The following is a 144,179-nucleotide window of genomic DNA, read 5'->3' as shown; positions in this document are numbered from 1 at the left end:
TCTCAAGAAGCTCAGAACGAACAAGGGAGAGTGATTATTCTCTATAGCTACTACAGTATTTCTGAATGAAGGATATGCTTTTCCACTCCCTAATTCTATAGGGCTTTATTCTGATGCAGAATATTTTCCAAAATAACAAAGCCTATATTTTTATTTTTATTTAATTTATTTTGACTATTTTCCATGATTGGGCTGTAGCTATAGTGCATTTAGCTTCATTGTGAAATACAATAGATGGAGGAACATGACACATGTCTAAAAATAAAATAAAATTGTGGGTTCTTTTAATTTTTCTGGTATATAACTTGTCTGGGCTATATTCTATTTCATCTGCAAACAAGCCTCATTTGTGACAATTAATAATGAAGAGCTTGCCTAGGCCCCTGTGTTTATTTATCCATTAGCCATTCAAATTTTAACAGAGGAAACTTTTAAAAAATATTTGAGCAGCCAGAAATCTATAAAGAAAACTTAGTCAGAAGAGAGATCATCCAACAGTATTCAGCCTTGCTGTCTGCTCTCAAATCTCACCCTTATTTGCATCTGGGGATTATATAGCTAGTGAAGTGACACCCGACCTTCCAAAACACCCAAACAAAATTCCTCTTTCTTACTTACTCACAGAAAATCTAGTAAATAATGTGCTAGTTAGTTTTGTCTCCCTCCCTCAAGTTAAGGGAGGAAATGTAACTTAGTGGAGATATTTGGCAAGTTAAGCATTAGAATCAACTTCAGGCATCTCCAGGTGTTGATATCTGAGGCAGCACAATTGGGAAAACGAGATAACCATTCCCATCTATTTGGAGGAAGAATCAATTGAATTGACCAGTAAGAACTCTCAACGCCCATATGGAGCCCAGCCTAAGCAATCCTCACTTCTCTGGCCTGGTATAGAGGTTTGAATTCAGTAGAAGCCCTTCTTATTCCTTCTTCATCCCTGAGCTTATTCAGAACGCTAAAAGGATGCCAAGAAATTAAGCAGAATCAGATCCCCCACAAAAAATAAAACAGCTCATAATATAGTTGTCGTGAATGAAGAATATGATTTTAGTCTGCTATCCGTGAATGCTCAGAGATAGTCAATATTTTTGAAATGAAATGTAGGTTTGTTAAGAAAAATATAGAATAGGGAAGCCTGCATTCCTTCTAAACTACTACTTAAAGTGAGAAAAAATGAGAAAAAATGAGAGGGAGAGGGGGAGAGAGAGAGAGAGAGAGAGAGAGAGAAAAGAGAGAGAGAGAGAAAGAGAGAGAGAGAGAGAGAGAGAGAAAAGAGAGAGAGAGAGAAAGAGAGAGAGAGAGAGAGAGAGAGAGAGAAAGAGAGAGAGAGAGAGAGAGAGAGAGAGAGAGAGAGAGAGAGAGAGAGAGAGAGAGAGATTCCTAGAAACCTATTAACTAACCCTAGGCTAGGTGAGACACAGGCAAGTATGTATTAGGATTCTTCACTTTATCTGTATCTTCCTATTTGCCTAGGTAACCTAAAGTTCCTTAGGGAATGTAGTTTCCATCAGTGCCATTGACCCGTTGGACGCCCATTGAAAACCACATGCTACAGACGCCCATAACCTCCTCTCTTGGTAGACTGGCATTTCAACTGCCCAAATTACCAGGGCACTTTTGGTATGGGAATTCTAGGAGTTTTAGCCACCAAACTGCTAAACAGTGAATTAAAGAGAGAATCAGCAGGGTAAATGAAGGCAGAGGAATATTCTAGATAGGGAATGTATGCAATCATTCCACTACACCCTTAGAGTTCTAGGGCAGTGTTTCCCAAACTTGACAATTTTAAGGCATGAGGACTTCAACTCCCAGAATTCCACAGCCAGCAACGCTGGCTGTGGAATTCTGGGAGTTGAAGTCCACATGCCTTAAAATTGTCAAGTTTGGGAAACACTGTTCTAGGGAACTGATATTCAGAAGATAAGAATGTTGGGTTGTATGTTTCTTTGTTTTTTGGTATTGGTGTTTCTATGATTTTTCTTATGAGAGAAAAAAAAACAATCTTTTTGCAGAGAAAGGCAGTGCTATGTCTTTTTTAAGATTGCAAGGCCCTCTTCAATCTGAAAGTATCCAGGGTCAAAATGATTAAGATATGAGAGGGAAAAGAGTACCAAAGGAACACAATACTCCACCCCCTGTCCCTTTATCATAATAATTGGAGTTGCACTCCAGTGAGAAACTCAGATATAATCTATTCCAGTTGAAGGGGGGGGGGAAGCATCAACTTTCTCCACTTGTTCATCGTTCCACATCTTTTAATACAAATACACTTTTCAGTGTATTGTGTATTGTGTGAATTATTAATACAAGAGTTATGTGGCTATCTGGAGGAGATAGTACCCACCCTGCTTGGCTAAATAAACCCACTAAATATGTCCATGTGTCTTTGCTCAAAACTTCTCGTAGACAATAATTTTTGGGGGTGGGGGGGAAGGTATGTAATTCAATGTGATCATATTTGACCAGCTCCAAGGAGGAAAGAAAAGTCTGCAGACACATTTAGAACTAAGAAATTGCTCTAATGCTGCAATGACAGAATTAGTCTGCAGTAGAAGACAGAGAGGGTTGTAGTGCATACAGATGAAGGAGAAGGATTGGGAAGAGACTACAGTAAAGCTGTGCATATAGAAAGAGGAGTGCACTCAGAAGCTGGAAAAATGTACCTTTAATCTAACAAACAGGCTAGGAATGAAGAAATTACCAGAAAGAATTAAAGCAAATAAAGGATTCGGTTCAAAAGCTGACATGCTGCACAGACAGATGAGGACTAAATAACTGGTACAGAAAAAAAGAAAAAGAAAGAAAGAAAGAAAGAAAGAAAGAAAGAAAGAAAGAAAGAAAGAAAGAAAGAAAAAGAAAGAAAGAAAGCACTAAGCTGGCTGTTAAAAACAATGATCCTAAAGTGGAAGGATAATGATTCCGGGTTCTGTTTCCTGAAATACAAGACTAGACAATTAGAACAGATCCTCGTGACCTGGAAGATCTAGAGATAGTAGCTTACTTTGGCATGACCTGACGTGACATGTAAAGGCATTTTACATAGTGTGGTCCTATATATCAATGTCCCCATTTCTGGTATCATTTCTGATAACTTCCAGAATTTCTTAGTTAACATGGACATTCTTAAAATTAAAGTCAATGCTCCTGGAGGATACCCAGGTTGGGGAAGACTGAAATAAATCTCCGCTGAGACTCAATCCAAGATAATTTCTATTGTTTTACTTTTTCAAAATAAAGTGGGCTTTCTGGAATCAGGTTCATTTTATATAGACTACTTAACTCTGAAGTACCATCAAGATTAGAAAATTAAGAGTATGGGATCAAAGCCAAGAACACAGTCTTGCCATAAAACATACCAGTGAATTTAGTTTTCCATGCACAACTTTTAGTTCTAAATTACACGGGGAAGTAATGCCCATCTGATCCTCTGGCTTCTTTGGGGTTTTTTAAGTAACAAGTTTCTTACTATATCATTTGTATTGGCGTACATTGCTCCAATAATCTGTACTAATTCAGAAGATGTTGTCAGCGTTTATTTAGGTTTTATCTCTTGGAGTACTGAAGGGTGAGCCTACCATTTTTAACTGAAAAGTTTCATTCAGTTATAACAAAGAGCTACATAAAAGCCTTTTTTTCTTTTTTGCCCTCTTCAGAATTGTGACTTATCCAGTTGATTGTCTATGGAGATTCTCAGTCATCCTGGTCATGGTTGTCCCAAAGGTGCTTTTTTTTTTTCAAAAGTCAACTGGACTTTGTATTTCCTTGAAGACAAGAATATGAGAAGTGAAACATCTTCAAGGGGAAAAAAAAGTCCAGTTGCTTTTTGGAAAAAAAAAAACCACCTTTGGGATATCCAGTTGATTGAAACTTTGTAGAAAAAGGATATTGGCCATCAACATTTTGATACATGCCACCAATGGAAAGGTTTTTTTGTGTGTGCTGTCTAATTGCAATCCTTACAAATGGTATTTAGCACCAGATAAGTGATCAAGAATGTATAAAGGTATTTCAAATGAATGTTGGAAATGCAAATGTAAAGAAGGGACTTCATTTATAGTGGACATGCGATAAAGCACAGAAATATTATAGTAGGATTCATATTCTAATATAGAAGATTCTTAAAAGTGAATCTAAAGATAAAATCTTTTCTTTTGGGTTTAATGGAAAAAGACTTGAATAAAAATGGAACCTTGTTATTATACATGTCGATGGCAGCAAGATTACTTTATGGACAAAAATGGAAGGACACTTCAATTCTCACAATGGATGAATGGCTGCAAAAGTTGATGGAGTTAGCAGAGATAACTGAACTGACTGCTTTGATTAAAGAAAAAAACACAAATGCTTTTGTTTCTACTTGGAAACTGCTTCTGGACTTGGTGCTTGAGGTGGAACAAAAATAAGCCCATTTCTTCTTCATGCATTATTTATTAAATATATATGCCATTTATTAAATGTATATGCCATCCACCTGACTATCCAAGTGACTTAGGAGGGGGTGAATGGTGTTAGAGCTGCCAGATGTGGGCTGCAAAAATCCAGCTGACCAGCAGATCAGTTTCTCAACAAACCTTGTCCCATTCCAACCTTATTTTTCTCCTGTGGCCATCCATCTAGGTCCCATTATCAGATACGAAGATAGAACAATAATCGGTGCATGTTCTGGTATCGGCAAATCAGTATTAGCAGTATAATGCACTTCGCTTTTCTATGCCTCCCCCTGGCCTTCTGTGGCCTCCGTTTCATGTTTTTCACCTGTGGCCCTTTTGGAACATCCTAGGGCCCCCAAGGAGTTATGTGGCTCTCAGTTGAGATCCACTATAGTAGATGACAATCATCTGATGCAGAAGCTTTAACTCTGCTGCAGGCTACTACTCATCTGGATTTTTGCATCTGCTATCTGAAAAGTCCTAATGTTAGGACAGAAGAGCCCTGGTGGCACAGTGGTTAGAATGCTGTATTGCAGGCTAATTTTGCTCACTGCCAGGATCCTGACCAGCTCAAGGTTGACTCAGCCTTCCATCCTTCTGAGGCTGGTAAAATGAGGACCCAGATTGTTGGCCGTAATATGCTAACTCTGTAAATCACATAGAGAGGGCTGTAAAAGCACTATGAAATGATATATAAGTCTAAGTGTTGTTGCTATTGATAGTGGATACTGGCCTAGAAGACTGATGTGTTTCATTTGCTTTGTAGCTTTAAGTAGTCTAGTCTGTATTTCCTAGGTGTCTTGGTAACTCTAAGCCAGTGTTTGCATATAGCTTGGTTTTTCTACAATCTAATTTATAGCGCCCTAAGCGTTTAGCTAATCTTGATTTGAATATTTCTCATTTCAATTTTTTTACGTGGCAAAGATCCTACAGCACGATTATCTCATTTTGAAAATACGATTCCCCCCCCCCCACAAATGTAATATAGCACTCAGTTTCAGAAATATACAAGTGTGTTGTCTTTATTAATAGTATACTGCTCAAGGAGGAAGACTGACAGTGACATCAGACTCAAAATTTGGAAAAGCCCTTCAGCTCTAGATTTGGATTAGTAGCAATGAAATTAGGATTCACAGCTGCTTGCTCTGCATGTAGCCCAGGCAATATCACAGATTTCAGGGTTCCTGGAGTGCTTCTAAATCTGTAACCTGCTAAAAATGAGGAAAATGCAAACAGAAAAGCCACTATCTCTACAAATGCATTGAAGTTATAAATGGGAAAACAGCGAGGAAAGAGATAGCATTTGATTGGAAATTTGGTTGTTCAATTTACCTACAAATAGCAGTATTAGCTTTGCTGGAGTGACTCAAAAGTGGAAATTACTAATTTGGGAAAGTGAAAATTTGCTGTTCTTGTTTATTGTTTTTAAAGAAAATTGTAAGAAAGCAAAGGAACTGCAAATTAAAGCAAATGTGTTTGAAGTCTAGATTTATTCAAAGTGTAGGTTTAGGGTTATAGATTCTTGCAAGCAAGGCTTTTTTTGTCATAGAACGCCCAGAACGGAGTTCCGGCACCTTTTTTGGATGGAACCTTGTAGGGTAGGCAAGGCGGGTTGTATGACGTGTGTAAGTTCCAGCACCTTTTTTTTTTTTTTTTTTTTTAGAAAAAAAGCACTGCTTGCATGGATTATTATGTAGGATCATCCCTTGTGGGGGAAAGGCCATGTCCCTGTTCCTTTCAAAATTAAAAAAAAATGGATTCTGTTTTTCATCATCATGGCCTTTTCCCCAAAAAACATTTCCTTGCACATTTTTTGAAGATGTAAAATATATGGAACATGTACATCTTTGATATTTTTTAAATGGCTCTTTTTAGCAGGAATGGAACTAGCATTATGAAGTGTATTAGATTAACTTGATAAGTGATCACAATTTAGTAAAATAATGGAGTAAAAGAATCATTAAAATGCTTAGCAGTTTGTGTTCTCTCTTCTGCTCTTATGCCCATCTGAGTTTAGCTGGGGACATGGAGTTAGCTGGAAAAAGTTTGAAGCTGGGGAAATAAAACAAACTTTATTGATTAAATTGTCTGAAACTGAAATATATTTTGCATGCATTTGCTTTTCAGGAACCTGATGTAAGATTATGCCTTTATAGGATGAGTTTCCTCATTTTTTTTCCTGCTTCATTTAAAATTATATGGTTATTGCAACAGTATTAGAAGCCTGCAGTAGTCTCATTAATCTAAAGGGGATTTGAACCTCTGGAGCTACCTTAGTACACATATATTGTGAATGTTATGATTCCCAGGAACATAATGTATAGTTTATTGGCTATGCCGACTCTATAATGAGACAAGGAAACTGAAACCCATGCAAATTATCCATTTCCAAATATTGCTGAATCTTCTCTAGAGGACAATTCAAAGACCTACCGTCTGCAATCATGGATGGTACAATTAGACACCATTTTCTCACACAAGTTGTTTCCAATGTAACTGAAACCTTGGAATATGTTTTCCTGAGGTTTAGATTTTGCAAAGAATTGTCCTCTTGACAAATTCAGCCTTTAAAGAGCCGAGGTGGCGCAGCAGTTAGGGTGCAGTACTGCAGGCCACTTTAGCTGACTGTGTTCAGCAGGTCAGCGGTTCAAATCTCACCGGCTCAAGGGTGACTCAGCCTTCCATCCTTCCGGGGTAGGTAAAATGAGGACCCAGATTGTTGGGGGCAATGTAAATATATATATACATTGCTTACTGGTGTACACCGCTTAGAGAGTGCTTGCACTTAAAGCTATAAGTCTCATAAATAAATAAATAAAAATAAATAAAGGTAGACTGCCTTCAGACCAATGTCATTTAGAATTTTTTTCTAAAAGAATAGCACCCTGAAATCACCTCCACAATAGCTATATTCTGCCCCAAACCACGAGACTTTGCTATGCTCAGACCCAACATCAGAAGGAGATGATTTATTTAATTAATTATTGTATTCTTAATTGTATATTTGGTTGTTTTAGTTCTTATAATCAGTTCTTGGTCTGCAATAATAAATGTTCAAGTTGGTGAGGGGTATGGCAGATTATCTTGAGAAGATGGGAAATATATAAAAACATATGCAATGACAAATATATATTGAGTTGTTGTACAAGAAATTATCTGGGATCTATTCTTATTTACCATACCTGGGATTGCCAGGGTTTGGGTTTTTTTTAGATTTGTATATAATGTCTAAAGTGATTTGTCAGGAAACCTTTCCAAAACCAGATCTAATTAGATGAGGAGATGAATTGGAGTTGGTGGGAAATAGATGCTCTTTAATGTCAAAATCTCAAGCTTAATAAATGGGTTCCTAAATATTTCCAAACCAATTCATCCTTTTCCCTATTTCAGGGCATTAAGAAGTTAATTGGTTTGCTCCACTGACTTCATTATAAATGTTCATTTCAATTTGTCACCTAGACAGCCTCCAATAGCACCTAACAGAGAAATTACATTGATATGGTATCAATGGAGGGTTTCTCCCCATAGAGATGTATCTAGAACTATAAGCTTCTGGAAGTGCTGGTAATAGGAAAACACCATTGTGCAGCACCATTTTTGCTAATCTATTTGTTGCTAATTTATTTCTTAATTCCTACAAGGTCATAAAAGTAAAAGCTACTCCTCTGAAAAATAAAAAAGGAAATATTGTTTAGGGAGAAGTACTTCCAGAGATTATGAGGAAGGATAAGAATCAAGATAGAAGAAACATGCAGAGCATGATTTATACAATTTTTTCCAACCCCTTTATCAGCAGTGGCCATAAATTGGCATTTCTGTTTTCTTCTGCATTATACAGTTAACAGGTGGGGCATTTGTGTTTATGTTTATGCTGTTCCCACATATTTTTTTGTGTCTGGATAGGCTGCAGATGCTCCATTCAGGATCATGTGACCAGGGTGGTTAGAATAGCCCAATCAGCAACATTCTGTATCAAAGAGATACATTGATGGGACATTTTTCTCCTTGCCTTATTTTCCAATTCAAGCTTGAGTTTTACTGGTTTCTCCATCAATCCCCTTTCAATGTAATCCTTATCTGTTCAGTTTTTAGAGAGTTATCATACCAACAGATAAATAACCACTGAGCCCCTTCCTTCCGACCTTTTACTGGGATGTGAAGAATAAAAATGATCCAGGTAGGAGAGAAGAAACATCTGGGAAGAAGAGAATGTTGTATTTTTCTAAAATAAATCTGAATACAATGTTCACATACTGTACTGTATATGACAGAGCTCCCCAACCTTTCCGGGTTGGTGGTCCAGAGGGAAAGGGAGGACCAGGGAAATGTTCACACGCATGTGCACATACATACATGTGTACACATGTGCAAAATGGGTGCATGCAAGGTGGCGGTGCTAGTGCCCATGTGCATGCACAAGCGGGCCATATGCACACATGGCAGTACTGGTAGTGGTGCTGGCACCCTCGCGCATGCACAAATGGGGCTGCTAGACCCACTTGGCAGCACTAGCGCCAGCCATTCCCACAGCCTGCTGGCCAACAGGCCACAGACCAGTACCAGGCCATGGCCCACAAGTAGGGGACTTCTGCTCTGGTATATGATATGAGTCATCTAACAGACATTTAAGATTAGGACCAGGTTGAAGAAATGTTTTGATTCTCCCCACCAAATAAAACTTACCCCTTCACTATGAGAAAAGCATTTTTATATATACATATACATAATATATATACACAAACACACATACACACAGAGCAGAATCCAAATCAATGAAGTCCAGTTTAACAGCAGTAATGTATACGATGTGCAAACTTTTGCCACTAATGTAAAAATGCTCTTAGTTGTACAAAATGGGCAAACACATAGTTCTATGCCACAGATTACCATCCCCTATACTTATTACTTTTCTGAGGATAAACTGCTGTTTTTTAAGGACCAATGTACAGTAGATAACGTGGCAAGACCAAACTAGAATAGAGCTGAAAAGCAAAGTCATCCATTGTGTTCTGCTTTGTTCCACTCTCAGGCAGAAGATTTGTACAGGAAGCTCTGTGTCAAAGGCTGGATATGTCTTCAAAAAGACCCTGCCTATTGGCTGTGCTTGGTGAACAAGAGTGGAGTCCTGAACATTTATTTATTTATGTATTTATTTATGAGACTTATATACCGCTTTAAGTGCAAGCACTCTCTAAGCGGTGTATACCAGTAAGCAATGTATATATATATTTACATTGCCCCCAACAATCTGGGTCCTCATTTTACCTACCCCGGAAGGATGGAAGGCTGAGTCAACCTTGAGCCGGTGAGATTTGAACCGCTGACCTGCTGAACACGGTCAGCTAAAGTGGCCTGCAATACTGCACTCTAACTGCTGCGCCACCTCAGCTCTTATATCTTATATACCTCGGCTCTTACATCTCAGAGAATGAAGTTTTCATTGTTAGGTATGAACCAAGCAGGGCTGCAAGATTGCACATCTTTCCCTACTGGATCCTGTGATCCCAGGTATAAAGATAAACAACTCAGAGCCAGTTGCAGTGAAAAGATTCTCCCTCTTCTTCAGAGTTTCTAGTACAGGTAATCCTCGACTTACAACAGTTAATTTAGTGACCATTCAAAGTTATAACGGCACTGAAAGTTTTTCACACTTATGATCATTGCAGCATCTCCATGTTCATGTGATCAAAATTCAGCACCCGACTCATGTTTTTGACGGTTGCAGTGTCCCGGGGTCATGTGATCACCTTTTGTCACCCTCTGATAAGCAAAGTCAATGAGAAAGCCAGATTCACTTAACAACCACGTTACTAACTTGACAACTGTGTTGATTCACTTAACAACTGTGTCGAGAACAGTCATAACATGGGACAAAGCTCACTTAACAACTGTCTCACTTAACGACAGAAATTTTGGGCTCATTTGTGGTTCGTAAGTTGAGGACTACCTGTATTATCCTAGTTAATTAGTGCAGATACAGTGCAAGCTCCAAAGAGAAGCAATGCCACCTTGCTGATAGTATCTGGAGTTAGGGGGCCACTGGAGAAGATTGTAGAAAATATGTGGTTTTAATGAGTTAAACTAGGGATAATTTGGTTACTGATTGGAGTATAAAGTAGTAGTAGTACATTTTATTGATATGGTTGACCATATCGACGGATTATAAGCTAATAAAGATCATTATAGAGTTATACTTCAGCCTCTGGTAGGGATCATAACAACCACACCATCGATGCTTCCGTAGTGTAGCTGACCTTTCTTCACGATATGCCACATGAATCATAAGAATATCTACCTACACGTGGAAGAAAAATCCATTGCCATTCTTTGCTGGTGCAGATGAGACACTGGATCGAAAATGAAAACAAATTAATCCTCATTTATGAGAAATACAGTCATATACAGGAAATCTCATTTCTTGAGTGGCATTAATATTTACCTCAGCTGCAGTGCCACCTGCTGTCCGGTTCCATTCCTCTCATATTTCTAGATGAGATGTAGTGCGTTTCTTAATTTTCACTAGCTGAATTTAATCCACAAGTAAACAGCAGTGGGACCAAACATTCCATTACTTATTTCATTCTTAACTTGCTGGATAAACAGATACAAGAAGGAAGGAGCTAGTCTGTACATTTAAATTGTGAGGGGAAAGGAATTGTTTTGAACTTCCAGAAGTACTGACCTGTACAACCAATAAGGAGTATTACTTTCTAGAGATTTATACATAAGATTAGACAGTCTGCAAGTTTTAGAATAAAAGTAGGCTCAATCCATCAGGTCTGTTCATTATATTGGGAGAGGAAAGGCAATAACCAAAATTCTGATTACTATCAATAGAGGCCGCTAAAATCTAGAGATTCACAGCAAACTGCAGCAACTATTGTTTAAAGTACACAGAAGATACAAGATGTGTTTATGGTTTCACTTATTGAATTTACAGTATCTACCTTTTTTCTCATTTATTCTTACACCCAAAACCTCTAGTCTAGTTTTGAGACCCTCCTCTCACATGCAAATCCATGGACAATGCATAGAGGGTTTACATAGTACCCATTTAGCAAAGGTCTTTTTGAATTTAGCAATAGATCACTAGCTAATGAATAGCAAAAAAACAAAGCATGCTTTAAATTATTTTGGCTTTTTTAATTGCACATCGGAGGCTACCTTCTACAAAATAAATTACAAATATTAAAACTTAGAAATAATACACTGTGAGTTGGCAATGTACAGCCTTCCACAACTTGGCACAATGAATATTTATTTGGTTGCTTGCTTGCTTACTCCCACTTTGATTATTTTTTAATAAACAACTCAATAAGTGAACATACCAAATACTCCTTCCCCCTCATATTTTTCCTACAACAACAACCCTATGAGGTGAGTTGAGCTGAGAGAGAGGGACTGGCCCAAAATTACGCAATTGACCTTCATGCATAAGAGGGAGACTAGAATTCACAGTCACCTTATTTCTAGGCTAATGTCTTAACTACTACAGCAAACTGGCTCTAACAGTTTGAACTTTACTTCTAGCCTCCAAAGACTATGCTAAGTAGGCTTTACAGAATTGAAATCCAATGGGATGTTAAGTGCTCAGGATGTAACACATGGTATATTTTGATCCATTTTGGCCTAAACATAGGCTGTTAGAGCTAGGCCACAATCATCCAGATGACTATCTGTGTTTGCACATAAACATAGGTTGCACATGCATTTGGTGAGGCCCCAAATTTGCAATCGCTTTAGCCCCGTTCAACCCCCAAATGTTTTAAAGAGGGCCTGCTAGATGTTAATTAACCCAGGGGTCCCCAACCCCCAGTCCATGGACCAGTACCGGACCGCGGCATGCCAGCAACCGGTCCGCACAAACAAGCAAAGTCTCATCTGCGAGATGTAGGCAGCACACAAAACCATGCACCCTCCGGTCCTCAGAAAAACCTCTCCCCACGGAACCGGTCCCTGGTGCCCAAAAGGTTGGTGACCTCTGAGTTAACCAGTACAGGAAACTCTTGAGCACAATGCTTCCATCTAGTAGTTGTCTGACATTCAGCAGCCCAGATAGTATCAAACTTGTCAAAACTTGCTTAATAACTCCTGTGAACATAATACCCATGTTTTCCTCAAAATTAGACCGGTCTTATATTATTTTTTTGCTCCAAAAGACACATTAGGGCTTATTTCCTGGTTAGGGTTTATATTTGGGAAAATACGGTACTAAATCTGTCCATCTGGCTGATGAGCTTAACTGGGGTTTATTTTGGGAGTGGGGCTTATATTACAAGCATCCTGAAAAATCATCCTAGCACTTACTTTCCAGCTGGGTTTTATTTTGGGGAAACACAGTATAAGCAGAGGCAGGCATTCACAAAGGCTGAACCCTGCCAGAACCCTGCCTCTTGTTTTTGCTAAGCTCCTGAAAAAATATGAAACCATGTTTCATGAGCTGTTTGGTCTCTCTCTCTCTCTCTCTCAGCCCAACTCACCTCATAGGGTTATTCCTTGGGAAAGTTAATAAAGCTGTCAAAATAACCTCTGCTAGAATGCTGAAACAAAGCAGACTATCAACAATAGCACTTTGAAGTCCTTTGCACCAAATGAATCAGTAACTTTTCACTGGATTTATGTCCCAAATCTGCAGGGGGGGGGAGGCATTTCCTTTGGCTCTGCTTTGCACCAAATCTCCTCTGATGCCTCTAATGCTTGGTCCTGTTGAGTTTTGGAAAGGATAAAATGAATGGATTGCCTTGTGGGTGGTGCAATTTTTAAGGACAAAGGAAACAAACAGTTCTGCTGTTTAATTGTCTAAAAGTTTCATTACGGTTCACTGACTCTAGGGTTGCTTTATTGCTTTTTTCATTGTTGGGATAGTGATGGTGGGAAGTCATGCCAGCACATATTTGGATCCCTGCCAATTTTGTCATTGGTATTCATTGCATTCTCCATGGTGGGGGGGGGGGAAATCCCAGAATCACAGGTCTAATTGAGAAATTTATTGCAAATGGTTTATTCTCTTTATAAAGCTATAAATGCCAATGTAATATCATGGATTTAAAAGCTGGCTCCTGAAGCTCTTTTAGTTGACAGCTTTCCCCCTTTTTTGATAAAGCCCTATTCATTGTATTCGAAAGCAATAGAAATGGGATTAGATTTCTTAGTATTTCTGATTACCTAATCCTCAAACTTACATCATCTTCTTTGACTTCGAGGTACAATGTGATTATACAGCAAAACCCAGTCTGTCCTTCACAAGGATTTGACTCCTACTTAATGTAACTTTTTTATATTAAATGAGCTATGAGTCAGCTTATTAAACAAGCTGGGAATTTAGAGTTTGTTGCTGATTGTATATAAATTATAAAGCTCTTGAATATAAGCTGTGTAAATATTTATGTACGCTCCTCAAATACTGATAGTAAAGATAGAAAAGATAGTAGAAGACTGGGAGATTAGAGGTAGACTTGGAAGCAGTCACTGGTTCTTTTCACAGGAAATGAAGAAGAATTACATATTGTGTGATTAACCATCCAGTCACATACAGGTAATCCTCACTAAGCTACCACAAACGGGACTGGCAATTCCATTGCTAAGCAATATGGCTCTTAAGCAAAATATTCCAGGACTGAGCCAGACATATGTCAGTCCCACTGCATAATTGTGAAATGAGACATCATGTGACTGTGACCTGCAATTTTATTGGCAGCTCCTCCATTGACTTTGCTGGTTTGAAGCCAGCTTGCAAATGGTGATCACGTGACCATGGGACACTGTGACAGTCATAAATGCTAGCTGGAGTGCCCAAATGGCAATCATGGTAATGTGGAATAATGAACAATCACTAGAATAATGATTTGTCTGCATAATTAATGGAATATTTATTTATTTATTTATTTTATGAGACTTATATACCACTTTAAGTGCAAGCACTCTCTAAGCGGTGTACACCAGTAAGCAATGTATATATATATATTTACATTGCCCCCAACAATCTGGGTCCTCATTTTACCTACCCCGGAAGGATGGAAGGCTGAGTCAACCTTGAGCCGGTGAGATTTGAACCGCTGACCTGCTGAACACAGTCAGCTAAAGTGGCCTGCAGTACTGCATTCTAACTGCTGCGCCACCTCGGCTCATAATGTTGTCTTAGTAGTATGTGACTAACCCAGTGTTTCTCAACCTTGACAATTTTAAGGCATGTGGACTTCAACTCCCAGAATTCTGGGAGTTGAAGTCCACATGCCTTAAAATTATCAAGGTTGAGAAACACTGGACTAACCTAATGTGCATTGCACTTGGATACAATGTATGTAGCAAACTCTCCATTGTATACCCGTGAGAAACGAACCTAATGTATTACAATGTGTATTCCTTTGTTCCTGAGAAAAGGAAAGTATAAAACTGAAGTCTGAACCCACCCTCGGGGTTCAGAATTGCTCGTTGCTATTGCTTCTGACCTGCGCAATAAATCTCTCTGCTAAAACCCTCTGGAATTCGTAAGAGTCCTTTCGTTTTCCACAAGAATGGGACCTCAGGGACGCTGTGACAATTGTAAATTTAAGAACTGGCTTTAAAGTTCCCCCCTTTTTTTTTTTTAGCCCTGTTGCAACTTCAAACAGTTGCTAAACAGGGCAGTGTTGACCAAACATTTGTCTCTCTAGTCCAGCACGAGTTTGTGTCTACACATGGAGAAACTCCTGTGCTAGAATGGAGAGATGTAGCAGGAATCTTTATGATCCCTGTCTCATCTTCCCAGTTCAGGGCCCAAGTTCCCGTCCATGCATGGAGGAGAGCTACCTACCTTCGTTTAGCAGGAATCACTTTTGGTATGTTAATGACCATAACTGGGAGACAGACTGCAGTTATTGAATGAAGCAGTCCACATGGGCATCTTGCTTAACGACCCCTTCGCACAACCACCTAGATTCTGGCCCCAACTGTGGGCATAAGTCCAAAACTACCTGTATAGTGGATCAAAGGTAATTATTAGAATTATATAGTTTGTCCAGAAATGAATTGTCTGTCACTGCAATTCATAGGATTAATATGAATCTTGGAATGTTTGCCTTGTGTCACTGCGTTCACTTCCAAATGGCCCATCCTTTATAGGCCTGCTGAATTCTATATTAATTGAAACTTCCAGAGAAATTTATTTATTTATTATATTTATATGGCCTTCCATCTCACAAAATGTGGCTTTCCATGGTGTGCAATAAAACGATATAAAAAAGCATCCCCTATTAGAGAGGCTTGCCATAATCAAGTGGACCAGAGCAAGCACAGAATGTTTAGGCCGTTTTGTTGTCAAGGTCTAGATTAGTTTATGATATAGACCAGTGTTTTTCAACTTGGCAACTTTACACTATGTGGATTTCAATTCCCAGAATTCTCTAGCCAGCTGATGTTCACATTAGGAAGAATAAGAACCTTATAATAACATATTATGGTTCAGGTCATGATATGGCAGGCTGAAATTGGGCCATGAAAGGCGTAAGTATTAATCCATACAATCATTTTATAAATCTCATTTAAGATTAAAAACTATTCCCATAGCAGCGACTGAGGATAGATTTCAGCAAATCCCTATTGAATACTGTAAAGACTCTTGTGGTTATTCTCAGATTGAGGATTTACTGCTTTATTTTTTATGTTGCCCATTATATTTGTCAGTCCATGAGAAACATATGGAAAAAAGCTGAACAATCTCAGTTCAGTTCAACTGAAGAAAAAAGATCTTCCTTTTATCTAATTTTAATGAAGTGAGGTCTGTTTGCACTTGCTGCATAAAAGATTAAATATTGAAGAGAGAGCCAGTTTGTGTAGTGATGAAGGTGCTGGCCTTGAGATGAGGAGACTGGGAGTTCTAGTCCCGCCTTAGGCATGAAAGCCAACTGGGTGACTTTGGGTCAGTCATTCTTTCTCAACCAACCTACCTCACAAGGTGATTATTGGAGGGGAAACAGGAGGACAGGGGTATGAGGTATGTTTGCTGCTTGAATTATATATGAAAAAGTCAGGATAAACATCTAATATTAATGAAAAGAGAAATGTATAAATGGGAGAAGATGTGGGCCAATTCTTGAATTAAAGCCTCTGTTTTAATTGTATTCTGATTTCTGTGTTTTATTTTTTGTAATGTTGTAGCAGCCAATAATAGACATATCTAATAAATAACTTAGGCAATCTAGCTTCACTGTTTAATTATATGTAAAATTGCTGCATGGAAGGAAACCCCTGGAAATTATTCTATATTGACTCCCAAAGACACAGTGTATTCTACTCAGGATTCATGTGAGGAAAGAAATATTGTATGAGGAGAAAATAAAGAAATTTTCTTTTCAAATGTTAGTTTTATGGAGGCATTTTGGGGCCTGAGATAGTTCTCAGAAGATGATTGCTCTGTGTCGTTGCATCCACTTCCAAATGGGACATCCTTTATAGGCTATTACAGGTAGTCCTCAACTTACAACCACAATTGAATCTAAAATTTCTGTTGTTAAGTGAGACATTTGTTAAAGTGAGTTTTGCCCCATTTTACAACCTTTCATGCCTCAGTTGCTAAGTGAATCACTGCAGTGGGTAAGTTAGCAACCTGATTGTTAAGTGAATCTGGTTTCCCCATTGGCTTTGCTTATCCAAAAGTCGCAAAAGGGGATCACATGATCTCGGGACACAGCAAAGGTCATAAATATGAACCAGTTGCCAAGCGTCTGAATTTTGATCACATGACCATGGGGATGCTGCAAAGATCATAACTATGAAAAACGGTCATAAGTCACTTTTTCAGTGCTGTTGTAACTTTGAATGGTCACTAAATGAACTGTTATAAGTCGAGGACTACCTATATAAAGGATGAATAGAAAATACCAAAGTTGGCACAGCCTATCTTCTTCCTCTATTTTTATGTTTCTTCCTAATTTTGGGTTGCTGCATTGTGAAATGTCACTTTTATTCAGAATGTCTCCTCTTCACTATCCCCTGATATAGCAAAAAGAAAGAAAAATTCAAAATTATTGTTCTGATGTAAACAGAGCAAACAATACCTTCTGCTGTTAACCTTGTGTGTGTGTTTGGAATTATGTGCTATATTTAGGCTATCTTTCCATTTGTATTGACTTTTAAAATATTTTTTCCTGGAAACAAAAACTTCCATTTTCTGTAGCACTAAGATTTGTGTACTACATGTTTGCAAATAAATAGCAAGCTCTTAGTTGAGGCTCAGTTTTAATATAGGTTTTAGGAATATGGATATAGGATTTAAGCTTTAAAGTTAACTTGAGAGCAGTGTTTCTCAATCTTGACAATTTTAAGGCATGTGGACTTCCACTCCCAGAATTCCACAGCCAGCAATGCTGGCTGTGGAATTCTGGGAGTTGAAGTCCACATGCCTTAAAATTGTCAAGGTTGAGAAATACTGCTTTAGAGATTCTGAAATGAAACTGGGTGCTCTCTAAGATAAAAGTAAATTCTCTGTTAAGTTGGGATTGATCTCTGATCACTTGGCAATAATACAATAATAATAGTGATGCTACACTCCAACAGCATCTAGTTGAAAACAAGCCCTTTCTACTTTATCAAAAAGGTAACTGCCCAAATAACAGAGTTAAAAAAAGAAAAGAAAGTTCAGCTCCCAATCACAAGATGTTCTGGAAAACTCCAAGAAGAAGAAAGACCAACTTGAATGAAGCCTGGGTCGTATTCAAGATGGTGTTCAACTCCCTGCCACATGATTGGATAATCAAGTACTTAGAAATAACAGGAGTCAGTAGAAACAACAGAAGGTACAAAGATAAATGGCACAATGGAAGACACAATTGCTGGTCAATTATAATAGACAGCAAACTCCTAAAGCTTATATTAAAACCAAGCCTCAACTAGCAATTTCCTATTTATTTACAAACATGTAGTACACAAATCTTAGTGCTTCAGAAAGAGAGGAATCTTTCAAGGAGACTCACTATCACTAATAATGTTTGTCATTGTATTGATTCCATCTGAAATAGAATTGCTGCTCAACACCATCCATATATATAGCCAAGATATTGTAATGCATTTTGGAGGGGATAAATGTGCCACTCTCACTATCAATCGGGGGGAAATAGTGAAAACTGAAGGAATCAAGATGCCCTATAGAAATAACATCCAGAGTCTGGAAGAAGAGATCGCTACAAATATCTGGGCATCCTTCAATCTGACAACATCAAGCACACTGAAGTAAAAAAAGATTAAAAGTGAAATCATCATGAAAGTGAAGATCACAAAGTCCAAACAGTGGAGAGGAAATACCACCAAGACAATGAACACTTGAGCAATTCCAGTCATTAGATACACAGCTTGAAGAGTGGAGTGGATTCATGCAGAACTAAAAGCCCTGGATTGGAAGACTAGAAAACGAGAAGACATTTTCTTTACTGTCCTTCAAGTATTCTTCTGCACAATCTTATTACACTGAGATAAGCCAGGGGTAAATACAGTAAACAGTGGTCTATATGAAATGGTGGTTTATCATACACTATCTACAATATACATACATGTGATAATACAGCAAACTCCAACACACAGAAGTTACAGCGGAAACGGATGAGAGAGAGAGACACTTCATCAAAGCCTTCCCTTTTATACTCAGGCTCTTAAAGGGATACAGACCCTGCTTGCTCTTAAAGAGACACAGAGACAGAGACAGACCCTGCTGAGTCATTCCTATCATTGCATCATCCACCTTACATCACATCACATCATTACATAAGCTGTTTAGCTATTAAATTAATACCTTGACATCTTCCAATGTTCTTTTTTCTTCTCAACTGTCTGGTCTACTTGCAACATTCCACACTCACCTTTTTTCCTTGGTATGTAGAGTCTGTCAACTTTGCTGCATGGATGAAGGACATGATTCATTGCAGCTCACCTCATCTGATGCAGCTCACAAAAGCTTAATAACATTTGTTAGCCAGAAAGGGTGCTACCAGACCCCTGATTTATTTTTATTTTTTTGCTACTACAGACTAACACACAGCTCTCCTTCTGTAAACATTTACTCCAAAGGTGCTTTTTCTAAAGGAAATCGGACTTTGTTCTTCCTTGAAGACGTTTTGCTTCTCATCCAAAAGGTTTTTTCAGAATTGAAGAAGCTTCTCGGATAAGAATCGAAATATCTTCAAAAAACAAAACAAAACCCAAAGTCTAGTTGCCTTTTGAAAAAGCACCTTTTTCCATGACCTGGATGACTGGGAATCTCCATAGACACATAAACACTTACCTTTCCCAGCCTTTAGTCCTCAGGAAAAGTTGCTTTGCATTGCGCTCCAATGAATGGGAAAATTTTCTCCAATTATTTAAATATGAGGGAGAGGGGGAGAGACAGATGGAAAAAAGGGAGGGAGAGAGAGAGAGAGAGAGAGAGAGAGATAGAGGGAGGGAGGGAGGGAGGGAGGGAGAATGAGGAAAAAGGAATCAGAGGAGGAGGGATGCATCCCATAATTCTTGACCTGGGTCAAGATAATGTCAGTAATGGCCCTTTCCTTTAGGAAAATCTAACTTGGATATTTGAGCAACTTTTTCCCTCTTACATTTAGGAACAACCCTAAAGTCTTGGTTCTCCAGAAAAATATTTGGGGACAATTGAGGCTTTGGTTAACCAGAAAGGGAATGCATCAGCTGGTTACTTGTTATTGACGATTGGTTAAGAGCCTCTTGTAAGCCACTGAGAGTCTCCAGAAATGGAGTGGCATCTAAGTTTAATTAATGATATTAATGAAATACTCTCTTGAGTTAAATAGGGCTCCTGGTGACGGGCTGATGTAGCTTGTTGTTGCCCCCTTCCAACTGGCTTTCCAATCCTGTCTGCATCCCATCTGGGATTTAACAAGGTCTGCCTTTGCTTAGCTTGTCAAGATTAGCTTGATGCTGCAACATTTTGTGGCTGTGTCTCCTCTACAGCCAGCATGCCACCATATCAAGCTACTTCAATTTTATATTTCACTGCTTTTCTCACTGTGTTCTTTGTATTGGGTATAACATGTAATGAGTCTTTCATTTATGATGTTGACTATGGTGACATATGTGTGGTTTTCTGAAATTTTACACATCCACTGCCCTGAATGAGTCTGTAGGTTATTATATCTTCCTACTAATAACATAATTCTAGTATATTGTTTCTCAACAAATGTGAAAAAAGTTTTAGTTTTTGCCTTCCCAGAAGAGGTGCAGTAAAAAAAAAACAGAGTGAAAAAAAAGAGATAGGGTAAAAAAACCAGAGTAGTGGTTGGCAGTTGTTCAAACAGCCACTTGTCTGAAATGGTATAGGGCAGGGGTCCCCAACCTATGATCCGCGGCCCAGTACTGGGCTGCAGCATGTTGGCCACTGGGTCCCAGGAATAGCTGGCAAGCCCCACCCTTTTCGCGATAGCACCGCTGTGCAGGCACTAGCGGCCCCATTTGTGCATGTGTGGGGATGCTAACACCGCTGCCAATATCACACGAATGCCAGCAACCTGTTTGCACATGAGCATTATGCCAGCCCATTTGCACATGCTCAGGGACGCTAGCACCACCACTATCATGTGGGTGCAAGTGGACCATTTGCACGTGTGTGTGCACCAGCACACATGTTGTGCCCATGTATGGCCCATTTGCTCATGCGCATGAATGCCAGCACACATGAAGCAGCAGGGAAATGTGCACATGCACAGCTTTGCACATGCATGCGCAAATGGGTGCACATTATGGTAGCACTAGTGTGCGCACGCTTGCACAAATAGACTGCGTGCACCCATGGCACACATACTGATGCACGAACGCATGTGCAAATGGGCTGCTGGTAGCACTGTGACATTGGCGGCGGTGCTAGCATCCCCACACATGTGCAAATGGGACCACTAGTGCCCATGTGGCAGTGCTACCACGAGTGGGACGGGGCTCGCCAGCTATTCCCAGGGCCTGGTGGCCAATAGGCCACGGCAGGTACTGGGCCATGGACCATAGGTTGGGGACCCCTGGACTAGAAGACCTCCAAGGTCCCTTCCAGCTCTATTCTGATTGATTGTTTATATTGCCTATATGCACTTGTGAGTCCTTTTGCTATAAATCAACAGTGTACACTCATAGTTTGCAAGCAGGAACATTTGAAGAATCTGTATCCAATTCTTACTTTTTACTGAAGGCTGCAGTATATAATAATGCTTACATGCCTCTGTTTGCATCCCTCTGGAATCTGCTTTGATTGAACCTGTTTGATCTCCCAATGTATTCTGCTCCGGAGAGCTGAGCCAATTTGCTTCCGATTATTTTGTAAACAAAACTTGGGGGGTGATCTGTTTTCCCACTGACAGGATGCCATCTTGCTCCAGCTTGACTCAAGCCACCACCGTATTCTTGCTTTCTTTCTCCTCTTTTAACCCCTAGAGAACATAGAGAGAAAATGGAAAACTGTGATTAAAAGCTGATCAGTGAAGCTGGACAGCTGAGCACTAAGGAGATCCCCCCCCCAACTTCTCTTCCAGCAAACTATTCCTGCAGATTCTCTCTTCCTGTATGCTTTGTTTATCACCTATCTCTCCCTTCCCCAATCCAGCTGCCATAGCAACATATAACCATGGTCACAGCACAGCTATTGGGGCATTTTAGTGATTTTGTTTAGTTCTGTATTAGAATCAGGTTTCCTGTGCATTGCTTCCCATCACAGCAGCTTTGCAGAATTTTGTTTTGCAAACCATCGGCTTAGCAATTAACTTCCTTTCTGTGTGAATTGGGGTGAGGGGGATATTTTGACTCTATGACCTTTGCTAACCTAAGGTACAGGATGCTGATTGGCTGATATTCTGCTGCTGGTGAGCTGGAAGGAAGGAAGTGGCCACTGGTGAACTCTGGGTCCTCACTACACATTGAGATCAGGACAAATGAAGAGACTCAAACCCAGATTCTAAATAGTCATAGAAGAGAGTTTTAGAAAATATGACTTGTTCTACAGTATATGTGCCTTCCAAGCAGTCTTGCCTCCTGGCAACTTTTACATATAAACAGGGCTTTTTTTGTCATAGAATGCCCAGAACAGAGTTCCGACACCTTTTTTGGATGGAACCTTGTAGGGTAGGCAAGGTGGGTTGTATGACATGTGTGAGTTCTGGCACCTTTTTTTTTTTTTTACAAAAAAAGCACTGCATATAAATATAAATAGCAATAACACTTAGACTTATAGTGTTTTACGGGCCTCTCTAAGTGGTTCACAGAGACAGTATCCTGCCCCCAACAATCTGGGTCCTTATTTTACTGACCTCGGGAGAATGGAAGGCTGAGTCAACCTTGATCCAGTCAGGATCAAATTGCAGGCACTCAGCAGAATTAGCCTGCAATATTGTATTCTAACCACCATGGCTCTATGTTATTCTAGCGCAGGGGTGTCAAACTGCTGGCCCACGGGATGGATGTGTCATGCCGAAACCACGCCCACCCCGTTGCTGGCAATGGAAAAAAAGTCACGATACGTCATGACACGTCACGTGACGTTTCAAGTTTGACACCCCTGTTCTAGTGTAAGTACAAAAATATCTGGCCCAAATCAGGCCATGGTGTGCTTACACTTAAAATATAAACCCAAAGAGCCATTATACTGTACAGCTAGTCCTCGACTTATGACTGGTTGCTTTGCAACCATTTGGAATTAAAATGGATCCCCCCCAAAGCTAATTAGGACCTGGATTCAAAGTTCTAACATTGCCCCTCCCCCACATGGTCACATGACTGTATTTGGGCTGCTCAGCAACTGGCCCACCTTTACAGTCCTTTGCAGCACCCACGGTCATGTGACCATAATTTACAACTGCTTTGTGTATGGTTTCTAGCAAAAACTGTCTAAAGGTGAACGGGGGCTCTTAATGACTGCTGTGTCCACTTAATGACTAATGCAAAAAAAAGATCATAAAAGCAAGTCTGATCATACGGTGACCCACTTTATAACTTATTACAGGTAGTCCTTGACTTATGATCACAGCTGAACCCAAAATTTGTCTTGCTAAGAGAGCCAGTTAAGTTAAAATAAGGTTGTACCTTATTTTACAACCTTTCTTGCTCACAGTTGTTAAGTAAATCACTGCAGTTGTTAAGTTAGTAACATGGTCGTTAAGTGAATCTGTCTCCCCCATGCACTTGGCTTGTCAGAAGGTTGCAAAAAAGTGATTACATGACCCTGAGGATCCTGCAACTGTCATAAATATGAACCAGCTGTCAAGCACCCAAAGTTTGATCACATGACCATGATCAGTGGTAGGCAACCTTGGCTCTTTTATGACTTGTGGACTTCAACTCCCAGAATTCCTGAGCCAGCATTCCTGGCTGGCTCAGGAATTCTGGGAGTTGAAGTCCACGAGTCATAAAAGAGCCAAGGTTGCCTACCCCTGACCATGGGGATACTATAATGGTCATAAGTGTGAAAAACAGTCATAAGTCACTTTTTTAGTGCTGTTGTAACGTCAAACCATCACTAAATGAATGTTTGTAATTATCTGTACTGTAATTATGGGGCTCAATTACAGTTGTAACTTGAGGACTATCTGTATGTATTTTCATGTAGTTTGTCCCTCAGTAAAAGTAAAGCTTCTCTTCTTTTGAGAAGAGAAGCTTTATGAGATAATAAAAGCACAGTCTAGCACAATACCAACAAAGAGGAAAAACAACAGCTCTCAAAAGAAACCAGCATGGCTGCATAAAGAACTCTCTGACAAATTGAAAGATAAAAAGGACAAGAATAGAAAGTGGAAAGAGGGGAACATAACTAAGTCAGAATATCAGCAAATAGCCCGAGCCTGCAAAGATGAAGTGAAGAAAGCCAAGGCTCAAAATGAACTAAGGCTTGCGACCAAAGTCAAAAATAACAAAAAAAGCTTCTTTCAACATGTAAAAACAAGAAAAAAGTGAAGGAAATGATTGGTCCATTAGTGGGTGGAAGTGGCAAGAAGGTGACAAGCAACAGGGAGAAAGCAGAACTATTTAACTCGTTTTTTGCATCTGTCTTTACACAAAGGGAAAAAACAGACCAACCTATCAAAAATAGTGCCATAAAAAACAAAATAGAAACACAAGTTAAGATAGGCAAGAAAATGGTAAGTGAGCACCTGTCCAGCCTAGATGAGTTCAAATCGCCAGGACCAGATGGATTACACCCCAAGGTTCTCAAGGAACTGGCAGATGTGATATCGGAACCACTGAACTATATTTTTCAAAGATCCTGGAACACAGGGGAACTACCAGAGGACTGGAAAAGAGCTGATGTAGTTCCCATCCTCAAAAAAGGAAAAAAAATGGATCCAGGAAATTACAGACCTATCAGCCTGACCTCAATACCTGGGAAGATCCTGGAAAAGATAATCAAACAACGAATCAACGAACACCTAGAGGCAAACAAAGTCATTACTAAAAGCCAACATGGGTTTGTCAAAAATAGATCATGCCAGACAAATCTTATTGCATTCTTTGACCAAGTGACAAAATTAGTGGATCAGAGGAATGCTGTGGACATAATTTACTTGGACTTCAGTAAGGCATTTGATAAAGTAGATCACAACCTACTACTTGATAAGCTAGAAAAATGTGGGGTAGACAGCATCACCACCAGATGGATCTGTAGCTGGCTGACCGGCCGTACTCAGCGAGTGGTCCTCAATGGAACTGCATCTATATGGAGGGAAGTGTGTAGTGGGGTGCCCCAGGGCTCTGTTCTGGGCCCAGTGCTCTTCAACATCTTCATCAATGAAGGGATAGATGGGGAACTCATCATATTTGCAGACGACACCAAGCTGGCAGGAATAACCAACACTCCAGAAGATAGGCTTAAGATACAGAAGGATCTGGACAGACTTGAACACTGGGCACTAACTAACAAAATGAAATTCAATGGTGAAAAAAACAAGGTTCTACATTTAGGCAAGAAAAACCAAATGCACAAGTACAGCATAGGTGGCACTTTGCTCAATAGTAGTAACTGTGAGAGGGACCTCGGAGTCCTAGTAGAGAATCACCTAAATATGAGCCAGCAGTGTGCTGCAGCTGCCAAAAAGGCCAACACAGTGCTAGGCTGCATTAACAGAGGGATAGAATCAAGATCACGTGAACTATTAATACCACTGTACAATGCCTTGGTAAGGCCACACTTGGAATACTGCATCCAGTTTTGGTCACCACGATGTAAAAAAGATGTTGAGACTCTAGAAAGAGTACAGAGAAGAGCATCAAAGATGATTAGGGGACTGGAGGCTAAAACATATAAGGAACGGTTGCTAGAATGGGGTATGTCTAGTTTAACGAAGAGAAGGACAAGGGGGGACATGATAACAATATTACAATATCTCAGGGGCTGCCATAAAGAAGAGGGAATTAAGCTATTTTCCAAAGCACCTGAAGGCAGGACAAGAAGCAATGGGTGGAAACTAATCAAGGAGAGAAGCAACCTAGAACTAAGGAGAAACTTCCTGACAGTGAGAACAATTAATCAGTGGAACAGCCTGCCTCCCGAAGCAGTAAATGCTCCAACACTGGAAGTTTTTAAGAAGAGACTGGACAGCCATTTGTCCGAAATGGTGTAGGGTTTCCTGCCTGAACAGGGAGTTGGACTAGATGACCTCCAAGGTCCCTTCCAACTTTACTACTATTACTATTACTGTTTTCTTGCCTCCTGTCCTCTCCCCACTGAGTTGTTTTAAAAATGTAGCAACTTTGTCCTCCCCCTTCAAACACTTCACTGCTCTAGCAGGCTGTCTTTAAGTAAGTCTTTCATGCAAGCTACCTTGGTCCTCCGTCACTGAGTTGCTTGAATGCTGTTATTCAAAACAGGATTCACTGCCTTGATGGATTACAGAACCAGCATTCTCCCTAGGGGCTCAGGAAGCTGAGTTAAAGGTATATTTCCTTCTCTGAGTTGATGAGCATCAACGGCATCAATCATGGTTAGTCTCTTTTGTGCAGGGGTTGGCAGAGTTCCGTGTGGTTGCAAAGGATGCACCCATTTTTGGCATGAGTTAAGTAAGAGAGGAGTCTACATTTAATATCATATCTGTGCATAATGATCTGGACATCTCTTAAGTATCTGTAAACACGTTATTGATTGATTGGGCTGTCAAATATATATGACAGTACTGAATGCATAGCCATGGACGCTGGAATGAAAATCTCCTGCTTTTACTGCATCTATATTCTAGCTCACTAAATTCTCTATGTGCACTTTTAGAAATGAAGTATGTTTTCCCCAAGTATTTATTTTTTTTACAAAATTGGTAGCTAACTTAGCATAGATGCTTAGAGAAGTTTGATCTGTAAATAACAATTTTCAAGAAACTTTGTTTTATTTTCCAATCCTCAGAGGCTCTTAAAGAAGCAGTTTAATCCATATGCTGTAAAGATGAAAAGTACACACACACACACACACACACACACACAATTTAGTTTTCTCTTGGATAAATGCACTAGAGTGTATTTTATCTTTATTAAAATAGATAAATAAATTTAGGTGGGTAAAAAATAAGTAAATGGCAATTTATTTGCAATGAAGAAATATAAACATGCAGAATTCAGGAATATTGAAAATATGAAGGAATTATTTAATATCTTTGATGGACATTTTAGTTTTAAATTGTGAGCCATTTATCTATCCATATGCATACTGATACAAACAAACTTTATTGGACAATAAATTGGTAGATCATTTTACAAATGATGGACTCTTAAATCCTCTTATTACAAATGTTCCTTTTTGCAAAATATTTAGTAATCTATTGTAAACTATGTACAAATTGAATGAATGCATATGTGCATGTTTAGTCTTTCAATATGTATTTCTATGAGAGTGAAATAAGGATCTTTTGTTGCTTATGGTGTGTTTGATTTGGATTTTATTTCCATCTGGAAAAAAAATAATGCATAAATTTATTTCCTAAAATAAGTTTTCTATGTCTTCATTATTTTTAGCTAGCAATGTGGCATCATCTCCACATTATTATTGTTTTGATCTCCACATTTCATTCCAGAATTATCTTTTCAATTCTCCCATTAGTTAAATAGGTATGGTGACAATCTTCATCCTTATATTACATCTTTTTGTATACTAAACTATGCTATCTCTTTAAATTCAGTTCTTACAGTAGGTTCTAATCCATTCTAAGAATTCCTTAGGAGAATAAATGTTGTGGCATTTCCATTCGCCTTTAAAGGCTTCACATTCTGATATGATCTATATCAGTGATGGCAAATCTTTAAAGACCGAGTGCCCCAAAACCGCCCTGCTCTGCCGTCACCTCTCCTGCCCGCAGGGCTACCCACCGCCTCCACGGCCTGCCACAGCAGATCACCCAGAGGGCGGCCATGCCCTCTGTCTGCGTCTCACAGCATCATTTGCATGTGATGGGGCATGAGGGCGGAGTCTTGTCCTCGCTGCCTGGCTGCCATGTCCTTGGCGCAGGCTGCACCCGGGGCAACTCTCATCCAGGGAAGCTGCTGGTAAAGAGGGGGCCACAGGGGATGGCAGGGCTGGGGTGATGGCGTGCGTGCCCACAGAGAGAGCTCTGAGTGCCGCCTCTGGCACGAGTGCCATAGGTTCGCCACCACTGATCTATATAATCCGAAACCTTGCTATAGTTTGGGATGCAAAGGTAAAAAAGGTCACACATTCTAAATATTTTCCTTTTATGTCTAGCATTAATTATCCAGTATCATCTATTGCTTTTCTGAACTCTTAGCTGTTAATTTGACATTTATTTTGCCATGCATGGTGCTAATCTCTTTGCACAACCTTAAGCATTTGAAATGCACGGCAAAGTTAAATGTGTTTTAGGATTTCACTCATAATCAGAAAGTGTTACAAAAGATATTAAATTATATAGATTGGCCAAGGCAGTAAGTATATTACATCTTTCCCTGATCTCATTTTCTTCACATAGGTTGAGTTGCAGACCCCATCATCCTCTGGGCAGCACATAAGGAAATTACATTGACTATACCAAGTTAGAACCGGCTACATATAGACTATTTCCTCCCTTACATAAATTGGCTTACTTGTTTGAGATGAAGCGATTATGAGATTACTTAAGCAAACAGCATGAACTATTTCTCAGTTAATGAATAATTCAGAGGTTGGATTTTGATGAAGAGCAGGAATCACTTATGTAGGCAGCTTGTGGCATTAACTAATATATTCCGATTAGAATGGTGTCAGCCACTGAAACTTATAAGAATTATTCAGTAGTGAGAAACAATAAACATGTTTATCATTCAGAATGAATGCAAACTGAGAAAGCCAGATAGATGACATTATATCCTGAACAGTTTTGTAGAGATTACTAATAACATTTCATATCCTACCTCTTCAAATAAGCTGCAGAATAAATTATATGTAGAGCAATATTAATGATGGCATTGCCCTAGTTTCTTGACAGGGAAGAGCTATATTCTCAGAGCAAACACAATGTGTAAAAACCCAAAGGTCTTAAGAAAGGGAGACAACTCTGAATAATATATTAATTTCCATTAGTTTAAGCCAGGGGTTCCCAACCAGGGGTGTTCGCACCCTCTGGGGGTGTGAGACGATATTCCAAGAGGTGCAAAAACTTGGGTTTTCAAAATTATAGTGTATATGCAATAATTCGTTGCAGTGATTTTGAACTTTTGTAAAGGGTACAAGGATATATCAGAAGCATTCTAGGGGTGTGGGATACAGAAAAGGTTGGGAGCCGCTGGTTTAAGCACTTTTGCAATCCATGGGGCTATTTGATTTTAAAAAGGGGTGGTGAGGTATAAAGGTAAGATTATCTTCTTGTATATACAGATTGGTCTTCTGGACCATGTTTACCTATGAGAGAAAATGAAAGCCAACTCCTTCACCTCCTGCTAGAACTGATGTTTTTATGAAGCCCTGCCATGGGAATCATTTAGTTAAACCTGAAGAGAATCAGGATTCTGGATTTCATCAGAGACTTCCAGTTTTCCCTCCCATGATTGAAGAAGAGGGGGGGGGCAGTCAACTTATTTTCCAAAACAGGAGAAGGCAAGAAAAGAAACAATGCATGGAAACTAATCAAGGAGAGAAGCAACCTGGAATTAAGGAGAAACTTCCTAACAGTGAGGACAATGAACCAGTGGAACAGCTTGCCTTCAGAAGTTGTGGGTGCTTCGTCACTGGAGGTTTTTAAGAAGAGAGTGGACAGCCACTTGTCTGAAATGGTATAGAGTCTCATGCTTGAGCAGGGGGCTGGACTAGAAGATGTCCAAGGACCCTTCCAGCTGTATTCTGATTGATTGATTGATTGATTGAAACAATGATGGGAAGTGAATGCTGCAGCTGCAATTCGGGAGTGCTCCTTCACCAACTGTTCTCATCAAATCATCTAGTGTTTCTAAGGCAATTGCCTCTGTCTGCAAGTACCAATCACTTCTAAGCCACTGATTAATTCTGCATTTTATTCTACCAGTAGAAAATCAGAAGTAACTCTGTTTTATGGGATAGCAATAAAAGCCATTCTCAAGCATGTGTGAAACTTGCCTTATTCAAGAACTATAGGGGGGATTTCATTGGAGACTCACTGTCTGGTGTTTTTGCCAACTCCGCTGTGTAAGTTGAGGAGTGATGCATAATATGTAAATCCTTAGAAAAGGATGCTTCATAATTCATGGGAGAGTGAATGGAGCACCTTTTTTATTGTTAAAATAACTGTTTTCTGCAGGCTCATGAGCCGCTTCAGAAGCCATATGAATAGGTCAGGTTAGCTTTTTATTGTTGTTGTTGTAGTTGTTGTTTTAGCCACTCAGCAACCCTATTGGTGTTAAATGGCAATTTGTAATCAGCTAATGTCCTACATTCTTTCTAATTGTGCTGCAGTTTTTAATATTTAAATTGAGGGCAAGCAAGTCAGCATGTTTTCCAAAGGCTAGATTCATTTTGAAAGACAGGATCCTTACCGGGAAGAGTGTCTCAGTTCTCAATTACTGAATTTATGTCAACATACTAAAAGGAGCAGATTGCTTATTTAACAATCACAGCAAAATGAGTATAACAAACTCAGGTTGCATTTTACATTTAATCTGACCATCTTTAAATGCAAGGGCCAGAGTACTAAATGGTTGCAGTAATGAGTGACAAAAATGCAAAAGCCAAAAAGTGCACTGGCATATCATGTTTTAGTCGTCTGCAAATAAGGAAACATTATCAAATTTCACACTTCTGCTACTGTATGTGGGTTCAGAGCAAAGATATTCATGAAGAAGTAAAACTGGATCCACTAATCAGTCATCTAAAATGTTACTAATATGTTCACATTATATCTTCAGAGCTGACCTTTTAATTCTGATAATATGTAAATCATACTTCTAACCAGATATTAATACATGTTTTCTATGCATTGTTAGTCAGTCAGTCTGATTTCTGGGACTTATTTTTTTTAAAAGATATTAAAAGTCTAGCTAGCAATTTGCTGGATTAGATTCCAGGGCAGAATGGAGCTCGATTTTTTTAACCAATAAAACAAAAAAGTGGCATATTTAAATCAGCCGTACCCTCTTTTCTTAGTTTCCCAGAATCTCATAATCCTAATTTATTTGAACGCTGTCCCTTCTGTCACTATTCATTCCAGCAATTACTCAACATCTGCTTCACTGCTCCTGCCTGAACCTCCTTCTCCTACGTAGTCCCAGAAGGCAGGAGACAGGCGCTCTGCAGCATTCTCCACCTTCTCTTGCTCCCCAAAATAGCCCATAAGAAAAACTCATCTTTTTGCAAGAAAAACATAGTCTTTAATGAGTGGGAAACACAATAACAAAGGAAACAACTATCCTTCGTTATAGGGTGGGAAAGGGATGGGGATTTTCCAGACACGCAGACCCTTTCCCAAACTATAGTGATACAGCTAGTTCTTGACTTACAACCATTTGCTTAACAACCATTTGAGGTTACAATGACACTGAAAAAAAGTGATCAGTTCTTGTATTTACAACAGTTGCAGCATCCCCATGCCAACAGGATCAAAATTCAGGCATTTGACAACTGGCATGTGTTTTACAATGATCTCAGTGTCCTGGAGGTCACGTGATTGCCCTTTGCAACCTTCCCAGCCAACTTCCGACATGCAAAGTCAGTGGAAGAAGCTGGTTTCACTTGACTGCACTGATTTGCTTAACATTCATGCTAAAAAAAGATCCTAAAATTGAGTGTGACTCACTTAACAACCACCTTGCCTAGCAATGGAAATTCCAGTTCCAATTGAGGTGATATGTCAAAGACACTTGCATGTGCAGCGATCTTACTCTACATTTACATCTAGCTCCTTGGAGCATTTAACAGTCTCTTAATTGTCTCCCTCACTGCCTTATTCCCACAGGTGTTTCTTATCCTTTGGGATGCTTGCTTTATTGGGGAAGCTTACATTATCTGCAGTACTTTCACTTCCATGATTGTTCTTGGCTCAGAGAAGAAAAGGGAAAGAGAAGAAGCAATTCTTGTGCTTCATGAAATTCCACCATTTTAATTGAGCTTTCTTTGCTTGGCCTATATATCAATGCTGCTCTGGTTTGTTCACTTCTATCATTGCCCTGCCTAAGGTATCCTTTGCTTCTCTTCCCCAAATCTGATATTGCCCCAAGTGCTAAAAGGTTCCTCACCATTGGAATTCAACACCCCCTTTTTGTCCTGAGCAAAACTGACCTGTCAACTAGGATAGGGAACTGGGAGTTGTGATGGATGGATGAAAATGATAACCTGGTGTGCTGCAGTTATAATGAAGTTAAATTGGGAGACTGGCAGTAGAGCTGCCAAAATAGCAATGTCGATAAATCTATTGTACCTCTTATACAATGCCCCTGGTAACATATCCCAAAGTGGTAAGTGTAGAGTCTAAAAAGTACAGAAGAGGATAATAAATAGGCAGCTCCTCTAGGAGAAAAGAACAGCACAACATAGAAAGACAGTATGGAAGATATAATAGATATAAAGCCTCATGATGTAAAAAATACCAAATAATATACAGTATAACAAGCAATCCCAATGTATGCTTGGAAATCTTGGCCCAATCAAAAGAAGAATTTCTTTACACAGCACTTAAGTTATTCAGTTTCATCAGAGTCAAGTGTTTAAAGGAGTCCCACCCATGGTTTTTACTCCACTAGGAGTAGTAGGGGGCAGTGCTCATCTCTGGGAACTACATCACTCAGCCTAGCACATCTCCCTGTTGTTTCCAGTTTGTTTGAAGGCAGCAGCCTGATGGGAAAGAAAAAGTCTGCATGGGAGGAAGCACAGATGTAGCTACCGTAGGATGGGATCGGCTGCAAGCCTGGCCAGTGATCTCAGCTTTGGCCAGGAAGCAAGAAGGCCAGCAACTATGGACAATGGATGCTAAGTGGATAGCAATGGAAGACCGAAAGGCTGCACAAACAGCATTGAAAACAAAGAATTACTGGGGAGAAAGCATTCAGAGGACCTAGAAATGCCTGGAGCCTTGCATCCAGTTTAGGAAAATATTGCTCTGGGCTATGATAATTTAATTCTTCTGGCGCCTAAGAGCCCTAGAGCCAGTGTTTTCCAAAGACATTTCTGCAGTTATGTGGCCAGCATGACATCATGGAACACTGTTACCTTCTCACCGAAGTGATACCTATTTTTCTACTTGCATTTGCATGCTTTCAAACTGCTAGGTTGGCAGGAGCTGGGGCATGTAATGGGAGCTCAACCCATCACTGGAGCTCAGATCTTGAACCTGTCTTAACCGCTGAGCCACCATGCTGCCTGACAAGATGAATCTATAGATGACAGCCATCAATGCTATCATCTTACTTTTTTTAGTTACTCTGTAGCTCCTTCAGGATTAAAGGGAGTCGCCCTTAAAGACTAGTGGCCACTGTCCACCTTTCTCTGTGGGCTTCCTACGTGCTCCTGATGGGCTACTCTGTAGAATAAAATACTTAGTCTAGTAGAGTTTTTCTTACCTTTTCCTGATTTTAATACTCACTCTTTCCTCCTGGTCCACCTTTTTCAGGAAAACCAGTTGCCATGTGGCACATGTAGTCCAGTCCAACCCCATCATTTGTTTCACATTTTGTAAACAATGATGAGGAAAAACAATATTCTGTTGAGGTAGGCATTATTGCCTGATGATTTATTATAATTCATTTTTTCTATCCCTAAATATCTGGGTAACTTTCAAATGTTTCTGGAGGAAACATAAATGAAAAGTGATTAATCTTTGTTTAAAATGGTTGGCACTTTTTTTCTTTTCTGTCTGCTCTAAATGTTTAAGCTAAGAAGACTCAGCTGAACAAGATGCCATATTTGCAAAGCAACATGCTTTCTCATCTGCCATTTAGGTACGTGAAATTATGAACTTCATTTCCACAGTGCTGTGGCTTCATTGATAGTTAAACATTGTTCTTCCACAGCTTTTATTATTTTCTGTTTGCACAGGAGGTTATGCAGTTAGCTGATATTTTATTTGTTTAGTAGTGCATTGAAAAAATCAACAGGGGAGCATGAATTTGCCTGAGATGAGAAAATTGTTACTTTCCACCACTACCCTCCAATGACAGCTGATTTTGATATTTTGCTAGGAATGAGCACCATCTTCTGGATCTAAACCGAGGGGAAAAAATGAAAAGAAGATTTGAGTATATACCTACTACTACTATACCTACTACTTTAATCCACATTGATGATTCAATCAATCAATTACTGTAAATTGGAAAATAAAGAAGAGGGAAAGCAAAAATTAGATATTTATTTGTATTGTTTTTAGGGGTGTTTCTCTTTTTTTCTTTTTCTACTATTTTTTCAATAATTATGAATAATAGCATAGTAGAGATTTTACAATTAAGCTCAAAATTTTATATATCTTTTTTTTAAAAAATCATGAAAACAACAATGTATTTTGCTTGTTATCTCTTATTAATGTAACATTGAGCATTAATTGCATAGCCTTAGTAACCATCTGTAGCTACTTTCTTTTCTGGAAATATTTCTCAGTTTTAAATAAAGAAAAATGAAAGATCCAATAACACTGCCTTCTTATAAATGCCCACATTGTTTCCATAGTGAATCTTCTTTTGGCAGACTGCACATTTTTTTCTTTTGACTCCTGACCTTCTGGTGAGGTAAATAGACATTGTTTTATCACATACACTTTTAAAAATCTACCTTAATTTAACGTCACAGCATATTCCAGGTGGAATGTTCAAGGAATGCTGTGGTGGCACAGTGGTTAGAATGCAGTATTGCAGGCTAATTCTGCCGACTGCCAGCAGCTCGATTCTCACCGGCTCAAGGTTGACTCAGCCTTCCATTTTTTCGAGGTCGGTAAAAAGAGGACCCAGATTGTTGGGGCAATATGCTGATTCTGTAAACTCCTTAGAGGGGGCTGTAAAGCACCGTGAAATGATATATGTCTAAATGTTATTGCTATTGTTATAAAGCTAAATTTGCTTTCTTCCATTTTTAATATCAGCTGAGATCAAATTCTTTTGAGGTTAACTCATAAGGAATTCACTCTGTCATCATTTCCTGGTTAAAATGCTTTAAAGCTCAGACTTCTGTTGATGCTTTGTTAAACCAAAGTCATCATTATCATGGATTTAGAAAACACCAAACTTTGGCTGCTGTGCACCGCAATTCACTGCTTGCATGTGATTGGCACATATTAACGCTTCTGATCCACAGAATACTTATGCACAGGGATATGACATATTGCAACATTTGAATCTTTCTGCTCTAAGAACTGAAAGGAAGATGGTCTGAATATACCATTCTGACAGATTTGAAAATCAAAATATGCATTGATCAGGGAGAGCAATAATATGTCCATGGGATCAAAATGATTATGAAACTTATGCTAAAAACAAAGGGTAACTTCATCTGGAGTTTTCTTCCTTGAACTGGGAAAAATAATCTCAGGGTCCCATTTGCAATTTCTGTTGAAATAAGTAACATTCAAGTTCTCTAGTTCTAAGATATAAGCCATGGATTCGGGTCAAAAGCTCAATTGAGATTGAACTTTTGGAGAATTTGTTTCACTCAATTTAACGAGAGTTACTTTTGTATACAATACATGGGATGTCTTCATATAATATTATGAATGTTAATCACATGTAATTTACAATATGACCCATGTGGCTTACATCCTTATAGATATATTTGGAATTATAGCTCATTTATTTAAATAAGTGTAAATAAATAGGTATAAATAAACAGCCTGTGCTTGATTATATGTAAGAATTATTCTGGCAGGAGCAGAGGCGAACAACCTGAAATCACTCTAGTCCAGTGGTTCTCAACCTGTGGGTCAGGACCCCATTTGGGGTCGAACGACCATTTCATGGGGGTCGCCAAACAACGCAGTCCGTCATTTTTTTCCCCTTTTCCTTAGCTGTGCTACTCCCTTTTATTCTACTGGCTTTTGAAAGCCAATAGAATAGACTCTCTTGAATAGAGTCTAATTCTATTGGCTTTCAAAAGTCAATAGGAATTGTCTAGGCTGTCTCTGCCCTGCTGAGCTCGCCAAAAGTCTCATTCTGCAAACGGTGCTGCACCAGTTGAGTAGTCCTCGACTTACGACCGGTTGAGTAGTCCTCAACTTACGACCGGTTGGGGGTCACGGCATTAAAAAGGTTGAGAACCACTGCTCTAGTCCATTGAGACAACAAGGAATAATACAATTATTCCTCCACTTAAAAATTGTGTCATGTGAGAATGAGAAAAAGGGTCTTACTGTAAATAGTGAATGGCAGTTAATGGAATTGACTCTTAAAAGATTTCCTTCGTTTTTGCAATTTATTTGTTTATTTATTTATCATATTTGCAGGAGTCCCAGGCCTGGTAACATAACCAGGTCTTGAGGGAATTCTGTAATGTCAAAAAGGATGGAGGAAGAATGTTCCATAAGGCAGAGGCCATAGCAGAGAAGGCCCATTTCCCAGGACTTACCAAATGTATCTCCCTAGCTCAGGGGTAGGCAACCTTGGCTCTTTTATGACTCGTAGACTTCAACTCCCAGAATTCCTGAGCCAACCATGCTGAGGGGAAGGAAGAGGTTTCCAAGCTGAGCCATGCTGGCTCAGGAATTCTGGGAGTTGAAGTCCATGAGTCCTAAAAGAGCCAAGGTTGCCTACCCTTGCCCTAGCTGATGGTACCCACACACATATCTCCTCTGTGAGATCTGATGTAACCACAAAGAGGCGGTCCTTTATAACCCATTCCTATGGCATGAAGAGTTTTAACGTTTGTTGGATGTTCTGGCAAAGCAGAAAGGGAACCACATCAGAATCTAACTGGATAACAATATTACAAAACTTATAGTAGTAACAATAGGAGGCAAAGGAGGAGGGATGATGACAGCAGCATCCTGCTGTTGTGATGCACGACCCATCCCTTAGGTACATGCAACATGATATGCACACATGTACAAAAGGTGTAGAACTTGCAGTGCAATGGCATTAGCCTGCTTTTTCACATGATTCTCTTCTGCCTTCTGATTTCAGAAGAGGGAGGATTATGTCCCATCATCAGTGGGAAGAAAAAAATCCTGATTCTCGTTGGTTGCCTTTTAGACACAGAATAGATTCCATTGTTGTTTCAAATAATGACATTTTGAAGTCTGGCTCTAAGTGCTAAGTGTGCCTTTTACTTAATTTTTATGCCTCTTGACGTGTCTACTTTCCTGTGATCCTCCACACCTCTCCCCTCTCTTTTAGTCACGATTCAGAGTAATAGCAACAAACAGGTTCACATAGAGTAAAGAGTTTTAATAATTATAACTACACAATACATAGCCTAAAAATAAGATTGTTCTTCTGGCCATAGCCACTTTATTTGAAATAATGCTGCATTTATTTATATAAAATTTCCAAGGAAATGGTTTTAAAGCTACTTCTTTAAATAAATAAATGTACTCTGCTAATTTGTTAAGTCACATTTTAAAATCAAGAATACAAACTAAAATTATTCTTAGTGTCTGTATGATAAGGAAGAACATTGTGAAAAGACATTCTCTCCATGCCAGATTTAAATAACTGACTATTGATTTATTCATCACACTTGTCATCTTTTGTTGGTATGTTTTATTCATTGTGTTGAAATTTCTTTGTTTGATTGTTGTTAGCCACCCAGAGCTGTTGGGAATTGGACAGAGGTTGGAGTTTAACCTTGGTAAAGACTTGATAGGTGGATAAAAATGTGAAATCCAATCTAGGCATCTGGCTGACTATGCAACTAACCATAATAATGTCTTTTATTTCATTTTCCTGCTCCTGAAAATGTGGAATTATTTTGTCAATGAAACATCTTGAAATGAAGCAAAGCCTTTACCAATCTCATATTTTCCACTAGATGGCACCATTTTCCAGTCAACTACACTGAATCCTAATTTTAGATCTAAAAAAACCTACTAGTACATTATTTCCTGTTGATGGTAGATAATATGAACAATTTATCCATATATGGGAATGAGAACACAGCAACGATAAGAAGTTAAATTAAATGAAAAAGACATCAGACAGTCCAACGGCTATCTGGGAAGACGTATGATACTATTTTAGAGTTGGGATGAGCTTTTACAATGCATTCAGATTTGCAATTTCCAAGCTTCAGAGTTCCATACTGGAACGCCGCCTAAACAATGGTCAGCAACATCTCTGAGACAGCAGCTTGTCCCAGAGTGACAGTCTGAAATAGGAGAATTTGAAATCCTGGGGACTGAAGCTGAGACCAGATGCCTCCAAGACATTGATTGATTTAAGAAACATGTATACTCCCAAGTAGATCTTAGTTGTTCACTGCTAAATCAGTCATGTAAAAATGGGATTCGGGAGGAACCCTTCTAATTTACAACAGAACAGGACCACACAAAACACAAAGCTGAAGTTTGGGGGGGGGGGCATGTCTAGGTACAATTTGAAATCCTGACCAGCTCAGATGACCTCCCAAGTTCTGGTTTGGGGTTGGGATGGTGCAGATCTCAGGATTTCAGATCAAGTCTCTGTCCAAATCTTTCCATCCTCCTCTATCCCTACTGTTGCCCAAATTACTGTCTTAAGTGATCTGCAGATCTTATTGTCATGGTTCCAACAGATGAAACTCTTCAAAAGAACTTTGAGGCATTGTTTACCTTAAAGGATCTTTTATTTGAGTAGCATAATATCGGCACTTACATAATCAGAGCCAAAAACTGAATTCCCCTCCCCTGGGCACATAGTATCAAAGCACAATTCCCTCCTCCAGTTAACAGTCATAAATCACATTCGCCAATTAGCTTGAAGCGGGCTTCCCCTCCAGCTCTCCAGCCTGCCAATTCTTTATCAGCTCTGGGCTCAATAACCTTGATTCTCACACTAGGCTTAGTGTTGTTATGTCTAGCTGGACTCTCATTCACATTCCCCCCCCCAGCATCATCTAACTATAAAAGCGAAAGGAAAAAGATGGCTACATTTCCATCTGTTGTCAATGCAAAAACATCCGATGTTAGCAGCATTGACACTTATAAGCTTTCAGGTTTTTGTGAGTGATGTTTGAGCCCATCCAATAAACATATTATTCTACTACAGATTTTGAAATAATGGAATGGTTATTAAAAGAGGAATCCATAAAAACAGTAAAAATTACACAATATATTTGAACGCCTTTTTTAAAATAAAGGACTTTGCTAGGCTTCTCTCAGATTTCCAGAGTTATGGAGCTTCAGCAAAGCTGCTGGACAGTCCTATTTATTACCACTGAGACCATGACTGATCTCAAAAAACTGCATAGAGTTAGATCTGGGTAGTAATTGGGTATGAAACTATCAGAGGATTGACCATCACTAACTGAGATATCAGAAAGCATCCAAAAGGAAGGCAACAGTAAAAAAATGATTTATGTGTGCTTGCCAAATATGCCACATCAGGGGTGTCAGACTGCTGGCCTGCGGGCCAGATACATCATACTGAAACCACACCCACCCCAGCTCCAGCAATGGGGAAAAAGTTGAGATATGTCGCGACATGTCATGTGACATTGCGAGTTTGACACCCCTGTGTTACATGGATGTGTCTTTGCAGTCACTAGGAATAACAGTGTGAAGGAGGTCTCACATACATAACCATTGATGGCAATTCAGGTAATCCTCGACTTACGACTACAATTGAGCCCAAAGTTTATGTTAAGTGAGAATTTATTAAGTGAGTTTTGCCCCGTTTTACGATATTTCTTGCCACTGCTGTTAAGTGAATCACTGCAGTCGATAAGTTAGTAACCCGGTTGTTAAGTGAATCTGGCTTTCCCATTGACTTTGCTTGTCAGAAGGTTGCAAAAAGTAATCACGTGACCCCAGGATGTTGCAACCGTCATATATATGAACCGGTTGCCAAGCATCTGAATTTTGATCACATGATCATGGGGATGCTGCAAAGTTTGCAACTATGAAAAATGGTCCTAAGTCATTTGTTTTAGTGCCGTTATAACTTTGAATGGTCACTGAATGAACTGCTGTAAGTTGAGGACTACCTGTACTTCATTTTTTTTCCTTAGCTTCCCACTTACAAGGCTGTACACTGGCAGTCTCTTTTTCCTCCTTTTTCTCCCACCTCACTTTTTAATATAAAGTTGCCTAGCACTCTGAGGAATATAAATCCCCATAATGTTTTTTTTTTTTTTTTGCTTTAGACGTCAAAAAAGCGTAATTCTAACTCTAACTGAAAATTTACTTTTATTTCCCTTAAACGTTTCTTCAGGACTAAAAATTATAAAAACTGGAAATGTATTATTCCATTACTCCCCAAACACCCCAACCTCAATCTAACAACCACTATGGTAGTTTAAGTGCATAGATTACAAGGACCCAATCCTAAGTGCAGATTTATTTATTTATCTATCAACTTTCTATATCACTCGTCACACATATTCTCTTTTAATGCATTTCCCCAATTTTTCCTAATCAGAATTAAAAATTACAACCCACCCAGAAATATTAGACTCCCACTATCCATAAAAAAAAAAATCTCCAAATCTAACAGTTATGCCCAATTCCCACAAAGACATCAAGGACAGCTAGCCCTGGCTGCTAATGATATTCCGCCCCCCCCCCCCCCCATATATTTATAGTGGCGAAACAGACTAGTTGAATTTTCCAATAATTACAAACATAAGTCTATTGTCTCTGTTCTTTCATCTTCTATAATGATCTCAAAAGCCTCAAAGGACAGCAATCTTGCAATTATCAAAGGATGAAAACTATATTTCTAAATTGGGATTGCTGAAATGTAGGAAGCAGGAAGTGGAACGTTTAAAGAGCACTAGTGGAGAGGGGAAAAAAATAGGCTGTGGCTCCTTTTGCATAACTGGTAGGTAAACTTGCTTTGACCTTTCAGAAAATCCTAGAATTCAGTGACAAAGAGGTCAGAGTTTACCGCAGCCTCCTCATGGGCTCCAGGGTGGCCTTTAAGAAAGAATAATTTTCACTGGGCAAAATGTCTATGAAGATTCTCAGTCATCCAGGTCATGGTTGTTCCAAAGGTGCTTTTTCAAGAGGCAATTGGACTTTCTTTGTTTTTTCTTGAAGATGTTTTGCTTCTCATCCAAGAAGCTTCTTCAGTTCTAATTGAATGATAGAGAGTGGAAGGATTTATATTTCTTGAGTCATCTGGTCGTTAGCACTCTTTCTGAGAGTCGTTGAGGCCACTTGGGGGTTTATCTGTGCTTGCAGGGTCACCTGAATAGTGCAAATGGATGTGGAACTTTCTTGGAACTGCTGAAAGGACTATGTTGTAAACAGGAGATGGGTGGTGTTGAATCACTCGCCCTCTGTTGGGAGAAGCCTATTCAATCTTAATGTAGATGCCCTCTTTGACTCCTCTTTCAAATCAGCAGTCTTCCAGAGTGGAAAGTCCTCGAGAAAAAACAAAGAAAGTTCAGTTGCTTCTTGAAAAAGTACCTTTGGGACTTCGCTGTGCAAACAGATTTATAAGTACAAGGCAGGTTTTTATCAAAAGAATAGCTAATATCACGAATCTCACAACGACAGAGACACAAACCAGTTCTTTTGGATTGATAGATATTTCAGGAAAGTATTATTGTGATTAGTAAAAATAATCATTATCAGCTTCCTTAGGAGATAATATAGTCTGAAGCAGCACTGAAGCCAGCTGAAACTATCCTAGCATAAACGGTTCTGGAACCCAGGGATTCCCACAGCACAAAAGTAAATAAATTGAATACATATTAAACAAACTTTAAAATATTTTGAAGAAGAATGGTGACTTTGATGGGCCATGTGAATTGAATTAGCCATCCCTGTAATGCTGCCCAAGCTAATAGAAACCATACAGTAACTATGCAAGACCTTCTGTCCTGGTTTCATAAGATCTGTCCAAAAAAACGTATTTCCCCAAAATGACCAGTTCAGCCCTCTGGCAAACATCAGACTATTCTACAGACACAGTAGAACTTTCTATTTCTTTGTGGGATGGGGGTGGGGGGTTGGGGTGGGTGGGTGCAAAGCTTTAAAAAGTTTTAGGACAGAATACAAAATTGTAAGTTAACAGAATGAAAGGAGTCAACTTCTTTCTTTCTTTCTTTCTTTTTTACAAAGTTTTAAGTTAACAGAATGAAAGAAGTCAACTTCTACTATGTCAAGAAATATTCATATTCAACATATTCCTGGTTGTAAGAAGTAGAGAGAGAATATTTTTTTCAGTGACAATAGAATAATAGTAGTATAATATTCTGAAAATGTATTTTAGAAAAAATATGTGGATTTGGAAGTTATATTTTTGTAGGTGAAAAATAAGGGAAAATATTTTTTTGGTTAAACTATACACTGAAGGGATGGCCAACCTACATTCCCTTGCACCTGAAGTTTTGTCTGAGATGCTCAAAGTTGGCGTGGTTTCCTGCCGCTTCGAGTGAAATAAAGCACGAAAACTGTTCTGAAGCTCTAAAATAGTCTTAAAGTAGTTTTAAAATATAAGATAAAGAAAACCTGGGAAAATCCTTGTTTTCTCTAAAACTTCCCAAATTTTCCCTCTGACTACTTTGCATCATTGATCTCCTCACTATAATCCTTGCATTTCTCTCCTAATGTTCACTATAACATCTGACCACAAAATGTTGCTCATCTCAGGTGTTGAAATTCTAAAATATTCTCTAAGAAATGCAATATGTTATTTCAGCGCCTGTCATTTTCACCCATACCAAAGATGTACATCTCATTTTTCACTTCACATTAAATTTTCAAGTAAAATAGTTTAGAGGGAAACAAGAAAGTCTTCCTTCGTGGTGGTATCACTACCACCAGTATTAACTTCTTACTAAACAAATTTCTCCATGTGTTAACTTATTATAGTTGACAGCGAATACTAACAAAGCAAACCCATATAATAGTCTGTTTTCTAGTAATACAGTAATCTGACTATCTGAAGTCTTCTTTCCACCAAGAAAGAAACTTTGACCCAGAAATAGCCTTATCAGAGGGACTGAAAGTTACTCCAGCAGCTGCCCCAAGCAACAGGGCTACCATCCTACTACAACAACGTACTTTGTCCTAGTTTTTGGCACCACTTTGGAACAGCTTAAAGAGAGCTTTGACTTTAGTAACTGCATATTAATAACTCTTGTACTTAGCAGAGCTGAAATAAGCCACTGAGTGTTAACAGTGTCAGAAATAGTGAGTCCTCCCACACTATTGGATTTTAAACTGTTTCAAGCCCTTATAAGGGACGGTTAACACAGCTTGCGTCACTCTCATCTAAAGTCATTTTCTATCCATTTTCTTGTGGTTGCTGGGAAGCAGGGGATGTGGTGGGAAGCCAGTCTTTCTAACAGAGAGTTTAAGGACAAGTGAAATGCACTTGGGGAAAAAAAGAACACTTTACTTCAACTGTGGAAGCACCCTGGCTGCCTGTGGCATTGGAGGGCAGGCCACTGTGAGTGATGGGGGTGCTTTTTGGTTCAAAGTCAGAGTTTTCTCTGATATGGCAGACCTCAATTACACCATGTCATGTTTTCAGTGATGGGATTCAAATATGTGAACTACAGGTTCTCTGCATGGATGCCGCTTCCATAAGTCCCTTCTGGGCCTGGGCAACAAAAAATTAGCTACCGGTTCTGCCGAACTGGTGCGGCCTGGCTGAATCCCACCACTGCAGGTTTTACTTCTGAACAATAGCAAGCTCTTCCTTTTAGTGGGCACCACGGCAATGATCTGGAAAACTGAGACAAATCTCTATTAAGAGCTACTTGAAAGTTACGTGATCAACCCACAAATCATGGCAAATGAACTGATTAAAAAACTCAGCTGGCACTAGAATAGCATGTATCTACAGTGCTGCATTACAGTTGAGCATTGCTTATCCAAATGTGATCTGCATGAGGGAGTTGTCTGACTTCATCAGACAATACAGGAAGTCCTCGTCTTACAACAATTCATTTAGTGACGGTTCAAAGTTACAACGGCAATGAAAAAAGTGACTTATGACCGTTTTGTCACACTTGCAAACGTTGCAGCATCCCCATGGTCATGTGATCAAATTTCAGATGCTTGGCAACTGGTTCATACTTATGACCATTGCTGTGTTCAAAGGTCATGTGATCCCCTTTTGCGACCTTCTGATAAGCAAAGTCAATGGGGAAGCCAGATTCATTTAATAACCAGGTTATTGATTAATCAGCTGCAGTGATTCACTTAACAACTGTGGCAAGAAAGGTTGTAAAATGGGACAAAACTCACTTAACATATGTCTTACAACAGAAATTTTGAGCTCAGTTGTGGTCGTTAAGTCAAGGATGGCCTGCATGCAGAAGGAAACCTTGATAAGCCTGAAATGATTTGCAATGAAGTGCTGTGGGCCAATGAAACAAAAATTCAACTCAACAGCACAGCCATACTCACATAAGCTACATCTGGAGAAAAAGGAGGGAAACATTTGAAGAAAAGAACCTTGCCAATCATTAGGCCTGGAGTGGTTCTTTTGAGGTTGTGTGGCAGCCAATGGTACAGGAAATGTTATACTGTACAAGAGGAAAGAAGAATAAAATGGAATTAAATCTGGGTAGTCCTTGACAGGTGACCATAATGGAGCCTGCCCATTATGCTTGTATGTCATAATGTTTGTAAAACAAGTCAGTCACATGACCAACCCAATTTTACAACTTCTTTTGTGGTGGTCATTGAATGTGGTGGCAATAAAGTAGCCAGGGTAGTTGTTAAGCAAACTGATGGTTCTCTATGGGTGTGGTTTTGCTGAAACCCGGAAGTGCCAGTCAGGTGATTGTAGAAGATTGCAAATGGCCATAAATGGTCCTGTGACAGTAAGAGGGGGCCCAACTATCAGATTGGGGTCACAAATACTTTTTTTCAGGGTCAGTTGTAACTTCAAACAATCGCTGAGGAACCAGATGTACAGTAAGTCAAGAATTACCTGTTCCAACCTCTCGAAGATCATGTCCCAAAGCCAATGAAGAATGGAAACCTAAAAGATATTGGATATTTCAACAAGACAGTGATCAGAAGCATAACTCTAAAATCACCCTTGAAGTACTTACAGGAAAGAAAGACTCTGGAACTATTTTATAGTCCTAAAACATTCATAAATGTCTCCAAGTAAAATCTCAAGCTTTGCAGTGTATGTATGAAGATTTAAGGATGTTTCACAGCTCAAAGATATCTTCAGGGAAAAAAAGCTGGTTAGAGTTCCAAAAGCAGGAACAGAAAACACTTAGCTGGCTCAGGAAGCATTTGGAAGCTTTTATTTTTGCCAAAGGAAAAGTTACAAAGCGCTCATCAAAAAGAGCATCCAAACATCTGCATCTGCCAAAACCACTATTTTCTTATGCTGAATCAGGAAGCAGCTGTGCCGTAAATAGTAAGCATGCATTCAAATTTGCAAAAAGCTGTCACATTTAGCATTGTATTATGTAGAGCAGCGGTTCTCAACCTATGGGTCGTGACCCCATTTGGGGTCGATCGACCATTTCACGGGGGTCGCCAAGCAAGGCTGTCTGCCATTTTTTTCCCTTTTCTGGCGGGTGCGTTACCTCCCTTGGGCTGGGCCAGCTGGTGGCCCAGCCGGTGGTCAGCCTGCTCCGTCTCTGCCGCTTGCCAGCTATGCCTCGGCCGGTGCAGGGGGCGGCACCACGCATGTGTGGTGCTTCCGGGCAGGGAAAGTCCTCGACTTACGACCGGTTTAGTCCTCGACTTATGACCAGTTGGGGGTCGCAGCATTAAAAAGGTTGAGAACCACTGATGTAGAGGATGTGTCTTGTCATGAAGAAAATCTACCTACTGGTATGTGGTCACTAAGAGATTGATCAAGGTTGATCAATCAATCAATCATCAATCAATCAAAGAAGTTGTGTCAGCTTTTGTTCAACTTCAGGATTCATCGAAGTACACAAAGTGGCCTGGATTGCCTGAACCTTTGCATGCAATTGTAAAAGAGATAAAAGAGATACAGGACTACAATTCTGATCCTGGCTGCACTGCAGGTTTAAAGTCCAAAAGGTGTGAAGGAGTCATTGTATCGTTGTGCTGTGAAACCAGACTGAATTTTGGTCAACAATATTGTATTTACAACACTGAGGCTAAAAAATCACATTAGCAACATGAAAGAGTAATTATATGCATGTAATGCTTATCAAGTTATTTATAGACTATAAAGCACAGTTAATTTTAAAATTAATTCTGATTTTTAAAATATGCCTGAAAAGTTTGCAAATGAAAACAATTATGGGATGGGGATAAAAATAACATTTTTAAAGCTGGTCTTTTCTTCCTCTTCTGCTGGGTAGTCACCTTCTCTTTGTCCTGATTCCTACTTTTTCTGACCCAGCTTTTTCTCTCTTTGGATTCTGTCCTTCTCTAGTCCTGCTCAGCCTCTTTGCCACCCAGATCTACCTCCATCTCCAACATTTACTTATTTTCTTATTCTTATGCTCAGTTGACTAAGTGACAAAAGCAGGCTGCTGCTGGAAGGAAAAGGAAAGCAGAACTCCTTTGTCCTTTTACTACTGGCAGAATATAAATCAAATAAACATAATAAATGAATGAATAGACTAATGAATGAATAGATAACAAGGAGGTGGAATGCTGATACTATGGATGAATCAAAGCCTAGAAGCAGACTTCCTCAAATATCCAGTTGAGCTCAGGTGACTAGATTGGGGATTGGAGCTGATTGAGCACTGCATCCTGTCCTACCTTCACCTTTAATCTAAAAATTAACAGTACTTTTCCACTGCTGTTGGCCTAGAGCAGGGTTGTCAAACTCGCCACATCACGTGATGTGTTGTGATGTATCACAACTTTTTTCTCCTTGCCGGAACTGGGGTGGGCGTGGCTTCTGCATGACATATCCAGCCCGCGGCCTGGCAGTTTGACACCCATGGCTAGCCCTAGAGCAGGGATAGGCAACCTCGGCTCTTTTATGACTCATGGACTTCAACTCCCAGAATTCCTGAGTCAGCCTAGCCTAGCTGACTCAGGAATTCTGGGAGTTGAAGTCCATGAGTCATAAAAGAGCCGAGGTTGCCTACCCCTGCCCTAGAGCATATTCTTGGGTGACCTTAGTTGCACTGACCACCAGGAGGCAAGAACTGTGTGATTGGTTTTGTCTTTATTGGGACTCTTCAGATGTAGGTAGCCAGTTGTTATGAGTTCCAACCTTCTAGCTGGAATTGAACTTGGTGACCTTCTCATTTTAGATTATTATAAACAGTGCATTAGCTTTAGAAGCTGTTTAGCTCCTGGCACTCAAATATTACAGGGATATCTAGAAGCATTATCAGAATGTATATCTCATCCTTGAGGGCATGACATAATGTAACGCCTATGTCTCTTTTTTTCTGAGAGCATAAGGGAAAGTGGGTTGTGCATACCACACTGATAATATTTGATCCCCTTAGACACAAGCTCCAGTTTAAACTATCATGGATTCTGAAGAAAACATGACTTCATTTTGATATTCCATTTTTTTGTGTTTACAAGCATCTGCACTAGTCTAACCAGATCCCCTCACACGGATTCTGACTTTTCAAATAGACAGATAAGAACTATTTGTTTTTGTTTGTTTTAATCAGTTCCCTTCCCAAAGCTTTTGCCCAGTGTAATTTACAATAAATTCAATTGGCATATAGTCATTCATGAAGCTTTGGGGATGAAACTGGTTCTCTGCAAATAGCCACATACCATTATAAACTGTGCTGCAGTAGTAATTTCTACTTGTGTGGAAATTAAATGAAGATGAAAGAACCTCTATGTCCATTTTAGAAAACAGGTATAGCCTCCTTAATCGGAAATATTTTTCCCCTGAGGGGGAAAAATGTTGCATTTGTCTTGCCATGCCATTGAGAAGAGAGACCCAAATTTGCTCCCAACAGCTTTGTGCCAGAATCATTTTTGATATATAGTTGGGATTACAACTCCTAGAATTTCTATTAGTAGGGCCAGTTGCTGAAGCGCAGGACATGTTATCCCAGCCTATTCTGAGGATGCAGAGATGGACTAATATACATTGCTATAAAAATGAAAAAAGTGCTTAATATACAAGAGAAAGCATTAGTACCTTGAAAGCTATGCTCTTAAGACTATTCTAGAAATTGCAGATTTTTTTCAGTTGAAACATTTCTAGTTCTAGTTTATTTCCTACAAATTGTTCCAAAGCCAATGCTAATGACAATCAATGTTTCACTGATTTTGTATTATGAAGAACTCTGCACCGAGCAAATTTTTGCAATTACTGAGAATGCAAAGACTTTAAAAAGTGACAGTATACAATTTATTTCAGAGAACTGTTCATATCATCAGTCTGCAAATGCAAGTCAGCACCACCAAAGCACTATACTTAAGTGAAAATTATAAAACCTGTGGTGCTTAACATACCATATCCTATTTCTGATCATTTTAATCTTCTGAAATAACAGGAAGGAAAGTACAGTAGGGTTGTTTTTTTTTTTTTTTTTGTAGTAGTAATAGAAGCAGTCTCTGGGAGTGAACGTTTATTCTTTCTTTCCTGTTTTGCATCTTTGTATGTTTACCGGTACTACATAGGCTAAACTACTGTATACTGTAGTTAAAGCTATTCCACCCAGAACCTGTGTAGCAGTGGTTCTCAACCTGTGGGTCGGGACCCCATTTGGAGTCGAACGACCATTTCACGGGGGTCACCAAACAACGCAGTCCACCATTTTTCCCCCCTTTTCCTTAGCTGTGCTACTCCCTTTTATTCTATTGGCTTTTGAAAGCCAATAGAATAGACTCTCCTGAATTGTCCAGGCTGTCTCTGCCCTGCTGAGCCCGCCAAAAGTCCCATTCTGCAAATAGTGCTGCACCAGTTGAATAGTCTTCGACTTACAACCGGTTGAGTAGTCTTCGACTTACGATCGGTTGGGGGTCGCAGCATTAAAAAGGTTGAGAACCACTGCTGTGTAGGCTTTGTTGTCATCTGTATAAATTTTCTGATCCTAGCAAAGTTTCAGAGACACATCACTTTAGATGGAAAAATAAACTACCTTCTGAGTTGCTTATATGCCATTTTGTCAAAAAATGGACATTACCATTTTACACAGTAATCACCTCTATGCAGTTCTTTTTCCAAGCTCTTCAGTAAGATCCATGGCAGAGAAATGAAGCCAGGCATTGCAGTGTGGGGAATTGCAACAATTTCAAGAGGAAGGACTTACAATCCAGTTGAGTTCTGAATCCAATTTAAACTAAGCATTGCAGTCTAACCTGTATCGAAAGGCATATTCAGCCAGTTAGCTTGAATATATTTTAAAATGCAGCTATAAATAAGTCTGCATCAGTTGCATGATTAGAAACGTCTATCAGTGTGTTTCTTTTACCAAAGGATATATTTTTTTCCATGGGGGCAGGGTTTTTTTATCATTACTGTAATTGGGTTCTGGGATTTTGGAACACCATTGAGGAAAAGATTATATCAACAGAAACAGAGTAGCAATCATTTTCACACATCAAGGGTCAACTTACTCCCCTTCTGCTTGTCAGGAACACCAAAGATGATGGCAGCATATGTGCAGCCCCTTCTCAGAATACAGGTCTATACTGATCAAGGAGAGAGGCAACCTGGAACTAAGGAGAAACTTCCTGACAGTTAGAACAATTAACCAATGGAACAACCTGCCTCCAGAAGCGGTGAATGCTCCAACACTGGAAGTTTTTAAGAAGAGACTGGATAGCCATTTGTCTGAAATGGTGTAGGGTTTCCTGCCTGAGCAAGGAGTTGGACTAGATGACCTCCAAGGTCCCTTCCAATATTATTATTATTATTATTATTATTATTATTAGTAGTAGTAGTAGTAGTAGTAATAGTAGTATCACAGTGTCCTACTAACATATGCTTTTTGAATGCTCATTTACACTTGTTGATGATCTGGTGGTATACTTTTTATATCAATGTATGGTCATGAGTGTCCTGTCTCTTGAATGTACTGTATGTTCATACTGTATGTCTTTATTTCTTGTGCAGCAGCCAATGGCATTTCAGAGATACCAACCTTGGCTTACCTTCCTCTTCTCCAGGGAATTATCCTTGAGATATACCTCAGAAGTATGTTTTAAATAAATATCTCTGCCTTGCATAAAGTCCAAATATGAACACGAAGAATCATTACCAATTCCTAGTGAAACCTATAAAACCTATAGTTTATCCTTTGTATACAGAGAAATCTACAAAACTCCTATAGGCACCAGGGAAGAAGAGTTACAGACTTTTAAATTTCCTCATCATTACTCTTCAGTGTCACCACAGATGCAGACAAGTATCAAGTTTATCAGAAAAATAGATAACTTATTCCTTGTATAGTTTTTTTATTCGCTAATAACCAGAAAATTATCATCCTTCTTGGTTGCTGTCCCCCTTTGTGGAGCAATATTCCTCTGGATATTCAAATAGCCCCCTCTCTCCTGGTTTTTAAGAAATCCATTAAAATGTGACTATTTCATCAGGCTCAAAAGCTGAAATAGTATAATATGTTCCCTCTAGAAACAGAAAACATCTTTTGCTTCAAGAATATATTTGCTGGTTGAGTTCACAACTCTGAGGATTAACTTTTCACATATTGCTGCAAATTTTTGAAAAGCAGAATATGTTCTCCCAAACCTTGTTAGACGTTTACCCTGGAACTAAAAGTATCATCATTTTGTTAAAAACTACAAAATAAAATTTAAAAAAGGATTTCTTTTTTAAAAAGGCATAAAGCTTGTATAACTTTTTTCTATTTTGAAAAGTAGAAGTCTATCAAATCAGACACAGATCCATTTGATTTCATGGACTTTTACTACTTTGCTCTACTTTGAATGGAACATTGAGTATTTTGTATTTTAATTTTGTTTTTTAGCCTATGACCATATAGCTACAAATTTTAAAAAGAATCAGATTGTTTTTGACAGCTATTTTTAGTGGGATTTTTCTGAAAAATATATCCTCACGTTATTTTATTGTGCCAGAGTCTGGCATCAAAATGTCTGGATCAATATTGCTCTATCCCTAGTCCAAGGTAGTAAATACAGTATGCAGTCTAGTCGTGGCTGTGCACCATTGGATGGCATCTGTAGAGATTCATTTTTATCTTTATTTGTATCGGAAGGACCTACAAACTATACATATATAACATTCAACACTGAACAAGTAAAATAGGCATACAATAGGTCATAAAAGATAGCATGTTTAAAATTATGTAAAATAAATAGGATTAAAACTAAATGTTCTTTAGATAAAGGCATTAACATGTTTATCTATCCACAAATTTAGGTTCCATCAGAACAAAATCCATAATATGTGTTTTAATATATAATCTTTGGAAAAAGTGTGGATAAACAGTAAATGTTTAATTTATTTACTTATTAAATTTATACTTCACTGTCAAGTGATTCCAAATGTTCATTTGTTGCTGCAGAACTGAAAAACCTATCAATCTGATTTTAATTTTTAATGGATCAAATATATTATGAAAAATTAATAGCATTTTCTTGGTCTTAGGTTTTTTTTTTTTCTTTTCTTTTGCTGGGTACTTAAAGCTTTGATTTTGAGGGCCCTGGATTAACATCTTGCAGTCAGTTGAATACAATAAACAGAATATAGTCAAAGATCCAAAAATATAATGCTGTTGCCAAGGTTACATTTTCTAAATGCAACTGAAAATGTGTTTTACCAAAGTAAATGAAATCAGTTGGTAACATGGTAATATTATGATTTAAGTAAATTTGACAGTTCTTTTGAATAGCATCTGGCAATATTATTACCAATAATCTTTAATTTATTAGCCAGTTCAAAGGAATTTTCTTTATCTGTAACAAAATATAATTTATGCTATTTATAGTTTGGCCAGATCAGCGGTTGCTATGGTACAAACCATCACACTGTATATTTTGCATGCATTTTTCTTATCCAATGAAAGGTTTACGCATCTTTGATGATTAATTATTACTTAATTTCCTCAATTTGTATTCTTGTTGGAGGGCAACTATATAAATCTTTGTCTGCATACATAGACATTTTGCTTTGTATTGTTTCAGTGCAGCTGTGGAGCTTTCTATTAATTTTTTGCAAATAGATTTGCAGTGATTTAATACCTTCTGTGTCTGCATTGGGCAAGCTAATGGTTCGGTGTGTAGGAGATGAGTTGTTTTTGAAAAAGATGCTGTTGTTGACAGCACAGTGTTATTTTTGACTAGCCTGCAACTGAGCAGCTTTCTTTAAATTGGCAACCTCCAGTTAGCACTGCAACTTTCACAACATTCAGCCATTGCAACTTTTGGACTGATGATAGTTCATAGGCAATGTAGGGTTTTTATCAATGTGAACTTATATGAGGATTTTGCAATTTCAAGGACAATTAAGACTAGCAAAGCATAGAAGGGGAAGCATTGTGTGTCTGTAAGATGGCAGATTGGGAAATTTGGGGAAATCCAAGTATGGGAAGAAAGGAGAAGATAAAATTGGGCAAACGTGACAAAGTGAGAACATCCTTTCACTGTGGTTAGGGCTCTTGTCAAGAGCAGGAAATTACCTTCTACTTGCTTTGCCTTCCCTTAGGCTCCTGGCTGCTTATGTGCTGACTGTCAATTGTTGCTGCTGCTGGACACACATTTCCTTCCCATTCTCTTTAAGTAATATTGCTCCTGACCCTATGATCTTGTCTTCTTCTGATTTAGGCCATGTGGAGAAGACACTGAATAGCTGAGACGTATAATCAGCCCAGTTGTCTTCCTTGCAACGATCCATTGAGATTGATAATCACTTGTCATTCTTGTTTCAGTTGTTGTGTAGTCAGAACTGTAACAAAACCTAAGTCTGCCAATATTGACAATGAGTATCTTTTTCATAAGTTTCCTATGTTCAGAGATTTTCATTGTGATTTTGATTCCGGGGGATTCTTATTCAGGAATCTTTTGTCAGGAACAATTAACCATGAGTATTCATTGAGTTCAAAGCACCTATATACAAGAATCTAATCAACTAAAGATCAAAGCTAAACTGACACTAGATAAAGGGCAATGGAATTCAAGGAGGCTGGATGTGGGTCTCTTTTGGAAATGCAATGATTCCAAACTTATGACATGTTTAACTCTGCCTTCTAGCTCAGTCTGCCCTTCTCCTACACCTTTTTATTTATAGCAAGACTATGAAAGACGTGACTCTTCAGCTTCCCCTTTTCAGCTCCAGAAACAGATGACCCCAGAATAAATGCAGCCAAAATTGGGCCTGATTTGGAAATACTGATTCCATCTCTCAAAAGCAAATTCTTTGGAGCCTAAATCCTTCATATAGAGCAGGAAACCTGGTGTTCTCAGATCAACAGGAAATGCTCACTGCATTTACAATAACAGGTATTTACTGATATTAATTTGATATCTCCAACACCTTAGTAGGATTTCTATTTTTGTGAAAGTACTTAAGACCCTTTAATAATGGCTTCAGGCAGGAGGGATTTTTTTGCCTGTTTATTTATTACACAATGATCTATTTTTAAATGTTCAGATTAGAAGATGGCTTAGAATTTATGTGGAAAGATAGATTAGAAATATATAAAAACGTATTTTTCTTTCCCCTAGCTTTATAAGAACAGGAGGCCTACAGCATTTAGCCACCCTGTATGGTGACTATGAGGAGCGTGAGAGAATCATTCTTTAAGGTGGAACCAGAGATACAATTCCTGACGGGGACAGAGAAGTGCATTTTTCTTCACTAATATTTTTGTTTGCAATATATAAACTGTCTTTGAATGCAGAAATGATTAAATAATTTGAATAACTCAACAATTCAAAAATCATATCTCTGACATAAAGAAATAGATGTTAAGCTGAAATTTAACATTCTGAAAATTTATGATAACATTTTTGATTAAATGGCAAAGTATGTTAATTTTATAAGGATATAAGTATGAAATTCCAATATTTCCTATACTAGTCTGTAAATATAGGGGTTTAAATTAGGTTTGTGTGCTTGTCTGCATGCTTTGTCATTGGTGAAAAATGCAATCATAAAATACAGGATTGGAAATCCAATTCTTTTTTTCTCCTATATAACGATGTTATAGAACTTATTACCAAGGTTTCCTTTAGGCTACAGTGATTTAAAATAACTATGTCATGGCTGCATTCATCTGAGAAAATTTAATATGAACCATATATCGGCTCTGGATAACACTAGAACTAGAGTTGAGCAAACACTTTTCAACTATTTCAGCACTCTTCCCTTTCCTTTGTCCATTGTAGGCCTTTTAAATCCCATCTTCATTATGTTAATGTGATTATTGAAAGGATATATCTTATGCTGAATTCAGCATGCCTACATTAAGTTGCTTTGCATGATACATGCTTAGTTGGAAGAAAGAATTATTGAATTCAGTTGGACAGATAGATTCTTAGTTCATTATGGTAATGGTCAATTATAAGTATACAGTATATAATCTTTGCTTGTTTTCAAAATAAATTATGTGCTCAAAATCATATTTAATAAACCCCAAATATATTATGGCTTAACTGCAAAAGAAATATACTCTCTTGCACAATGTGGTTGTTCTTTCTCATTTTTTTTGCAGATAAGGGGAAGGCAATGAGCTTGTGAAATCTTTCTTAGTGTCTGTGATAATTCATGTCTCACCTTTATTTTTTTTTTTTAAAAAAGGGTTAAGCTGACATCTTGCAAAGGAAACCATCAGTCTCCAACAAGTATGCATTTCTAAATTGTTCTCTCTAATTCACAGATCCATACTTGGCCCTTTTATGAGTTATGGACTTCAACTCCCAGAATTCCTCAGCCAGGCACACTGGGAGTTGAAGTCCACAAGTCATAAAAGGATCAAGTTTGAAAACCCCTGTTCTAATTAGATAGCCACAGTATCTGTACTAGGCTCTTTTGTAGGCCAGGAGACACCCAGGAATGGGGTTTAGCACTATAACTTTGATTTGGGGAGAGGGGTAGGTTGCAAGTAATTAACCAAACAAGGATTGTTATTCAGGGAAACTGGAGAAAAAGTGAACAACAGTTCTGGAAAAAAAAGTTAATCAACAAGGAATGAAGTTTTGGAATATATATGGAATGGTGAGATAAAGGCAGGAAGACAAAAAAAAAACTTTAAAAAAATTATATACATGGGCATAAAGATACCCAGAGAAAGTTTCTCACACATCTTAGTCAGGACTGTCTATAACTGTCTCTGAAAGTATAAGACAGATAGTTGAGGGTATTCAGTGGCCTGAAAGAATGTTAGTGTGGGGAAGATATACACCCCTCCTTAATAGGAATGGAGACAACAAATGAACAGTCACAGAATGCTTGGGCTCTTTGGTACTTCAGGGAAAGAATAATATACAACATAAAGTATGGGAAAGTAACACCTATCAGATCTGGTGTGATATTAAGGTGATACTTCCTCTTGAATCATAGAAACCACATAAGCATCCTTAGTTTAGGACAGCTGCTATGTCAGTATGTTTCAAACATGACAAAGAAAAGTGGTAGGAAGTAACACTATGCAAAGCATTCAAAGGGTGATTTACAAAACTTGGTGGTGCAATGAAAATCCTCCTCAATCTGTTGAGGCAAATCTCTGTGATGCTGCTTTGAGGATTTTCTAGGTTGTTACCACTGTGGGTATGAACAGCTGCTTTGTTTTGCTGGCAGTCTGAGGGGAAATGCTGTCTGTGCATCAGATGTGCAGAGAACCTAGGAAAGACCATGAAGCAGCTATGCTGAATCTGCCAAAGGAAATGGCTGCCTCAATCCTTTGAGGAAGGGCATTTTACAGAGCATTACTTTGAATACTTTGCATAGTTGTAATAGAGGGCAATCTGAGGCATGTGTCATGCAAATACATAAGGGGGAGTCTATCATTTGCCTTCTCCTTTCCTGTTGCCTCCCAAAGATGCTAAAAGGTAACAAGAAACAGTCTTATCACTTTATTTATATAAATGGGTATTTTATGATTCTCTGCAGCTTCTATGACAGGTGTTTAGTAGATATGAAACTCCATAATGACAGCCACTGAATGGGATTATCTTCAACACATTCTTAGCATTTCACGCAACCTCCTCAAGTTTTCTGACCTTTGTTGTACACTTTCCTCCCTACAATCAGAGATTTCCAGACCTCAAAACCCATTCTGCAATAAATGTCACCTGTTTAGGGGTTACCTGGCTATGTAAGTTATATTTAAGCTTACATTTAAATAGGAACCCGTGGTATTAAAATTGTACTTTTTAAAAATTGATTTAGAATATCTTGAGCCCCTCTTAAAGCTGAAAGATATTTTAGAGGAATAGCCTTAAATTTCTCCACATTGCTTATCTAGAAGTGACAAACGAGACATCCCGTTGGTAGATAATGTATATCAAGAGAGGAAGAAACCAAAAGGTTTGAACTGTGGGAAGGTTTCACATCCCCCATGCTATTCCTCCATTAAATATGCATACATAGCACATGAATATGCTTTCTCTCTCTTGCACACACTCACACGCTGGCAAAGAACCTGTTACACTAATATCCCGTCATAGCTAGCTTGGCACTAGATTGCAGCATTTGCTTTTTTTTTTTCCCCTCCCACATCCATTTTTTCCTCCCAACGTTATGAGCGAGCCTTCTCACAACTTCTCTTGGAGCGGGTGGCCAGAATCCGTTCAGCTTTCTTGCAGGACCCGTTTCACGTGGCACCCTGGGCTGAGCCGCCACGACCAGCCCGCAAGCGGCAGGAGCAAAGCGCGCGCCTCGGCTCCAGAGAGGGCCGCCTCGCTGCACCCTTGGCAAGCGAGGGAGGCGGCTTCTGTGGCGGTGGCCGCTCGGGGAGGAAAGAGGGCCGAGCGCGCCCTGACTGACAGCGGCACGGAGCGCCTCCCCTCAGACGCCCAACGCCGGGAGAAGGAAAAGAAGAAGCTGCTCCCGGGGAGTGTCTCCCTCGCCCGCCTGCGCCCCTCCCTCATCATCACCTCCCTCCCCCCCCCCGCGCTTGCTGAGCTAAGTCGGGTCACTCTGGCGAGCGTCGCCTGGGCATGGCTCAGCATTGCCTTGTCTGCTGCGGGGCCGAGGCAAGGCGAGCAGGTAAGGCGGGCAGCGGGCTCCCCAAGCCAAGGGGAGTGGGCGATCAGGAGACAGCAGCGGCTCTTCGCCGGCTTGAGGAAGACGGGAGGGGGGGGGGGAGCGAAGGAGGGAAAGAAGGAAGGGGCCCGGGCTGCGATGCACAGCCTGGTCTGAATGACCTCGCTGCAAGCTGGCGGCTAGAGAAGAGCGCGTCCCGAGTGTCTGGCAAGGGGCGCAATTGTGCGGGAGAGATTCGAGATCTGGCGGCTTCTAAATATGGCACCACTCCGTATTTAATCCAGGGTCGCTTTTTTGGGAGGGGGGGAGCTGCGGATTGCTCTCCTGATCAACATCTTAGATGAGACCCCACCTTTCCCGGGCAGCTTTGGATGCAGCTTGGCCAGCCTCTCTGTCTGCCAGGGCAGTCCCGTCCCCGTTGCATGCTTTTACTCGGGGGGAATGTAGCCTCCCCTTCCTCCCCCGAAGCAGATTTCCAAATAAACGTGAATGGATTGAGAGTTGGACGGGGGTGGAAAAGACACCTGTTGCTGATTTGCCTGCTTTCCCTGCCTCCCTGCTGTGACCTTCACTTCAACTGTGATTTGGAGGGAAAGGATTATAGAGGTTAAGGTTGCTTTTGTGCTTCCCTCCACCCACTTCGCAGTGAAGTTTATTCATGTGCCTGCGTATGTGTGAGATGATGATCTTCGGTTGTGTTAGTTATAGGCCTTGGAGGAAGTGCTGGGCTGCTTTCTCTGTCCCCTTCTTCCACTCCGTTGCAGGTGGAATGAATGACGTAGTTTGTGTTTAAAATCAGTTTGGGTTTGATCCTGCTTCCTCCTATCATGTGCAACACTGGAAACCTCTTAATGGCAGTGGTGTTAATTGTTCGTGTTTATGTGAGCTTTTTTTTATTATTATTAAGTCAGGTAGATCTAAGGCTGTGTATAGGGATTTGCTTTGATAAGTGTGGATTAAATTGGCTGCATCCAGTTTATCATGTGGTCTGGCAAGAGCTTGAGAGAGATATTGTACCATGATAATTCATATGTGTTCAAGCTATAGGTACAGCTGACTTAAGACGATTGAGGACTGCGGCTGTCAAAAGCTCTTGTTGCTGTGTGATGGGAGCTCCTCAGCACATTTTTAACATTTGGATGTGGCAGCTGGATGGACTTTGTTTTGAATGCCCAACTATAATGAGGCTATTGATGCTTAGGGGAAGGCGGCCCATCATGAAAAATAGATTTTTGTGTTATGGCAAAATTCATGGGACTTGCAGATGGTTTGAGCTAGCAGAGTCATTTCAGATGTCTAGAAGAGATTCAGAAGGCTCTCCTCCCCCAGAAAGTATCCCATATGGATTTTGATATTTTTTTACATGCCTGCAGTAGGGTTAAACCCTAAATGTATTCAGGATTAAACTGAGATAAATAAATGAATTTGTTAACATATACTGTAAATCAATAGCATGAAATTATGGTTCCACCCTTTTTATAAGGAAGTTCTATGACTGGATTACTTGGTCTTTCTGCTTTTACTGCAGACTTCAGATTTGACTGAAATGGTACTGTGAGAGAAACAACATCAGTGTTGCTGTTTTGTTCAGTTTCCTGAGTGCAGATGTTCTGGGTCAAGAATTGATGTTTGCTACCTCTTTTTCTTTCACCCCCACAAAGCTTTTGGTGGAGATGAGATTTTAATCAAGGGAAGTAACTTTTAAATATTTCAACAGCCTCAGTTAAATTCCATATTTTTAACAGCAAAAATGTTACTAATTAATTATAATTTAGCCTGCTTCTGTTGCTTGGCTTTTGTTGTTTACACCATGTATATTTTCCCATGTGTATTGAGTGATAGCTGACCATTGGTGTACAGTTTATCCCTTCATTGTATCTTAGGGGGTCTTGCTAATTAGGATATTTTGGACCTGAAATTTCAATTCAGGTAGTCCTTGACTTACAATCTTTAGTTACAGTTTGAAGTTACAACAGCACTGAAAAAAGTGATTTATGATCATTTTTCACACTTATGTCCATTGCAGCATCCCCATGGTCATGTGATCACCTTTTGCAACTTTCTAACAAGCAAACTCAATGGGGAAGCCAGATTCAGTTTAAAACCATGCTATTAACAACTCCAGTGATTCACTGAACAATTGTGGGGAGAAGTGTCGTAAAATGGGGCAGGATTCACTTAAGTGTCTCACTTAGTAATGGAAAATCAGGGTTCAATTGTGATTATAAATGGAGGACTACCTGTATAGTGTTGTGCACCTTTCACACCAATTAATGTGTGAAGACTCCCTAGTACCCTTCTTTCATCTCATGGAATTAAAGTCATTGTTGCAGCATCTCTGAATAATTACATGAATGCCAAATTCATTACTCCCTTTGCTCTTTGCATTAAGCAAGTAGCTATTAATTAAGAACTATTTTAAGTTATTGCTCTATTTTGGCTTCTTTGCTTTGAAATGTTTTTGACAAAGCAGGAGTTGCATTCTGACTCCATATAACTTGCGTTCCACTCTCAGGCATGAATGTTAAAATCTTCTTAGTTCTAAAGTTTGGATTCAGGAGTTAAGACTTTTAAGATACTTACAAATACAATAAAAGTTTTCTTTTGGGAGACATCATGAGTTGATAATGTGGCTGAGATTCTTTCTAGTGGTTATGACTTATTTGGGTCATAGTAATGCCTCATAGTGGCAACAAGGGTTTCTCTGTTCTCACTTTGTCATTAATACATTAGCCAAGAGATGGAAAAATCCATTTTTCAGGCAGTTTGCTGTCTTGTGCTAGGCCATTATGGAGGGACAACAGAAAATGGTACAGTGAAGATAATTGATGAGGAAAGCAAGCGTTATTCAATTAGTATTATGTTTTAGATCAAAGATTCCCAACCTTTTGGGCACCAGGGACGGGTTACATGGAGAGACTCTCCACGGACCAGAGGGGGGGCGTGGTTTTGTGTGCTGCTTGCATCCTGTGGATGGGGCTTTCCATGGACCAGGGGTTGGGGACCCCTGTTTTAGATGAACCATTTTATGCTTTAGCTTCTGGATTTTCTCTTTTCTATATCTGCAGTGAGCAAAGGGAACCCAATTCTGAATGAATGCAGTAAAGTATTTTTTTTATTATTTCATAATAAAATAATTTTAGCATGCCATTTGTTTGTGTATTAGATTTTTACTTCACCTTTATATAAAAAGAGCTATGATAACAAAAACAGGTCAGATACATTATTTTGCCAACTTGAAATGCAAAATCTGTGATTGATTTTTTTTATTGATTGATTTTACTCCTAAAATGAGCCATATCTTGATCACTTTGTCTAGCCTATTTACCTTTGCTTGTCATTAAAAGTGGTTGTGGCACAACTAGATTTTCTCCTTGTCTAAAATAACACAATTTTGCATCATATTCCTGGGAGGGAAATATAGATCAAAAAGCTTCTTTGTAATAGCAACTGTGTTTCTGAGTGAAGTCCCTTCTTTCTGTTTATGCATTTCTTGGGGAATTGTCTTTGGTTTTGTTTTTATTGTTTTTATTTTTTCCTTTTGCCAAATTTAATTGTACAGATTTCTGTACATTTAGGGTACTGCTTTCCCATCATCACTGCTTTACAGTATAATAAGCAGGAATACTTATGTATATAGTGGCATGGTATACAGTAGAAAGTGCTTTGTACTTTCATGTTCTCTTAGTATTTATCTCCACTTCACATCCCTCTTCTCCACCCACCTCTTCTCATTCTCCTATGTTTGTAAAGAAATAAATGGTGGTGATGGTGAGAAAATGTACTGTAAGAAAGAGAGAGACAGAGACAGAGAGAGTGCGATTATATCTTGACGCAAGCAACATCATACAAATACAAAGGGAAACTTAACTTTTTTCTTATCTGTTGTGTTAGTGCATCATATCTTAAAGTGGTATGATTCAAGTTTCTGTATTACATTTGGTTCATGCTTCTGTTGAAAGAAAAATCTTCATCAGGGTCCACTCCAAGCTGGGAATAAACAAAATGGAGACTGCTTTAGAAAGAAGGTTGTAGTTTATTGAAGAGGAGAGCCAGACAGAAAGATGGCTCTTGGAAAGCTGACCACATGTAGCAGGGAGTGGTGGGTTTTTATACTGTCTGGGGCTCTTGAGGTTGTTTCCTGTTCCTGTTTGAGGCTTCGGCTTTCCTGTGTCATGTACTTTGACCTGAGTCTGAATATGCCCTTTTGGTATTGGTGGGTTAATGCTATTATGTCCCCAAAGGTCATGTCTTTTAGAGTTTGGGTGGGGGTATGTAGATTTTAGGGGTCTTTGTCTTCCTAATCTCTTCAGCTTCAAGCTTCTTGGCTCCAACCTTTCTGAATGAATTATTACATCCACATTTCTAAAAGTTGGTTTCTGCTGAGTTTCTGCTTGGGTCTATTAAGAAAAACTGGGCTTGCTTTTCTGCCTTTAAGATCCTTTGGGGAAATATATTCTGCCTTTTTAATATTCCCCAAAATATTTCTTTCTCTGGATTCTTCCCATACTTCCTTTGTGAAAGGAAGTAAAAATAAAATTTCTGTAATTATATGTATTCACATATAAACCCATCTGCATCTAAGCCAACCCTAAAATTTTTAACCAAAATACCATGGAAAATGTGCAATCTGTAAATAAGTTGACACCTAAAAAATTTTGTACGTTTTATTTTTCATTTTATCCACAGGTAACACATTTTTCACACTATCTTTGTTAAAAATGAAAGGGTCGCCTTATACACAATTATATATGGATATTTTTAAAGTACTTCTTATATACTCACAGAGAAGCCCCTCTGTGGACAAGATGAACCCAATTTTTTTTGGGGTGGAGGGTATTTTGGAAGTTAAAATCCTTGGCTTATTCATGAGGATATGTGGTATCTGTGTGGTGGTGCAATGGTTAGAATGCAGTATTGCAGGCTGAGTCTGCCTTCTACTGCCAGGAGTTCGATCCTGACTGGCTCAAGGTTGACTCAGCCTTCCATCCTTTTGAGGTAGGTAAAATGAGGACCCGGATTGTTGGGGACAATATGCTGACTCTGTAAACTGCTTAGAGAGGGCTGTAAAACACTGTGAAGTGGTAAGCTTAAGTGCTATTGCTATTCTATAATTTGGTATTATTCTATAATTTGGCATGAATGAATGAATGAATGAATGAATATTCAGTATCTGTATTGCAGGGTACAGTATGTAATACAAGGTGCTTGGAATTAAACCAAATATCTGGCATTCAGAATAATACTCTGCATGGAGATAGGCTGCCCTAAATAGGCAGATCCTCAGGATGAAGCTCCTCTTGGACTTCCAGCTTATGCTTAAAAATAGGTAGAGGATGTAGGTAGCTGGAAGGGATTTTGAACAATTCAGTTGTGGCTGTTTCTGAAATGGGAGGTTATAAGGACCTTCACTTATATCCTTGACTCACATCAGCATTACTGCATTTCACTGTAGTTCTTTATACCCTTGGAAATCATTTGAAAACTGATACAGAAAATGGCAGCCTGGGTAGTAATGGGTTCGGCTTGTTTTGCCCATGCAATACAAGTAGTCCTCAACTGCAACAGTTTGTTTAGTGACATCACTGAAAAAGTGACTTATAACCATTTTTCACACTTATAACCATTACAGCCTCCCCATGGTCATGTGATCAAAATTTAGATGCTTGGCAACTGACTCATATTTATGACGGCTGCAGTGTCCCGTGGTCATGTGATCACCTTTTGCAACCTACTGACAAGCAAAATCAATGGGAAAGCCAGGTTCACTTAACAACTATGTTACTAATTTAACAAGTGCAGTGATTCACTTAACAACCGTGACAAGAAAAGTTGTAAAGGGGGCAAAATGTCATTGAACAAATATCTCACTTAGCAACATAAATTTTGGGCTCTGTTGTGGTCACGAGTTGAGGACTACCTGTATCTCTACTGTGCCAGCTGTGCTGGTTACCGATAGGCTTCTGGATGCAATTCAAGGTGCTTGTTATTGTCTATAAAGCTCACTGTGGCTTAGGATGTGGCTATCATGGAGACCACCTACTTTGCATGGAGGCTGCCATTCGTTGAAGAACCTTGAAGAAGGAATGGAAGGTTAGTTATTGCTTCCAAGGAGATGTGGGGTCAAGGGATGGAATGAGAAAGTAATTCCAATATGACTGATGTTCTGATTTGTTATATTTGTATATTTCAAAGCTGAATTACAGGAGCTGAAGAATTTCCTGAGTTCATGACTTTATCAATAAATCTGAGGATTATATCATTTCATTTCCTATAGTACTGCTCCACGTACTAACTGTACCAATGTGACAACACAAGAGTTATCCTGTTTATTATTTTGAATTCAGAGAATGGCAGATTGCATCAGAGCATATTTGTTGCATGTAAAAAAGTAAAGGGTCCTGAACAAAAATGCATGTATAAGCAACTATCAGGGAACATTTCTGGTGTTTTACTGGAGTCTAGTGTTTATGTTTTAGCATGACATCTTTCATATTTGGGACTGCAGTGAACTAATATTAGTCAGTGGTGGGATTCAGCCGGGTTGCACCCCTTCGGCAGAACCGGTAGCTAATTTTTTGTTGCCCAGGCCCAGAATTGACTTCTGGAAGCAGCATCCGCACAGAGAGCTGGTTGTTCACATATTTGAATCCCACCACTGGTACTAGTAGTGATAGTGAAGTGATAGCAGTTATTCACACTTGGTCAACAGGTACTTCTCATCCTAGCTGCATTAACATGAAAGATATACACTACACTACAGTATACTTTTATTACTTAGGCATAATTTTAGAATTGTCTGTAACCTGTTTACTTAACTATTTTATTTTCTTCTGGCTTTATAAAACTCAATTCTCCACGTGTCTCACATTAGTTAATCTTTTGGAATATATTATAACATGCTACCATTAAAATTGAAAGCTTGTTGGTTTGCCATATGCAGTTGAGCAAATTTCAGTCCTCCAGATATTATCGGACTGAAGTATCTACCATCTTTAATCACTGAGTAGTCGGACTAGTGCCAGTGGGAATTGATGTTGAACAATATTGTGGACCATAACTTGTTCATCTCTGGCATAATGGCAATACTTGTTCCAAAGTCAAGCAGAGTTTGTAGATATTTTTTTTACTCCTAAATGTAGAGAATATATAAATTCTTTGCAGATAGGCATGCTTCCAGAATCACATTTTTATTAGCCAAAGATTGTTACAAAACATATCAAGTGACTTCACTAATGCCTTTTAATATGAATGAACTAACCTTAAAAAAGTGATGCTATCAGTTTCAACTTCAATTCATGTCAAAATATTCAGTTACCAGAATTACTGTACAGTATATAAAGGAAATACTGGTTTGTAATAGAGAAAGTAAAACAGAATAGCTAAATTTTGGTTATATGTTTGCGGTTATATTTTTTCTATTTCAGTGTTTCACATATTTCTTTAGTTTCTGACTTCCAGACACTTGTTTTCTTAATTTCCTGTTGACCCAGTTTAAAAAGAGTAGCTTTTTTAATTTGACCCAATAGCATTCATACATTTTCCACCCTGTAGTAAATTATATTTTCTTATTCATACTGGGTATACTATTAAATAATATAATATCTTAATTTCAAATTATGGAAAAAAATTATGTGGTCTCTAGGAGCTGAAAATGACTTGATGGCAAATATTCAAAAGGGGGTAATCGGTGAAGTGTATTTGAACTGTTCTTTGTTGCAGTTCTGATTTTCATATCTTAGAGACATAGATTGTTATGAGCAATTAAATATTTTACTGAAGTATTTAATTAACAAAGTCTTTCTTTGGATTTTTCTCAGCATGAAATGGTGGTGGTTTAAAACTGTTTTTATAACATCTTTAAAAATAATTTTATTAAGAATTACAGTTATATCAGTAAAAACTAGTGCAAACTACAAAAAATAAAAAATAAATAAAAATAGGTGCAGAAAAGAAAACATACAAAAGGGAAAATATGGAAGAAATGAAAAATAAGAATATAACAAAGAAATAAAATAAAAGTAAAAAGTAACTTCCCCTTCTCACAACAAATATAAACATGGTTAACAACTTGTCCCTTTCTTTTAAAATACAACAATCTCTTTCTCTCAGATCACATCTCTTATCTATAGACCAAGCTTTAGAACTTTGTTGTTTAGTCCTGATTAACAAAAATCCATTAAAGGTTACCAGAAATAATTTTAACCTTCGTCAAATAAACTAACATTATATTCCTTTCCTTTCTTTTTAACAATCTTGTAATGTAATCCCTTTAAATAATGTCCTAGAACTTGATTTCTTTTCTTTTTTTCTTTGTCACTTCCCACCAAGTTTTTCAAAACTTTAAAAGGTCTACTTTGTGAATCCAATATAGGAAAATTATCAAAGTCACTCGCTTGGTTTGTTATTTGTATATCCCTTTTTAATTATTAAAACATCAGCCTGTTTCATTTGTATATCGTTTTCCAGATCATTCTTGTAGCTAGTCATTTTTAAATCCATATTCAAATCTATTTCCATTTTATCTAGTAGAACTTCTTCCTCTTCCATGACGTGATACTGTCAGCTGCAAAGGATTAAGACCATATGTTAAATTGCAGCATGGAAGATTTATTCAAGCCTATATGCAAGAATCTAGTCAACTAATGCTCAGCACTAAATTGGCACTAGAGGTACTAAAAGTATTCAAGGAGAAATGAACTTAGACCATTTGTGGCAGTGTAAGGACTCTAAACTAATGACACATTTAACTCTACCCCCTATCCCTGCCTGCTTTTCTTCAACAGAGTTCTCCAAAACTGGCAACTTTTAAAACTTGCAGACTTCAAGTTTCAGAATTCCTCACCTCATGCATTTCTATTATATACAAAAATAAATTAATGTTGCAAAATGAAGTATTTGTAAGACTATTTAAATACTCTAATCTACTGATTTAAAGATTTAACTATCTCATAATTCATACATGTGCGCATGTGATCATTTTTGTTCAGCATAAATTTCTCTGAACTAGCATGGCTGCATTTCATCAGTATATTAAAAACACCAATGGAAATCATGCTTCAAAGGAGGGTCCCCAACCCCCGCTCTGTGGACTAGTACCAGGCTAGAGCATGTCAGCAACCAGGCCGCACAAACAAGCAAAGCCCCATCTGTGAGATGCAGACAGCACACAAAACCACGTACCCTATGGTCTGTGGAAAAACCTCTCTCCACAGAACTGATCCCTGGTGCCCAAAAGGTTGGTGACCTCTGAGTTAAGCAATATAGGAAACTCTTGAGCACAATGCTGCCATCTAGTAGTTGTCTGGCATTCTGCTTTAAAGCCTTATCAGTATGACACAGGCCATTCACTTTTGTTACACAGTTCAAATTCATTGGCAGTGGAATTCACTATATTTCATAGTGTGACCACTGATCAGTTTATCCACGTTGTCCAAATTATGCAGTTACAGGTAGTCTTATAACCATTTAACAATAATTTGAAATTACGATGGTGCTGGCAAAAGCGACTTACGACCTATCTTCAAAGTTACAACCATTATACCACCCCTGTGGTCACGTGGTTGTAATTCAGGTGATTGGCAATCGGTGCACATATGATGATTGCAGTGTGATCGTGATTTGCGATCTTCCTAGCTGCTTCTGACAAGCAAAGTCAGTGGGGGAAACCAGAGCCATTTAACGACACTGTGATTCACTATTCACAAAATGACCACAGGAAAAAAATAGTTATGAAATTGGTACAATGACTCACTTAACGAGCTTGTTGCTTAGTGACCTAAATTTCAGATCAATTTTAGATGAGTCTTAAAGATTCTTCTTGTATCTTTGAACTGCAGATGTTTTTTTTTATTCTTGCATAAGCTTGCATTTATAGGAATTATCATGATGAAGTGAGTGTTGGGGAGAAAGAATTGAAGTGGCAGCTGACATCAGACAAAATACATGAATCATGAGAAGCTTAGAAATTCACCCAGTAGTAGAAATGATCCCACTGTTGTGAATAGTATACATAGCAATGGCCTATATTTCCAGTACTGCATGGTTAAATTCACCTGTGTGTTGCTCATTTTTCTGATAGACATATATAATGAATGAAGTTACTCCTAGTAGTTCTCCCTTTCCTTTTTATGCACTTCTGTAATAGTTATGTAGATCTATAGACCATCAAGCTATGACAATCTAATTTAGCAAATACAGCACTTAATGCAAATGGGGATAGTGCACGCTATGCTTTTCACTGAAAAATTATTGATTATGATGTAAATAGAACAGCAACAGTGACATCTTCATCCTTTATTACAATATTGGCATTTCTGCTTTGCTCTGGAAATATAGAATTTAATTATACTTCAATTATTAATGTTTATATTGTGGAAGGTAATTGGTGATATTGCTGATAATGTTTCTAGTACTATAGTTTCTTTATGTACTGCATTTTTATACAAGTATACAGGTTTCTGGTTATTGGCAAGACCCATGGGTAGAATCTATACGTTGCCTGGAATGGCAACATACCAATAGAGGGGTGTGCAGCATTGTTGTAAGCAATTTCAAGAAGAGGTATGAGATCCATTCAGTTGAGTTACTGGTAAGAAATATAGCATCTTAAATACTGCTCCGATAACTGGTTAACCTTCTCAGTTGGAAGTGAAATTATGGGCATATGACATATGAATGCTAATATTTAATAATTGCAAGAGGGCCGCCCAAAATTTGGAAATAAATTGACCTCCTCTATTTATTAGGAAATGATTGACTAATCCCCTAGGAGCTGTTTCTTGGGCTTTTGTGAGACCTTTGCATGGAATAAAGTGAGCCAATTGGGCAAATAAATCCAGTATGGTAGTATATCCCTGCACTGGAGGAAGATCAGTAATGAAATCTAGAGAAACTGTGATCCAGGATTTGGGGGTGGAAATGTTTAATGGCTACAGTCCAGTTAGCTTGTTGGACATTGCAAGAGAATACATAATCCCTAATTCCTCCTTGGATGCAGGGCCACCAAAATTCTCTCTTTGTTGGGTTCTGAATATCTCCCTGTGTCCGGCTGTCTTGTTGTCATGGCACAGCTGTAGTACTTCCTCCCTCAGGGGAAGAGGCACATATAAACATCCATTGTGCAATAGCTGCCCTCCTGCCATTGTGAAAGGCGAAACAGTATTTTGTTGATCTTTCTTGAGTTCATCCTTCCAGGCCCTGGTGTGTGCATCCTGCTGCTGCAGTGCCTTAATCCAATCAGAGATGATCAACTTGCCTTCTTCCAGCCTTTTGTGTTGATCTGCCTTGTGATGGAACTCAGAGTTGTTTGGTTGCAGCTGGGGGTGATTGAGGAACCTGACGCTTCAGCTTGTGTGAGAGGGTGTCTGGAAGCTTGTTCTGAGAGCCTGGGACGTACGAGACGTGAAAGCCAAAGTGAAAGAAAAATTGTGTCCACCTGATCAGTTGGGGTATCAGAGTTTTGGTGTTTTGCAGTACCTCTAAATGGTTAGGTCTAAATGGACAAGTGGGCTGCTCTTTCCTAGCAGGTGTTCCATTGTTCAAAGGAATATTTTACTGCCAGCGGCTCTTTATAGAAAATGTAATAATTCCTTTCTGTTGGGTTGACTGCTCTTGAGTAAAATGCACAGGAAAATAAATTCCCCCGCCCTCCTTGTCTGCTTGGAGATGAACTGCTCTTGTCTCCAAGATTAGAGTTTTTTGTAGCTGGTCTAGTAGGTCTGAGATAAGCAGGAGTAGGTTAAGGTTTCTATTTGTTACTTGCAGTCACGAACGGGGTGCATTTGGGATCCCCCCCCTTTCCTTTCAGCTTGGCTGCTTCAGATTGGCTCCTTGTTTTTGGCTCCTTCAGATTGACTCCTTCTTGTTTTTTGGGGGGGGGGGACAAAGAATGAGAGCTCTGATGCTGGTGAATTGGAAGGGTGGAGGAATCTCGTTTTGAAATTGGCATCCAGATATTCCTTGAGGATGGATAACTCTGGAGGTCTTCTAATTCAACCTCCTGCTCAGGCAGGAAACCAGGAAAAAGTTGCATGACGTTGCGAGTTTGACATGCCTGCCCTATACCATTTCAGACAAATGGTTGTCCAGTCTCTTCTTAAAAACTTCCAGTGTTGGAGCATTCACAGCTTCAAAGATATAGAGCTGTGGTGGCGAACCTATGGCATGCGTGCCACAGATGGCATGCAGAGCCCTCTCTGTGAGCACATGTACCATCACCCCAGTCCTAGGCCTTCAGCTGGGTTTTATAAAACTTTTTTGCTTTAGGCCTCTGCCACTGTGTGCAAAAAAAAAAAAAGGTTCAATCAATCAATTTCAACTTCTCGTGGGAAAAAAAATCTTGCAAAGTTGAAATTGATTGATTGAACTTTTTAGTCCCACCCAGACTGCTGTTACCACTGCAGCCTCGCCCACCCATTGGGCCACACCCACCCAATGGGCCATGCTCATCTGGCACCAGACAATACATAAGTGGGTTTTGGGTTGCAGTTTGGGCACTCGATCTCTAAAAGGTTCGCCGTCACTGATATAGAGCAGACATGTCAAACACAAGGCTCGGGGGCCGGATGCAGCCCATGAAGTGGTTTCATGTGGCCCACAAAGCCATCCTGGAAACAGGGAGGGAACAGCTCCTTCTGCTTTGGCCCTGGCCCAGGCCAGCTGGGAGCCAATGTACAATTTTGTGGTGGCCATCTATGCTGAAACGTATTCAGTTTTAGCTCCATAAGCCCCCCCCCCGCATGGCCTGAGAGGAACAGTGAGGCTCCTCCAGTGGACCATGCCTTGGCACTTGCCCTGGTCCCACCCACTTCTGCCAGAGACCCTCAGATCTGTCCCACTCCTGCCCAGGCCTCCACAGGTACCCTTGATGCAAACGATGTAGAGCTGGCCACACCCACCCAGTAGGCCACACCCATTCCATCCACACCCACCCAGTAGGCCACACCAACCCTGGCCATACCCACCCGCCCCCCTGAGGGCAACCGCAATGCTGATGTGGCCCTCAATGAAATTGAGTTTGACACCCCTGATATAGAGTATCTTACATCTGGAAATCGAAAGTAACAATACCAGAAATAATTAAAGATGCTTGCTGACGGCTGCCTGGGCTGTCCTGAAATGGTGGATGGCCCTGCTTTAGAGCTTGTGTGTGTGTGTGTGTGAAGGAATTGGGGGAGGGGAGTGACAAAGTTTCCCTCAGGCACTATTTGGGAACAAGCTGAGTATTTTCTGACTTCGTGCTCCATCAACAAGTTCAGCAACTTGTTGTGACCATTGGCGGTGCTTTTACCAGGCGCATGATCTGGCTATGGGTCCAGGGGCTCCACAGTAAAAGCACAGTCTTTGATCTGTTCTGCTTTTCTCCCAATGACAGGGATTTCCTGGCTGTTCCAGTTCTTTGCATGGGTTCTCCTGTGCTGGATTCCGAGGAGGTGATTGGGAGGGGTGGCACAGGGGAAGGCAGGCTGTAGGTTGGGAAGAATCCCCAATTTTTCCTGTTTCTTCCTTCCGTCAATTCCAATTGAGAACCTATAATTACACTGGTGATCCTCAACCTACCACAAAGTTAAAAGTTACAACGGCACTGAATAAAGTGATTTACGACCATTTTTCACACTTAATGACCACTGCAGCATCCCCGTGGTTATGTGATCAAAATTCAGATGCTTGGCAACTGACTCGTACTTAATGATGGCTGCAGTGTCCCGGGATTATGTGATCACCTTTTGTGATCAAAAGTCAATGGGGAAGCCAGATTCACTTAACAAAGGTGTTACTAACTTAACAACTGCAGTGATTCACTTAACTGCAGCAAGAAAGGTTGTAAAATGGGGGGGGGAAATCACTTAACTGTCTCACTTAACAGCACAAATTTTGGACTCAATTGGTAGGTTGAGGACCACCTGTACTACATTGATAGAGCTCTTCCAGGGTATTTGGGGTGCCTTGCCTCACTGGCTCATTTATCTCTTAGTTCATGAGCAAACCCTTCCTTGAACTGGCCAATTAGAGCGATTAAGTCATTCCACCCTACGAAACTCTGAAAGATATCCCCTTAATCCCTTCTTGAGTTTCCAAATCTCTTGACTAACTATAATTCTCGGTATGGGATCTCCAAAGCATGCTTTTGAGTTTACGCACAAAATTGTCCAGCACTGGATCATTCCCCTTTAATGAACAGTACTGCCCATTTAACTGTTGCTTCCTTCAGCAGGCTCAGCACAAAAGTCACTCCACCAGTCTGCTGACCATAAATATTTCATTCTGAGAGATGAATGTCTGGAATTGATCCTGGTTCCCCCAAACATCTCTGGCAAGCTGTCATAGAAACACAGAAGCATTGGTTGAGCTTCTGTCTGTTGCACTGCTCCGGGTTGAGACATATTTTGCCCCAGTTGCTGTGTTAGTTGTATTATGGCATTCTATCAATTGTCATCTGGGCATCTATTTGCTGTTGCTATTGTAACAACTCAGCTGACAGATGCCCAGGGGTTAACAGGATTCCTTGAGGATCAGAGGCCATTCTTGAAGTTCTTCTCTTCGGAAGAGAGTAATAAACATGATCGCCAACGTCCGATAAAGGATATGGCACAAGAAGAAGAAAAAGAAGAATAAACTTACAAGACTGATATCAGCCCTCCCAGGTAAACCAGACAAGAAACGTTACTAGATGAGCTAAATCTACTTTATTGTAAGGCTACTTTGACTGAAATTTGCAAATCTGAAAGTATAACATTTCTCAATGGCTCGATCCATTAGGAGGATGGGTCCTTCTTGACTTTATTTCTCTGACTGTTAAAACCACTGGGGGCTCCTGCCGCTCTTGTCTGTTTCCTAGGTAGCATCTCTTCCCCTCTTTCCCCAATGTCATTTCCACCTTTCCCCAATCTCATTTCCACCTTCCATTACAAAAATTCTTCACTTCTAGAACAACCTCACAGGGGTTGTTGTCGTGGGCAAAATAGGAGGCCGAGTAAGAATTTCTAGGTATATTCACTGCCTTGAATTTTTTATAAACACTAATAAAGATGGGATGAAAAATAAATAATTTATTTTTGTAATACTTAATCTGATGTAATGTAACAACTAAGAAACGAATTGCCCAACGTTGTCTATTCAAAAAAAATTCTCTTGAGTACACTCTTGTTTATTTTTAGGTATGTGTCTTTACAAAAGCCGCCTCAGATTTGGAGAAGTACCTGTTTCATTTCACTTGTGTTTGGATTACAGAACAGCAAATCACTTTTTTATACGATTTGCTGAACAAGCCATAATGAGCTGGTTTGTATATACTATAGTAGTGAGTTCACACACTGTGTAAGAACAAATCACGTGGCTGAGTATAATATGTACACTCAGCCACCAGCTCAGTCAAGATCCATAGAGGAAACTCTCTGAGGTCTATTAATAGCACACACTGTTTGGGGTTGTGGAGTGAGCTTAATTAAAAAAAAAAAATCTTATAGTGGTAAAAATGGTAAATTCCCAATAGATGTATAGGGATGAATATGCAATGAACAGAATCCCCAATTCTTACATGATATATTATGCAGTCCCATTTGTGATGCAGTGAGAAAATTACATTGACAAGCTAGAAATCAAGCAGAAGATGGCTTTGAACTTAGTCAGGTGCTTGGAATACCCATAAGAAAAGACCAATTTCCTTTGTTTGTTTTTGCTGGTTTTTTAAAAAGCTTTTTTTATAAAATAGGACTGCAGATCCTTTGAAATAGAAGCTCTGCAACATGCAGGAACATGTTTGAAGCTATTCTCTTTGAACAAATGAAACAGTCATATCTTTTTCCATGCCAGTGAAGCTATTTTTGTGAGCTGCTCCCAGCTGACTCTCCATGCACCTGCATGCGAAGCAAAGTGGCTGTGCATGCACATTCATGCAAATACAGCTAGAAAGAGTGTTTGATATCACCACGAAGCCTGGAAAAACTTATAGGTCTTTATTGGTTTAAAGAGAGGTGCTTTGTACATAGTTTCTTTGGAATGATTTGTACTGCCCTGTTGTAAATTAACAGTAACCAAGAATATGCAACTTAGTGCATTCTAGATGTTTTAGATCACTGTTTCCACAACCCTTTGTGTGGGACCGGCTGGTTGGGCTTGATTAGGTTTGACATCCAAAATATTTGGAACATCAGCTTGTCTAACCCTTGAAGCAAGTAGAAAGAATATTTACACTGTAGATAAAGATTTTGAGGTATTTTATTCATGATTTTATTAGTTTAGTTTAGTAAAAATTCTGTACTATCATTAAAATAGCAAATGATTTAAACAATAATGTGGATTTAATCTTTTCTCCCTGCAGATGTGTGACCTTAATTTCCCAGTCAGCATGGTCATCCTCGAAAATTCTGGGAGCTGAAGTCCACTTATCTAGCGTGTCCACAGACAAGGGTACATTTTTATTATATAATTTAGTATGTGTAAACATTAAGCTGATATTACAGCTAAAATGAATGGAATTTGACATAATTGTACTATATATGCTGCATGATGAAGCTGTTGATCCAGTATTGTGGCTTCAAATAATTTTCAAATACAGGTAGCTGTTAGATTTGTTTAATGACCCTACTTGAATTTCTGCCACTCAGCAAAGCGGCCATTAGGCAAAGCATCACGCGACCACACTGCTTGTGAAGTCAGTTCTAGTAGGTAAGGTTGCTCCATTGTTAGGCAAAGACCTCATGCTTCTTCTGCCCTGCCACACTCATCACTGTTTCAACTCCACTTATCCCACCACCTATAATATCTCCCTCCATCTCCACCACTTATCCTTGCTGCGCCCTACCATCCCAGCCATCCCAGCCATCTTCCATTGCTGAGGAGGCATGCCTGGCCAAAGCAGCTGCTGGCCTTTTGTGAGGCCTTTGCCGTGTCCATCTCCCTCCCCCCCCCCATTCCACAGCCTACCTTTTCTCCCCCCCCCCCCCGCTGACAAGTTGAACCTTGCCAAGGCAGCCACCTGCTCTTTGTGAGGCCTTTGTGCAGAGTTTATCTGGGGCAGCAAGGGAAGCAGGGATAGGTGGCAGAGTGCAGGGTATCCAAAAGGGTAGAGATGGGGCGGTGAACAGTTCGGAAGTTGAAGCACATGCTGTGGTCATAAATGCAAGTGGCCTGCCAAGCATCTGAATTTGATCACTTGATCGGGTGGTGGTGGTGGTGATGGTGGTGTCTGCAACAGCTGTAACTTTGAAGACTGGTTGTAAGTACTATTTGCTCAATACTGTTGTAAGAGATAGTTGGAATTATTCTGCCAGAGCAAGAAGAATCTTTGTGCTTTCAACAGTCATTTTGTAGCTTACTACCAAGGGCCTATCTCAGTTTTGTATACTTTAAACATGTGTTTTACAGCTGTTATCATTTATAGATATAGAGATGATTGCTTGATTCTTGAAAACAAAGCAGAGGAATCAACCATTATTCTTTCCACTGCTGGAATAGAGAGAGAGAGAGGTTGTAGCGGAATACCACAGAATGCAGCATCAGTGACATACAGTAAGCAAGGATACTGAGGCTCTTTAATCTGTTTAATCCAAAAATCAGAATTTTGTTAGAATTTAAATATACACAGTAGGAATCTTTATCAGCATAGATCTGTTGAATGACTCCCTGGTTTTCTTTATTAACTTCTTTTGTTCAAACTGCTAGCTATTTTTGGCACCCTCTAAAACTGTCTCCATCCTGCATTGTGAATCCTAATAGTGCTTCATTTTATAGTGTGAATCTTTCATAGATAATTATGTTCCTGCTGAAGAGCCAGAGAGCTTTCTCTCCTGACAAAATAACATTTTGTTTCTTATTTTGAAAGTTGTTTTCTGAGCACTTAACATTTTGTCTCGTTCTTGAATCCTGTTAGAAAATATCTCATATTCTTTGCTGCCCTAATCCCCAATAGCTATACAGGTAGTCCTCGACTTATGACCTCAATTGAGTCCAAAATTTCTGGTGCTAAGCGAGACATTTGTTGAGTTTTGCCTCATTTTACGATCTTTCTTACCACAGTTGTTAAGTGAAACGCTGTAGTTGTTAAGCTAGTAACACGGTTGTTAAGTGAATCTGGCTTCCCCATTGACTTTCCTTGACAGAAGGTCCCCAAAGGCAATCACATGACTCCAGGATACTGCAACTGTCATGAGTCAGCTGCCAAGTATCCAAATTTTAATCACATGACCATGGGGATGCTGCAACAGTCGTAAGTGTGAAAAACGGCCATAAGTCACTTTTTTCAGGCCCATTGCAACTTCAAACAGTCACAAATGAACTGTTGTAAGTTGAGGGCTATCTGTATTCAACTAACGGATACAGCATTTTCGAGCACATTCATTTTTCTGAAAAATTTTTAGATATTTTTTTGGGGGGGCAGTTGTGGTTTTTGTTGCAAGAAAGAATACTTTCCAGCATTCATGCATATATGAAAGGAATAGAAGAAGTGAAACTTGTGGGGAAGGCTGTCGGTGGGAACCAAGATTGGCCATTTTGGCAGGTCACAAGCAGGAATGGAGCAGGCTTATTAATTTCTTTTTTCTTTCATTCAATTGTGTCTGATTCTTGGAGATTGCCTGAACAAGTCCCTGCAAAATTTTTCACAAGTGGTTTGCCACTGCCTCCTTCCTAGGGCTGAGAGATAGTGACTGGCCCAAAGTCACCCAGCTGACTTCCTGTCCAATTTGGGATTAAAACTCAAAGTTTGCCAGTTTCTAGTCTGATGCCTTAACAAGAACACCAAAATGGCTCTCTAGTAATAGATCACTAGTTCTGACAGACTTGAAGTACAGGTTTTTGCTCATATAAGTCATCTTACATGAATCAATTGTAAAAATGTACAATTATAGGTATATTATATTTTACTTTTCATGTTCAAGGACCATAGATCAGGAGGAAAGTAGGCAGGGGTCCCCAAACCCTGAGCCATGGCCCACTACTGTTTGAAACCGGGCCGCGGGAGAAATGGGCAAGCGTGCTTGCCCGAGTGGAGCTTCACACATGAGCGCAAGTGCCTGCACAAATGGAGCTGTGTGCATGCGCCTGCCACTTACATGCCTCCCCCCTCTGCCGTGTCAGACCGCCAAGCTGGAAGGGTTGGGGATCACTGCTGTATGGCAAGTCGTTAAAGGGTAGAATAATTGAGTTAAATGATTTAGATAAAAGATGAGATAAAAAACTCATCAAATTTGCAAATGACACTAAGCTGGCAGGAATAGTGAACACTCCAGAAGATAGGCTCAAGATACAGAAGATCTTGACACACTTGAACACTGGGCCCTATTTATGAATTAAGGGGGCGGTGAAATTTCATCTACTTGCATTTGCATGCTTTCGAGCTGCTGAAATTCAATGGTGAGAAAAGTAAGGTTCTATATTTAGGCAAGAAAAATCAAATGCCCAAGTATAGAATAGGTAGTATCTGGTTCAACAGTAGTAACTGTGAGAGGGATCTTGGAGTCTTAGTGGACAGTCACTTAAATACAAGCCAGAAGTGTGCTGCAACTGCCAAAAAAACCAATGCAGTCCTAAGCTGCATTAATAGAGGGATAGAATCAAGATCACATGAACTGTAAGTCCCACTTTATAATGCCTTGGTAAGACCATGCTTGAAATATTGCATCCAGTTTTGGTCTCTATGATATAAAAAAGATGTCGAGACTCTGGAAAGAGTACAGAAAAGAGCAACAAAGATGATTAGGGAACTTGGAGATTAAAAACATATGAAGAACAATTGCAGGAATTGGGTATGTCTAGTAGTTTAATGAAAAGAAGGACTTGGGCTGACATGATAACAATGTTCCAATCTCTAAGGGGTTACCAGAAAGAAGAGGGAGTCAAGCCATTCTCCAAAGCACCTGAAGGCAGGACAAGAAGCAATGGATGGAAACTAATCAGAGAGAACCAACCTAGAACTAAGAAGAAATTTTTTGACAGTTCGGACAATTAATCAGTGGAACAACTTGCCTCCAGAAGTTGGAATGCTCCGATACTGGAGGTTTTTAAGAAGAGAATATGGACAGCCAGTGGTTCTCAACCTGTGGGTCGGGACCCCATTTGGGGTCGAACGACCATTTCATGGGGGTTGCTAAACAAGGCTGTCCGCCATTTTTTCCCCCTTTTCTTTGGCCGTGCCCCTGGCACCCGGTGATGTATAAGTGGTTGGGGGTCACCACAACATGGGGAACTGTATTATGGGGTTGTGGCATTAGAAAGGTTGAGAACCACTGGTATAGGGTTTCCTGCCTGAGCAGGGGGTGGGCTAGAACAGGGCTTTTCAACCTTTTCACCCATTGTACCACTTTTAGGATATGGCAATATCTGAGTACCACCAGTCGCCTAGCAAGGTATCAAAAACTTGATGCCCAAAAAAAAGGAAAAAAGTGATAAAATACAGGTAGTCCTCAACTTACAACAGTTTGCTTAGTGACTGTTCAAAGTTACAATAGCACTGAAAAAAGTGCCCCCCAAGCCACAGCCAAGCAAGGTACCTGTCTGCCCGCCCAGCGATGCTCTTCCTCCTGTCCGAGGTTTTCATTGTTGTGAGCATTTCTGTTGAGGATTGGCAGCGGGAGTGAGGTGGGGGGTGTTTGGTTTTTATTCCCCCCCGTCTGCCTGGTGGTTGCAGCAGGTTTTGGTCACTTCACATGACCTTGGGACACTGTGACCGTCATAAATATGAATCAGTTGCCAAGCATCTGAATGTAAATCACAAGACCCTGGAGATGCTACAACATTCCAGCTGATCGGCGTTTCTTCTGGGCTCAGCAGAAGCGCCACGACCAGCGCTGAGCTCCAGCTGGAGCCTGGTGCTGATCCTGGCACTTCCACTGAGCCCTGACAGCCCTGCAGCTCCAGCCATCTCTCGCTTAAGCTTGTGCGATGCTGCCACCAGTTCAGCTCATTCCCCTCCCCCACTACCATTTTTCTAGGATGCTCGCGTAGCATCTGCCAGGTGCCAATGTACCACAGGTGGTACCCGTACCACTGGTTGAAAAGCTCTGGGCTAGAAGATCTTCAGGACCCCTTCCAACTCTGTTGTTCTGTTATTCTGAGTTTTGGAGGCTCAGTGGCTCAGCAATTAAAGACACTGAGCTTGTCATCTGAAAAGCTCCTATTTTTCAGAGCTTCCGTTACTTACCCCAGCTCCTGCCACCCGCAGTTTGAAAGCTGCAAATGCGAGTAGATAAATAGGCACCACTTTGGTAAGAAGGCAACAATGTTCCATGTTCTTTGGTGTTTAGTCATGCTGGCCACGTGACCATGGAAATAGTTTTGGACAATTCTGGCTCCTTCAACTAAGAAAAGGAGATGAGTACCGTCCCTCCCTGGATTCGGACACAACTGACTCTACTTACCTTTACCTTAATTGAGTTTTGGGCATATTGATTAGGAATCTGTGATAACTAGTTGCTAGTCCTGTCCCTGGAAATGCCTTCTAGCAGTTTGAGGCTTCCATGTTATCTCTCTTTTATCTATTTATCTAATGCAGTGATGGCGAACCTTTTAGAGACTGAGTGCCCAAACTGCAACCCAAAACCCACTTATGCATCGTCGAGTGCCAGGTGGGTGTGGCCCATTGGGTGGGTGTGGCCCATTGGATGGACGTGCCTGTGGTGGTAATGGCAGACTGGGTGGGACTAAAAAGTTCAATCAATCAATTCCTACTTTGCAAGATCTTTTTTTTTTCCCGTGAGAAGTTGAAATTGACTGATTGATTGAACCTTTTGTTTTGTTTTGTTTTGTTTTGCATACAGCGGCAGAGGCCTAAAGCAAAAAGGTTTTATAAAACCCAGCTGAAGGCCTAGGACTGGGGCGACGGCATGGGTGCCCATAGAGAGGGCTCTGAGTGCTGCCTCTGGCACCCGTGCCATAGGTTCGCCACTACTGATCTAATGTGTAGGTTGGATTAACTTCCTCTTTATTGTCTGGTTTCTAGCAAAAACGTCGGTAAGCTAACAGATGCAAGAGGTGAAGTCTTCTTTATGTGATTCTCTATGAAACATTCTATCTTGAGGAATGTATAATCCTTTCTGTCATTGTTGTTTTATGCTTTTCTTTCAGAATGAATTTAATTAATGGATTAGTTCTGTGATTTTGTTCTAAGCTGCTAATGACTGTTTTTTATATTTTTATATTATAATATAAGAATTACTGAAATGATAAAACTGTTTTAACATTTGTATTATTTTTGTTACTTTCTTGATTTAAAAATTGTTTTATCGTAGCCTATATGATTCTTGCATTTAGTCTATATTTTCTTTATCTTATTAAAAAGCATTAGGTGAAAGTTGCAGTTGATGAAAACCATGTTGGGTGGTGAAGGTCAGTCTCTATGGCCTTCTGTCTCATGATGACTGCAGCTATGGATGATTGCAATTTAGAATGGAAGAACAATTTAATGATTATGAATTACAATATGATATGAAAGAAAGAAAAATTGATTTCTTGGTGCCTGTTAAACTAAGAAAAAGGGGAAATATGTAATGGAATTGAAGAAAGATGGTCTGATCTTGTGAGGTAGAATTGATGAATGCATGCGTGGAAGTGGAAATGTAACTTTAATTATGAATGATAGGTCTGAAATATGCATCAGCATATGAACTGGAGTAACCTAGGCTGTAATGGGTGTGTTTGAAAGCAGTAATCTATAGCAATAGCAATAGTACTTAGACTTATATACTACTTCATAGTGCTTTACGGTCCTCTCTAGGTGGTTTACACAGTCAGCATATTGCCCCCAACAATCTGGGTCTTCATTTTACCGACCTCTGAAGGACAGAAATTGAGTCAACTTTGAGCTGGTCAGGATCAAACTTCTGGCAGTGGGCAGAGTTAGCTTGCAATACTTCATTCTAACCGCAGTGCTACCAGAGCTATAGGTTGATAGTTAAGCATCTTACATTTCAGTGAAGAGTCATTATGGAATAACTAGATATGACTTTGGGGATATATTTTACAAGGGCTTAACTTAATATCTTGGCAAATTTTTCTGCTAAGTGACATGAATAGTTAACCAGGATTGAGACAAAAGAGTTGGGTTGTTGGTTTGATCTCCGAGCTTGGCAATTTGGCTGCAAAAATTTCATCTCCATTGGGGGGGGGACATCTTCAGTACGCTTTGAATTGTGCTCACCTGTCAGAGCACTACCTTTTTGTGAGATGTAAATTGGTTTGGATGTTATTTGTTTGGATGTTTCTGAGTCATGGTGTGGCTTCAAGTTGTTTGATTGGCTGGGCCATAGTCTTTGGTGTTTAAGTATCATCTGTGTGATGCAAATGGTGTTTGTTCATTCGGTTGCCTCTGAGTCATGATCTGGTTTTGTGTTGTTTGGCTGTCTGGCTGTTGTTGTTGAGACGTGGTCTGGTGTTTTTGTGGGGGATTGTGATTTTTTGTTGCTGTGTGATAGGGTGCCTGTTTGTTCGTTTGAAATGAAGATGTCCCCCCTGAATGGAGACAAAACATTTGCAACCAAATCGCCAAGCTTGGAGATCAGACCAACAGCCCAAACTATCAACCTGAGCTACTAATATTCAAACACATCTCAATTGAGACAAAAGAGTACAGAAAAAGTGTTTATGCTGAAAATGGTAATTAGTGAGTAACTGCATTGAAAAAAGGTCTGCTTTGAATATATGTTTTCGCATAAATCCATTCACACAATGGCAAAGTACATAAACGTGATTGGTTTGATTGTTATGACTGATTGAGAGAATTTGAGAAGGGTGCAAGGGAGGTCAGAGATTCTGAATGTGGGAGTGACTGTTTTGTGGGTGATCTCAACAATAACTTTTGAGAAAAAAACTGGAGTTGGAAGAAAAGAAATCAGAGCGAAAGAAACCGGAATGAAAAAAACTACTGTAGATCTATGCGTGGCAGTTGTAAGAATTTTATTTTATTCTTTTATATATGAGGAAAGGTGGCACAAGTGAATGCAAAACTTTCAGGACAGGTTTCTTAAGGATGCCTTATGTTTGCCCTATTCTGTTTGAAGCAAGTAATAACAGAGAAGAAAATCTGAAAAAAGGGTTATGGCATTATGCCAGTCATGGGAAGTACAACTTCATTAAAGTTAGTAGACAGTTCCAAATGGGGCGAAAACCTATAGTAATCTTGGGAAATTATTTTTGATATATTAGCAAGTTTAGGTTGCTTAAAGTTTGTTTTGGGTAACTGTAACTAACTCATCTACATCTTTATCCAGTATCGAAGCCACGTCTCCAGAGAGATTCTGTACCACTTCATAAGCAACTCCAAATTTCTGTGTTCCCTGGTAGTTTTGGAAAGTCGAACTGGTTTATTTGTTGAGGGATCATGTTTTGTTTTATTTATTTGTATTATTTCTGAGATGTTTCTTCACACAAGGCATCTTGCCTTACCCCTCCTGCTGGTTCCTGAGCTTCTACCACCTTTGCTCTTTGCTCTTAAAATTTCAAGGCAGCAAAAGTGAAGGCAACCATAGATCAGCATCAAATTGCTCTGAGTATTTGGGGGAATGGCAGTGATGGTTGTTTGAAAACTGCCTTACATCTGTCTGAATCAAACAGAACTTACATTCTGTGTTTATACACCTACCTATAATTATTAATTTTATGCACGGAAACTCCTGGCAACTGCCTGGATGAGTTCCTCCAGTTATTTTGGCAAAATTTGGGAAGTGGTTTGTTTGCTATTGCCGTCTTCCTGAGGCTAAGAGAAAGTGAATGGCTCAAAGTCACCCGGCTAGCTTTGTGCCTAAGACAGGACTAAAATTCAACATTCTTTTCTGGCGCCTTAACAACAACACCAAACTGGCTCTTATAATATTAATACAGAATTAGCTTAATCCTATTATCATTTTATTAAATCTAGGCCACATAGAAACATTCTGTTTCATCTTGTCATTTTTATAATTTAAAGCAAGTTTAAGGTTCAAGAGGAAACACCTATTTTGAATCCGTTCTTTAATATGTGAAGCGTTGATTCATTTCCACTTATGTAGAATAATTATCTTTGCCAACTCTCAGACTCAATACAGCCAGTTCTTCATAAAACTGCATAAAACTGAGTATAATTCAGCATCTCATTTACTAACTGCTGTGGGTTTTCTCAGGGTTATGTTCTCAGATGTAATCACTTGAAAACAAAAAAGAGCCATAAAGAAATAATATGAGTCAGAAACCTCAAATTACAATGCCAGCAAAAAAATTCTGATATCCATCTTTTTTTAAATTATCAGTGAGGAGTCCATAATACACAGAACAAGAATGTCTGATGAATTAATTTTATTCTTCAGTCATAAGTACATTTTACAATTTTTTTTCTTAGAATTTTGGTCTCCTGATGTTTCAGACTTGGATATTTCAGTTCCTTATCCTGCGTACATATGTATCTGTTGTATGTATGTATTCCATAAGGGATATCTGATTTATCTTCTGAGATTAGAATGGCCGCAGTTATTTTTGCCTTTCGTAAGGTCTTAACAACCTGGCTGTGTTTCTGTGCATGGGGTGCTGAATATGTCAAGATCTCTATTTCCTAGCTGTATTGCTAACTGGCCAAATATCTTGCTCTTATGCATTTTTGGATGTTTTTAGTGTTTTTACTGTTCTAAAATGTTTTTTTAGTATTTTTGATTGTAACATCTATTTGAGAGAGATGGACAATTTAGAACTGTGAAAAATAAATAAATAAATATTGTTTTGAATTGTAAGCTACCCAGAGTCATTGACTGAAGTTAGTGGCTACAGAAATTGATTGATTGAAGCTAATAGTTTTGCATTTGTTTATAATTTCAATCTAAATATGCAATAATGTCTTGTTTAGTTGGTGACAGTATGTTATAGCACTTGGACTAAGTTTACAAATTAGTGACCCACTAAACTGACTCTTCTTCGGATTTTATTTTTCTGTCTCATCAGTGTCCAAAGCAAACTGGAGAACTAAAGTGTTGAGTTTGCTTTAGAAACCCTCATTTGAATCTGTGATGGCTGTGAAACTGTCCAATGGGCAACTCATGAACCATATGTGATCTCCCCAACTACCTTATTTGTGAACCACAAACACTCTGAAATTGTGACAAAATTCAGTGGCAAGAGAGATGACTTTTAGTGGTGGGAAATTTGGGATTTAAGAGTGAGGAAGGAGCAGTTCTTTTCTGAGAAGCCTCGACTCCCATGTACAAAATTAAAATGTGACCCAAGGGGGACAATTATTGACCACAGTATCATTGACTTGCTTTTTGTAGTCATTTAAAAGGTTATGATTCCTTAGAAGTAGCCAGTTCAATAGTATGTAAATACAGTTCCAAAACATGTAAATTTTTCACCTGCAGACAACATTGTATGAGGTAAACTTCATATAGAAGTCATTTCCATCCTATTGTCCTCCAGATATGTCGAACTATACTATTCATTATTGCCAAGGCAGTTGAAGGGTGATGGATGTTTTTAATCTCTTATATTTTGATATATCTGACAATACTGGATTAAGGAAAACTTCTGTAAAAAAATGAATTTCTTTCCCATCATCTGTTTTGTGCAGGACTAGTCAATCCAGCCACAATAGTACTGGTTTAATATCAGAGATTAAAGATACATTTTAGTTGCAGTGCACAATTTTTTCTTCTTTATTTGTCATCAAGCTTTTGGGGTCTTGTTTCTCCTTCAAGTGCCTGGGCGATGGCCTGTTGTTCTACCCTGTCCTTTTAACTCTGATATCTGAGCTGGTTTTGAAATTTGATTTATATCTCATTTTTTTAATCAAGTAAAATAATTAGAAAAAAAAAATTTCTTCTCCAGAGGGGGAAAAAAACCCTCTCTGGTGCCATATGAATACTGTCACATTCAATTGCATATGATCTAAATTAGGACATCTAAACCAGGACATAACAAGATCCTTCAATCCCCTGAGGAAATTGCTTGTATAATATTCCTGATACTTACACAAGCTGACTAATAATGGATTTTTAATTAGCTGTTCAGCTTTTTTTTCTAGTTGTGTTAAGATACTTTTTTAAATCAAAGGCAGCATTTAGCGTGTTGATAGAGAGAGTGCCATAGGACATTGTAAAAACTGTAAATAGCAACTAATGCATAAGTGCATTTTTGCTACTCTTCTGTTCAGCTTAATCTGTTTTAAAAACGAGTCAAATACTACTGCTAAAACCATGCACATACTTAAACCATTATGAAAACTAATGTATAGAATGCATTTATGCCCCCAGGAACAAAACATAGCTCACCAAATATTTGAGAAAACAAAAGTGGTGTTTCTTTGTTTACTTATTTATTTATTCAGGATGTGTGCATTTTCATCAAGAGAGGAAGGGAGACTTGCATTACAAGTTGCACATTTTTTTTTAAGTTAGTGCCTGAAACGAGCATTTTACTGAACTGAGTTGTCTTTCTTCTGCTTTTTGTCCATAAAAGGAAAAGAACACTGTAGTGTGATTTGTGATCTCCCTCTTATATAAGATCAAAAACACTGTCTATCTTGAGAAGATGAGGTGCTGAGGTTTGAACTAGATATGTCACAGTTAAATTCTGCACAATTAATTTTAGGAGTTGTTAAAATACAGGATGTGTTTCACTGAGGTTTTCTCTTCGGGTTTTATAAAATGGTAATCTATAGGGTTTTAAGACATCTTTTACAGTTTTGATTTCATAATAAAATCATTAGCTTTGACTGTTTTCAGCATAATGCTACATATGAGAATCAGGCATACTGCACTAGATTAAAATTTTATTATGGTAATAGGCCAGGATAAATCCAATTAAAACTAAATATATATTTTTTATTTCAACATTTCTTCAGTCTTGGGCCTGGATTTTTAAAAAAGCTGCTATTTACAACAATAAACATTCAATTTGCTTGTCCAGGTATTTTCCTGAACTTCAGAATATTTTTTCTAATGCTTATTTGATGATTAATTAACAGTTGATCAATAATTCTGAGTAGCCTTCAGTTCTTGGAAGAACACACAGTTGTAGGTGCTCCATCGCTGCAGATTTTTAAAGACAAGACTGGACAGCCATTTATCTATGATGGAATAAGAACTCCTGCCTTGGGCAGGAGGTTGATCTAGAAGACCTCCAAGGCCCCTTCCAGCCCTATGATTATATTTCTGTTTCTAACCATGTGATGAAATATCATAATTTAGTTCTCTAATTTTATTCTTACAGGAAATTAAGACTTACAAAGATGATTTGTCAGCTTGTGCATCTTAGACATATGAGTAACCTGTCCTGATTCTCTCAGAGTTGAGAGCTAATTTCCAGGAAATGCTATTAATTATACTGACAAAAGATTAACTGCATGGCTGTCAGTTCCAGTCACACATCAGATATATCTGAAATGTAATTTTCTATTAGCTATGCTATTTGTGTTATTCTATAGTGAAAGTAGAAGAAGGGAAGAAAAATATAAGAATATACAGAAACTTATTAAAAAAAAACCTGGGAATTTTTTATCCTGAAATTTTAACTGAGTTGAGAAATAAGATGTCCCAACAGCACAATAATACTAACCCCTAATGTGTTTTTATTGTGTTACTATTATGTTCGATTGCATGCTGGTGGCAAATACACAGCTGGAGGCCTTGAATGTAATCCATTCTACATTTCACATTAACACAGAGTCAAAGAAACACCTTGTTGTTTTTAACTCATCATTTATGCAGCTGCCAGGAAACCTACATCCTGTGATTCCATGTGAATTCCAAAGAATTGTCATTTAAATTGAGAGGTAGACAAATTGCTGATTTCTGTGTTAACATATCTGTAATCCATCCCATAGAGAACTACTATAGATAGTCCTTGACTTACAACCACAATTGAGCCCCAAATGTCTGCTATTAAATGAGACATTTGTTAAGTGAGTTTTGCCCCATTTTACGACCTTTCTTGCCACAGTTATTAAGTGAATCATTGTACTTGTTAAGTTAGTAACCTGGAGTTGATAAGCTGATTGTTAAGTGAATCTGGCTTCCCCATTGACTTTGCTTGTCAGAAGGTTGCAAAAGGGGATCACATGACCTTGGCACATAGCAACAGTCATAAATATGAACCAGTTGCCAAGCATCTGAATTTTGATCACATGATCATGGGGATGCTACAAGGGTTGTAACTGAAAATGGTCATAAGTCACTTTTTTCAATGCTGCTATAACTTTGAACGGTCACTAAATGAACTCTTGTAAATCGAGGATTACCTGTATTTAGTTAGAGAATAAGCTAAAGCCAAACTTAAAATTTTCAGTCTCCCTTAAGCCAAACATGACTCCTGGTGATTCTGTGGTATGGTTTGCCATTGCTTTCTTCCAAGATGGTGTCTTCAACTTCTCTGTGTAGCCTACAAGCCAAATATTTTTTGGAAGACTGCCATTCAAATACAAGCAGGTCCATCCTTGGCTTCTAAGCCATAAAAGATCAGCAAGTGTTAAAAAAAAACAACTGTTTATTTAATATAAAATAAAGAATGAAGGTAAATATTTATTCTGCATTCTTCAGGAACTGCTTACTCATCCGCAGAGCAAAGAGAATGTTAAGGCAAGCTTAACAATTCTATGTCTCACTCTTCATCAGATGTTGAATGAACTAGAGATGAAAGATCAACAATGTGGTTGCCAGAGCACCTCTTGAAAACATCCATTTGCAATGGGAGTTAACTTTATAATATTCCTACATCAAATCAAGATCAGTAAGAGAAGGACAGAAAGGGTAGCTGACCCATATTTCCTGATGGACATCTTTTGCTTCTGTTTAATGTGCCATTTTGAAAAGAGGAGTGAGAAAAACAATTGAGAGCAAAAAAAATATTATTGGAAACTTGTTTGGGGCCTAGACATTTTGTTTTGGAATATTTTATCTTGTTAGTCATATTGTAAGTTGCCCTTGACTCCATTGTTGCACTCCTCCCTCCTCTTTTTTGGTGGGGGGATAATGACTTCATTTTCTTTCACAGCAGGAAACTTCCACAGCAGCAGTTGTGTATTGCCCTGAGTTAAATTGATTGTAAAGTGTGATTGCTCAAACTTGGCTTTTCTCTCAGAACACAGAGTTGACTGCTGTGTTACAAGTTCTGAATTGGCCATTTAGAAAATGCAGTTAAATGGATTTGATTTGTTCACTACCTCATTGTCACTTAAGTATTACACTGCTGCAATTTATCATTTTTATAGGCCGAGAACTAAAAACTAAAAACCATAGGCATCTTGAATTTTGAAGTACCTGAACAAATTTGAAATTTGCATCTTCTTTCTTTTATGATTGCCTTTAATACCATACATCGTCACTCGCTTCAGAAACAAAGAAATTGAAATTTGTTATAACATAAAGAATTGCTCTTTGTTTAAAAAAGTTTTTAAAAGTAGCTCAAGTAATTCTTGGATAACAATAACAATAGTTTATATTTGGCTGGGGGAAAAACTTGTTGGAAGACTTTTGCTGGTTGAAAGTGGGCATTTAATAAAAAGAAAGTCAGTTTAAGAAAGGTGTAAGGGTTAGGAATTATAGTGAATATAGATACTAATTGGGATAGGTAAATGTAATCATTCTGCCAAATTATATAATGCAGAACATTAGGTGCATGGAGTTTATTACATCAGGGTTATATCTCCTCATAGGTAACTAATGGAAGGCAGTTGTGAAGTAGATCCATGATTGTTCTCAGCTCAAAGAAGGGTCATGCAAATAACCTTTCTAGACCCAGAGAGTTCTAGGAATACACAGCAAAATACTGCTTCTCCACAAGATGGAGACTCAGCATATCTTTTGTCTAATTGAAAGTCACTATTGTGAATGACTTTGCATGCTGTCAGAAATTAAATTGCATAATATGAAGATTTGGGTCATCTAGAGCAGGGGTGTCAAACTGCTGGCCCGCAGGCCGGATGTATCATAGTGAAATCACGCCCACCCCATTGCCGGCAATGGCAAAAAAGTTGCGATAGTTGCGACATGTTACATGATGTTGCGAGTTTGATACCTCTGATCTAGAAGAACAAGTAATTTCTGTGGTGTTTAAATGATTAAAATATTCTTGGTTTGAAAGGAAGTCCACAAAAAGTAATGTATTGATGTAATTGGTGCTTGACTCTGAATTTGAGACATTTCTCTCCCACCCTAGGAAGGTGAGTGTAATGGAATATACAAAGGAAGTGGATTTCCAGGAGGGAGGGGTGCATTCCAGAGGAGTAAGAAGCAACTCAATCTGTATGTCACCTGTGAGAGAAAGGATGAAGACAGTCCCTCCTTAATAGTTTACAGAGTATATGCAGATAGTAGAGTCCTTTTTCTAGCAAAAGTTTATTCATAAGTATCAAAAGGATGAGAAACAGTGGTTGGAAACTGATCAGAGAGAGAAGCAACCTGGAATTAAGGAGAAACTTCCTGACAGTGAGGACAATCAACCAGTGGAACAGCTTGCCTCCAGAAATTGTGGGCGCTCCATTGCTGGAAGTTTTTAAAAAGAGACTGGACAATCACCTGTCTGAGATGGTATAGGTCCTCCTGCTTGAGCAGGGGGCTGGACTAGAAGACCTCCAAGGTCCCTTTCAGTTCTATTCTATTCTAAAAACAATAAAGCAGCTGAGCTTGGAAGAATCACATGTTATTCTTGGTTTTGGATCTAACAGTTAGAAAAATAAAACTTACCTGTTTCAACTGTCTTATTCTCAGTCAATGTAAAATAACTTTGTATTTTATTGGATAAGAGGCAAAAGTATTTTTATTCCTAGGTAAATAAATCATGGCTTCACTGCTGCAATACATCGTACAGGGACTGCCCTGGAAAATCACAGCAGGGCAGGCCTCATAACCATGTAACACTCCTCCTGCCTATGAACTGCAAACTATGCCAATTTGCTTCTGAGTGTGATTCAGGATAGTGCTTATCCCCCATCATAACAGCCAAGCTGATTCCATCGGGTGGTTTGGCCCACTCTAGATGTCTTCACTTAAACAGTGCCGTTTGTTGGAGTCTTGGAAGCACTCCTTCTCTGGCACAATGCCTGCCTTCTGGAATGAGGTTTCCCATGAGATCCTGATGGTCCCCATCTTGCTGTTTTTCAAAGAGCATTGAAGCTCTTGCTTAGGCGTTTGGTGAGCCTAGGCAAGAGCTAGCCCTTCAATGCTCTTTGAAAAATCAGCAGAGGGGCACCATCAGGAAAAGCCCCTTTAAGTTGTGTGGGTTTGTTTTTGCTCTTCTTTGGTTTATCATCTTGTATTATTATTTATTATTGTATGGTTTTATTCCTTTTAATGTGAACCATCCTGAGTCATTTGGAGTTGTGTGGAATGAGGAGGAGGAGGGGGAGGGGGAGGAGGAGGAGGAGGAGGCGGCAAGCAAAATGGTGCTAATGTATCTCTACTGGGATGTTTTAAACCAGGGGTCTTCAAACTTGGCCCTTTTATGACTTGTGGAGTTCAACTCCCATAATTCTGAGAGTTGAAGTCCACAAGTCATAAAAGGGCCAAGTTTGAAGACCTCTGGTTTAAACATTGGAGATCAGTTTTACCTGGAAAGTGCCCTGGTTTGTTGTTCTTATAGTTATAATGGTGTGGAGGACGCTTGTTTTTCTTGATTTCGGTTAAGCTTTACTCAGCAAGACAACAAATGAATTCGGCTGATTCTGAGAATAACTAGCAGTACTGTAGCTGAATCACTAATGATGAGCAAGAGATGACCAAATTATTGGAACATGTTTGAGCCTAGTGGTTGAGTCTTTGACTGGAAATAACCTATCTATAATCCTGGTTCTGTATTTCAAAAATATCTTCTTAGTGTATATTTAATATGGGAAAAGAGAAGGAAGTTGGCTAGAAAGTTTTAAGAATGACGCAGGAAGAGTGTTTTAAATGTAATGTCAAACTGCAAAACACTATATGAGATCATTTGTGTGGAAGGGAACATTCCCAGTGTCTTAATCAGCCTATACATTGATGAAAGACTTCCAAATGCTAAATACCTGCTTTTATTTATCAGCATGTATATATAAAATTATGTAGTCTACCTTTTTTATAGTGCATTTCCTTAAACCAATGAATTACAATAAAATTAATATTCTGAATTTAAACTTGCAGGTTTCCTCTTAGATCTCCAGGAGAAATTGGAGAATTTTTAAACAGGTGAGTTTACAAAGTTGAATATATTTTTTGGGAGGGAGGTATTTTTTTTTTATTAAACTATTTTTCCTGAAAAAATACTATTGGTATAGCTATAAGTGTTACGATCTAAACAGAAGTTATTTAGAATAATATGAGCACTCTCATAAATAGCTGCTTTGGTAAATTTATCCAAACATTAAATACTCCTTTATTAAAAGGCAAACTGGTAAAAATACTTCTCAGATTTACCCACTTCAAGTATTCATTTTACCTTTTTTTTTTTTTTTAATTTTCTAGGCATGTGTTCTTTCTTTTTTTTTTTTAAGTATTCCCATACAAAGTTCTGGGCTGTTTCCACCCACATTTAATTTCTAGGAGGCAATGTTGTAATTTTCTTTTTTATTTTTCTTTTTTTGAGAGAGATATGGATGGATGGGTAGATAGATAGATAGATAGATAGATAGATAGATAGATAGATAGATAGATAGACAGACAGACAGACAGACAGATAGATTTTTCTTCTTTTATTTAATCACATCCCATTTTCAGAAATTGCCTGGACAAGTCCCCGCTAGATAGCCATCAAGTGAAAGAAATCTAGTAGGTATTAACATACTAGTGAACAGATCCCCACTAGGATAGAGGATTATAAATAATTGGAGATCAGCAACCACCTAGTTGTCTGTAGATTTCAATTTTTCATCAGTTCTATATAAATACCTGAGGTAATGAGACTTCGATATCTGGAGATCTAGAAATCTAAAAATCTGGAGGTCATAGGGCCCCTGTCCCAATTTAATAAATGTATTATTAGATCTTCCTACATTATCATCATTTGAATTATTAAGGAAAGGTCATTAAGGTAATTGATCTTTAAATTCCTTTTTAATCTGATCATTCATTCATGTAGTCCTAAATAATTGCTGATATCAGATCATTCATTCAACTATTCATTCTGCAGTCAAGCCTATTAGATATACTGCAGACATTTTTTTGCATTCATTTTCTATTGTTACAGAGTATGTTATAAATGTTTATGACAGATGGTCTTTTTAAAAATGGATGTAGGAAACCAAATATGAAAACATAATACTACCCAGCATTAATAATCCTGCTGCATTATAAATTTATTTTTAATTTATTTGTTTGATTTATACCACACCTTTAGTAAGTATAGGTGTACTTACATTATATTATACATTATATTTAATATAATGTATTATATTTATTTAATATAATGTATGTGTAGAAACTTTGATTCAGGATCAACAGATTTATGTGATGCTAAGATTTAAATTCTCTGAATTTAAATTTAAATGTTAATAGTTGAAATGATTTTCAAAATGCATATAATGATTTGAAAACATGGAGCTTTTAATCATACACCAATTTCCTCATTAATGTTCTTCTGGATTTCCCCTATTTTCTAACTAGTTTTACTGAATATGTATACTTCCTCTGTAATAAATGCTGACCAACAGTTAGGGTAGTAGCAAAATAGAAATTTCTCCTTCCTCTTTTGGAACTATTTAAATTCTGGGAAGTGATAGTGATGCTGGTGTAAAAACATGATGACATTTATTGACTTAAAGCTGAAGGACTCTGAGATTGTAGAGGGATACACAGCATGCCCATTATAAGTTTTGTTGCTTTAATATTGGAATATCCTGCAAAATTGCATCTTAATAATATTGAAACAAAGTATGTACCTTTAATTTTATGGCTTTTAATTAAATGTTATAAGTATTAGGAATAAATAAGGAAAAGAAAACTAGATGGCTTTATAATATCTCTACCGTTCTAGTAGTCTATTTTGTGATGAGAATAAAATTGTGAAATGAAAGTGGGAAGAAACATAGGTCATAATATCAGACTATCTCAAGCTTGATTTTCAGATTAGAGGTCTCTCTAACGATAGAGTTTTTTTCTCTTGAGTTCTGAAAGGTAATTAGATTTCATATATATATATATATACATACACATACATACATATATACAAACATACATACACAGGGCTTTGAATTCATTAATTTTACAATCCATTCTATCAGTAGGCATATTTCTTAAGAATCATGTGCAGTTCTGTCTTGATTATTTTTTTAAATTTTTGTTAGGGTAATGGATTTTAAAATCACATATTCTGATCTGGCTCACGCCTTGCACTGAACCTAATGATCTGGTTGATTTGGGCTTAGTGCACTGGGTGAATTCTGGTGACTGTGGTTTATAAGGAAGTTGTTTGATTTAGTGTGGTGTTTTTATCCAACCAGTTGTGGGTTATTCAGTAGCTCAGTTAAAGGTATGACTTACTATTATAAGTAGATCTAATTTCACTTTTTCTGGGAATCTCTATATACTACTAAAACTCTTGTGCCTGTAACTTTTAAGTGAGTGAAATAGTGCATCATAAGGCAACAGTTTTTTGAACCAAGGTACCTCAAATGGGCTAACTTACAAAATGGGTACAAAATCCGGGATACATGACTCTTGTCTGGCATATTTGTGGTCACTTCGGTGCTCCTGTGCTGTCACCTGAGAAGCAGTAGACCAGTCCTGCTCTGATCCTCTAGATCAGTGTTTCCCAAACTTGACAATTTTAAGGCATGTGGACTTCAACTCCCAGAATTCCACAGCCAGCGTTGCTGGCTGTGGAATTCTGGGAGTTGAAGTCCTCATGCCTTAAAATTGTCAAGTTTGGGAAACACTGCTCTAGATGCTAGGTAGACCAGTCCCACCTTTGGGTGCTGAAGGGTGATCAGCTATGATCAAGCCGGCAAGAAATTACAAGTTGATCCCACTCCCACTGCTTTTTTTTCCCCTTTGGTCATTCTGTTTCTCTGTTTAGGTAAAGAAATATCTCTGAAATGATGACCCTTTATTGTCTTAGGTCACGGGTGTCAAACTTGCCGCGTCATGTGACGTGTCGTGACATATCACAACTTTTTTTGCGTTGCCGGGGCTGGAGTGGGTGTGGCCTTCATATGATGCAACCGGCCCACGGGCCGGCAGTTTGACATCCCTGTCTTAGGTAGTTAATTTTAACTATTTAGTTGTGATTGGTGATTTTATAGGCAAGTGCTCTCCATGCTACCCTGCCAAGCACAGCTTCTTTCAGGTGTTGGATGTTCATTTTTCAATCCTTGCATGCCCCTTCTTGATCCACTAACCATTCCTAGCATCACTGACTTCCCCAATGAATTTGCATGCATGACATGGCCAAAGAAGTCCTTTATTGTCTAGTTTCTTCTATATATAGACACACATCCATGTAACATTTTGTGTCTGTCAGTAAATAAGATAGTTCTTTCTCTGTTATGCATGTCTTCATGCAATGTAAAAAAGATTATGAATGTTGAACTACACATTGATATTAAGCAAGATTTTTGGTAGCTCAGTAAGAACCCATACAAAATGAAGGCAAATAAAACGTTTGAACAGAGTTTTTCTATGTCTGCACACAAAATTCCATTCCTTATGAGGTGTAATTGATTATACAATTCTGATTTTACAGATTGGAGAACTTGATTCAAAAGAAATACATTATCAGGTAAGAAAATAGTCATTGTATCAAGTACATCAGTGTAAGTTGCATATTGTTTTTATATATATATATATTTAATCTAGTCAGTTTTATTTATGTATAAATGTACACCTCAATTCAAAAGGTTTAGGTCCTATCTCTATGTGGTTCTCTCTGTAATTAATGATATCTTCATATATACGTATTAGTGAATATGTCTTTAGTTGTGAATGAATTGAGAAACTCCTGATCTCTTCAAATTTCCTTAACTTATTAGCACTTCGGTTATACACCTCCTAAAACATATAATGCCCAAACAGCTTATTTCGGATCATTAGCTCATTAAATAATGGAAAGAGTATATTTTAATAAAATACGTAACTTCAGTGTTCTTAAATTAGTAAAGTATTTCTGTTATTAATACTGCTGTCATGGTCAAAACTTCCATAGTGACTGCCTCATATAGCAATCATTTGCAGTTACTACAGTGGTGAAAAAATAACTTTATGACCCATACTTACAACCTTCATGGGTCTAGAAAGCAAATGAAAGCCGGAAGTAAAGATCATAAGCACGGTTAGTGTTTCAGTTAGTGACTGCTTCACTTAACAACTGAGTTACTGGTCCCAATTGTGCTTGCTAAACGAGGATTACCTGCATTGACTTATCCAAAATAAGCTAAAACATATCAAAAACAAGAGTTTAACATGGCACAACCTTCACACAACAAAGCATTTCTAAATCAAGATTTCTAAAATAAATTATTAACATACCATGTGAACCAGATGCCTAAAAGGGAACTGACTGAATTATCCATTTCAGATAATTGAACTGACTTTAGCATGATTTTATATTTTATACTTATCCTAATCCAATATTTACTTAATAGTTTATATCTTTTGTTTGATAAGTTTTGCCTCACATTATTTGCTTATAAATATTTTATTGGAAAGCTAGATTGCATTATTAACAAAAGTCTGTACCTGACAGAAATTATTGAAGTCTTATATAATTAGCATACTATGAAATAAATAAGTGAAATAAATAAACCTATTGATAAAGGTAATAAAACTGTGCAATTTCCCAGATGGAAATAATGAATAAATCATATGAATATAAAAGAAGCAGAAAAATGGGTAGCATTACTACTTTCCCAATCCTTTATTATTCTTTCTTGTGTCAATATCCTGTTTTCCTAACCAATGCAGACATAAGGTTTCAGAGTTCGTTTACATAAATTATGCTTACATCAGTTTGATAGGAAATAGGCACTAAAATGAGGTCAGTATATATATTAAAACATGAATATTGAAGCAAGGCACCTTAGACACTGTGTTATTGTCAATCAAGAAAATTATCTTAAGGTTATAATACATATCGCCCAATAATTGTCTAGGTCAAGAAAAAAAAGCAACTAACGCATTCATGTTGAAGATTAGGGAAGAAATCTGAAATTAACACTATCCTAATTCTTCTACATAAATCAGTGGTGTGGCCAAATTTGACTTGTTTACAGAGATATTGTTTATATGTTTATACATGCTCTCTTATTTTTATAATGGTCTGCACCACAACAAATACATTTTTGTGGAATATTTAAATTCATGCATGGTGCAGAGAATGTGGAGAAAGAGAATCTCTCTTACATACAGTAATAATTAGCGTCTGAGTCACTGATTAAAAATGAACGGTGGAAGCTCCATAACAGATCAAAGAAGATGGGTCTTTATAACTTACTCTAAAATATCATATGAAGTGTTATGTGATCATGTGAAGTGTTAATACCACATTACAATGCCTTGGTAAGACCACACTTGGAATACTGCTTCCAGTTTTGGTCACCACGATGTAAAAAAGATGTTAAGACTCTAGAAAGAGTACAGAGAAGAGCAACAAAGATGATCGGGGGACTGGAGGCTAAAACATATAAGGAACGGCTGCTGGAATTTGGTATGTCCAATTTAATGGAGAGAAGAAAGAGGGGGAACATGATAGCAGTGTTCCAATATCTCAGGGGTGGCCACAAAGAAGAGGGAGTCAAACTATTCTCCAAAGCGCCTGAAGGCAGGACAAGAAGCAACGAATGGAAAGTAATCAAAGAGAGAAGCAACCTAGAACTAAGGAGAAACTTCCTGACAGTTAGAACAATTAATCAGTGGAACAACCTACCTCCAGAAGTTGTGAATGCTCCAACACAGGAAGTTTTTAAGAAGAGTCTGGACAACCATTTGTCTGAAATGGTATAGGATTTCCTGCCTGAACGGGGTTGGACTAGAAGACCTCCAAGGTCCCTTCCAGCTTTTTATTCTATTCTGTTCTGTTCTGCTCTACTCTATTCTACTCTACTCTACTCTACTCTATGCTACTCTACTCTGTTCATAATAGCCATCAGGTTGGGTGGCTTTAAATAAGGTTTGATAGGTTTGTCTTTCATGAATTAATTGTGGCTACTATAAATGATATTATGTATTTTCTCCAGTATCGGAAGAAATATCTTGTTTTTATTATTTACATCCCATATTTTGCCCATGAGGCACAGTTAATACATTACTAGGGAAATCAGGCAAAAGGACACTATTGTATTCATGTCTTCTTTGTGTGGATTTACCCGATTCATTTGAATCTTGACCATTTCTGGAACAATATGCTGGAATAAATATGCATTTGGATGAATCAACATGATTCGTAAATGTTTATAACAAAATACTGATTATGAGTTAGTGTAGGATAAATTTTGGAAATAATAAGAACCACTGTGGGGTGAGATTCTATGTCAGAAGAGCAGTGATTGCTGGGGACTTTTTTTGGGGTGGGGAATTATCATAGTATTTATGCTTCAGTTTCCATACTTATCTATCTCAAAAGGACAGGAAACTGTACTACCATTTTCAAAGTGGTAGGGGAAGTCCAGTGCCACCGCCACCACCTGAAAGTTTTAGGAAGACATGTGACTCTGGGATTTCCTGTTTCTATATCTAGAAGTTGTTTAATAGTTTAGCTATATTGTTTCATGTGTGCGTGAAATATTTTATTAGCAAATATCAGGGCTAGTTTGGACAACGGAATCTTGTTCATAGCCCAGTAAGAGAAAGAAAAGCCAAACAATTTGGCTTTTTTGCTGTGCAAAATGAACAAATCTGAATCTTTATTCTCACCAGACATAGTCCCAGAAATGGATTCAGAACCCCACCCGACACAGTTAATAAATAGATACATTCTGAACAATTCCTCCAGAGATTGGCAGTGTTGTGCAGGTAATTTGAGACTTACAACTGCAATGGTGCCTGCCCATTACAATTACATTATAAAGCAGGTCACCCAGGTGACCATTTTTTTGTGACAGTTGTCAAGCGAGCACCATAGCTAAGTTTGCTAAGTTAAACAAACACGGCGGTCATTAAGCAAACCCATCGTTTGCCATGGGGTGTCAAAAACCTGAAGTAAATGCCATGTATTTTGGCAAAAATGTTGCAAATAGCGGTTATGTAACCGTGTGATATTACAAACAGTTGTAAATGCAGTCTGGTTGCTGAGTACCCAAAATATAGTCATGTAAATTTGGAACCATGTTGTAAGTACCTTTTGGAAGTCCATCGTAATTTCCAAATGGTCACTACCTTTAGTGCAGCGGTTCTCAACCTATGGGTCGCGACCCCATTTGGGGTCGATCGACCATTTCACGGGGGTCGCCAAGCAAGGCTGTCCGCCATTTTTTCCCCTTTTCTGGCGGGTACCTTATCTCCCTTGGGCTGGCCCAGCCGGTGGTCGGCCTGCTCCGTCTCTGCTGCTTGCCAGCTACGCCTTGTCAGGCGCAGGGGGCGGCACCACGCATGCGCGGCACTCCCGGACAGGGAAAGTCCTTGATTTACAACCGGTTTAGTTCTCGACTTACGACCGGTTTAGTCCTCGACTTACGACCGGTTGGGGGTCACGGCATTAAAAAGATTGAGAACCACTGCTTTAGTGGCTTAGAATGGTGCTGACTCTTCCATTCTGAGCACTCCTCTCCTCATTATTCCCAAACAGCTGATCCTGTGCCTTCAGGGCATATGTTCACAAAGACAACACAAAATGGGGACAGAGCAGACACATCCCCACATGTACACAACCCAGAAAGGAACCCACATTGATTATACTGTTCCAAACAAACATATACAAGAGTATGTTACAGACACTTATTAGTCCCTAGGAGAAAATGTGAATGCACACATGCACACTTCCCCCCCACCCCATATTACGTTGTGACACAAAAGAAAATACAGGCATCTCCTATGGCCATTGCTAGTAAAAGGGTTGGGAAGCATTTCTGAAGCCAGTCTCACCAGGATTTCCTTATTCCTATTGACATTTTTTTTTAAAAAAAATCTATTCCTGCCGATCTTTTATTTTAATTATAGCATATCATAAATTCCAGCTTTTATCTTTTTCTGTGATTGGTGGTCTGAGTTGCCACCAAATTTTTGTTCCAAGATCAGATATCTGCAATGCGCTGGAGAGGGTGGAGATTTTTGTTTTTATTTTTTACTTTAGCAAGCTAAGATTGCCACTTAGTGGTCAAATCTTCTAATGACAACCTTATCCCAGCAATAGTAAGGCTTTTAAATTGATTTGGAATTTAGCTTACTTTTATGTTGAGGGAACTGGGTCTTAAATACCATCCACTTTGTGTCCATTGTGAATGCCTGCGTTTGGTTTATATTTATGGGATTTCATCCCAGTTAAATGACTTCAATGCAAATGTTCAATTACATCAACCTCCACAAATATGATAAAGGCACAAGAACAATGATCTTCACAGCTACAGATTGCATGTCCACCATCATTTTTATCCAGTTAGTATAATTGAATGAAAAAATAAATTACCGTAACAATAATATATTTTAAATTTTAATAAATTATTGAACATCATTATGAAGTTTTAATTTAAACACAAATGTTCATTAGATTTTTGTTATAAACTGAACAGATTCAGTAACAAATTAGTAATTCTTATGTTTATGTTGTTTCTTAATTACCACATTTGTATCATTCCTTTCTTTGCAAGTTGAGTGTAGCACACTTGAGGGCATTTTCTCATTTTATTCACACTTCCATTAATCCTTTGAGAAGTATTACACAGAAAGATGCTAACTAGTCCCAAATCAACTATATAGGCAAGTGGGTTCCTGAACTCTTGTTACCTTGATCCCTCCTATGGTAAATCCAAAATCTAGAATATTCTCTTAAAACAAAAGTATATGTGGAGATTTTTTGATCAGTCTTTTGCCTTTTTCTCTTCCTAACTGTATCAGAAAATTGGCTGGGATTAAGGAGAATTTGAAGAATTAATTACTTACTCTTCTTACAAGCTTACTAAGAAACACAAATGATAATATTATGTATGACCCCTCATTCAGCTTTCCATCTTAAATTACACAAATTAAAAAGGACATTATATCATTGTTTTTATAAGCTTTACCCAAAATAAGTTGTACTTGAATGCTGTTCTGTTAGGATAATTGATGACTAGTCCATCCATTGTACTATACAATGTTTTAATCATGGAATGTTGAGTAAGATACAGCAGCCTGATATACATATAAAATTAAGACATAAGCTATAATGTGACTGGGTTCACATGCATTCATAGTTAATTAGTTAACTCCATTTGTGGACCTGGAGTAAGATTTGGACATGCCTTATGTCATTTAAATCTATTCCAGTCCTACGTTGAAAATGGGAAGATAATAATCTGTAACAATGTCTCTCCAAATTCCTTCATTATATATGGAGTTAACTTTCATTATTTTGATAATCTGTCTTGCCATTTTTTTAATCTCATCAAGTTTGTTGGAAGATTTTGTCATATAGAAACCCAGTAAAATACTTCATATATTGAAAGTTACACAAAGTCAGGGTAGAGGAATCAAAGTAGGTGATTAACCTATCTGATTTTGGTTTAATCTATTACAGTTGATTGCATCACGTGACGTATCGTGATGTTTTTTGCCTTTGCGGAACCAGGGTGGGTGTGGCCTGCATGTGAAGTATCTGGCCCGTGGGCCGCCAGTTTGACACCCATGGTCTGTTGGGTGAACCTTGGCTAACAGGTGCTTTTCATTAGCTGCAGTTAAAAATCCATGACTTAGTATAATGTATGAGTCAGAAATACAGGAGGACCAAAGGAATTGTTTTGGCAACAATGGTTCCTACAAATAATTAATAATAAATCCTACTGTAATCCCTGGGATTTAATTTAGAGTAGATTGATACAGAACTGCATGATAGATATCTACCTATAATCACTATCATGTGAACATAGTCTTATGTTTAAAAATGTACTCTGATGTTTGAAACTGATGCTTCAAAATATACTCACCTATTTTTAAATTTTAACTTGCATTTATATAACTGATGAATATATAGAAGAATTAAATGTTTAATTAGACCAAATCAGACTAACAGCCATAGAAAAACAGACTAATAGATAGACATTTTCATTTTATTCCTAAAGTCCAACAGCAGAGGGCACTCTGTCACTAACAAAATCCATTTTCTGAGCTTTCCTTAATCCCTTTTTAAAATCCTTCCTTCATGTGAAGTCATGTTGAATGAGCAAATGTCTATAGACTGGTCTGTGAGATTTAAATGTCTCCTTCACAGGAAATCCACTGTGTAGCACTGCAGGGTTGTCCAAACATCGGCACAATGTCCACTTCTGTGCATATGTTTAACTTTGCTCATATCATTGACCAATGTCTGTTTTCTTTGAATAATAGTTCACTTTAATCACATGCTTTTCTAATATTATGAAAGGAGCAAGTGATATTTGCTATGAAGGTTGTCTGTGTGTGATTAATCATCATGCAGATTTGTTATGGCTTAAAACTAACCACTTTAGAACAAACTTTGTACAATGTAATTGTCATAGGATCCTAATATACAGCTTTTGGTACTGAACTAACTTTAGTTTCTAGTTGCTTCCTATTAAATAAGCCATCTTTAAAAGTACTATTCTGCACACTGTACAAGTTAGATCTTTCCTTGATTGTATTTTTAATCAGCTGCTGAAATTTGATTTTGCTTTTCTAATTGCTGAGCTAGTAATTACTTGCTTTTTAGGGATTGATTCCTGTTTCAAGTTACAATAAGAAATTGATTAACAGGACTGGTTAATTTTAAGTCTTTCTTTAAATAAACCTGATTGATGCCTTGCCCAGGAATTTCTATTGGTTTAGCCAGAATACATTTTTGCTTATTAATTTATGTTGAGAAGCTCCATCATCTGTTTGCTATTAATTACAAAAAGAACCATGCATTGGACAATTCCAGATTTTCTTGTTTAATGTAGATATCTATTGATTTCCTCTAGCTGTCTGTGAGAAACAAGTCAGTGTTTTAAAAAGAAGAAGCTGACGCAAGCAGATACACAGATACATACACACACATTCTAAATCAGCTAAATTTCTATGTGGTTGATGTTGGTTTCCAAGTACCATTTTGGAATCAAGATGTATATTCAAAGCTGCAATTCTGTGCCCCTTTACTTGGGAAAAGGCCCCATTAAACTCAGAGTGATAAGTAAATGTGATAAGGTGCAAACTATAGAGAGTAAGGAAGTTTACCTTGGTTGAAATATATGCAAGAGCCATTACCTAGGCAAAAGTGGCTGAAACATATTTTAAATCCAGAGAAATGAGATAACATTCAGCAATAACTCATGCTGATGGAGTTACAGCACAATCAAATTTGCAAGAGTCTGCTATTATAACCAATCTCAAAAAAAAAAAATTAGTTTTAGATTTCTTGTTGAATTGAGTTCTTGGCCTGGTTCAGCTTACGGAGCTGACACAAACTGCATGCGGATGAGCAGTTAAGGCTACTTGTTTCCATTTATTTCACTTTTGTTCTCTCCATTTTTCTTTAAATCTTTTGCTGAGTGTGGGGACTGTGCTTCCATTTTCTCTTGTGCTACGTTTATTCATTAAAAACCTTATTTGAAGTAGAGAACATGCTGTGTCAGCCTTGTAAATAAGTTCTTAATGAGCTTGCTAGCATATAATTTTCTGTTATGGTTCTCCTGATGGATTCGTGCCTCAAAGGAAAAAAAAGAAACAGAGACCCAGGAGGTGTCACAGATACTTTCTGTGGGAGCAAGGTGCTGACACAAGCACAACTATAGATATTACAACAGTTCATCTTGATGAAGAGAATAAACTCTTCTCCTCCCAAGCCCGAAAGAAAGAAGGGTCTTGACAGGATCACGAGGTTTTGTAAGACCATGTGTTCTTCTAAAGGTTCATTTACTACCAAGAACTGCATCAACCTGCTTTATGGTTTTGTATATGTAGGGATTGGGAGCCAGTTTTGTGTAGTGGTTAAAGGTATCAGGCTAGAAACTGAGAGGCCATAGCTTCTAGGCCAGTGTTTCTCAACCTCTGGGAGTTGAAGTCCACATGCCTTAAAATTGTCAAGGTTGAGAAACACTGTTCTAGGCAAACCTAGAGAATCCAGTCACTCTGTCTCAGCCCTAGAAAGAAATCAATGGCAAGCCACTTCCAAAAATGCTGTAAAGAACAGTGTATGGACTTGTCCAAGTAATCACCAGGAATCAAGGCTGATTCAAGGATGTGGAGATTAGATTAGATTAGATTAGATTAGATTAGATTAGATAGATAGATAGATAGATAGATAGATAGATAGATAGATAGATAGATAGATAGATAGATAGACAATACATTCATAAAGCTATACACAACAAACACCTTGGTTTTATTGTTCATTCCCTCTGCCTTGTCATGAACCTGGATTTCTAGATTCTCTGAACTTTCCTGCCTCTGTTGTGGAGATCTGTTCATGGAGTCTGTTTTAGCTGGTAAACTATATTTATTTTGCTTTCCTGGCTTCTCTGACTTTGAAAAGGTCTTCTTCCTATTCTTATTATGCCTTAGTTGAACATCTCCTTGAAAGTGTTTTATTGCTGACTTCAAGCTAAAAAAGAGGACAGATTGAAGCCATAAAACACTTCAACTAGCTAGAAGGAGGTTTTCAAATAACAGAATAAACTTTATCAAATGTAGTTGGCTCAGTTAGCTGTTGCTATATAGATGTTTCACGTCTGTGCAGCACAGTCCATGGCCTTTACCATGGCTCACCCAAATGATGGCCTTGAAACCTGAGGTCACTCCTAATTGCTGCCTTTTATTTTTAGCAAAATACACATTGCATATATCTCTGTAAGATTTTTTTCTAGATGACCAAATTAAAATGGAATTTTTATCACCTTGTTGTCCTCTAAATGGGCCATTTTCCTACCCACTTTGCCAGATAAGGAACCTGAATGAGTTTGTGGGCTTCAGTGCTCAATTGCACTTGATTTACAGAAGTCTTTGAAGGTCCTGCCAGTTCAAAATAAAACAACTCCCTTCCCCAATATCTAGTGGGTTCAACTGGTGAATACTTACCGTAAATGCCAGTGTATAAGACGACTTCCGTGAGCGCTGAAATCGGCGCCAAAGACGGGGGTCGTCTTATATGCCGAGTCGTCTTATACACCGGAAATACTGGTAGTTTCCGGCGTATAAGACGACGTTCTAGGAATGCGGCCCAGCTATAAAGACGGGGGTTGTCTTATACGCCGGGTCGCCTAATACGCCGGCATATACGGTACATTGCGGAATGAATGGGCAGGGATATGTCCTCTCATTCTCCTCTTGCAAAATTTATTTTACATGAGTCTGTATATTGATGGGTAGGTGGAGGGATGAAAAAGGACATCCTGTCAGATAACGAGGAATGGGATTTTTAAGGACCATCATTACCTAAAGAACTAGCCCACTCTGGATTTACTTGAATGAGAAGAACTGAAGCAATTTGAAGGGCCAACTTTGTCCTATGGGAAAGAGAGCAGCAGCATAGGAACATCCTCCCCTTAGAACGATTAATCAGTGGAACAACTTGCCTCTAGAAGTTGTTGGTGCTCCAACACTGGGAGTTTTTAAGAAGAAATTGGGCAACCGTTTGTCTGAAATGGTATAGGGTTTCCTACCTGAGCAGGGGGCTGGACTAGAAGACCTCCAAGGTCCCTTCCAATTCTGTTATTCTGTTATACTGTGGCAAGGTTTTATAATTCAAAGTAAGGAAAATAATCTCAAACTCTTGTGGAATCCAGATTCTGGGGGCCCCAAACTTTCATCCAAGAACACACACACCCCATTTTAAACATGCCAGCTTTAATTATTGCCCATATATATTTCAATGTTCCTTTTTTTTATTTTGCAGCGATTCTGAATGTATGTCTAACCATGCCAGAAAAATAAGGTATTTCTTCCCAAATAAAGCACATATAAACTGACTGAAGTATTTTAAATAGTATTTAGATTATAAAAGGTTGAATGCTTTTTGTTCATGGGGATCAAAAGGAAAGTAAGTTGAAATGATTATCCCCGAATCTTCAGGCAATAATAACTATTATTCTGTAAGCCATATTTCTTTCTGAACTATTTGTAAATATATTCAAATGTGCATTTGCTCGCATACTAACAAGTGTATGGGTCTAGAAATAAATCCCGAATAGGTTAGATTACTGAGTATGCTTTTGGTGTTCATGATCAAATTGCTCTGTAGTATAATGGAATTTTCATTAAAAAGTCTCAAAAGAAACGCTCTGTATGCTTTGCAAGCCTTTTTCCTATTACTTTGATGAAAATAGCTATACTAGCGGAATTACTGGACAGAGCAAAATTAATCTCCTAATATTCTCAGCTACCATTAAATATTTGGAAGGCTTCTGTATAAACAAGAGTATTGATTAACCAGAGGCTATAGTAACTTTAGATTACAGTATATTTGCCACTAAATCCTCCGGTCTCATGGTTCAGAAAACCAGTCTGCTGCTAAAATTTTGCAAGGGGTCATCAGGAAGAGATATTCGACAATGGCACCTCACCAGCAATTCTAACTGTTTGGTCTGCCAGGCATGTATTTTTCAAGTCTTCTTGTTGTCAGAAACACTTCTGCCCCAAGAGGGAGACATTGGCTTCTTGAACATGGGAGTCAAAATGATGAGGCTTGCTAAAAGAAATTTAAGTAGTTTCAGGTTGTATTTGGAAATTTATACCAAAAGTACAAGTACAGATTAGGCGAAACCTGGCTCAAAAACAGTAACTGTGAGCGGGACCTTGGAGTCCTAGTGGACAATCATTTAAATATGAGCCAGCAGTGTGCGGCAGCAGCCAAAATAGCTAATACAGTCCTTGGTTGTTCAAACAGAGCCATAGAATCAAAATCACGTGAAGTATTAGTACTGTTTTACAAAGCCTCAGTAAAGCCACTCCTGGAATACTGCATCCAGTTTTGGTCACCACATTACAAAAAAGTTGTTGAGACTTTGGAAACAGTTCAAAGAAAAGCAACTAAGATAATTAAAGGCCTGGAGACTAAAACATGTGAAGAACGGTTGCAGGGTTTGGGTATGGCTAATCAAGAGAAAAGAAAGATTTTTTGGAGGGGGGGGGACATGATAACAGTATTCCAGTATTTGAGAGGCTGCCCTAAAGAGAAGGGGGTCAACTTATTTTCCAAAGCACCAGAGGGCAGGACAAGAAACAATGGATAGAAACTAATCAAAGAGAGAAGCAACCTAAAATTAAGGAGAAACTTCCTAACAGTGGGGACAATTGACCAATGAACAGCTTGTCATCAGAAGTTGTGTGTGTTCTATCACTGGAGGTTTTAAGAAGAGACTGGATGGTCACTTGACTGAAATGGTATAGACCAGTGATTGCGAACCTTTTAGAGACCAAGTGCCCCAAAACTGGCTCTGCCCCTGCTCCACCCCCTGCCCCGCCCCCGCTCTGCCCCCCATCCCCCGCCCCGCCTGCCAGCAGGGCCACTCACTTCCTCCAGGGTCTGCCGCAGATCGCCCAGGCAGCCCAGCAGCACTATGGTGGCCATGCTCTCTGCCTGCGCCCTGCAACATCAACTGTGCATGATGGGGTGTGAGGGCAGAGTCTTGTCTACGCTACCTGGCTGCCACGTCCTTGGCTGCGCTGCTCCGGGTGGGCCATGCTCAGGGGCGACTCTCCTTCAGGGGGCTGCTGGAGAGGAGGGGGTCACGGGGGAAGGTGAGGCTGGGGCAACGGCACGTGTGCCCATAGAGAGGGCTCTGAGTGCCGCCTCTGGCACCCGTGCCATAGGTTCACCACCACTGGTATAGGCTCTCCTGCTTGAGCAGGGGGCTGGACGAGAGGACCTCCCAGGTCCCTTACAGCTCTATTCTGGTTGATTGAACTAAGAAACCAATATGCTTCCTAACCATTCTTATTACTGCCCCAGAATCCTGAACTCAGAAGGGAAAAATCCAATAGGACAAATTTTTTTCCCTTGTCTGAGCCTGAACTGATGGCCTAAAGATATTTTATTTACAAGAATTGCTTTTATTTTCTTGTAGGGAAAAAAAGGATGGAGAGCCCTGTATTTGTAATAACTATTATACCACAATAACATCACAATTTGTAACCAATAGTTGCTGAATTTCATTCTGGATTTTATTGCAGATATACTAAGGGTGGACTATATTTAGCTGCGGCCCTCTCAATTCCTGGCAAATAGATGGGGAAGAAATGGAGGTAGTGACAGATTTTATTTTTCTGGGCTCAAAGATCACCTCAGATGGGGACTGCAGCCAAGAAATTAAAAGACGCTTGCTCCTGGGGAGGAAAGCTATGGCAAATCTAGACAGCATACTAAAAAGCAGAGACATCACCCTGCCAACAAAAGTGCGTATAGTCCAGGCCATGGTTTTCCCAGTTGCAATGTATGGCTGTGAAAGTTGGACCATAAGAAAGGCTGAGCGCCAAAGAATTGAGGCCTTTGAACTATGGTGCTGGAGAAGACTCCTGCGAGTCCCTTGGACTGCAAGGCGTTCAAACCGGTCAGTCCTAGAAGAGATCAACCCCGACTGCTCTTTAGAAGGCCAGATCCTGAAGTTGAAACTCAAATACTTTGGCCACCTAATGAGAAGGAAGGACTCACTGGAGAAGGGCCTAATGCTGGGAAAGATTGAGGGCAATAGAAGAAGGGGACGACAGAGAATGAGATGGCTGGATGGAGTCACTGAAGCAGTAGGTGTGAACTTAAATGGACTCCAGAAGATGGTAGAGGACAGGAAGACCTGGAGGAACATTGTCCATGGGGTCGCGATGGGTCGGACACGACTTCGCAATTAACAACAACAACAACAAATATTTAGCTGTGATGGATTTGTTCATCAACACAACTCATCCCTTGCTTGGGATTCCCCCTTCTTGGTCTATTTAATTCCACATTCCATTTGCTCGCAGACCACTTTATCTCAGGTGAACTCCAAAACTTCATGACCTGTTCCTAGTAAATAGTAATCAGACATCAGGGGTGTTGGCTGTTCTGTTGTCACCCACAGGCAGACATCCAAATGGAGCATGACAGTGTAATTCTGAAATAGTATCTGCATAATATGTCATACTTATAGGCAATTGGATTAAATCAGACATGTCGAACACAAGGCCCAAGGGACTGCCCTGGAGGTGACGAAGAACCGGCTTCCATTGCCCCAGCTCATTCCATCCCAGCCAGCCACCCCCCCCCTCCGGCACGCACATAGGAGGCAGTGAGCGCGCAGGGCCCTAATGGTGTCTGGCTGCAGTCTGCAGGCTCCATAGCCTGCTGCGACCACCAGGCCGACCCTCCAAGCAGTAGGCGCAGCGGCAGCACCCACAGCAGGAGGAAGCAGAGGCGCAGGGCAGTGGGAGGCATGTAATCTGGCCTGCCGGATGTGCTTGCTCCATCCCACATTCCGTCTTTGCGGCCACAATGGCTGGGGTGGGGCAGATGGCCACGTGGCTGCCTGGCACATCCGGTGGGCCAAATCGTGTGCCTGCCACCCTGTGCCTCTGCCTCTGGCCCTCCAAGCAGCAGGAACTGAGAATTAGTTTCATTAGTTAGGATGTGGAATTGTTCATGTGGTGGGAATAATGTAAAAGTGAGGCAAAATTGTTTTAGAAGTAATTTATTTGCAAGTATACATATCGGTAGTCCTCGACTTACTACAATTTGTTATAGTGACTGTTCAAAGTTACACTGGCACTGGAAAAAATGACTTATGACTGTTTTTCACACTTACAACCATTGCAGCATCCCCGTGGTCACATGATCAAAATCCGGATGCTTGGCAACTGGTTCATATTTATGACGATTGCAATGTCCCGGGATCATGTGATCACCTTTTGCGACTTTCTGACAAGCAAAGTCAATGGGAAAACCAGATGTACTTAACAACCAGGTTACTAACTTAACAAGTACAATGGTTCACTTAATAACTGTGGCAAGAAAACTCATAAAATGGGGCAAAACTCACTTAAAGCAAATGTCTCACCTAGCAACATAAATTTTGGGCTCATTTATGGTCATAAGTCAAGGACTACCTGTAGTAGATTTGTATTCCGCTTTTTCTTAATAAGTAAAGAATGATGCCATTTTTCCCCACTAACATATTAAGGCACAAATATTTTTTTCACTGGACTATACAACTTTTAGTGTTAAGCCACACAGACTTTAGTTGATAGGCAAATGCCCTACTTTTCTGTAGTAGTTAGGCAGGCAGGGCAGACAAAAACTGGGATAGGGCAAGAACAAATATTTGTTCAGTCTAAATGTAAGATTACATGAAAATGATTTAATCAATTTTGGGATGGGTTGGAGGGCTGAATGGTTCCTTATAGAGTTCTAAATTTGTGCAGCCCAGCTCTTTTTTTTCTCTTATATAGGTAAGATTCCCATCATGAGGTAGTCTTATGTTATTTCCTATTGCCATTGTGAAATATTTAAAACTTATTTCATTCATTTTCTTCCTTGGTACTTAATTCTCAATTGTAATTTTTCATTGAACTGAGTCATTTGAAAGCTCTCAATGATCCCCACTAGGGATTGTTTATATTTAATGAGATGGGGAATGTTTTTCTTGGAACCACCATAGCGTGAGAGTTCAACTTACAAAAATTAGCATAGACTTATTCAGTGCTTAATATCGTACCTGTTATTCAATGTATCGCCTTTGAAAAATTAAATATGCAAATTTTACTTAACAGTAGGGATGAAACTCCAGGTGACAGGCCTGGAAAATTTAATTTAAAATAATTTACCCTTTTCAATTACTTAATTAATAATTTAAATGCTTCAAAGTATCCCTGAGTCAATAGCCATGTTTTAATTTCCATCCATGTGTTACTTGTTAGTGTGCTAGTACAGATGGCAGTTTAAATTACAAAGCATGCAGTTCAGAATACCAGTTATTGTAGGACATTGTTTTCACCTCCGAGTTACGAGCTTTCCTGAGGATCACGACTAACCATTTTAAGAAATAGGGTAGATTTTTGGAGTTACATTCTTGTGAATGTTTTCTTTTTGTCTGTTAATAGACAAATAACTAGGATTTTCCTCAATCTAGGTTAGGAAGCTATGGCTTTGCAAAAAGAATCCAAGACTTATATTCAGAGAAAACTCAGGCTTATAATAGTGAAAGGAGGGGCATGAAATATTCATTTTTTTAAAACAGTGAAGTAAAAAAATCCACATTATTATTAATACAGTGATAATTCAGTAAGAAAACAAATGCACACAGGTAATCCTCGACCTACAATAACAATTGTTTACTTAGCATGGCATTGTCTTTCAAGGATAAGTCAACCAGCGTTTGAGAGCCCACGTTTGCTCATGTTCCTCAGCAACTGGCATTCGGATACCTCGGATATTGGAGATAATATAGTCAACATGACTACCAATCTCGGGTAGCTTGTTTGTTTTTAATAAAGATGCTTTGAGATTAAGTGTTTTTGAAGAAGGGTTTAGGTGTTAATGGTTTAAGACAAAAATACACTAGTGACTTCCTTTTTTTCATTGAGGTAAGTTGTACTTTTAAATTCAAGTTGGAAATGTGTGGTTCTTAATTGTACTACATTTGAAATCCACTTTAAGCATGATTCTTATGTTTTGTACAGTGCATGATATATAAAAGTGTTGCTGCATTCAGAGTTAAGTTTATATAATCATATAGTTATAATTTAAAACTGTATTGCACCATGTTGCAATACAGACTCCCTTCCTTCCTTCCTTCCTTCCTTCCTTCCTTCCTTCCTTCCTTCCTTCCTTCCTTCCTTCCTTCCTTCCTTCCTTCCTTCCTTCTTATTTGTTAATATATTGCATGCAAAATATTAATAATGGAAAAGATTTGACATGCCTGCTTTTAGAGTAAGATCAGTATATATCCAGGACCCTTAGTATGTTTGAAAGTCATTGAAATGAGTAAATTTGTTTTGGATGGTTACATATTAAAATTAATTATACCAATAGCTTTGTTCAGATACTGAATTGTTCTGAATTCTTGCTCAGTATTGTTCGGAGATCTCAAAACAGAGAATTAGAGTGTATTCATCTATCTATATATAATATGAGAATTAGTATTATACTACTTCTGAGTCATTGGGTTTTTTTAAAACTGAAATCAGGTTCATTCAGTTTCTGTAAACAAAATAATAAAGTGTAAAACCAATTCGGGATAAGATCATTCTGTCAAATAAATCAATCAAAGTTTCTTAGACAGAACTAATTTTACCACACTGCTAGATGTAACAAAGCAAGCCGCTTATGACCTGACAATGGCCCAGTCTCTTTATCTAATTGTAATTAAATAGTAATTATTTACATTCAATAGTAATTCTTCAATAGTAATATTCAATAGTAATTCTTAAAGAAAACCTATCGGGTCTTGTTTGCAGAATAGAAAAATAATTAAGAAATAAACAAGTCCAGTAATTCAAATTATGTTCAGCTATATTTTGTATGCGTATAAGAGCTCAGGGATTTTTTAATGTTTATCATAAATATATTGAGTTTCTGTCCAGTGGTATCTGTCTCCCAAAGAAATTGATTGGCTTCTATATGAAACTTCCAGCATGCTTCCTGAAATTTGCTCTGGAACAATGGATGAATCACAGAAAAGAAAAGAAAAAAGAGGAAAGGGTGTCCTTTTGCAGGACCTTACATTAAATTAATAGTTTTAAAATGAGGATGCATTCAAAGATTGAACGTTCGCTTTTGTTAAAGCAGTCAAAACCTACAAAATGCTGCTTGTCCAAATACAGGTAGTCCTCGACTTACAATCACAATTGAGCCCTAAATTTCTGTTGCTAAGTGAGACATTTGTTAAGTGAGTTTTTGTCCCATTTTACCAATTTTCTCGCCACAATTGTTAAGCGAATCACTGCAGTTGTTAAATTAGTAACCCGGTTGTTAAGTGAATCCGGCTTCCCCATTGACTTTGCTTGTCAAAAGAGGATGATATGACCTAGCCATCCTAAATATGAGTCAGTTGCCAAGCATCCAAATTTTGATCACATGACCATAGGGATGCCTCGCCGATTGTAAGTGTGAAAAACAGTCATAAGTCACTTTTTTTTCAATGCCATTGTAACTTTGGTCACTAAGCAACCTGTTTTAACTCGAGGACTGCCTGTACACCAGGAAAGAATGTGCACACCATTGGAAATTCTGCCTTCGTGCCATGTTTCTCTCAGTTATGGTTTCTGAATATATTTTTCATATTTGGTCAATATTCCCAATACGTATATTGTAGCATTGATTGTTAATTACTTCGGTTAAACGGTCTGAATGTTCCTGTTTCAGTTTGAACTAGCAGTGCATGCCAAGCCCTTAATTTTTTCTCAGCTTCTGCTTTTGCCTATATAACTCTTTATGATTTTGTTGCATTCACTAGGTTTCGCTGGTATGGGTAATCTTCTTAAAGTCCTTACCAGAGAAATTGAAAACTACCCACATTTTTTCCTGGATTTTGAAAGTAAGTTCAAAGCTTGGAACGTTGTTTTCCCTGACCTAGGAATGTTTAAGCTTCATTTGCCTTGACAGATAAACATGTTCGAGCAGTGCAATAGAGATAACAGTGTTTTCAAGTTTTGTTCCTGGTTACCTATTCTGTTCCTTTTCTATTTTTCAGAAAACAAATGGGAAATCTTTTAAAAGTTCTCACTTGTACAGACTTTGATCAAGGCCCCCTTTTTTTCCTAGACTTTGAAAGTGAGCAAAGTTTGGCCTGCATTATTTTTGGAGGGTTTTTTTTAAACCTTAAAAAGTCTAATAAAATAGCATATATATTAATCAGCCATGCAAGTACTCTAGCTCACGCCACTTGGAGTTCTCCTCTTTCATACTGAAAAGTCATTGTTCAGTTCATCCAAAATCCCAATAATAATTGCTCGTGATCATGAGCATTAGCTAAAAGAACTTGGCTCAGGGGTTTATTTTGTGACAGATTCTGATTAGTTCAGCAGCCTGCATTTTGAAAATGGTTCAAAACATGGATGAAGACCACAGCCTATATAGAAAGAGGATTTAGTGCTTCTTGGTTCACAGATGAAAATTTTGACAGTGTCGTATCTTTACTAAAAAAAAAAAAAAGAGCCTCAAAATCACCAGTCTATCCTAAACTGATCAGTATAAGTGGCTTGTGCTATATTCAAAATAAACTTGCAAGTAAATTAATTTGTTTCTTGTGCTATTGGTGTGTCTAAAAGCACATTACTAAACCTCTATGGTATATTATTTCAAAACCTGAATGATATATGAAAGGAAACAGGCAAATTCAAAGGGTCTAATATAACTAAATGTAAGCAACCAAAATCCTGTCTAATGCTTCTCTATTTTGTCAATCTAATGTTGCCAGTTGAGGGAGTTTGTTTAGGCTGGAATAGAATATATATATATTGAATTGATTAAAACTAATTAAATTAATTGTCTATAAAATAAGATACTCGTTTACAAAAATAGTGGATACCCATCTGCGTGTAGGATTTTTCTTGCACACACATATAAATAAGTCTTACTTATCCCAGTATACATGCATGTGCATATGCCTGCACACATATACACTCCTCTTTCCCCTTTCAGCAGAAACAGCAATGAAAAAAAGTAGGGGAAGATGGGATTCCAATTGCACTGGGAAGAAAAGGGGAGAAAGAGAGATAAAGAGGTAGCTGTATGTAGAAGCAAAAGAGAGCCCTATTAAGTATTATACGCCAAGCAACAGCTTCACTTCAGGCAAATCTTCATGAGTATCATGTTTTTGTTCATTCTTTTTTTTTCCCAGTAGCTTTTTCTGTTCTTATCAGTGAATATAAGACAATCATTTCCCTATTCACACATAATAATAATTTATTAATTATTTAAATGTACTAATTTATTAAATTTGTATAGATAGTCCTCAACTTACAAACCTTAGTTTAGTGACTATTCAAAGTTAAAAATGACACTGAAAAAAGGTGACTTGCAATTGGTCCTTACACTTATGACCGTCGCAACACCCCCATGGTCACATGATCAAAATTTGGGCAGTCGGTAACCAGCCTGTATTTCTGATGATTACAGCATCCCAGGGTCACGGGATAATTGCAAGCTACAAATGGCAAGATTACCAGACTTTCAGTCTTCCCAAGCAAAGTCAGTAAGGGGAAGCTGGATTCATTTAACAACCACATGGTTCACTTACGACCGGGGTAGGCAACCTTGGCTCTTTTATGACTCGTGGACTTCGACTCCCAAAATTCCTGAGCCAGCATGGTCATAAAAGAGCCAAGGTTCCCTACCTCTGACTTAACTGCCATGATTCGCTTAGCAACCATGGCAAAAAAAAAAGTTGCAAAATCAGGCACGACCCACTTAACATCTTGCATAACAATGAAAAATTCTGATCCAAATTGTGATCGTAAGTCAAGGATTACCTGTATGCTGCCTGACTGTCAGGAACTCTAAATTACACAGAGGGGGAGGGAATCTTCCTTTCTGCTAAACTATAACAATTATCGATGAAAAATTCTTAATGCCTAATTGATTACTATTAGGAGGGAACTCCATTGTTTGCATGGAAATCTGTTGAGGACCACACATAGACTAAGGGCAGCCCATATGAGAATCTCTATTATCAATATAAATAAAATAAAATATACCAATTGAGCAAATACTTGACTATATTTCCTGTAGCTTTGTATCAAAGCAGGTGAAATAATATACTTTTACACATTAATTTTTTTACCACATCTTGCAGTGTACTACAGCTTGCCGTTTGCATGTAGCTTGAGTTTTCTCTTGAAAGGGATCGACTACTGCACTAAATCCCTTTTATCCACTCAGTTGCATTCTATCTGTGTGTGATATTTAATACCTTATTTTTAAAACAATAGGACAAGTGTATGTTGCCTCTCAATACAAGGAGTCATATTTCATAATAAGAATTTGATTGGAAGTTCTGCTGAGGGGTATTTTATCACTTTCAGGCCTCATAGAAACTTCCTTTTCAATGTAATCAATAATTTATTTAGGCTTGAATTTTCTCAAGAGTCCTGAAAATTATTTACATGAGTACTTGTATGAAATGCAGAGATTCTGGTTTTTAAATTCATATTCAAAATTAATATCCGTGCTACATTAAACTTTCAAATCTGCTGCTTCGTGTAATATATTTCTATTATCAGATAATGTTACAAAATTAAAGAAGCAAATCATACCAGAGTCACAGAATAGTACATGATATGCAGTGATCTTTCAAAAAAAAAAAAAAAAGAAAGAAAAGAAAAAATTAAAAATGAAAGCTAAAATTAACATTTTTGGGTGAAGAACATTGGTATTATATTTTATATGGAATCATCACAGAAAATCTATTTCTGTGCAACTAATATAAAGGTTATTTATATTCTCTTATTAATAGTACAACTCAGAAATGAGAAACTGTTGACTGACAGATGTTGTTGGATTTCTAATACCATCAGCCCAGCAATCAGGGAAATTAGAAGCTATTTACCAACATGTGACTGGCTTCACATTGTGTCTTCTATAAAACATTTCAAAACTGATATTATAGCTGAAATGACAGACAGGAACTATTGTATGTTACTGTTTCCATTTGAAATTTAGCAAATTATAACACAGTGCATAGCCGGACCCTCTGCAGTTAAAGATGCTGAGCTTGTCAACTGGAGAGCTAACAGCCCACGTTCAAGACCCAAACACTGTGCAATGGGGTGAGCTCCCGTTCCTTGCCCCAGCTCTTGCCCGCCTAGCAATTTGAAACCATGCAAATGCTTCCCCCTTTGGTGGGAAGGTAGCAGCCTTCCGTGTCCCTTTGGTATACAGCATCCAGGCCACATGACCACAGAAAATATTTGTGGACAGTGCTGGTTCCGTCAACCAAGAAATGGAGATGAGCACCATGCCCTAGAGTCAGACATGACTGAACAGGGAAAACTTTACAGAGTCTTCACTATGAAATTAGGAAGAAAAAGAACTGTACATATGTTTTATGACAGAAGTTGTCATCCAAAATAGCATGAGTCAATATGCAAGAACATAGTACAGTTCTCCAAATTGTGTAATATTATACCATTGTAATATAGCAATAGCATTTAGACTTATATACTGCTTCATAGTCTTAGAATAGAATAGAGCTGGAGAAGACCTTGGAGGTCTTCTAGTCCGGCCCGCTGCTTGAGCAGGAGAACCTATACCATTTCAGACAAGTGACTGTCTAGCCCAGGGCTAGGCAACCTTGGCTCTTTTATGAATCGTGGACTTCAACTCCCAGAATTCCTGAGCCAGCATGGCTCAGCTTGGAAACCTCTCCCTTTTCCCTCAGCATGGCTGGCTCAGGAATTCTGGGAGTTGAAGTCCACGAGTCATAAAAGAGCCGAGGTTGCCTACCCCTGGTCTAGCCTCTTCTTAAACATCTCCAGTGATGGAGCGCCCACGATTTCTGAAGGCAAGCTGTTTCACTGGTTAATTGTCCTCACTGTTAGGAAGTTTTAGTGCTTTACAGCCCTCTCTAAATGGTTTACAGCAGTGTTTCTCAACCTTGACAATTTTAAGGCATGTGGACTTCAACTCCCAGAATTCCACAGCCAGCATTGCTGGCTGTGGAATTCTGGGAGTTGAAGTCCACATGCCTTAAAATTGTCAAGGTTGAGAAACACTGGTTTACAGAGTCAGCCTATTGCCTCCAACAATCTGGGTCCTCATTTTACCGACCTCGGAAGGATGGAAGGCTGAATCCACCTTGAGCCAGGGAGACTTGGGCTACCGAACTGCTGGCAGCTGGGAGTCAGCAGGAGTAGCCTGCAGTTCTGCATTCTAACCACTGTGCCACCTCAGCTCATATAATATTAAGAAATTCATATTACTTATGAATTTGAAGTGATTAGTTATGAAAGTGCCTTCTCTACATCATAATTTCCAGTCCATAGAAAACTGTATGAAAAATGGTGAATATATATCCGTGATATTTCAGATATGAGGCATGTGAATTTTACTATGAAAAGGATTTGAACTTTGCATCTATGTATATTGAGCTTATATTAAAAGCTTGTCAGGTTTCATGGATAAAAGAGGATTGCTAATAAAAATACAATTCTGGGTCTACTTCTAAAAGCTGGGGATAGGGACCTTACTTTCTATAATGGCTGAGTCAAACTTTCCAGAAACAATGGAAAGGTTTTATATCCATTCTAGCCATTATCCACAGTGCCTCACTTGACTTGTCATAGCAGAATGAGTAGAAGATGTTAAAGTGGTAAATGCAAAATCTTAGTTCAGTTTATATCCTCCAGATTTATTTATTACACACAGGGCTTTTTTTCTCATAGAACGCCCAGAACGGAGTTCCAGCACCTTTTTGGGATGGAATCTTGTAGGGTAGGCAAGGCGGGTTGTATGATGTGTGTAAGTTCCGGCACTTTTTTTTTTTTTTTTTTTTTTATAAAAAAGCACTGATTACACATATAACCATTCATCTACCCAAAGGAACTGTGGGTGATGAAGAAGTACAAGATTTGACTTTTTTTTCTCATAAAAGTTTTTTCCTTTGCACCTTGAGTGTATTTAACTGCAGCCAATATTGTTAAAAGTAAAGATTTTTAGACATTGTTCCTACCTAATTAATAACTTGCACAGTGCATTCTGAACTTTTGCAGCAAGCATTTCTCTCGTAAGATGTGTACTATTAGATTTCACAACTGCACTTTAATTTTAATTTAATGCACATGATACAGGAGGAAATTGATTCTTTGGAAATGCTTCCTACAATTCTCAGAGTGGTCTCTTAAGACTTGTTAAATAAATACATGCTACTGCTGGATGAGGCAACACTGGGTGAACAGAAAACTAATTATTATGCTCAGTCAACAGGCACATGCAGACAGTGTGGTCTCTTCTGTTAGAAGATAATTACATGAAGGATGGGAGAAGAGTTTTTTTTCCAGATGATGTGTGCAGAATTCAGGATATATATATATTTTTTATAGTAGAATCAATCCCAAAGATTGGCTTTCCTGGGTCTGGATGAACTGATTCTGTGTTTATCTACACCTTCATTTGGTGATATATTTAGTTTCTAAAAATAGTGGCTCACATATCCAGTTTTATATGGCCAATGATGAACTAATCCTTCAGGGGGTACAGTTATGACTTCCGGAGGGACTTCTGGAGTACCTCACTGTGCATTGTAGAGCTTTTATCTAGACAAACCCACCTTCCATCCTATGATTTAGAACATTCTATGGATAGAGAAGGCTGCCCTCTGCTACCATCACTCACCACAAGAAGGGTGGACAAAGTCACACTCCCTCTCTTTGCATCCAGGGATTAGAGCTGCTCTTTTCCCAGTTCTTCTGACTGAGATGAGTTTAATATGGTCCCTTTCTTTCTCTCTTTCAGTTGGTTACCATCTTAGTACCAATTAATCTGTGCTTTATATCAAGTGTATTTTAGTACTCTGATCTAAAACCATAATAAAGCTTTCATTCATTTAATCTCACTATAGCAGGATAAACAACCCAACAAGTTTATTATAAATATTTGTGCCTACAGAAATGTTTTTGGTTCAGATTGTACTGGGGTTAGCACCTGGATTCTTCATAAAGACTTATTCCCAGCACTGCTGTCATTCCTATAATATTTCCAGAAAAGAAAACGATACACAGCATGTCACATATCAAGCAAATGCCTGGTTTAAATTAAATATTGAGGGAGACGAGGCTTCTAGGTATTATTGCCAATCTCCTGAAAATGCCCCTGTTGTGGGTGGACTTTTGGAGCTCAAAAGAAATTGTTAGTTTTTAATTCTTTAAAAAAAAAGATTATTCTACCATATATTCTTAATTTAATAACTTTCTTCTAAATCTGATGTTATGGGGCAATAATTTTGCTACAGAATGCATTTTATGTTAAACAAGTAGAAATAAAAAGAGTAAATAATGGACAAGACACAACATTGAACTATTATTTAGACTGGAAACCGGGATAACTTTTACTCGCTGAATATCTGTCACATTCCTGGAGATGCATATAAAGCTGCATTAAAAAATTAAAAGTTCATCTTCCCTACCTAGGCTGATTTTAGTCCAGGGGTGCCTTTGATGTCAAGTTTGGTTAATCAATTACAATTTTAAAAATTGCACATAGTTCTTCCTATTTGTATGTATGAGTGACAAGAAGCCCTAATTATAATCCTGGTTATGATTTAATAAAATGGATCTAAAAATGGATAGTCACCAGAACTATATGAAAGTAGTAAACTGTGGATCAGCTAAACAATGAATTTTAGTTGACAGTACTTATGCTTCATATGATTGTCCTGATTACAGATGTCCACTTTTTCCAATACTTGCTTTTTATGTTTTGTCTAGATGCTCAGCCAACTGATGGAGAAAGGGAAATATGGAACCAAGTCAACGCTGTTTTACAGGACTCAGAAAGTATGCTTTCAGACCTGCAGTCTTACAAAGGAGCTGGACAAGAGATTAGAGATGTGCGTTCAATTATACTATAGGAAAACAATATATTCTGAAGAAGGAAATTAAACACAAGTGTGTGATTTATGTAATTTTTTTTGTATTGAAACAATGCAGCCAGGATTTCTTGGAATATAATATGCAAAACTGAAAATTTAAAACTAAGAGCTACTGTGTTCACATTTTAAGAGACATTTGCAGAGATATCTCCTTTTGGGAAATAAAAAAAAAAACAAAACTCTATCACTGCAGCCAATTATTGTGTGAAATTATCAAAACGATAATCTAATTTAAACTTAAGAGTGTTGCACTTTGCTATTCTTAATTAAAAACTAGTTGTTCAATCTGAGGGTAGGTACAGGTGTATAGATTTGCATCAGATAAGACTTTGTTCCTAAGGTTATTATTTGTTATTAACCTCGATAATAATGGGATCTGAGTAGTGAATATTGGCCAAAAGGTTTCTGGCATAATTGCCAGATCAACAACTGATCTGTGTTTCTTGGATGAGAATCAAAACATCTTCAAGCAAAACGAAGGAAGTCCAGTTGTCTTTTGAAAAAGCACCTTTGGGACAACCATGACCTGGATGACTGAGAATCTCCATAGATATGGAGGGGGGTAATAAATCAGACTCTTATTCCCCTGACGCTAAACAGGCGTTGTTTAAATTTTTATTTTATTTATGCCAAGAACTAGAGAGAGGGGAGAAAGAGAAATGATATTTAAAAAGTAAGAAATCTGTCAGAATTAAGATCTTTCAGTAAAATATTGTACACCCTAATAAATCAGTGTACATATGTATGTATGCATATATACATGTTCTGTTGAAGGATACTCCCACTCTCTCCCCACCCCAACAAATTTCCTCTCGTCCATCCAATTAATTCCTGAAATAGGGGCAAACTACTCTTGCCAAAAGTTGGAAGAGATTTCTTGTCAAAAGCTTCTGGGATTAAAAAGAAAGAAAGAAAGAAAGAAAGAAAGAAAGAAAGAAAGAAAGAAAGAAAGAAAGAAAGAAAGAAAGAAAGGAAAGAAAGAAAGGGGACACACAAAATTCTTTGAGAGAAAGACAAATACCATATTGTATTAGAATTAGCTTTCATTCTGACTGCTCATTCATTTATGTGCATGAGGAGGACTGGAGGGGCATTGTGACATTAAATAAATGAAGATTTTCAAAGTGATTACTGTTTTCCAGGCAATACAAAACCCGAATGATATTCAGCTGCAGGAAAGAGCATGGAATTCAGTCTGCCCTCTGGTTGTGAGGTTAAAGCGGTTCTATGAATTTTCTCTCAGACTAGGTGAGATTCTGTCTTTTATGCTCTCAAGAACTGGCAAGCTCATGAACTTTTGTGAACATTACTGGACATTTTCCACTGTCCTATTACACTTGTCCCTCCCCTTAGATGCAGGCACCTCTGAACATTGTGTGCATGAATTCTTAGAAGAATGTAGTTAGAGCAGCGTTAGATAACTTGGAGGCTAACAAAAGTTAAGCTTCTTGTCGTTTTTTAACTGCTGGAATTGCAAGGATAGAATGACAATATCACACAAGGTGGTCTGAATTTTTCAAGTTTGAAATGTGGTTCTTATTGGGTTTTAGAAAAGGGAAAATTCTGCTCTTTTCATAGAGTGGACAATTTACTTGGTTTTGTTTGTTGTCAAAAAACTATTACTGGTCAAGTTTGTTACCAGACTTTAGAAGCAGAACTTCTGAGGACCATGAAAACTTTAAAAAGGTTTCTTAAAAAAAAAAAAAAAAAAAGCTTGTGAATTGCATGCTGCCAATTATTCATACCTATTAAAAAGTCCAGAAAGATAAAACATGCAAAAGAAGAGCCATGTTGATTTGCTGCAACAAAAACTTAAGAAGTACACCTGTGGTATTTGAAGACTAGCATTAGCTTTCTAAATTCTACTCCATCAGATTAATTAGTTGTGGACTGGCCATAATCAATGTCATTTTTATAGACAGGCATTGACTTACAGCCATTCATTTAACAATGGTTCAAAGTTACATCAGCCTTGGAAAAAGTGATTTATGATCTGTCCTTGCATGTATGACTGTGCACCATCCCTGTGGTCATGTGATTGCAGTTTGGGCGTATGGCAGCCAGCTCACATTTGTGACTAATTGCAGCATTTTGCAGTCACATGATTGCAATTTGTAACTTCCCCAGCCATGTTTTTAACAAAGAATTCAATTGCGGAAGCTGGTTTCGCTTGATGACCACATGATTCATTTAATAGCCGTGGTGATTTGTTTAATAACTATAGTAAAATGATCATAAAATTGAGTCTGGTCATGTGGTGAGTTGCATTATGACTGTGCTGACTTAATGACAAAAATTCTGGTCCCAATTGTGGTTATTAAGTCAAGGATTACCTATATCAAATTCAAGCAGGAAGAATGCTAATATATATTTTTTCTACCTGTTTGAATTGCAGTCCCATGTAATTATGCCAAGGGTCTTTTTTCCCCTCTTTCCCTTCCCCTATCCCAGACCCTGTTAATGGTTGAATTCACAACAAGCATCCGCTTCCAGATTTGATCTAAGAGTTGGGTTGAAACCTTGCACTGTGCTGCTATAAGACTCCATATGCCTTACTGAACAGTAAATGGTGAATAGTGAAAAGTAAAGATTAAAGCTTATCCTTTCTTCTAACAGTTGTATAACTTATTTCTGTAAATCGCAAATAATTTCACATTTAAAGTGTTTTGCTGTTTCCCCTCCAAGTGGTCTTCAGTTATGCAATTGAACATTTTTGGAGAGTTTAAGTGATCACTTTGCTAAAGCAGCAGGAAGATTCCTTTAAAAAAAAATGAAACAAAACTGAATATTTTGGATTTTTTTTTCCAGAAAAAGCATTGCAGAGCTTATTAGAATCCCTGACTTGTCCACCCTACACACCAACTCAACACTTAGAGCGAGAGCAAGCCCTAGCAAAGCAGTTTGCAGAGATCTTGCATTTTACTCTCCGCTTTGATGAACTTAAGGTTAGTAAGGAGAAAGCAATACTTAGCCAATGCAGACTATTTTAATTGTCAGTTTTCAGTAAGAACATTGAAGTTAATTTTCCTTTTGTTCTTTCAGATGAGAAACCCAGCAATTCAAAACGACTTTAGCTATTATAGAAGGACATTAAGTCGCAACAGAATAAACAACATGCATGTGAGTAAAATGTTTCTTTCCAGAATTGGGGGTTTCATTTATGAGACAATTAGTAACAACAATAGGAAATTACTTCATACTAAGTTAGGCAATCAACTTGGCCTATTTTTCTGAGTATTATCTAAACCAGTGGTGGCAAACCTATGACACAGGTCTCTTTAGGCCTCTGCTGCCGTGTGCAAAAAAAAAAAAAAGGTTCAATCAATCAGTTAATTTCAACTTCTCGCAGGAAAAAAAAAGATCTTGCAAAGTTGGAATTGATTGATTGAATTTTTTAGTCCCACCCAGTCTGCCGTTACCATCGCAGCCACGCTCACCCAATGAGCCACACCCTTCCAATTGGCCACACCCAGCCAATGGGCCACACCCACCCGGCACCCGACGATGCATAATTGGGTTTTGGGTTGCAGTTTGGGCACTCGGTCTTAAAAGATTCGCCATCACTGATCTAAACCAACCAGGTTATACTACTATACTACCTTTCCTCCTTGCCACATTCATTCAAGTGTAATTTTTGTAGTTATGCTAAAGGCAGATTTCATTTACATTTATGTAGGTTAAATCGAAGAGTTTTGGTTTTGCCTTTGTTTAAAAGTGTTATAGCATGGGACACTTTTGAAAAAAAGATACAGCTGACATCAGGAGATAATATTTTTGATGGCGTGCTTATAACTTTATAAATATGTTGTGTTTTTTAAAATCATGAAATGTTTTTCTTTGCATGGTGTCAATCATTTTTTACATTTTGAGATTCTGTCTTTAGACTTCTATTGTGCTGCTACTCTTTTGTTCCCAAGGATCAAAACACATCCAACATCCTTCTGTGTATTGATGCACTGGGGATGGGTGTTTTTTTCTGAATGCTGATCTAGATAATCTGATTGGCATGGAAAAGCTATATGTTAATGTTAAGAGTTACCATACATGTTCATAACAATGAAAAATAGTAATGGTATTTTAAGTTTTTCTTTAAACACAAAACTTTCCTAGTGTTATACAATGCTTTTGAATATCCCCTCAAAAGTTATTTCCGTAAAGGAGGAATAGTGTTTTAAAAACCAGAATTCCAGCTTTCCTTAGGACACAAAGATTGCATAATTTTGGAGTCTTGGTTACAAGGCTTGGAATATGTTAGGCTTTGAATATGAGCTGGAACTTCTCATATATTTCTGTATAGCAATAGGGGGGAAATCGCTTTTCTAAAAGAGCAAAAAGAAAATAACACTAATCTTCTCTCATGTTTTAAACAGCTTGACATTGAGAGTGAAGTGAACAATGAGATGGCTAACAGAATGTCACTGTTCTACGCAGAAGCTACACCGGTTCTGAAAACGCTGAGTAATGCTACCACCCATTTTGTTGTAGAAGTGAGCAAAAGTTTTAATCCTTTCAGAAAGCTCAAAATCAAATCAGAAGTCTAGACTGACCTAACTGACCTCTTTTGTTGGCTTGTTTTAACTTTTGTAGAATAAAACGTTGCCAATTGAGAACACAACAGATTGTCTAAGTACGATGGCCAGTGTATGTAAAGTCATGCTGGAAACACCGTAAGTTATGAGCAATGGACTTATGTATCAATGTTGCTATAATAAGGAAATGATTAAAAAAGAAATCAAGTTGTCTTTTGCCAAGGTTCTGGCTTAGCAGTGAATGAGCAGCTTGCTTGTGGCAGTGCTCCAATAGCTCCCACTGACTCTTCCCTCAGCAGCAGCAGCAGCATCAGTTAAGCAAGTCACTAATGATAGCTGCACCACAATCCAGATCTGAAAGGGAAAGGCGTTTGGAAGCACCTTTCGACACTACCTTAAACCAGATGCAGGTACAGGTAGTCCTGGACTTACAACAGTTCATTTAGTGACTGTTCAAAGTTACAACAGCATTGAAAAAAAGTGAGTTATGACCATTTTTCACAGTTACAAGCTTTGTAGCATCGCCATGACCATATGATCATGGCAACTGGTTCACGCTTATGACCTGTCATGTGATCCCTTTTGTGACTTTGGACAAGCGAAGTCAAGGGGGAAGCCAGGCTCACTTAAACAACTGTGCTACTAACGTATCAGCTGCAGTGTTCACTTAACAACTGTGGCAAGAAAGGTTGTAAAATGGGGCAAAACTCACTTAACGTGTCTCACTTAACAACATAAATTTTGGGCTCAATTGTGGTTGTAAGTCGAGGACTATCTCTAGTCCTTGACTGACGACCATAATGCAGCCTGCCCATTGTGGGTGAAAGTCATGAGGGGTCATAAAGGGGGTCATCACATGACCAGCATGATTTTATGATCTTTTTTGTGATGGTTGTTAAGTGAATCACCAGAGTTAGGTGAATCTGCAGTCGTTTAGCAAAATCCATTGATTGCTATTGGGGATTTCATCGAAAACCGGACGTAAACTAAACTGGTTTTCAGCAAAAATGTCCTAACTCGCTGTCACATGACCAGGGGATGCTACAAATGGCCTTAAATGTCGGTTGGTTGCAGAGTGCCTAAAATGTGGTCACAGAACCATGGGAACTTTGGAGTTGGGTCATAAGTACCTCCAACTGGTCCCTAAACAACCAGTTGTTAAGTCAAGGACTACTTGTAAAACTTTGATGGAGTCTGTACTGTGGCTAAGAAAATGCATAACCTTGTTAATGAGTTGCCCGCAGGTGCTTTATCTTTTCCTCACTCATCTCTTTTGTCTGTCAATCTTACCATCCATCATCTTTTCTCTGTCAAATATGAATCACCCCACAGCTCTAACCCGCACTATCTGTATGTGATGTATTTTGCAATCTGAACCACAGTGAAGAAAGACAAAGGCCCTTGTTCAAGCACACCCTGTCTGGGGGGGGGGGGTTGATCATGTTTGAGGGGCTAAAAGTCACAGTGGTTTGGGCAGCTAGGCAAAGTGAGTAGGAATGAATCACACACAAAGGTAGGACAGCTGTGATTTTTCTGGAGGGCTTGCATGACTTTTTCCTACCTGAAAATAAAGGAACTGATGATTTTCAGCAGTTGTGTTATAGGAGGCTCTGATGGCTTTAGAAAAGGAGTTTGAGGAGACAAGCAGCCCTCAGATGCCTCAGGTTGCCTACTCCTTTCTGTGTTAAAAACCTCACAGTAGGAGCTGTCCATGGTTTTCTGTCAGAAGACTAAGCAGGAGCCATTGAAGTAATAATGTAGGCTAGTATGCTGATCATTCATCTCGGACCCAGCACCTCTGTGAATTCTGGCTTGCTGTGTCACTTAGATGCAGCTTATGTATAAGGCTGCCACTTGCAGACATGGCCTGTCTTTGAAATCCTCAATGCAGAACTAAACAGAAAATATGTGATTTCATTAGCTGTAGTTAGAGATAATCTGTGTATGTCAGACATTTCTAATGTCTAGTTCTAGTTTGATCTCTTTTGGAGTTGAAGGATGAGTTATGCCAAGGTCTTTTTTTGTTCTCCTCTGGGAAATTCCTAGCCCATTGAACCTGTCATCACTTATCTATCTACTTTTTTACTTTAAGTTGGTGAAATCCACTCTCCTACAAACAGAGTTCCATTTTTTGGGGTGACTTCATGAACACAGCAGTGTAGTTTTCTTGGCCACCTTGTAGAAGTGGCTTGCTTTTGCCTTCCTCTGAGGTGGCCCTGGCAGTCTCCCATACAAGGAATAAGTAGGCCTTGCCCCCTGTTAGTTTGTAGGTCCCAACAAGGTCAGACAGGGACTGTCTGCGGCCGAGGCTATCATAACATAAGGAAAGCCCTGCTGAAAACAGATTAAAGGGCTGTGGAAACTTGCATTCTGTTCACATGGGTATATATGGGTAGTTTATCAAGTGGAATGTTTTCTTTCTTCTGTTTCCTTCCAATCAAATGATTTCCAAAGTTATATTGCTTCTGACGCTGGTTCTAATAGACATGTCTTTATTTTGTATTTTATACGTTACTATTCTGAGTGTGCTTTTTCTTATAGGAAAACTTTAAAGCATTTAAAAAATATTTTTGAATATTGAAACAGGCAATGTTGTGTTACAAATTAATCCTTAAGTGAATTATACTGGCTTGTTATCCTTATTTTTTTTTAAAAAAAAAAAAGTCTCAATATTTAGTTGGGGAGAGTGGAAAATGATATGGCAGGATGAAAAGGTTAAAGATCTTTAAAGCAGGTCACTTTCCACATGACTTATCCTTTTAGCCAATTGTGTATTTTTATAGTCTTTGATGTTTGAAGATTGGTCATTCTGTCAGGGAAACTCAGTGAACCTTGCTCCTATCATCCATGCTGAAATACTATATTTGGAAAATGCCAACAATTACTTTTCTTCTTCATCCAGCTACCTACCTATTCGTCCTTCTTTTGCCTCTACTTTTCAAATAGGTTTTAGTAGTAGAATTGTGTTTAAAGCAAAAATATTTTTAAACGGAATAGTATTAAAATATTTTTTCACAGATGCTTCATTTTTATTGATCAAGTAATTTTAAAATTGCTGATGTGCAGGTTTCTTAAAATCATCACAAAATAGCAATTTTGTAGCCTAAAGAATTCAACATTAAAATTACACATTGCTACATATTCCCTTCATTTTTCTGACGTATGAGTTTTCTATGCCAGGTTTTAATATAATTTCCTCAGAAAGTTCTGAATACCTAAGATAACTTTTAAAAGATTTGTTTAATGTTAAAAGATACAAGTAAACCATCCTGGAGGTCAGTAGCATACCTTTTAGTCTTGCATCAGATGCCAAAAAAGAATAATTCCCCCGCCCCATAGATATTGCAACAAATGGCCAGTTTGCTATCTCTTCCCCATCCCTACTTCGCTTCAAACAACAAATCTGTTTCATGGTGTTCCTCTATATCCTCCCACCAGCTGAAGGTATCAGTTTTCTGTGAAGGTGTTACTTTTCCCACTGCTGGAAGAGCTTCCTGACTTATCGGAGCATATTAATGTTCTATTACACTGATTCTGCAACACCAAAGTGACAACGAGAGACTAATCCTCCTCCACAGCTCTCCATTTTAAATGTATCATGATTTCAGGATGCAGCACAATGCTCTAAAAGACAATGTTGTGTGAACTTTAGCAAATCAAGGGCAATGACATTTTGTTTGTGCCTGTCTGTATGCATCTGTTGGTTATCAATCCACTTGTATTTTTATTCGTGTCTTAGGGTCATTTTATGACTGAACCAAACCCTCCCACTTCCTTTTAGCAGTAGAATCGGGATCAACAATGTGAAATAAATGTCCATTGGCAAGGAAATAAATCTTTGTGTTCATTCTGAGTTCTGTCTTCTTTGCTTTTCTCCCTCGCTCTTTATATATATAATATATGTATGTATGTATATATTTATGTATATATGTAATGTATGTATGTATGTATGTATGTATGTATGTATGTATGTGAATATATATATATATATATGTCATATATATATATACACATACATATACATACATATGTATGTATATGTATATATACATACATATATATACATATGTATACATACTTATGTACATATACATACATATGTATATGTATATATTTGTGTATGTATATATACATACATATATATACATACACAAATATATACATACACAAAGTCTTCTATTTTGCCAGTGCCTGCTAGTGCTAATCTTTGCAGTCATTGATACTCTCTCTTGAATAATTCTTTCTACATGGCATTGAAAAAGCATTTTTAATTTGAAAGATGGAAATGAATTGAAATAATATTTATTTCAAAAATACTGACATTAATACCTTTTTTTAAAAAAAAAATCTTATGTTTCAGAGAATATAGAAGTAGATTCACCAGTGAAGAAACCCTCATGTTCTGCATGAGAGTAATGGTTGGGGTAATTATTCTCTACGACCACGTTCATCCAGTGGGAGCTTTCTCAAAGGCTTCAAAAATAGATGTAAGAATAATGACTGGCAAGGTTTTCTTATTCCTAGCAAAAATTCGCAGGTCTTGTGGAAAAAGGCAATTACGTTGGGTTCAGCAGTGGTTTAAAACATACATACCTGTATGGCAAAGACAAAAATCTTTATACTGGGTATTTGCTCTTAAAAATACTTGATTAAAATCTCTACACTGACATATAGGATTGCAAGAATTTCAAAGCAGTTTACACAGGACTGAATAAAACACAATTGAACGTTGTGTTAACATGCCAAGAAGGAGTAGAAAATCGGAAATTTCCTAGTATTCCATATCATGGGAAAATAATTTTCAATAATTTCCTGAAGACAATCTGCACCCTATCCAAATGTTAACCTTTTCAATAATTAATTACTGAGTATAAAACTTTGTGCGATAATAAAATTAAAATAATAGCAAATAATAACATTTAAAGCAGCTGTGAAACCCAGCCAAGCCAAGCTGTACCAGAAATATGTTTAAATGCCTTGGGTTAAAAGAATTGCAGAACTAGTGCAGGGCCCCTCAGTGGCAATCTCTGTTCACAGATTTACAATTTAAAATGATGCATCTCAGAAAGAAATGGGGATAAAGAGGGAAAAGTAAATAACCTGCCTCAATTAAATGTCTTATGCTGCCTATAAAATGGATTGGTCCATGAGACAGAGTTGATACCTTCAGGAAATATATGGTAGTTCTACTTTTTTTCCTGGTAGAGCATTCTGTGTGCTTTTTGGGAATGGGAGGCAAGTTGTTAGTTCTTTCAGTTCTAACTTCAGCAGCTAATAAAGATAATAGTTTGTCACTTGCTACAATAGTGGCTGATGCAGCTTTTTCCTCTCCTCAGGGTGGAAGATCTCCCACCCTATCCGATAAGAGGAGCCATCAGCTACTAGAGCCTAAGGCTGTGCTATAAATTTAAGGTTCAGTTTACCACCAGCATTTTGAAAAGAGTTTATCAAGGGGAGACATGGGGGCAGGGGAGAAAATGAGCATTTCCCAGTGCGACGACGAAGTGTTCTGTGTCACACTTTTCTTTCTATGCCTCTGCCCAGTGGTGGGATTTAGCCGGTCCGCACCGGTTCAGTAGAACCGGTAGCTAGTTTTTTGTTGCCCAGGCCCAGAATGGACTTCTGGAAGTGGTAGCCACACAGAGAACCGGTTGTTCACGTATTTGAATCCCACCACTGCCTCAGTCCCCACCATTTTAACTCCTCAAAGCAATATTGAGAAGTTAAAGCGGTGGGTAAACCCCCTATTGCAGGAGTTGAAGATATAAGAAGTCTGGAAGATAGTGAAGGTGGTGTTCCCTAGATAAAAGTATGGTTGAAATCACTTATGGAGTTTCAGCTCTGCTTAATAGCACTAAACTGCTTATAAAACTATGTGAAGACTTTGAAGCATGGATTCAGAGAGATAATGTAATTATATTTATAAAAATTGTTATCTTGTTAGAAAACGTCTATGATGCTTGGCATAATTGAAGCATAATTTGCTGAGAGAGGCCTATTTTACAAAGACTTGATTTGAAGGCAGCAAGGTTCTCTGGCTATGATGGGCAGAGTCTTTTCCTGCCATGTGAGACTGGCACAGGAGGTGTTCTTTTGGGGGAAAAAATGAAAGGGAAATAAACCATTCTGACAGAATTCATTGCTTTCATTCCTTACCTTTGGATATTTTGCATGCACCCAAATTCAGACTTTTTTTCTTGCCCATTTCTTTTTTTCACAGATGAAGGGTTGCATAAAGGTTTTAAGAGAACAGCCACCAGACACCGTTGAAGGGCTTTTGAATGCACTCAGGTACCTCCTGGACCAACAATATTTTAGTTTTATGTGAATAATGCATGATTTTCCCTCAATGTACTAATTACAAAACTGTAGCCCACAAAGGAATGAGTTCAGCCATCAGATTATTTTCTTCATTTGTGGAGCTGCTAGAAAAGAGTTGCTTTTCTTTTTGTATGGAGAGGGGTAAGAGGAGGAGGAGGAGGAGGAGGAGGAGGAGGAAACAGAGAGGACTCAGTGAGGCCACTTTTCTTCTCCATCTTGGATTTGACTCTTACTTTCATGCACAGAAAGAATGATTAGGATCAAAAATGTCAGCAGTTGCCCATACAGCTGTGGCCTTACTTCAACCAGGTTGCGCCTTCTTCTACACTGTGAAAGGTGTAAATTAGCTGAGGCTGAACCTTCCACATGCATTCAGTTCTCCACCCCTCCAAAGGACAGGCCCGAGCTGGATACTGGCTCAGAACAGTTACTCATTACACAGGATCTCCAGGTTTTAAAACATCAGCTATGGAGGCCTACGGTTGACTAATTAAGTAGATTGCAGGTTGCAAGGAAATGGGTCTCCTGAAAGAAACCTGGAAGGAGGAAAATGAGGATAAGGCTGGAGAAAAATGGGAAAATTCAATGAGCTAGGGGTATACAATATCCGCATGAGAGAAGCAATAGCACATGCTCATTTATAATATAAGTTTATAATAAAAGCAGCAGAAGCCACATTTCAATCCATGAATTTCTTAAGGTTACTCATTACATGCTCATCTTACACATGCGATAGTAAAATGCAAGTATAATGATGGGTGATGCTATTATTTGTTTTGTACGTTTATAATTGTTTCTATATTGACCAATTTTAATTCTGTGCCTTTTGGTGTCAGTTACCAGTCATTCCCAAAATGGCCTTGGAGGAAAATATTATATAATTAAGCCCAAAAGCTGTACAGATTAAATCTGGGAGTCAGATCTATTGAACAAAGTAGCACTTTTGTGAAGGAATGTGTAGAATTGTCTTTCCTCATGGACGTAATACCAGCCTTTTGATTTTTTTTTCCTTGTCACTTAGGTTCACCACAAAACACCTGAATGATGAATCCACTTCAAAGCAAGTTCGAGCGATGCTTCAGTAAAGCCCCCCTTTGAGAAATGGACTTTTAAATTATTTAGAGAAGATGTTTGTTTACATAATTTAATAGTTTGTGGTGGTGTTAGTAAAGATGCATAATTTACATGATATAACAATTGATTTCTTCCTGTTGCTGCAGTGTGTGTGTGGATTGGTATCAATAACATGACTGACTTCATAATGCACGACATCCGTTTATGTGCTTGTATTACCATTCAAAAAGTTTAAGAGGTACCTTTTAATTTGAATATATAAATAATGAAAGTGTCTACGTGCCTTTGTTTTTTGTTATGTTAGATGCTTATGTTTTGGGGAGAAGTGGATTTTTTTTTTTTTTTTTTTTTTTGTGGATGTATGCAGAGTAACTCTTTGGGATAATCTCTAAACAGTCATAGCTTTTGACTGTGCCTGTGAAGATCTTGGTGCAAACCCCACCCTCTCGGTCTCCACATCCACTTAACTTTTGCAACACCAAGTGCATATGTTGTGTGGAGCAACGCAGTTAGCCAGTTCTTTCTGAGACTGGTAACTTATTTTCTAACAAATTTATTAGGGTTTTCACCAAGGCCTGCACATGTATATACAATAATTTTGTTAAGTTTTTAAATTTATATGCATAATGCTTGCCTTGTGCCTTTAGGCAGATAAGTGAGCTATGAATTTTGGATGTAAACCAATGCCAGCCGAGTTTTGATGTACAACTCTCAGCTTATTAAGCCAAGATAGAATATGTGTAAGACTTGCACCCTTGCATTCTCTCATTACATTATCTTCTCTTTTTTCATTGTGAACCATAATCAGTGCTTCAGGGATTAATTGGCCATAGTTTCTTCTTATGTCCAAACCTGGACATTTTCCTTCCTATTATCAGAAGAAGCCCCAATCTTAAAAAAGACTTCCAATTGGAGGAGAGAAGGAGCAGTGCAAGGACATATATGCAGCACAAGTCTTATGCATCTCTTGACTCATTAAGGCAAGATAGATGTACATTCAAACCAGGCCAGAATGGAGGACTGTGCAGAAACCTAATGAGAGACAATGCTGTTGTATATAGTATTGCCTGCGTGTATGTATGCTTGTGACCATACCAATAGCAGCACTGAGTCGCTTTGTGGTATAAGGCACTTTTTTGTTGCTTTCTTCTTCATACTTCTATCTTGAAAAATTGAAACATGACCTATCACAATGATTCCTTAACCACGAACAGCATTTTGGTATTAATATCTGTGCCATGTTTTATTTAGACCTTCCTTAAGGCCTAGTTCTTTGTATAACATCCAATAAACTCACTAAGAAAATGGGGGGGGACTCTAAGAAGCTTTTATTTTTGACATCAGTTTTAAAGATGTATTTAATAGGTGTTTCACAACTCAAGCAACTTGAAATTGTAATTCAGTTATCTCTGTTAACTGTGTTGTGCATTCTAATGCTGAAAGTGAAGTGGCTCTCCTCCACGCTACTTACTATGAGCCACATAGTAAGATGTTTTTTAATATAAAAAAAAAATAATTTTATGTGTGACATTGGAAGAGAACTTAGGTAGAAAGAGATTCTCTCATGAAACCTGGTTTGGCATGATTAACTCTTAATATATCTATTCCTAGGAATACAACTTGTAAAATTAAAATGTTTGCCTTTTCTGAGCAACTTCATATCTGATAGTTTGCTGATATTGCTGGAACTGTTATGATTGTTTCCTTTCACAGATTCTATTTATATATAATAGAAAGAAATACTTCTGAAAAATAAATGTGAGTTTACCCTCCGGGGAGGCCAAATCATGCTATCTAAACAACAGTCAATAGTTTTTAATGACACTGCAGTTGCTGCCAATTTCCCTAGATAGTTTTATGTTACCCAACACTAGTGATTTGGGAATATAGCTCTTGGTAGTCACAGATTTCCTTAAATTCAGATTGTATAACTCAAAACACTTGGCATAGCATTGTGTTGATTTTTGCATATTAATCAGTTTGAACTAGTTAGTATCTTTAAATGTGGTGCTAGAATCTTGCTGGAACTACCTTTGTTTTAATTCATATTGCAGTCCTTAGACAAGGAACTTTTTGCCTGTTCCTCTTTTGAATGTTTTTTCTAAATGATGAGCTGCAGCTGTGAAATGCTCAGCTTGTAAGATTTCTCAGAAAACACATTCACTTTGTACAGTATACAGAATATGGTATTCATATATTTAAATCAGTTGATTTAAATGTATGTCTAAGTTGGACTAAATTTGTGCAGATTAGCTAAAATCAATATTTGTATGTTTGTAGAAACTCGGAACATTAGGAGATAAAAGGATCTAAATTGGAAACATCACTTTCTTGGTACAAATTTAGAAATCAGGAACAAGAGCAGTTCTGGCAATATTGGTTTGAGCTCATACGGTTATGCTACTTAGGGTGCCGGCCTTGTTGAAAGTTGTTTAAGACAGGTGGAAATTCTCTATTTTTATATCTTTTATTGAGTTTAGAAGTTTATTGTGTAGATTTGAAATCCTTACCACTGCCACTTTGTGACGCAAATAACCGGGAGCATTTGTTGAGTTCAAAGCACAGAAGAATTTATTATTGCTCCCTATACATAAGAATCTAGTCAACTAATGGTCGAAGCTAAATTGGCACTAGACAATGGAATTCATGGGGGGAGGGGGAGCAGAAATTGGATCTCTTGTGGTAACAAAATGACTCCAAACTGATTACACATTTAACTCCGCCTTCTAGCTCAACCTGCTCTTCTTCAACATCTAGGCAAGCAATTCATGAATGAAGAATCTCAGCGTGTCAGCTTCAGATATTGCCAAACTACATCTTGCAGTAGGTTCAGCTAGCTTGGCCAAAGTAATGTCAAAAAAAATTATCTCATCACCATTCAGTTGGCTCTGAATGCACCCCATTTTCCACCTACTTAATGCTAGGAGGAAAATAGACAATTGTAGCAGTGACTTGTTGAGCATATATAGTTTTTCTCCCCTTTCTATTTGTGGAAGTTTGGATTTGACAGTTTTATCAAAAAGTAATTTTATTAGATTTCAAAAATTCCTTGCACGTTTTATCACAGAGTATAGGCTTGATGAAATATTTTCCTATTGTGCAATCAAGCTAATATATTGAAGTATTCATACAGAAATCAAACTAGATCAATATGATTAAAATAATTCAGTTATAAGTATAGCCTGATGCATTAAACAGAGATATCCAACCTTGGCAACTTTAACACTACCCTCTTTCTGATAATTGTTCATATGCCCAAACATGTGCATAGCACACATGTGCAAGGCAGGGAGTTTTTATGACTAGAATCAACTAGGAAATGAACTGGATACAGCTGTCCTGGCTGTTTATTGGATAGCAAAAAAAAAAAAAAAAAAAATTCTTGTCAGGTCACTGCAGAATTGCCTCTGAAGAAATATTCACAGAAGAGCTGGTGATTTCAGTTTCATGAAAACCCACTAGCAATTTCTATTCTGCAGCAAAAAAAGGTGCTGGGATTAATTCTCAGCAGCACGTAAAGAGCCAAGAGTTCACCACCTCTGGTTTAGAAGAACATATCATCCGGATGGTTATTTTTACATAGAAATAGTCCACTCCATGAAGTGACCCTTGCTTCTTAGGGCAAATGCTTGATCTGTTTCGTAATGTATCAGAGACTGAGTTCTTCATTCTTTGCCTCTGTCCCCATTTTAAGTAGACAATCCCTCTTTTTCTATTTTCCTTGTGTTGTATGTATGGGCAAAGAAAGGTCGTTATTGCACCATCTAAATGACTGTGTTGTATTCACATGGAACTAGTTACCCCAGAGCTTAATCGAGAAGAGAAGATGGTGTCATCTAAAAAACAACAACCAAACCCAGGATCCATTCGTAGCAGATTCACTGCTCAAGTGAGGAACACCTATACTAGCTTCAGAGTAATATATTTCCTGCCATTGGAAAAGCAACAGTCCATACAGATCTCTACAATAGAGTGATGCACTTCATTACCTTTATTCATAATGGAATATTTAGATTTTACTGTACTGTAGAATTAATGTTTTAACAATGGAGTTCTGTTAAAAAAAAACCAAAAGAATAATTATTTGCCTTCTGTATAATAATAATAATAAAAAATCAAAAGCCAATTGTGTTACTGTTGCAACTTGAGCACACATGGATTTGTTCTGTTTAAGTTGACATTCCAGCGGTCTGCTTGTAAAAAGAAAAATCAATTTTAAAAACCTGGAGAGCAATTTTGTAGTGGTTCACCATTGTGGCAAAGCAGAAAGCAATAAAAGATCCAAACACAGCATAAAATCATGACCGTTTTTATTAGGAGTGTGAATTGCTCTAAAGGAGTGCTTTTTACGTATAGTGTCAGGCTGGGCCATTCTGCTTCTGCTAACAGTAAGCCATGGCCCTGATATAGCTGAGCTATATGGGGAGGAGGGATTTTCCAGGAGAGGTCAAGCTGGCCATTTGTAATGCCAACTCTCTTGGTTCCCAGACATCCTAGAATTGCCAATCCCTGCTCTAGAGGTTCTGAAGCCAATAATATATCCTAGGTCTGTTCCCTTGCTCCTCACTCCTGTCAAGGAGACAACAAATAGAAATTATATTTTTAACTATTTTTGGCAGTGCCTGTTACCTTGAGGAGAAGAAGTTGGGGCTTTTGAAGCACTTAATTTAAGACAAGACGCGTGTGTGTGTGTGTGTGTGTTACATAACCATTTTAGCGTGATATCGTACTTAATTTAAGACAAGACATACATGCGTGCGCACACACACACACACGTTACATAACCATTTTAGCCTGATATCCAGGCTACAGTAGCAGAAGCACCTAATCACAGTCTTAATCACTCACTTGTACTACAAAGGATAATGGACAGATTAGATAGCTAAGCCTGAAAGGATGTAGTGAGATCATGATCAGATTACATTTGCTTCAGAATATTATAAGGCCATCCCATGTGTGCACTACACACCAAAGAAGCATCTTTTATTTGCAGATTTTAAAACCTACAGATTGAATGCATATGCTTCGCAGGCAATGCTGGAGTGGAGAGACTTATGGTCCGCTACATGCATTTTCTTGTGCTACAGCAGCCTTCTTGAACTAGATACTCTCCAGATTAGACTATTAATTCTTTTGAAGAAAACCAACACAGAAAAAACATATAGGCGTTCAGGCCAGCTGCTAACACCACTTCCTTGGATTAGATATTCCAGTAAGTGATTACAAACCAACTTCAGCCCTTAGATGATATTGCTCTAGATCCATTTCATATCAGTTCAGTATCCAGTTCTGGGGTAGAAACTGCCTTCATAGTTGAATGCAACCTGATGTTTCTCAAAGCTAATAGTTCTACTATTGAGTCTGAGAGTAGTTTTAATACTACCAAGAATTGTATCCTTCTGAAATAACTTACTTGGGGTAAGAGTCCTACTTACTATTCCATTCGTTCCTCACCAATACACACATATACATGAATAATAGTATTAACTAGTTCTATGAAATCAGTTGTGGAAAAGATAACTGCCTGTCATTAGTATGGAGATAAAGTTAAAGGTTACTTCATCTTTTCATGTAACCAGGTGAGGCAATGGATGTTCTGAATTGACCTGGGCAGGGTAAGTTCAGGAGAGACTTGAAAGCTCAATCCAGAAACAAGTAATGTGTGGTCCAGTTGCACAGATGAGTCGCATTTCACCTCTTGGGAGAATGTTGAGCTTTCAATGGGGGGGGGGTGGATCAGGTTTGCAATTTAGGAGGTTCCACAGATAGCATCATTGATAAGGAGGGCTTTATCAGCTCAAGCAAATAGGCCATCTGCCACCTGCAGTCATTAGACATGCTGTGGTAAACTCTTGCCCCACAAGTTAGACTGAACTTTGAAGAGGATTAAGAAAACAGCAAGTCCAAAACAACTACTAGATTTCAGTAGTAGCTGGTATGTAGTTCTGAAACTCAGTACTGAAAGCTAATTGCAGACAGATGAAAAGAGCTTAATAGCATCTGTACTAGAGATCTGATAAACCAGTGGTTCTCAACCTTTTTAATGCAACCCCCAACCGGTCGTAAGTCGAGGATTACTCAGCCGGTCGTAAGTCGAGGACTACTCAACTGGTGCAGCACCGTTTGCAGAATGGGACTTTTGGTGGGCTCAGCAGGGCAGAGACAGTCTGGACAATTCCTATTGGCTTTTGAAAGCCAATAGAATTAGACTCTATTCAAGAGAGTCTATTCTATTGGCTTTCAAAAGCCAATAGAATAAAAGGGAGTAGCACAGCTAAGGAAAAGGGGGAAAAAATGGCAGACTGCGTTGTTTGGCGACCCCCATGAAATGGTCGTTCGACCCCAAATGGGGTTCCGACCCACAGGTTGAGAACCACTGTGATAAACAGAAGGCTAGAGGAAAAAAAGGATAAAGGAGTATTGAATTGAAGAAATGTAGAAAGAACAAACCAGATTTTTAAAAAGCAAAATCATAAATAACGAGACTCAGTTTGGTAAACTACAGGGGTCCTCAAACTTGGCCACTTTAAGACTTGAGGACTTCAACTCCCAGAATTCCTCAGCCAGCCATGCTGAAGTCCACAACTCTTAAAGTGACCAATTTTGAGGACTCCTGGTATAGTATTTAAGGCACCAGCCTAGAAATCAGGTGACTGAGTTCTAGTCCACTTTCCCCATGAAAGCCAACTAGGTGACCTTGGGCCAGTCACTCACTCTTAGCCCAACCCACCTTACAGGTTTGTTGTGGGGAAAATAGGAGGAAGGAGGAGGATTGGGTTTGTTTGCTGCCTTGAATTACTTACAAAGTAACAGAGGTGAGATAAAAATAAAAATAAATAAAATCCAGGTGTTTCTTTCTCCAAGTGAACCTGCCTAAACAAATCCTAACAGAATACTGAGAGACATAAGCAGCAAAGCAGCACTGTCCCAGGTGCTCTTACAGATAAATTCAGGGCTTTTTTTGTCATGGAACGCCCAGAACTGAGTTCCGGCACCTTTTTTGGATGGAACCCTGTAGGGTAGGCAAGGCGGGTTGTATGACGTGTGAGTTCTGGCACCTTTTTTTTTTTTTTTTTTTTACAAAAAAAGCACTGGATAAATTAATGGAGATGAGAAAATTAATTGGCTAGCTACTCATACCAATATCAAAGAGCCTATTATGCCATTCAACCTTTCAAATATAGAAAGAAAGCTATACTCTTGACAGACATTTTGCAAAATCAGAAAGCACCAGAATGTTCACCTGGTTTGCCTTTGAATCTCTTCAAAGGGATCTGATCTGATTTGAAAATCAATTTGAATTTTTGGAATTGAATCAGCCCTTTGAAACTGTATAAAGGAATACTCTTCTAAGAATATAGGTTTTGATATTTTTATTTTAAATGCCTGCAATACAGTGGAATATACGGTATGCTTTTGTGGAATGGCATTTCCTGTGCTATTGATATATTTATTTTTTAACCTTTTCACCAATTTATTCTTTTAAAAGACTTCATAATTAGCACAAAACTCAGGTTATTAGATGTAATACAATAGTAAATAAATTGTCATCTCCAAACATTACTGACAAGTTATATGCAAACTTTGTTTTATCCAATTTTCTTCTCATCCGACATATTGTTCCGTTTTGCTTTATTTCATTTATTTTACTTTTATTCAACAGTTTAGCCTACCACAAAATTTATCATGCTTATCTCAGCAGTCAGGATTTTTTTCAAAAAAAATCAATGTTTTCCCATTGTATATGCTTCAAAGTGATTTTTGGGGTGGCACGGGGGGGGGGGAAATTTCACTGTTTTGCATTTCAACTCAGGGTAATGTTTATTTGCTGGGGGCAAAGGAAGAACTGGTTAAAGAAAAAAGGAAAATGTCAAAAATGAATAATAAAATGATATATAAACAGAAGCAGATTTACTGTGATACGTTTCCTCCCAATAAACCTGATAATGTTTCCCAAATGTGTTGGTTGGATTCAAGAGCCAAAATGACTGGTCAGGTTTTATGTGCTATTTTTAATTTGGCTGCTTAAGAAACTTGACATCATCTTGGAGGAATTCCCTCCTACTGCATAGCTGTATCTAGTTATTTGTAGGGTAAAATTCATCTTAATATAGCTTCATATGAAACACATGTTAGCACAAAGCAGATCTGGGTGGGTAAAACATCCAACTCCCGCAAGGAGACCATATAGTTAAGAGGGTGTGTGTGTGGAGGATTTGTTTTCCCCTATCTCCCCCACCCTCTGAGGACTATGTTTCTCTTTCAGGTCACCTCACCATTTGATATAGTAGACGCTAAGGTCTCTGCTCCGTAAACTTCCCTTGCCCTTTATGAAGTGAAATCAGGCTGTGCAGTGGGAATACAAACAACCTAGGAAAGGAAAGCAAAGAGACGTTTTATTTTTACTTTCGTGGAATTCACAGAAACCGTCTGGCTAACTGTTGGGATTCCATCTTGACAAAATCATTTAGTGTATTGCCCTTATGCAAATAAGGGTACCTTTCTGTTTTGTATCAGCATCAGGGCAGATGGCAGAGGTTCTAGTATTAGAGCTCAGAAAACTGCTAAGTCCAGGGGAGAACCCTAACTCGGTCCCAATCAGCAAGGCCAACGGGAACATTTATATCTGGGCTCTGAGCGTTGGGACAGTGGTCCAAAACAATTTCTATTTTTTGAAGGAAGTTTCCTTTTTCAATCCTAATAGCTTAGAATAGTGTTTCTCAAACTTGGCAGCTTGAAGATGTGTGGACTTCAATCTTGTTGGTTGGGGAATTCTGGGAGTTGGAAGTCCACACATCTTCCAGTTTTCATGTTTGAGAAACACCAGCTTAGAACAGCTTACAGAATGACTAAGTAATGACTAAATGGTAAGAGAACGCCTGTCTGATCTTGACGAACATAAATCACCGGGACTCTGATGGGTTACATCCCAGAGTTCTGAAGGAGCTGGCAGATGTCATTTCAGAACCACTGTACCATATCTTTCAAAAATCCTGGAGCACTGGGGAACTACCAGAGGATTGGAAAAGAGCTGATGTGATTCCCATCTTCAAAAAAGGAAAAAACTACAGACCTAACATCAATACCTGGGAAGATACTGAAAAAAGATGAATAGGTATCACTGGAGCTCTTCTCACTGAATTTTTCTGATTCTTCTTCAAGCGGGACTTAAAATTCTTTTAGGAACACACCAAGTGGGAGCCTTTCTCAAGTTAAGCTACCTTTCAGTATTTGCCTAGACTCTTGCTTCTTTTTTGCTCTCCAAAAATGGTCATCCACAAATGAGTTCACAGATCAAATAATTACATTGGCTTATTTTGGCAATCTCATTCACCCTTTTTCCTGCAAAATAGGTTTCAGTCCTCTATGACAGCCTAGCTCTACAATTTGGTAATTACTACAATGGTATTGCACCAATCAATTGCATCCATGATGGGCAAAAGTTTTGGGAACATGACATTTGAACACTAGTAATGAGCAAAAACAAAAAGGCTTTGCCTTCTTATCTTTCAGTACCAAAGCATAATGGGGCAGACTTAAGTATCTGTAGCAATATGCTTTCCTTCAAGACAGACCAATCTCAGCATAAAGCAAAGTGGTCTAGCTAGTATTTACAGGGCCCCAAAAGCCACCCCTTTTATAGCAAGCTTAATCGTCCAGGAAACAGTCTCTCCATAATGATTGGCTCTGCTGAAAAGGCTGCTTAATTCCTAAGCATGGACACCATCTGCCTCCACATTGATGAATGGGTCAGGTCCTCGAGAACCAATCTGATTTGGAGGCCAAGAAACCAATAGCACAGGCTGTGTTCCACAGTATATGTTCTACCCCAATGACACCTAGATGTGATGGATTTCATAGCGCTTCCCGTCAGATGTCCCAAGAAAGAATTTAGCAATAATGGATTTGTCTCTGACAGGTGTCAGCCCTTTGATAAATACTCAGCCAAGAAAAAGGGGGAAGCTTCCAATTCTTTAAGGTTAGCTCTTCCAGCTGTTGGGACTCATCCGCCTGCTGGAAGTCTGTGTGGGTACCCACAGGGACAAGAAGAAAAGCTCTCTGTCAGCTCTCTTGCTCTTAGAATAGAAATGGCACACCCAGCCCAGGAAAAGGGTGGACAGCACACATTCAAGTAATCTCTTGGCTCCTGCCCAAGGCCATCAGCTGCTAGCTGGCAAAGCAGATATGCTCTTCACCTGTTTTTGCAGCTGTCAGCATGTGACTGGAAGCAAGAGCTAACTGGCTTCAGCTTCTGGCATCTCCTGATTAACGTTTGACACGATTCAGTCTTTGTCTAAGCCATTCATAACTCATCCATGGTGACCCAGATACTTGACATTGGGCAATGCCAAGAAGAAGGCTAATAGGCAGTCCTTCCTTTCTTTACAAGGGAGGCTTGTTCCCCTTGGCCTGGACAGAGGTTGTCTACCAAAGGGAAGGAACTTTTCCTATAGAAGGGTCTGTTTTCCAACAACAATCAAGGTTTTTAAACAATGATAAAATCTCATCCCCCTTGCTCATTGCAGGGTCTGCCCACAAACGAAGGTTTGTGTAGGAAAAATCTCATCCTAGAAGTTCCAAGAAATATATTTAGTCTCCTTTCTTTGCTAATCGGATAGGTCCAATGGGAGATAGCTACTGCACATATAATAGTGACATCCTTAGTTCACATTTCATTTCCACTACAAGCTTGCTAGTAGGGCTTGGCCAAGCCAGGATTCACTCAGTTCTGTGCCCTGTTTGTAATATTATTATAGTATGTAAAACTGTTAGGGCCCATTGGCTTTAATTCCTGCCTTGAATCACCTGTGTTGTGTCTGGGAACTGATCTACAAGGTCCTGTTGGATGCTTCAAGACAGTCAAAATTGCTTTCTCCCATGTACCTGGGATGGGCAGAGCTTGGGGATACTCTCTATAGATCAGGGGTATCAAACTGCTGGCCCGTGGGCCAGATTCATCATACCGGAGCTGCGCCCACCCCACTGCCGGCAACGGTGAAAAAGCTCCGATACGTTGTGCGACGTCATGTCACATCACGAGTTTGACATGTCTGCTATAGATGAAGGGAAACTTGTTCAAGTTTAGAACTTTCTCTACACTTTAAGCGAGCAAAAAAAGTACCACTTGTCTTCCATTTTCAAAGTTTTCAATTGGTTAATTTCTCTGGTGAGAATCATAAGAAATATACTAATGTATTTATACATTTATTTAAATACATTTATACTAATGTATTTAAAAATGAACTTGAACCTGTATTCTGCTCCGGGAAGTGAGGGAGGGGGGTTGGGGGTGGGAGGGAGGGTAAGAGGGGGGGATAAGTGTAGTATAGATAATGGTTGTTTATAGGAGTGCGGTCCGGGCACTCCCCTTATGCTGCGTTCATGGGTTTGATAGGGATGGGAGGAGAGAAGGTGTAGAGAGGAAGTAGGGTATTGAGAGGAGAGGGGGAGGGGAAAAGAGTAGGAGGGGAGGAGAGAAAGAGGAGGGAAGTAGGGAATGTTTTAAGAAAGGGTGGACGCAGTCTGGGGGGAATGGGCGGGTCGCACCAATGGTTATGAATTTATCTTATTTAAAATTAAAATTGTATTGTATTTTTTATAATGTTTAAATGGAAAAAAAAATAAAAATTTTCAATAAAAAAATAATAAATAAAAAAATAAAAATGAACTTTCTTTTCTGAATGCATATGAAACATGACTTTTTTCTTGTTAATGACCACAGTGAGGACACAATCCAGCCAAAGTACAGTAACTTTCAGTTCCACTGGTTTCAGTAATATAAATAGCACTTAGTCTTAATATACTGCCCCATAATGTTTTACAGCACTCTTTTGAGTGGTTTTTACAATGTCAGCATATTGCACCCCAAATTCTGGGTGCTCATTTTGCCGACCTCGGAAGGATGGAAGGCTGAGTCAACTTTAAGCCTGTCAGGATCGAACGCCAGGATGTGGGCAGAATTTGCCTGCAATACCACTGCACCACTAGGGTTCTAAGAGAAAAGTTTGAAATTCAATTTCCCTACTGAAATCAATCCATGAATTTTAAATTGTTCTACAAAACTTTGTGAATGGTGTGAATATTATTGTTATATGGCACAAGAACCACTACCAGAACAAAAACTTGTCAGCATCTCCTCTATCAGTGATCCATTCTTGAGTCTAACTTTGATGGATCACTGGCATAAAATATGGAAGATAAGTAAGATGCCCTTGATTTAAATGCTGTCCTCTTAAATTGCACAGCTATATTAATTTATTCCCATCTCTTTTTTAGCCAAGTCAAACAGGCGCTAGAGCAGCTCTGCATGCATTTTCCAGACATGATGACTAATTGCGTTTACTTGCTGAAATTTATTTCCCACCTTTCTGCAGAAAATATTTTGCTATGCTTAACAATATGTAGAATATTAAAAAGACCCATAAGGGGAAAGGCAAATGAGAAAGGAGCACTATTTGAGGAGAAGTATGTTGAATTATTATTATTATTATTTGCCCTCTACTAAGGGAAGAAGTCATTTTGGCTACTATGAGAAGGCATTTCTCTGATGCCCACTTATCACACACCATACAAGTGCCCACCATAACTATGATCAAAGTAAACTTTGGAGTAAGAGAAAGAGGTAGTGTGAAAGTAGGTCAACAGGACCCATCCCAGTGAAGAGGAGAAGCTTTAAGTTGTTAGAAGAACATTTCTCAGCTGTATGAACACCCAGAACCTCTCCCTGTTTTGAAAGAGGAAAGCAACCTGAAGTTATCTTACCCAGAAGGTGCAGATTTTAAATTTCATTATTCATATATTGGAAGCTATTAATTATGGCCATAGCTCTTGAGCAAAGATCTTGCTGATTTGGTTTGATGCTGGTGAGTTCAAAGCAAGAGGGAATACATATTCCATCTTGATCAAGCATGTCATTCAGCTACTCAACTTGGACTCCAGCCATAGTTTAAGTGTTAACACTCCTCACCTAAAAACACTTTAGGCAATTATTTATGAGCTCCAGTTGTCAATGACTTCCTTTAAGAATGAGCTGAATGAAAATACCTCCTGTGGTGTTCTAGCCCATATACCATGTTGGTCAGCACACCCAATAGATTTCTCCCAACAGAGGAATCATGTTTTCATTTCTGTCAAATGGAGGGAAAGAATATAATAACGGAATAGCAAAGTTGGAAAGGACCTTGAAGGTCTTCTAGTCCAACCCCCTGCTCAAGCAGGAAACCCTATAACATTTCAGAAAAATTGTTCTCCAATTTCTTCTTAAAAATCTCCAGGGTTGGAGCACCCACAGTTTGCATGCCTCCATGAAACTGGTCATTGCATTATTCCAACAAAGTGAATCTTAAGGACTTTCACTAGACAAAAACTCTTCCGTGACTAGGGCTGGGAGTCTAGGCCAAGCTTGCTGCCTTTCTCACTTCCCTGCTGTATCATAGCATGGTGCATGCAAAAAGCTGGAGCTCAGCTACTTATCTCAAGGGTACAGACTGGAAGCAGGATAAGTGCTAAGGCAAAGTTGGAATCATAGGATTGTTAGACCAAAGGGTTTTATGGATTGTTATCTAGTAACAGTTTAGCTAGGAATAAGTTCCAGTGAACTCAGATGAGATTGCCATTGAATAACTACGAAGGACTACTAGAAGATTCAGGAACATTGCAAATAGGTATGAAGATCTTATATTTCTCCATGCCAGAGCCTGAGAGGGGCTTATGACACACAGTGAATCAACTGTCTCAGCAGCTGAAAAACTAAAAGGATTGCTTAACATGAACAGTTACCAGAAA

General features: G+C 38.5%; 1 protein-coding gene and 1 long non-coding RNA gene across 9 annotated transcripts; one reads left to right on the top strand and one right to left on the bottom strand.

Moving 5' to 3' along the window:
- Positions 1-41,055: 41,055 nt before the first annotated feature.
- Positions 41,056-56,632, bottom strand: LOC120304428. 2 transcript variants are annotated; one of them, XR_005555717.1, is made up of 4 exons: positions 56,502-56,632; positions 44,817-44,867; positions 44,288-44,406; positions 41,056-41,287 (listed from the first exon to the last, which is right to left on the bottom strand). It is a non-coding gene; the product is annotated as an uncharacterized LOC120304428 (long non-coding RNA). The 2 variants fall into 2 exon arrangements; XR_005555716.1 differs by lacking the exon at positions 44,288-44,406.
- A 158-nt stretch (positions 56,633-56,790) lies between these two features.
- CYRIA (CYFIP related Rac1 interactor A) lies at positions 56,791-134,520 on the top strand. 7 transcript variants are annotated; one of them, XM_039334892.1, is made up of 15 exons: positions 56,815-56,951; positions 73,270-73,358; positions 90,008-90,052; positions 93,543-93,578; positions 111,340-111,420; positions 111,577-111,656; positions 118,307-118,428; positions 119,613-119,718; positions 121,279-121,415; positions 121,513-121,590; positions 122,841-122,957; positions 123,058-123,137; positions 127,360-127,486; positions 129,220-129,290; positions 130,342-134,520. In XM_039334892.1, exons 6-15 carry the CDS (start codon positions 111,584-111,586, stop codon positions 130,403-130,405), a joined length of 975 nt encoding a protein of 324 aa, XP_039190826.1. In that variant the 5' UTR covers positions 56,815-56,951; positions 73,270-73,358; positions 90,008-90,052; positions 93,543-93,578; positions 111,340-111,420; positions 111,577-111,583; the 3' UTR covers positions 130,406-134,520. The 7 variants fall into 7 exon arrangements, with proteins under 7 accessions (XP_039190842.1, XP_039190860.1, XP_039190878.1 ...); XM_039334900.1 differs by lacking the exon at positions 56,815-56,951 and adding an exon at positions 70,801-71,593; XM_039334908.1 differs by lacking the exon at positions 73,270-73,358 and having other exon boundaries at positions 56,791-56,951.
- The last annotated feature ends 9,659 nt before the right edge of the window (positions 134,521-144,179 follow it).

Source organism: Crotalus tigris, unplaced genomic scaffold (assembly GCF_016545835.1).
Source record: "Crotalus tigris isolate CLP2741 ecotype Arizona unplaced genomic scaffold, ASM1654583v1 scf7180000017546.9332058, whole genome shotgun sequence".
In the NCBI taxonomy this organism is placed as follows: Eukaryota; Metazoa; Chordata; class Lepidosauria; order Squamata; family Viperidae; genus Crotalus; species Crotalus tigris.
Note: the sequence above shows the minus strand (reverse complement) of the source record. Positions and strands in the feature narration are given on the sequence as shown.

Bases quoted from the DNA above. Each gene is read 5' to 3' on its own strand.
- CYRIA (XM_039334908.1), top strand. From the start codon at position 111,584: ATGGGAAATCTTTTAAAAGTTCTCACTTGTACAGACTTTGATCAAGGC. The intron at 119,719-121,278 runs GTGAGATTCTGT...TTTTTTTTCCAG, and splicing joins TGAATTTTCTCTCAGACTAG to AAAAAGCATTGCAGAGCTTA. The intron at 123,138-127,359 runs GTAAGTTATGAG...CTTATGTTTCAG, and splicing joins AAAGTCATGCTGGAAACACC to AGAATATAGAAGTAGATTCA.